The 123,667-nt window shown below is 41.2% G+C and overlaps 1 protein-coding gene, 3 non-coding genes and 1 pseudogene across 6 annotated transcripts; 3 read left to right on the top strand and 2 right to left on the bottom strand.

Moving 5' to 3' along the window:
* Positions 1-2,386: 2,386 nt before the first annotated feature.
* On the top strand, positions 2,387-110,853 carry GATAD2B (GATA zinc finger domain containing 2B). 3 transcript variants are annotated; one of them, XM_075562409.1, is made up of 12 exons: positions 2,387-2,561; positions 68,347-68,464; positions 91,347-91,682; positions 96,726-96,855; positions 97,873-98,004; positions 98,326-98,457; positions 99,129-99,299; positions 99,787-100,102; positions 103,396-103,598; positions 104,598-104,708; positions 104,858-104,975; positions 105,780-110,853. In XM_075562409.1, the coding sequence occupies exons 3-12, from the start codon at positions 91,348-91,350 to the stop codon at positions 105,911-105,913; spliced, it is 1,782 nt and encodes a 593-aa protein (XP_075418524.1). In that variant the 5' UTR covers positions 2,387-2,561; positions 68,347-68,464; position 91,347; the 3' UTR covers positions 105,914-110,853. The 3 variants fall into 3 exon arrangements, with proteins under 3 accessions (XP_075418524.1, XP_075418533.1, XP_075418542.1); XM_075562418.1 differs by lacking the exon at positions 68,347-68,464; XM_075562427.1 differs by lacking the exons at positions 2,387-2,561; positions 68,347-68,464 and adding an exon at positions 3,493-3,513 and having other exon boundaries at positions 99,790-100,102.
* On the bottom strand, positions 15,976-16,079 carry LOC142438267 (U6 spliceosomal RNA). The gene has a single exon (XR_012782679.1). It is a non-coding gene; the product is annotated as a U6 spliceosomal RNA (small nuclear RNA).
* On the bottom strand, positions 23,531-23,657 carry LOC142437905 (small nucleolar RNA SNORA77). The gene has a single exon (XR_012782407.1). It is a non-coding gene; the product is annotated as a small nucleolar RNA SNORA77 (small nucleolar RNA).
* On the top strand, positions 68,694-68,799 carry LOC142438176 (U6 spliceosomal RNA). Its single transcript, XR_012782604.1, has one exon. It is a non-coding gene; the product is annotated as a U6 spliceosomal RNA (small nuclear RNA).
* On the top strand, positions 70,499-71,689 carry LOC142437090 (RNA-binding motif protein, X chromosome-like; annotated as a pseudogene).
* Positions 110,854-123,667: the final 12,814 nt, after the last annotated feature.

Genomic DNA, 123,667 nt, shown 5'->3' with positions numbered 1-123,667 from the left:
ATGAACGATAGCTTCACAAAGAATACCATGTGTCTAAGGCAAAGGCCACCCTCACAATATTGGTCTCACTGTATTCCTTTGAGCTAAATTATAACACCACATTTTTTTTATTTATTTATTTTGAAAGAGGCATTTGCTCAGGCCTCATTGCTGTTGTCCTCAGCTGGTAGCATTCACTACCATGCTTCTTAACCTTCTAGCAACCTTCTAAGTTAACCTTCTTAACCTTTCAGGCCACAGAGAACTCATGAAGGGCAAAATAGTAGGTCTGGGGAAGAGGAACCAGTCCTTCATGAAGGCAACATTTTTGCCTCACTCACTTGGGAAAGTACCTCATAGATTCCACGGCTGAAAGGAGTCAGTGGAAATATAAAAATAGAAGGTAAATCATGTTCATTACAGAACAAGACTGCTACGATAGATAAAATACCAACATAAGCTAGGCTTGGAGCTAAAAGGATGAAATTGTTTGAGAAGTGAAGAAAATTCTCTTAATAGTTAATCCTTACACTACCAAGTACTTAGTGCATAATTGCACTGCCCTAAGCATTTTCGATGTATTCTTATAATCTTCACATTCACCCTATGACTTCAAACTGAAAAACAAAACTCATTGCCATCAGATCTTTTCCAACGCATAGTGACCCCATGGGAATTCTGAAACTGTAACTGTTTGCAGTGTAGAAAGCCACATCTTTTTCCCACAGGGCGGCTGATGGTTTCAAACTGCCCACCTTGTGGTTATCAGGCCAAAGTATAACTCACTACCAGGGAGCGAGGCATTATTCCATCTTCCTGAAGAACAGAGAGAAGAGATTGAGTATTTACTTTGCTCCCAAATCACACAACTGGTAAGAGATAGAACCAGTATTAAAACCCAGGCCCTCTGGCCCCAGAGACCTCGGATTATTTTTATTTTTTATAAAAAAATCTCAACACTATTCATGAATGGAAAGAGAAGATTTTTACCCATTTCAAATAAGAACTGGGGCATGTCTGCGTCCAGTTTTCCTATGCCTTTACGCCATCCATGTTCTCCCTTACAATGTCATTTCCATTGCACATGGGCTTCTAAATGATTCGAAAAACTTGTTCTAGTGCCTCTGGAACCAGTTTATTGTTGGATCCTAACAACTTGCTGGTCACTAAGCAGGTGTTTGCCTTTAGGAAGTTGCTTAGCCACTCAACAGTTTCCTGAGTTTCCTGGAAATTTCAGTTCTCTCAATGTGCTTAACTTGGAGCTGTAATTTATTTGTACCTCACGTTCCTCATCTGCAGAGTGGGGATATGAACATTTACTCCACAGCCTTAGGGATGATCAATAAAATAAGCCATGTAAACAAACTTCTTAGCACAGCGCTTAGCAGTGTCTTTCCCAGACCTTTTAGCTATTATTCATTCAACATAACACAGTTTATTCTGTGATACTTGGTTTCGACCTTAGACTAAGGTGCTCAGTAAAAATACATTGTAGTAAATTCTAGAGAAACGCTAACATTTAGGTTTGCCTATTTTGGTGAAGTGGGGAGACTAGGCACGGGAGCTGGGTCTTGGGCTGATGGGTGACTTCAGTGGCATGGAGGTGGATTCTCTCTTTGAGCCTAACCAGACCAGGAGAACCGTGAGAAGAACTGCGAGAACTCTGCACACCGTAATTCTCATTCATTTGTCAAGCTGCCTTTTTTTTCTCTCTCCCCTCCTGTGGTCGTGGTTTAGTCACCACCAGGCAGAGGTACGAAGACCAGGAAGCACAAGGCCCTATGGCAGAGAGAGAGACAGGCCACGCCCCACGGACAGCTAGGCCCAAGAGCCTAATGCTAGTTCTATCGTGAAATTCTTGGATTCGGTCGCAATGAACCACCACCCATCGCAGAACCCAATGTAGCACGCCAGTCTCCATCTTTAGAATTGGAAGAATAAGAGTGGGCTAAAGGGGAATCCCGGTTTTGGGAGAGTGGGGTACGGCGGCTGCCTGGGGACCAAAACGTCTCTAAGGTAAAGTTGCAGCCTGAAGCGATTTTTTGACCCCCGACACTTAATGGACTGCCGAAGACCCGGATGTGTCTGGGACTGGCCGAGGTACCCATTAACGCGCCCCCGCTAGACCATCCCCCTCCTCCGTTTAGGATTGGGTGTTTAGTACGCCAATCATCACTTCTTCCACCACTCTCTCTCTAAGGGTGGGGTGCAGTTTCGGTATCCCGTCTTTCATTGGTACGGCTGAGCAGAAGAGGGCGGGTTGGCCGGCTTAGGCCGTCCAATGGGCGTCGTGGCGTGTGGTGAAGGCGGAGCCGAGGCGCTTGGCAGCTGCCCAATCAGCGTCCTTGTTTGTGTGGTGCCGCCGCCGCCGGTGCAGCCGCCGCCACCGCCGCTGCCCCCGTCTGTACCGCAGTGTCTGCTCCGCCCGCCCGCCCCGGTCCGGCCCGCCCCCCTCCCCCACCCCTGCCCCCGGTCTAGTCAGCGGGGTCCGGAGCCCACTGTGCCGTCGCCTCTTCCTTTTTCGACGCCTCCGCCGCCGCCTAAAGAGGCGAGCTAGCCGGGAGTTACACCGCCACCGCCAGGTGAGGAGCTTTGGCCTAGGCCAGCCTGGCCGCCCGCCCGCCCGGGGGCGGTGAGGAGTGAGGAAGGGAAAGAGGCTGGGAGGAGGCGGCGGTGGCAGGGGTGGGGGAAGGGAAAGGTGGAGGGGCGGGGGGAGGGGAAGCGCCCGCGAGCCGACGCCCGCCCGCCCGCCCGCGCGCCCCCGCCTTGCGTCCCCCTCCCCCACCTCGGCACCGCGCGCCCCCGCCTCGCGCTCCCCCTTCACCTCATCCCCTCCCCCTCCGCGCGCGCGCCCCGGTCTTTCACTTCGGCCTCGCGCGCCCCTAGCTCGTGTCCCTTCCTCGCTTCTCTCCTACTCTTTCTCCCCTCCCTCGTTCCCGGTTCCCCTTGCCATCCCCGCGTTCACTCACCGCTTCATGCCCGCCATGCTCCCCTCCTTCCTCTTCAGCGCGCAGTCCCCCCCCCCTTTTTTTAACTCTCCCCCGTCTGTGGTGCCCTCGGGGTGCGGGGGCCGCTCCCTTCTCGCAGTCTCCTGTTTGCTGGCGAATGGGACGCACGGGGGAACCATTTCTTCAGCGGGAAAGCAGCCCGGGATAACTAGCTGGCCTTCGGGAACGGGATCCGGGGCGCAGAACCTTCCCCCTTTATTTCGTCGGCCTCGGTCCCCTCGCCGGCCTGGAGGGGAACGGGATTGTTGCGGGCCCGGGTGGGCACTCCTCCGCCTCGCGTCTCCGCCTGCGGCGACACCCGTGGCCGGCTCCCAGTGTAGAGCCCGAGGGGCGATGGAGCTGGAACTTGGCCTGCCCTAACCGGGCCGGCACTTGGAGTACTTTCTGCTTCCCTGCCCTCGCGGACCCTAAGCAGCTAGAGGGCTAGCTGCCCGCCGGTGGGAGGCAGCTTTCCCCAGTCAAAGGCTCGGGCAGCGGGCGAGGGCGAGGGCGCTTCCTCGCGTCAACTTCCCTACAAACACAGCATGTGAGTTCCTGGAGCTGCCACGGTGGTGGCCCCGGAGGCCGGGGTGGTCCGTGGACGCCGACGAGCGATCAGCCTTTTTCCTCTGCTGTCATCTAGACAACCGGCTTCCTCATTTTGAGGGCGATGGGATGTGGAGAGCTTTTGTGTGCGTGTGAGAAAGGTGGGGGGCTCCTCCTCAGCTGTCGGCTTGGAGGAGAGCAAGAGCGGTGCTTCCCGAGAGGTTTGGACTTGCCGCCGCTGGAGTAACAGTAGCTTTAACAGATGTGGGTTGGAGACGAGCTGAGGCTTTTGTGCGTCTTTGTGTCTTTTTTTTTTAATTATTTTTTTAAGTGGACAGTGTCTGCTTTTGCTGAGTGGGAAGTAATTTCTCCCACCTCCGTTCTTCAGTCCTCTAGTAGACTCCTCTCCCAGTGCAGAGGCCTTGTTTTCTGGTTGGCGGCTTGGTGGTTGTTTGTTGAAGATTAATCTGTCCGGGAGTTCAGAGTTAACTTTATTGCCCGTTCTTTGATGTATTGCGCTAAACGCCTCCTCGAAGGCGGATAACCACTTAGATTCCTCTGTTGGCTGTGGCAGCAGTCTTGATAAGCTACTGTCCTAGGATAGCGCATTTTCCCCCGTACCTGGTTGGGAAGGTTACATCTGGAGGTGCTGAAAATGGACTGGATGGTGATGCTATGGAGGGGCTCAGTCTGTTTGGACAGTCCTCACCTGTTGGAAAGGCTGGTGCATTTGTTGCCTTTTTTGGTGAGCCGTCAATTCTTGATTGTTTGGGGATAGACTTTATAGAGGGTAGTTTTTAATTTAAGAGTTTTCAAGTTTAGGAGATGTTACACGGATAGTGAGAATACTGAAGTGGTAGAGGTGTGTTCAGATTTTAGAGGACTGTGGTTTTTAAATACAGTTGCATCATGGTAAAGAATGAGGTAGGCAAGTATTAATTAAGGGAAATCAGAAGGCTGACTTGTAGGGTGAGTGACTTAGTTTGAGACCAGGTGAAACTTCGAAGACTTCTGTCCCGCGTATGTATGCTTATTTAAGAACACTTCCCAACTTGGGGTGATTTGACAAGACAAGCATCCATTTTCACAACACCTTGGTTTGTGTGTCCTCTGTGTGGTGTTTGTTAACTTCCTGTTTAGAGGCGGTCTGCATAGGGGCTGCATTAAGATGCTGTCTAAGAACAATACGTTTTAGCCAGTTTTCCTGATCAGCCCTTGAAGTTTAAACTGGCAGTAATTCCTAACTGCTGTGTATAGCATAGGGCTACAGGGCAGAGAGGAGCAAGGTGTGAATTTGCTCAGACTATACAGTTGTTTTGGGGTTTTTTGTTTTTTTTGAGACTATACAGTATTAAACTACATTCAGAAACCCCATTCCTCCTCCCTCCCCATCCTTGTGAATGTGCCCTCCCTCAATTTTTTTGGCCAGCAGAAAGACTGGCCTGGATCTGGGAAGACCTCCAGGTTTGTTGGGTTAGAGAAACACAGGGGGTACATGTGTCAACACATGCTAATTACATGCTGGGTTCTCTCTGAAGCAGCTTAGCTTTAATAGAGATTCTTCTATGATGTATATAAGTCAGAGGGTCCTCTAGTTTCAATTTACTGCTTCTTACCCCACCCACTTAGCTGGTGGTGCATGTGTAGGGGAACATCAGCTGTGCTGTCCTGGTTTCTAGACTGGCATATTCTATGTTAGCTAACTCAGCTTAGAAAAAAGGCTCATGTTCCTTGGCTCATTGAGAAAATCCAAACCAGCTTTGGTTGATTAAAACTCCTGCTAGAGAAATCGTAAGATTTGAGCCCTAAGTGGGACCAAGGGATTTTTTTTTTTTTTTGCAGTACTTAAATCGCTGTGTTATTACAGACCAAAGGACAATAGCCAGACATTTTCTGAGGCATTTTGGAGGGAATGAGGGTTAAAAAAAGACACACCTAGATTGGCTTCAGAAATTTATCCTTTGCTTAAAGCTGTCCACCCCTGGCTAGGGAAAAATCCAACGTAGCAGACAATGCTGCATGAAATTGCAGTTCTCCGGTGTCCTAAAAATGTGGAAAAGATAGAGAAGGAAATCTAGTTTCTGTTAAAATAACTGGCTTTGTGTGGGGAGGTGAGTGGAGGGGAGTAGCCGCCTCTGTTAGCTGTGTTCATTTTATCCTGTTATCACTGTGAAGCTTTTCCTGTAGGTATTGGTTGAGGATTTTGGTGACAGGAAAGTTCCTAAAGAGTAAGTCTTCCTGTGTCCCATCTTTTACCCTCTCCCTTGTGGATATATAAAATAGTCGTACGTAGTTTTGAGTTCATCTATGGGAGAATAATAAGCCCAGAGTCATTTAGTGTTTAACCTATTTGAAGTACTTCTTAGATTGTGATATGGTAATTTTGGGTGTTACCCTCTTAAAATTTAAACCTTTGCTTTACATTGCCTTGAACTGGCAAGGATTTATCAAGTTTGTGTTAAGAGATCTTAATGAGTCAACAGCCACTGGGTGGTGGTGGTGGTTTTGAATTGTATTAGAAGCAGTAGATGAATGAGAACACATTTTGTTATTTTTTGAAACATGAAATCAAATCTTAGACCTCAAAGAGTCATTCATAGTAACTAGAAAAAAGGCAAAGCATCTTTGACAACATGTGAACTAAATGTTACTAAATGGAAAACTACTAAGGAATGTGACAATGTAGCCTTATTTCTGTGTCATTCTCATTGCTTTTCACACTAGGCTAGTATCCATTTAAAAAGTAATTTAGGATTCTGTTTTTTGAATCTGAAAGCCATCAAAGAGTTTGCCTTATTCAGTGCAGTGCAGGGAGTAGAATCTGTAATTTCTTAAATTACAAATTGGAATGTTAGTGAGATATAGATTGAACATCAGAATTATTAAATTGGCATTATGGTTCAAAATGATAATTATAGGGCTATAGAAGTTATATGTTATAAACTTAGTTTAGAGTATTTGTATTTAGACAACTTGGAGGGAAGCAGGTAGGCTAATAAAAGGAAGGCTGGAGCAGTGGAACACAGGCCTGGAGAGCCCTGGAGCAAATCCAAATCCTAACTTTTCTCTTTAGTTAGCTGTATGACTTGAGTGAAGGGTCCTAAATATTTTCAATTCTCATTTCTTTCATCCTTGGTTTTGCTCCTCTATCCCAGTATCTAGCTCTTCCTATGAACACATCAATCACATTTTATCTTAGGACCTTTACATTAGTTATTCTTTTATGGGCAAATACCATATGTACTCGTGTATAAGCCAAGATTTTCAGCACATTTTTAATGCAGTTTTTGTGGTAAAATTAGGGGCCAAGAAAAAAAAATAGGGACCTCGGCTGATATTCGGGCCGGCTTATACTCGAGTGTATACGGTAGCTGCCTTTGAGTAGAATCTGATTTGTTGGTCCTATATAGGTTTCAGAGTGTAAATCCTCATGGAGACATATCGCCTCATCTTGCTCTCATGGATCTACTAATAGGAACCACTGACCTGTGGCTAGCAGCCCACCTGCTTACCCAACTCTGCCAATAGGGCTCCCACAGTCTCTAATACAAACTGCTTATTCCTTCACCTTCCTTAAATCTGCTTAAATAAAGAGGTCTCATCCTAATCCTATTTAAAATTTCACTCCTTCCCATTGCTCCTAATCCTCCCTCCCTGCTGTTTTATTTTCAAAAGGGCTTACAACTTTCTAACATACTTGTCTTTGTGTGCTTATAATTCCTTCTAATGATTTATCTATAAGGGCATGGAGTTTTTTTGTGGCTGTTTTGTACAGTTTCTTGTACAGTGTACATGTTAGCAGTATTTGTTGATCAAATGGGAAAATAACTGCTTTTTCCAAATTTGTCTAAACAAAGTATAACATGATAATAGTAAAACATATTGTCTAGTTGATTCAGACTTATAGCGGCCCCATATATTACAGAGTAGAACTATTCCATAGTGTTTTCTTGGATATAATCTTAATAGAAGCAGATAATAGGATCCAACTGTCACTGAGTCAATTCTGACTCACAGTGACGCTATAGGGCACGGTTCCACTGCCCCTGTGGGCTTCTAAAAGTAATTTTTTACAGGCATAGGAAGCTTCATCTTTCTCCTGTAGGGTGGCTGGTGGTTAGAAACGGCTAACTCTGTGGTTAGCAGTTCAACTCATAACCCACTATGCCACCCGGGCTACTGAGAAAGCTGACAGTATTATGTAAAACAATGATGATAAAATGATAGTTTTCCTACTGAAATGATACTAGTACTTGATAATTGAGCAGCCATTTACATGTTTATTAACATATGTTATCACATCTTTGGTACACTCCAGACCCTTGCTTCCAGTTGTCTGTTATGAAGTATAAATTAGATATATTTGCCTCTATCTCATACCTCAAACTGAGCATTTATAACATCTTTCAGTATTTGCTCTTTTTGTGACACTCACTATTCATTGAGTCACCTAAGCTAGAAATGTGTGCTTGCCAGATTCACCTTCCTTACCCATTTTCTAAATATTTCTGAATCTATGCCTTCTGCCCTCCACTGCCAGTCTAATTCAAGCCCACAGTGCTACTTGTTTGGAATGTTGCATTGACAGTGTTTTGCCCACTTTTAAACTATATCATACTGTCTTCAAAATGGTTTAAAAGAAATCAATATTCTGTTTCCTTTCCCAAAATTATTCAATTATTTTTCATCATTAAAAGGTAAAATTGAACTTTATACAGTACTTAAGGCCTTTTATGATCTTGGCGCTTGCTTTCTTACTCTCTTACTAGTTTATGTGTCAGCATATAGAGTTCTTCAAATTTCCGTGTCAGCTTCTAAACCTCACTTCAAATGTTTCTTCTTTTGGGAAACCTTTTGTGACTTTAATCCACAAAAAGACTACATACACCTTCTTTGATCTTAATATATAATATTGCTCGTCTTTCCCTATTAGTCTGTAAACATCCCTAAAAATACCATGTCTTTGTACCATGTTATCCAGTGTCTTTAACATGGTGTTTACCATCCAAAAGCTGTTTAAAATTGACTAAAAGAATAATCCCTTAAAGAAAAAAAAAAGTGTTCAGAACGTGTTGCAAAAATTTTAAAGATAACCCTTCTGATATGTTCTGGGTCCAGAAGAGCAGGTTTAAACCCTGGTTCTGCCATTTATCATCTGTGTGACTTGGTTAAGTCACCGGAAGTCTTGAGCCTTAGTTTTCTCATTTTAGAAATGAGGCTCCATAGCTGGTTATCTATTTCACTAGGTTTCTGTGTGAATCAAATGAGATTATTCATGTAAAGGTGCTTTATCAACTGTAATACAAACCAGAGTTGTTAATTACATGTAGACACATGCTGAGCTTTTATTTATTTTAAGCCACTTGTTGACTTTTTGGTACTCGGTGCAATGGGGCTCTTTATCATTGAAGCTGTAAATAGTATTCTGTAAGACAAGTTGTGGATATATCCACGTTTAGAAGTAAGTGTAGATTTAAAGGTTTCCCTCATGTTCTAGTGGGTGAGAAGGTGCAAAGCTCTGGGAAGAAGTTACACTTCTCAAGAATCTTCAGTTTTAAATTCTTTAATTTTTTTTCAAATTTAAAAGACTAAGCATATGTTTTTGCAAGTCTAAAATGTAGGGAGAATTTGTAAAAACGTAAATGTAAATTCATTGAGCACTTAATGAAGGGCTTTGCACAGTTTTAGTTTTTTTTTTTTTCACAGTTTTAGTTTTTACAAAAATTCCTTGAGGAACATTTTGTGTCTTATTTTACTGATAAGAAAATGGATTCCCAGAGAAGTTCGCGTTTTGTTGAAATCTCACCGATTTTTAAAAAATCAGTGAATCTGAATTACTTGCATATCTACTTCACTCCAAAAGCTGTGATCCTGACAATTTTACCAGCATTTTGCTTAAGGTTTTGTGTTGCTTTTTAAAAATAATTTCCTTCAATAGTAATTAATACGCCTTGGGAGAAAAAGTTATGTGGTCTGATCAGTAAGGTTTTGAAAAGTTCTGGGTTAAGTTAAAGCAAATTTCTTTTGCAGTATGACTTTCCAGAGCTCTGGATATCTAAATGTACATTGTACGAAAAACCCATAATTTTTTTTCAAAGCTATGTATTAAATTTTTTTTTACAAAACAACCTTATCACCTTCAAAGTACTCTCCATTACAGTTAATACATTTGTCAAATCTGATTCCATTCTTGTAAACAATTTTCAAACTCATCTGTTTGAATGGTTGACAGCACCTCCCTTGTTTTTTCCATCACCTCTTCTCCGTTGTCAAATTGCTATCCTTTCATGTTGTCCCTCTTCATTCACAGAAACAAATTGCACGGATCGAGGTCAGGTGAGTAAGGTGAGAGCCATGCTGTTTTTTTGCCAAAAAACTGGGGCTTCGTGAACAGGTGCATTGTGGCAAAACTAGCCCCCCTGCCTGCCACAAATCAGGCTGTTTTTTGTCACTTATTGTTACACAGTCTTTTCAAAACTTGTAAATTGAAAGCTTGATTAACAGTCTGACCTGGTGGAATGAATTCCAAATGCACTCGAATCAACAATTTCATCTGTTTGCGAAGTTGATGGACTCCAGAGTGAGTTTTGTCATCAGTTAACATTTCACTTTTTCTGAAAGGAGAAAACCACTTGTACCCTTGAGTTTTTCCCATAGTGCTCTCCTTGTAGGCTGTGTTCAACATCGCAGCAGTTTCTTGGCATTTTTCCAAAGCAAGAAACACAATTTCACAGCTGCATGCTGTTGTCTTAAATCAGCCATCACCAAAAACGAGCTTCCAGCAAAACTGCTTTAAAAAAAAAATTCACTGTGATCAGAGAGAACCTTCCCAGGTGATGCCACTGAGTGCACTAACTCACAGTGAGTTGCTAGATGCTTGCCTAGCAAGAAAAATGTGTACGATGAAAATTCCACCCAGTAGTTTTTTTCTGTGTGTGTGTGTTTGAGGGGGGCGGGGGGGGATTTAGAGACTAGGTAAAGGTTGAAGCAGACCATCTCAGAATTATTTGACAATGAAAGAGCATTTTAAGGACTTTGCGCTCTCAGTAATGCTTTCAGAATGCTGCATTTGACTCTTCTAATTTTTTTTTTACTCATTTTATTGGGGGCATCCATCCATCCATTGTATGTCAAGCACATTTGTACATTTGTTGCCCTCATAAACATTTGCTTTCTACTTGAGCCCTTGGTATCAGCTCCTCATTTTTTCCCCTTCCTCCCTGCTCCCTTCTCCCTCATGTACCCTTGATAATTTATAAATTATTATTTTGTCATATCTTACACTGTCTTGTATCTCCCTTTACCCACTTCCCTGTTGTCTATCCCCCAGAGAGGAGGTTATATGTAGATCCTTGTAATCGGTTCCCCCTTTCTGTCCCACCTTCCCTCCACCCTTCCGGTATCACCACTTTCACCACTGGTCCTGAAGGGATCATCTGTCCTGGATTCCCTCTGTTTCCATTTCCTATCTACCAGTGTACACCTGGTCTAGTCAGATTTGTAGGATAGAATTGGGATCATGATAGTGGGAGGTGGGGGGAAGGAAGCATTTAAGAACTAGAGGAAAGTTGTATATTTCATCGTTGCTACATTGTACCCTGACTGGCTTGTCTCCTCCAGGCAACCTTTCAGTAAGGGAATGTCCAGTTGCCTACAGATGGGTCTTGGGTCCCCAGTCTGCACTCCCAGGCTCTTCTACTTTCCTGCACATTGTTTATGGGTTGAATTTTTAAATGCCACTCTGAGGGGCTGTGCTTTTGTGTGCTGGTTTCCAGAAAACATTTAGTGGCTAGGCGAGATATTTGGTCTTAAAAACCAGTTGATAATAGGGGCTGCCATTTTCCTCCCTTTGAATCTTCTAAGGCAAATGGCACTGCTAAATTGGCTTGCCTGCCCTTCACCTCCATTGAGTTCCCAGGAGGATATCAGTAACTGAGCTGTTGTCCCACCTTCTTTCATTTAACATGCTAGAAGCAGGTGAGTAAGGTTTCAGTTTTGTAAGTGAGCCAGGAGCAAAAAAACTTAAAAGAAAACTTTGAAGTCCACCACTCTTTATCTCTGAAGTGTACAGACTGACTGCAGGGTAGAAGGGAGGAGTGTACATAGACTTTTAAAGTCCTTTAAAAGACTTGACATTAAAACAAAGCTTAGACATTTGTCCTAAAAACGATTTTCCCAACAGGATGACACTTGGGGTAGGGAGAGTGAGGGGCAGTTTACAAATCACACTTAACATTTGTATGTGTTATCAAAGAATTTGAACCAGTTGGTTCAAATGTGTTGCTACTTTATGGACAGGATGGCTAGAAATGGTGTTTAATCTTGTTCCACCTGCAAGTCCTTTTTGCAACAAGAGCAAGTGCTGCCAGAAGCACCTCATATTCACTGTAAGTTGGATTTTGAATTAATTTCTGGTCATTGCACATTTAGAAACCTTTTATTGTTGTCACATTTTTTTATGCGGCCCCATATGGGATCCTGACCCACAGTTTATGATGCTTTACTTTAGGCTAGAAGATCCTTGAGATGTTGAGCCAGTAGGTTCTGAGGGAGTTTGATGTGAATGACAATGACACACTTTCCATGTACTTGAATGTGGTTTATAGTGTCGTTAAATTAATATATGAGCACAATTCTAATACCATTTTTCTCATAATTCGAGTAGTGAAAATGCTCAATTCTTCAGTTAAAGTGGATTGAAGCGTCTCCTTTTTTTTGAGTATTTAGAGTTTAGATATTTTCTTCTAGATAAATGGACACTAAAATATGGATCTCTGTTTTACTAAGGTCCAACCCTAAACTTTCATTAGCATGTGTAGCTCTTTCTCTTCTGCTTGGAGAGCTATTCCCCAGTTGAATTCTGTATTGAAAACTTCCAAGGAATGCTTTCATTGAAAACTTCACCAGCTGTGCTTTGCAGTGGACAGGAACATCTTATAATTAGCAAATGCATCTTTGAGAAACCTTGAGGACTCGGAACTATGGCCTAAACATTGGTATAACATTTTCTTTAAGATCTGTTAAATATGAACTATTTTGATTGTTGCACAACTTTCTGCTGTCAGGACCTTACATACAAAATCAGGGATGTCACTGAAGTGTATAAACAAGGCTAGAAGCTAGGCAGTCTTTAATTTTGAAATTCTCCTAGCTGGTTTACAGGAGGGAGTAAATAATAGTATGACAAAATTGTACTTTTAAAAAAATTCAGTGTGTGTGATTTTTGTGCTACTTTCTGGATTGAGTTTGGTTGAAGTTGCCAAGGACTAGATAAAGGTATTTTTATGGTGCAGGGAAATATTAGAGGTAGTGAGGTTTTTTCAGTTTTTTTCCCTCTCTCTGAATTAACTCAAGCCTTTGAAGTTGCAGAATTAATTTCCATGTTACCAGGGGTGCTTAGCACATAATCCATGAGCTACTGAAAGTGAGCCACCTTACTTTTTTTTCTTTCTGATTTTTCTGAAAAGCTTTGGACTTTTCTTACTTAATTTCTTTGTGCCTGGCAGATAGTAACTATAAACTCTGTAAACATTAGTCATTTAAAAAAAGATAATGATAAACATCATTTCTAATTTAGACATATATTTATTCTGTATTATCTTAAATCAAATTTGTAGTTGATTTTACTAGAAAAAGCACTAGCAAACAACTACAATTCTTTAAGAATAAGTTCCATTCTGCTTCCTCTGGTACTGGCTTATGGGTTGTTGACCAGGCTGCTGCTGAGCTGTTAAACACAATGGTTTATCTCTTTCAGTCTGTTTTTAATTTTATTGATTTCTGCTCATTAACATTGCTTTTCTTCTGCATGCTTTGGGTTTAGTTTTTTCTTTTTTAAATTTCTTAAGATGAAAGCCTGTGTTACTGATTTGAGAACATGTTTCCTAATATAGGTATTTAATCCTATACAATTGCCTCCATAGCTTTGATGAACAAATACCGAGATGTATGAGGTTGCTTCAGAAAGTTCATGGAAAGTGGAATTAAAAGATAAGTAATTTTCCCATGAACTTTTAGAAGTCCCTTATATATTCATTTAATTAAATTTAAAATAGTTTCTAATTTTTCTCAAGATTTTGACTCCTAGGTTGTCTCTGAAGTGTGCAGTTCAAATTTCAAGTAATGAGAGATTTTCTAAAACATTTTGATAGTAATTGTACCTTAAATTCAGTACCTTAAATTCACTATTACCAATGAATATACTTTTAATGATTACATTTCTAAATTTGTTAGGGTATGTTTTATGAGTCAACATTTAGTGTATGTTGGTGATTATTCCTTATTTAACTTGAGAAATAACATATTTTGCTATTTATGAAATGTTTTTTTAAATATGAATTAACTCAAGTTGGTTAATAATATAGCTCAGGATTTTTATGCCCTCACTAATTTTCTTTATAATTAGTCTATTAATTATTGCCAAAGATATATATAGTTTCCAAGTAAAATTGGGGATACATCTCTCATTCTATCAGGTTTTTCATGCTTCATGTATTTTATTTATTTAATGTTTTTTGTTGAGACTGTACATAGCAAAAACCAATTCAAGTTGCCACATGTACAGTTCAGTTTTGTTGATTATATTCTTTTAAGTGTGCAAACAGTCTCCTTTTTTGAGATGTTTCTTTCCCATTAAGCTCACTGCCCCTTAAAGTTTCTATCTAATCTTTCAGGTTGCTGTCAGTTGGGTCCCTCTGATCCCACATAAAGGCAATACTGTTTAATTGATTCTGACTCATAGTGACCCACCTGGGAGGAGAGTAGCACTACCTCACAGCGTTTCCAAGGTTGTGATCTTTATGGAAGCAGACTGCCACATCTTTCCTGCAAATCACCTAGTAGGTTCAAACCTCTGGTCTTTAGGTTGGCAGTGCGCTTAACCATTGTGTCTACCAGGACTCCTTTGATCTTAAGAAAAAAGTTCATAGAGAAACAATTAAAAGGTAAATTTTTTTCCCAGTGAACTTTTTAAAGACGCCATATAGAATAGATCATGAGTCCAAGTTATTCTTTTATTATTATTATTATTATTAAAACATTCTTTAAGTTAGTTGGTTTTCAGAAGACTTCAGGCTATATTTTTGTTTAAAGGGCAGTAGTTTCAAGGAATTCATCTAGCCTCTATGACTCCATAAAGTCTGTATTCGTTGGGAATTTGAAGTTTTCTTCTGTATTTCTTCCCCTCTTGATTGGATTCTTTTATGGAATATTTGATCAAAACATTCAATAATGATAGCTAGGCACCATCCACTTCTGGTCTTATGGTGAAGGAGTCAATGTTTATGGAGGCAATTAGCCACATATTCCATTTTCTCTTCTCCTGACTCTCCTCCTTCTGGTTGTTCCAAGCAATAGAGACAAGTTGTATCTTGGATGACTGCTTGCAAGCATGTAAGACCCAGGCACCCCCATATAGCTTAAAAAAAAAAGTTGTTGAGCAAATACACAGCGTAACTTGATCTAATTCAACATTTCTACTTGTAGAATTCTAGTTAAATTATTACATTCTTTAAGTTGTGCACCCATTCTTAACTTTATTTTCTGCCTTTTTTCTCCACTAACATGAACTCACTCCCCCAGCCCCCCAAGTTTCCTATGTAAACTTTTGAGTTGCTTTTGTCAGTTTGATTCATATAGATGGTTAATATAGTGCTCAAAACCTTTTTATTAAGTAAGCTAAACTATTGTTTGGGTTTAAGAAGATGCTAGCGGATGTTTTTGTTTTAAATTTCAAAGTTTCTCAGGGCACTAGTTTCAGAGGTTCATTCAGCTTCCGTGATTCCAGAAAGTCTACATTCCATGAGAATTAAAAATTTCCCACCACATGTCCTCCATTTGATTAGGATTTCTCTCTAGAATCTTTGACCAAAATATTCAATAATAGTAGCTGAGCACCATTCACGTCTTACGGGCTCATGGCAAAAAAGAGGCAGTTCATAGGGTTATTAATTAGCCATACATTCTGTTTCTTACTCCTCTTCCTGACACTTTCATTTTTTTGGTCCATGTGACTAGAGAACAGTTGTACCTTGGATAGCTGCTTGCAAGTGTTTAAGACCCCAAGCACTACATAGCAAACTAGAGCTAGAACAGTGCTGTAAAGAGTATTAGGCCATTAACAGGAATGTCCCTTTAAACCATGACCCTAAACCTCCTCAAAACAAAAACAACCCCCCCAAATCCCTTGAAGTTTTTAGTTGTACATAAATAGCCTTAGCAGCTACTTTTCTCTTTTGCTGCTGCTGCTTTCAATGTGTATGTGTGTATTTAGGAGATAGAGAACATTTTTAATACTAAATTTTGATCTTGAAGCTTGATTGTTCTGAGGAACACATTCCTCATGAATGTTACTGTTAATTTTATAGACCTGTTGTTTGGTTGAACTATAATCTCTGGTGTTCCATCAATCTGTAACTAGACCAATAGCCCTCCTCTCTCCCTATCTACATTTATTTATATAGTTTAAAATATGGAACACTTAATGAATTTGCACATCATTCTAGCACAGGGGCCTTGCTAATCTCTATGTTGTTCTAATTTTAGTGTTTGTGTTGATAAAGTGAGCACATGCTTTAAACATTTTTTTCCCTCTATTTTTCTCTCACTCTGTCCAGGACTTTATTTGTGAACCTGATCAGAGTGGTCAGTTGTGATAGATGGATATCATCTAATTCTTTTGGTCTCAGGTTTGTGATGACTGTGGTTCATATGTCCTTTAGTCCATTAGTTCTTTGTACTAATTGTCCTTTTGTCTTTGATTTTCACTTATTACTGCTTTGCATGGAGAGAGACCAATAGTTACCTTTTAGATGGCCACTTGAAAGTTTTTGAACTAGTTACTGCTCACCAAAGTAGGATGGTAGAACATTGTCTTTGTAGACTGTATTATGCCAGTTGATCTAGATAGACTCTTAAGACTTTGCTCCTGTGACCCCAAGCCCAGTGACTCAGTCCCTGAAGGTGTTTGGTTATGGTCAAGAAGTTTTCATACCTTTGCCCCCCCCCCCCGTGTGTTTTACTATAAACATGGTTATTTTGTTTGAGCATGTACAAATATTTTTTGCAAAAATTAAAATAGCCACTTCCAAACCTATGTGCTTGTGGATATACTCCTATATGCCATTCTTATATCTGTTAACCTTGAAGTCTACCTATGTCTCTATTCAAAGTTTGTTATTACTGTTATGCAGGATTATGTATAATACTATTTAGCATTGTTGCCTTTTATTTTTATGTACCTCCTAGTGTCTGCCTTGGTCATATTGTGCTGAACTTCATTGTTTTAAATGTGGTTAAAAAAATTAAAGGTAACACAAAAGTTTTTCACCAATGTTTCAATCTGATTAGTTTTAAACTACCATCACTGTTACTAGTTTTCATAATTTTTCAGTTTCTTTATACATATTTTATATAAGCAAATATGTATGCGCTCTAATTTGTCTTTTTATGCAATAGGTTGCATAATTTTCCATATCCTACTTTTTATTCAATTAACAATATATCTTGTTTGTTCGTTTTTTCCCCAAATCTCTTGAGAGAATCTACTCATTCTTTAAATGAAAAATTTCAGGCGGAAACCTCTTAATTAATTATTTGGAATTCTCTTTATTGGTTATGGTAACTGCCCTACCATGTAAATTGACCGTACTCTTCCTACTGTCTGCACCTTTTGCTCTTTAATTATTGTAATTGCTATTGTTTTCCTTTTAAGCTAGTATTGAGCAAACACTATGTACTACCAGTTTAAGTTAAGAATGCTGATTGCTTTTTTTTTCATATATTCTGTTTTGTAATTTTTTGTTTTGTTTTTTAATTTTAATTGTAGCCCTAAATATCATAGTATGTCAGAAAATCTGAGGCTCCAGTGAGTGATACGGACTAATTTCCACACTTTTTCTCTGTTTTTCTCTGCCCTAGACCAGTTTTTCTCTGCCCTAGACCAGTGTAATCTAGGAAAATAGCTGTTACTCACTGTGATTAAGAAAAAACCTTGGATCCTTTGTTTCCTGCCTGTAGAATTCTGTTTGTTTTGGTAACCACTTAAACTCATTGGTTATAGGGAACTAAAAAGACCCATCAGCTCAAAGAATATTTACCCGCCTCCTTTTTTTCCAAGAATCTTTATCATATCCTTTTTATGTCAAAGACATATACATAGATTTTTATAGCATATATAAAAAGATAAGTAACAGCAGCTACAGTCCTGAAGATGTAGCTCAGTGAAGGAATAAAGACATGTATTACATAACTATAATGTAAGATGCAATGTTTATGAGCTGAGTAACAGGAATATTCAAAACACCTCAAGTAGGTACTGTAGAAGAACCTTGGTACTGTAGTGGTTGTGTGTTGGACTGCTAACTGCAAGGTTAGCAGTTCAAAACCACTAGCTGTTCTGAGGGAGGAGGAAGGGGCTTTCTATTCCTGTAAACGGTTACATCTCAGAAACTTATTGGGGAAGTTCTACCTTGACTTTAATTGCTGTGAGTCAGTGAGAAGTATAAAGTATGAAAAGTGAGAACTGTGCCTTTATTCAACATTTTTGCAACGTGGATCTAAGTATGAGACTAGTTTACCAAATGAAAAATTATAGTAAAATCTCTCTTCATCCCATCTATTTGCACTTATCCCAACTTCTGTTGCCTTATTTGTGATTACTACGTTTTCTGTGTGTCAAACCCTGTTGTATACAGTTTACATTACTTATCTAATTCTAACAATACTCTAGAATCCAGGGGTCCTCAAACTTTTTAAGCAGGGGACCAGTTCACTATCCCTCAGACTGGCGTTGGAGGGCCAGACTATAAAAAACTGTGAATAAATTCTTATGCACACTGCACATATTTTGAAGTAAAAAAACAACAACAAGCAAACGGGGCAAACACACCCAGTGGGTTGGATAAATGTCCTCAGCGGGCTGCATGTGGCTCATAGGCCGTAGTTTGAGGACCCCTGCTCTAGAGGTAGATGCTTTCATTCCCCACTTTACAAATTGGAAGGTATGAGAAACAATGCAGAGAGCTAAGTCATTTGCTGCTAAGGTCACTCATTTAGTAAATTTCAGATCTAGGGTACACAATCAGGAAGGCTGACTCGACCTCAGGCTCATTAATTGTGCAGTACATGCCCCTTGTGTGTATGTGTGTAGATATATATGTAAACATATAATATATGGGTGCCATTGTGTTAATGACTGTATTAGCATGTATATACTGTAATTTTCTTAATATCCTCTTAGAATACCAGTGTTCCAGTGAAACAACCTATAAACATTGTCATACATTTTTAGTGCGTATAGGTAGGAAAAACACCTATAAGTGTCATTACTGGGCCAAAGGCATATACGTTTAAAAAATGTTTTTTCTAACATTAAAAAAACATTTTATTGTAGGCTTGTACAACTCTTATGATTCATAAATACATATATTGTGTCCAGCACATTTGGATATTTGTTGCCATCATCATTTTTAAAACATTTTTTTCCTACTTGAGTCTGAATTGAACTCCCATTAGACAGAAAGAAAGTAGAGAGTCAAACATTGTTACATCAACAGGGCCTTGTTACTGAGCAGTTAAAGTGGATGAGACCAAATTTCTTTTAAGGCTTAGGTTTCCTTTTTGATTACTTTCCCTCCTCTAATGAGTTAAATTTGTTTCATTCCTTATCTTATTCCTCTTTTTAAAATGTGAACGTGATTATTTTATTCAATTAGTTTTAGACCTTACTGGTAGACCTCCACCTAACTAGAGTAGGGTTATTGTCTTCAGGATACCAGTCACCATCACTCCCTCCAAGAAATAAGCAAAACGAACATAAACATATATACCGTATATCCTCGACTATAAGCCGACCCGAGTATAAGCCGAGGTACCTAATTACCTGGGAAACCAGAAAACTGATTTACTCGAGTATAAGCCTAGGGTGGGAAATGCAGAAGCTATTGGTGAGTTTCAATAATCAAAACACATGAAAATAAAATTACTAAAAATTGAGACATCAGTGGGGTAATGTATTTAAATATTTATTTTAAATAAAAATATAAATAAAAGGACAAGTCATTTAACATTAGTAAACCAGCACAGTAAGTGGAAAATAGGTTCAACAAAAACAATAAGGTATCAACAATGATACCTTAAGAGTACTATTCCCTGAGCTCAATCAGCAACCAAGCTAAAATGTAGAGTTAAAATCCTTCAAAACTGGATTCCTCATCATCATCCGTATCCCAGTGCAGAGCTTCAGCTGGTGTGAGGTCATCATAGACGCTGTCCTCACTGAGATTGCCGTCCTCACCATCACTGCTGTCATTTTCATACAAAGCGCAGTCTTCACTGCCATCCGTAGCATTACCAATACTACATTTCTGGAAGGCACGTCGCACCATGTCTTCTGGAATGTCTTCCCATGCATCTGGAACCCACTTTGCTATTAACTCTATGTCAGGTTTCATGAAATTTCCTCCTTTTGTTAGTTGGGCTTAACCAGATGACGACATCCATTCATGCCACATCCTTCCCACATGGTCTTTAAAAGGCTTATTCAAAGATGTCATAGGGCGCTCGGGCTGTTGCGGGGGGGGGGGGGGGGGGGCGGAAGGGGGAGACCCAGTGAGACGTTATACCTTGCTGAGTACCACTGACCCGTGTATAAGCTGAACCCCAGTTTTTCAGCACATTTTTTTTTTTGCTGGAAAACTGCTTTTACACAAGTATATACGGTAGGTTCTTCGTTTCATCCCATTCTCTGAGCCAACAGCTAGGAGTAAAATGAGAAATATTAAGGAGTGACAGGGAATTTTACTAATTTAAGGGTGTGAGCTGGCTTCCTAGTTACTGTTTTTGAGATTAAAAGTGTATGAGGAAGATTTTATTTATTTGTTGCTATTGGTGGTGATATCTGTCTGTGTTGATTCCTGTTCAAAAACACTGCCAAGATTGTCTTTTTGGACCTGTTAATATTTAGTGAGATTTTTTTGTTGGTAAGTTTTAGATTATTACAAGTATTTCCTTTCTGCACTTGATCTTAGCCAAAAGGCGGAGAAGCAATGGTCCTTTCTGTAATTGATAAAGTAATTTAGATCCAGTGCTGGTCTGTATCTTCCTTATTGCTTGACACTGGTTTTGAAAGTGATAAAAAGAAACAGAACTAATGACCTTGTATCATACAAGCTAGCTAGAATAAAGGTAGCGGGAAGTGGGCTTTACTTTAAAAGCCTTGAAAGCTTAAGGATTCTGATATTTGGTAAAAATACAATTAAAAAAGATAAGATTCTCATATTTGGGATGAAATGTATGTCAGGAATTTTCTTTAAACAAAAAGTACCTTTAAACTTTATTGAAAGGGAAAGAATTTAGTATGTTCAATTTAAATTAATGGTTCCTTAATTTTTAGGGTAAAATTAGGACAAGTGCTACTCTTGAGATTTACTTTGGCATAGAGATGTGGAATCAATAAAGTAAAATGCTTAGTAGCCTTCAGAATAAACTACATGAAGAAATAATTAATTTATTCACTGTTGTAGTGATTATATCTACAGTCGTGCTGCCCATATAATGTGAATGATTTGTTGAATGCATAGGAAATAGAAAATAAATTGTGTATTCATATTTGGCATTCTGTATATTATTAGTTCCATGTACCAACATGGATAAATATCAAGCTGTAATGTTAAAGAAAAAAGTGTGAATATATATGATATAATTCTGTAAAACCTTAAAAGTTTGCAAAACATTTTAATAGGCATAAAGTTACGCATACAGTGGTGCTTCAAAAAGTTTATAAAAAATTGCAGTCTGAATTTCACATTTCCATGAAATTTTTATAGTATCCTGTAAAAATTAAAAGTATTTTGAAAATATGCAGTCTAAAGTGACTGTTTAAACCTTTGAATTGTATGAAATGTGAATTATTTGTCAATAAAATAAAAATATATGTGTGTAAAATCATTTTATTGGGGGCTAGTATAACTCTTATCACAATCCGTAACTCCATCCATTGTGTCAAGCACAAAAAATATTCTTATTGTGCAAAAAATTTCATGGCAGTAGAATGGTTATCTTTGAGGAAAAAGGAGTAGGATTGGGAAAATTATGCAAAAGGTTTCAGTTTTATTTATGATGTTCTTTCTTAAGCTAGTTAGTAATAAGTAAATGAGTATTGGCTATATTATTCTCTATGATTTTGTAAATTTGAAGTGTTTTGTAAAAATCAATGAATATAGATCCAGGATCTTTTTTTTTTTAAATCATTTTATTTGGGAGTTCTACTTTAAAAAAAAGTGTATAATGGCTAAAAAATCAAGAATATTTTGTGACATGCACTTAAAATTTTATTCATAATTAAAGTTTTATTATTGCACTTATATATGTTTATGTACTGTCTATGGTGACTCTTACAAGCTATGGTCTTATAATTGCAATAGAGACGTTAAGGCCTACAAAGCATAAAATATTCACTATCTTGCTCTTTCCGCAGAATTAGTAGTCACAACAGAGACTGTCAGGCCTGCAAAGTCTAAAATACTTACTTGTTGGCCCTTTATATAAAAGCTTGCCCAGTCTCTGATGTGTAGAAGAATTCTGATTCTAAATTAATGGTGGTATAACTGGGCGAGTGAACAATTATTTGGTGAACATTTATATTAAGAGATAGCTATCCCCAGATTGTGGTTTACGGTTTAAGGTAAAAGTTTACACAACAATTATATTTTTATTGAACAATTTCTATGAAAATTATTTAGTGATAGTGGTTACATTTTTACAATACGTTGTACTTCCCATTTATTCTGTTCTGGTTGTATCTTTTGCAGTACTCTAGTTTCCCTGCCTTTCTCATATATTTCTCATATATTTTGCCCAGATTGTGTGTTTTCGAAAGGACTTTTAGATCAAGGGAAAACCAGCCATATACTTTTCACAGAAGTTTCAAAGTGGTTGCCCAGTAGGAGTTGCATCTTGTTGAGTAAGTCTGAATTTGATGCATGATTGAGATAGGCATTTTCGTAGCTTATTGTTATTAACAAATTCTAAGCTTGCTAGCAGCAGTTTAAAATAGCAATGTCATTAAGTTGATTCTGACTCATGATGGATGACCTTATAGGACAGAATAGACCTGCCCCCTAGGGAGGGTTTGAACCATGTCCTGTTGGTTAGTGCCTACATGGCTTCAACCACTGTACTGTGAAGGCACTTTAGCTATAGTTGAGTGCAGTGCAGTATTTGAATATGTAAACATTATCACTCAAGTAAGGGTATCTTCAACAAGCCTCCTTTTCTTTAAAATTTTTTTTACTTATTTTTTTAAACATTCTTTTTAATGTTAAGATATATTAAACTTGGGTGCAGTTTTTTGGACTTGACCTAGATAGTAGGTGGTGGTGATTTGAATTCATTACAGGCAGTCTTTAGGCTGTGAGTGAGAGAAATTCTTAAGTGTGCCCTAAATTAAACCTGTAGGTAAGTTGAAACTGGTGCATTGAGTTCTTATGTAGTACCGTAGCCTGCCTTAATAGAAGATTTGTTTTACCTTTTTTTTTAATGCAAGAAGATTTTAAAGCTTCATGTGCAACAAGTGAAGGAAATTATGATCAACTTATTAGGATTAGGGGTTGGTTATGCCTTTCAAAGTTAAGAAAGATTAACACAGCATTAAAGGGCTAGTAAAATTTGTCCTTGACTTTGATGTTTGCAACCAGTTCAGACCAACATGGTATCATTTTTATTTTTAGAAAAATGTTAATTAGTAATCAGTAGCCATTTCCCTGAGAAGCACTCATCTTTCCATTGTACTCTACTGGTAATCTGAGATACTTAGAAGTAGCAAAAGTCAGGTAATTCTACTTGAGTTAATTGTTTTTTTTGTTATACACCCTCTCAGATTGCATAAAATCATCCTCATCATGCTAGTAGAATTGGAAAAGATAAAATCAGATTATTCAAGTGCTCTCTTTATCTTTTCTTCCTTATGAAATGTTTTAAAAGTTTTCAAAGCTATAGTCATAAAATTTTTTTTTTTTTCTTCACATGTCCCCGGGGAGCTGTAGCGCCTCAGATAGGCCAAGACACTCACAGCAAGCCGGGAGGTTTCTCTGGCAGACAGAAAAAGCACCTGGCTGAGGTTGGCAGCCGGGTGCAGAGTGTGTCTGCAGTAGTCATAAAATTTTTTAATCAAATCAAAATGAATTTCTTTTTAAACCCTTCCAAAAGAGATCTTAATAAAATTCTTTTGGATTTAAAAGCAATGAACGTAAAATGTCAAATCTGAAGACCTTTTTCCCCCCAAAGAAATTATGGATATGCAAATTGAGTATTAGCATTATATCTTGTAAACTCATGCAAGTAATATTTCAGTAAATATTGGGAATTGCTTCCCTTGGATCTGAAAATTTTCCTATATACGCTTAAAAGTCTAAAAGCCATTCTGTTTCTATAGTCCTTCCTACTTAACTTTTTGTTTCAGATTATCCTCACACACTGCCCTACTTTTGGAGTGGAGAATCCACTTCTTGTTTGGTGTTTTTGCTTAGTGTTAGCAATGTTTTTTTCTCTAAATTTTATTAATTTTTAAAATTGTATTTATTTTGTTGAATATATAAAGCAAAACATTCACAATTCAGTAGTTTCTACATCTACAATTTACTAATATTGATTGCATTCTTTGAGTTAAACAATTGCTCTCACTCTACTTTTCTGAATAGTTCTCTCATTAACAAACTACCCCTAAGGTTCTGATCCAAGAATTGTCAGTTTCTTCCATTATCTTTAGATAATGCTCACTTTCTTTTCCCACTAGTTAAGCTAAACTATTCAGTTTTAAGATTGTTTTGAGTGAAATTTTTGGGTTAAGGCTTAAAGATAATTTCAGGACTGTATTTTCAGGAGTTCATATACCATCCATGGACTCTATAGACTATGAGGATTTGAAATTTGGTTCTGCGCTTTCCCGCTTTTGATCAGTCTTTCATCCAAACGTTTAGTAGTGGTAGCCAGGCACCATCCAATTCTGGTCTCATGGCAAAGGAGATAGCAACACATTCCCTAGCTTCCTATCCTTGACTACTCCTTGTTGTGCCAAGTGACTAGACTTACTGTGTTTTGGATTCACCTTTGCTAGCTTTTAAGACCAGCGGCTGTGCAGTGGGTAGGAGGAAAAACAGAAGACCTAAACATTAGGCCATATTATTACCATAAACATATTACTGTGATCCTAACCTCCAAACCAAGGAACCATTAGGTATTTGGTTTTTTACATAAGCAGCCTCAGCAGTTACTTTTTAAAATCATGGTAAATAAATCTACACAACTTTTAGGTGTTCAGCTTTTTATAGGTAGATCTTATTAGGAACTGATATCTTTTTCATACCTGATCTCATGTACTTCTTTACTATTTAGAGATTTCCTTGGTGGTGCCAGCAGTGAAAGAGCCTTTCTTATTTCCAAAGTCAAGATCTTAAGACCTCTCTGAGTAATACGCTTGCCCCATCTGATTTGCCAAGCTTAGGAAATACTTAGGTAAAAGGTATGGGTAACTGGAGCTAGGATAAAAGATAGGACCTGAAAAGAAAGATAGGACTACCAAGTATCTTAAATTCAAAGGTAAGTCATTACCTTGTCAAGAAACCTTTAGAGACATATCTCCCTTGATTGTTTAACTCTCTTTGGTTTGATTTCTTGCAGCAATAAGAAAAACACCTTTACTGCTTATCAGTGTTTGTTTTTTCTTTTCTACCATTTGCTTGGTTTTTTTCCCTCCTCCCCATACCATTTGATTGTTGTGAGAAAGAAGAGGCTGACTTTTTACTCTCTAGAGCAGCTCTACTCTGTCCTATAGGGTCCCTATGATTTGGAGTCAATTTAGTGATAGTTTGGTTTTGATTTTTGTTATCACACAAAAGAAAACCTTAAAAGATGACTACCAAAACTTTACCTGCACGAAGAAGCCATTTAAGGTATTTTTTCCCCACCCACCAAACCAATAAGCAGTTGTAGTTGACTTGGTTGGCAGAGTAAAACTGTAGTCTGAAGGATTTTCAAGGCTATCAGTGCTTGGAAGCAGATTGCTAGGTCTTTTGAGGGCCCCTGGGTAGATTGAAACTGCCAGCATCACACAGGGATTCTTCCCATCAACCATCTAGCCCTTAGCCATGACCACCCCCATCACTAATAGTCTCAACCCTGTAGTTGTTTTCAGTGGCAGGGTTGAGACTCCTAGTGATGCCAGCCACAAAATTATTTGAGAACAAAATCAAGTTGATACTGTTTACTTTTAGTACTGTGGTTCTCAACTAGGAGGGTTTTGCACCCCAGAGGACATTTTTACAATATATAGAGATGTTTGCTATTGAAAATGAAAATGCTTGTGCTGCAGGCATCTAATGAGTAGAGGCCTGGTGTGCCACTAAGCATCTTACAGTGTACAGGAGAATGCCCCACAAAAAGGAGTTATCCGGCCCCAAATTGTGTAGGAACCCTGGTGGCGTAGTGGTTGCAAGTTGGGCTGATAACCACAAGGTTAGCAGTTTGAAACCACCAGCTACTCTGCAGGAGAAAGATGAGGCTTCCAACTCTCAAAGATTTATAGTCCCAATAAACCTACAAGGGCATCCTATCCTGTTTTGTAGGTCACTGTGAGTTAGAATTGACTCATGGCAGTGAGGTGGGTTTTTTTTTTGGGAAGGGTGTTGTTTTTTTTAAAAATTGTAATAGTACTGTGGTTGAAAAGTCAAGTGGTATTTTCAAATTGTTGAAAATCCATTTTGGTTTTGAAACTTTTATGGAAAACAATCAAAAATATTTCTGTGGGGCAGTTTTCCTTTGTATAGGGTTTCTGTGAGTCCTGATGAACTCAACAGCACATTACAACAATAATTGAACGAAACTCTACAGATAGCTTTCCCCCTCATTAAGGATATGCTATTCCCCCCCCCCCCAAAAAAAAAAAACAACCCTGGAAAACTTGGTAAGTTGTTGAAGGAAAAAAATTGATGGCCTGCTATGTAAATCCCCCCTCTCTCCTCCTTGTAGTATATTATCTTTCCCTGCACCTAAGTTTATCCCTGTCTCATCATCTAATTACTTTCCCTTCTACTTAGGTAATCATTTTGATAGGAAAATATTTTCTTGATTTTGAAATAAAAATAAAAAGAACAATGGTCTTATATAGTATTTACCCTTTTGCATTTGAATTACTTCACTCAGCATAATGTTCTTCAAGTCCATCTTTGTCATGAGATATTTCCGTTTCCTCATTACTTTTTAGCAATATGTAGTATTCCATTGTGTGTGTGCCTGCACAGCTTATTTATCCATTCCACTAATGAGCATTTAGTTTCCATCTTGCTATTGTGAATAATGCTTTAATGAACATGTGTGTGCATATATCTGTGCTATGCTTAAAGGTAATTTCTTAAGGTGAATACTTGTTAGCTGCCATGTAGTCAATCCTGAATAATGGTGACCCCATACACATAGGAACAAAATGCTTACTGATCCTGCATTATTCCCATGATCAGTTATGAATGAGACCATTTTGATACATAGGGTTTTCATTGGCTAAATTTCATAAGTGTATCATGTAGTCTTTTTTGCTAGCCTGTCTTAATGTAGAAGCAATATTTAAAGCAGTTGAGTGTTATAGCAATGTACAGGTGTCTACTAAAAATTTGATAAAATGTGTACATAAGCAAATGTGGTGAAGAAAGCGGATGGTGCCCAGCTATCAAAAGGTAAAGCATCTGGGGTTTTAAAGGCTTGAAGGTAAACAAGTGGCCATCTAACTCAGAAACAAAGCCTAGATAGGAGGACACCGGCCTGTTTGATCATGAGGTGTCAAAGGGATGAGGTATCAGGCATCATCAGAACAAAAAATCATATTATTGTGAATGAAGGGGAGTGTGGAGTGGAGACCCAAAGCCCACCTGTAGGCAATTGGACATCCCCTTATGAAGGGTGACGGAGGAGACGAGTCAGTCAGGGTGCAGTATAGTTCATAAATGCTTCCTCCCCCACCACTATCATGATCCCAATTCTACCTTCCAAATCTGGCTAGACCAGAGGATGTACACTGGTACAGATAGGAACTGGAAGTACAGGGAATCCAGAGCAGATGATCCCTTCAAGACCAGTGGTGAGAGTGGTGATGCCCAGAGGGTGGAGGAAGGGTGGGAACCGATTACAAGGATCTACATATAACTTCCTCCCTGGGGGACGGATGACAGAAAATTGGGTGAAGGGAGACATCGGACAGTGTAAGATATGACAAAATAATAATTTACAAATTATCAAGGGTTCATGAGGGAGTGGGGAGGAAGGGGTAAAATGAGGAACTGATGCCAGGGGCTTAAATGGAGAGCAAATGTTTTGAGAATGATGAGAGCAATGAATGTACAAATGTGCTTTACACAATTGATGTATGTATGCATTGTGATAAGAGTTGTATGTGCCCCTAATAAAATGATTTTTTAAAAACTTGATGCAAGTGTCCATTTATATCCACTGGATACATTGACTCAAATTCTAATATGAGTCTATTTTCATTAGTCTTTAAGATAATAAAAAAGCTTAGCTATTGTTAAGCTGTTGATAGAGATTACCGTTAAAACAGTTGTTGTGGAGCTGACTCCAACTCATGTTGTCCCACATGTATGTCAGAGTAGAATTGTGCTACATAGAATTTTTCGTAGCCAATGTTTTTGCAAGTAGATCACCAAGCCTGCCTTTGAAGTCCCTCTGGGAGGACTTGGATATCCAACCTTTTGGTCATTTACATCACCCAGGCTCTCCCCACTGATAATCTTTTAGTTGCAATTGAGTGCTTTGTGCAGAGTTTTCAAAGTTGTGACCTTTCAGAAGCAGATTGTCAGGCAGTTCTTCCAAGGTGCCTCTGGGTAGGCTTGAATTGCTCACTTTTGGCTAATAGTTGAGTAGTTAATTGTTGTTGTTATTGTTGCTAGATGCCTTCAAGCCAGCTCTGACTCATAGTGACCTTCTGTACAACAGAATGAAACACTCCCGCACCCTGTGCCATCATCACAATTGCTGCTGTGTTGGAGCCTGTTGTTGGAGCCATCATGTCAGTCCATCTTGTTCAGAGTCTTTTTCACTGCCTTTCTCCTTTTCCAGGAACTGTCTCTTCTGATAATATGTCCACATTATGTCAGGTGATGTCTTGCCATCCTGAGCGCTCAACTGTTAATTTTCTGGTAAATCATGGTAATCAGTTTAAAAGTATTGCTACAAAATCAGAAACCTCTACTAAAAATGTCAAAACATGAAGCTATTGTTTCTTGATGGGTCCTTTGGTTAGATTTCTCAGGTGGGAAATACCTCGGTTCTTGGATTCTCACAAAAATGAATTTATGCTCAAGCCTGGTTTGTGATCCAATTGAGTTTTTATAAACGACGGAAGAAGTTTCAGGTTTTGTGAACACAGGCAACTTCCTGGTACTGCACAACCACACATGGTAGCCTGAGGCCAGAGAGACCAGGCATGGCGAGCAGTCACAGGACAGGAGCCTAAGGGCAAAGAAGAGCAGTGGACTCTGCAGGTCAAGGTATTTGAGGCCTCTGGCTAGGAGGCATGGTTGAAGGTATTGGTTGACCCCATTGGTTGAATTAAGACCACCTGGGCCTAGTTTGGGCTGCCCCGTTAGTCTTTATGGCTGGCTAAGGGCTCCCCTGATTCTCTTCCAACTTCCTGTACGGGGCCTTCAGGTATGTGAAGGGATAAAACCCCTTTGTAGTCCCTGTTCTGTACCCTATCACTTCATCTAGGTCTATACACATTTGAAACTCTTTCCTGAAGAAGTCTGTGATCTTTGATTACACCTTGTCAGCATAGTAGTTTTGGCACCCTTGAGAAATTAAAATTATATTCCTTTTCAATATTCTTGAGTTTCAAAAGAGTTTCGAAACGGCCGGTTTCTCAGGGCTGTATGGTTGGTAGGTTAAGGTTTCCCAACAAAATTCTCATAGGAAAATATGTTCTACCTTTGAAGAATGAACAGCTACATTGTCATTGATGAAAAGAAATTCATTGGCACAGTTTCCCTGACTTTTTCCTCTTAAAATTTCTTTATAAGTTCCTGTGATTGTTTTTTGTCCTTGAGAAAATCTATCAAAAAGGCATCTTTGGAATACCAATAGATAGTTGCCATAACCTTCTGAGCTTAATTCTCTTACTTGAGTTAAAACCCACTATTTTCATTGGACTCCCCACCCCCACCCCCTCTGAAGGCACCCTAGTGGGAGTAAGACCAAGTATGTTATTGACAGAATTTGTCTGCAGCCATTTAGCAACAGCAGAGGCACACTTTATTATTTTTTTAAAAGTAAATCATTTTATTGGGAGCTCTTAACAGCTCTTACAACAATGGATTCATCAATTTTATCAAGCACAATTGTACATAAGTTGCCATCAAGCAGAGTCATGATTTGAACACTTTTTGCTTGGAGTAAACCTGTGTATACATGAACTGGAACCTTTAATAGCAATACTTTTTGTCTTCAATTTACCCTTTTGTTTTTATTTATTTACAGTTTTATTGGCACATAATCCACATATACAGCTCATGCGTTCAATCGTTACTCCAGTCATTTTTAGAACTTTTATTTTTCACTGTTAAATTGCTTTTAAAATGAGTTATCACCATCAGTTGTAATGTTCTCTCCCCACTCCTATATACTTTGTTTGCTTCCCCAACCTCCTTCCCTCCCTGTCTCTTACTTTACCTCCCCTACAAACCCTTTCATCAATTATTCTCTATGGATCTATGGATCTATTCTTTGTGTTTCACAAACTGGAGAACTCAACAGAAACAAACAATAGGAAACAAAGTGGTAAGGATAAAATAATGCAAAGATAAAAATAAAAGTAATGTGTAAGAAAGTAGACACTAACTTCAGTATTTAAAATGCCAAGGAAGAGCTAGACCAGAGGATGTACACTGGTACAGATAAGAACTGGAAACAGGGAATCCAGGACAGATAAACTCCTTAAGGACCAATAATGAGAGTAGTGATACCAGGAGGGTCAGAGGAAGGTGGTGGGGTAGAAAGGAGAAACCGATCACAAGGATCTACATATAACCCCCTCCCTAGGGGACGGACAACAGAAAAGGGGGGGAAGGGAGATGTTGGACAGTGTAAGACATGACAAAATAATTTATAAATTATCAAGGGTTCATGAGGGAGGGGGGAGAATGAGCTGCTACCAAAGGCTCAAGTAGAAAAAATGTTTTGAGAATGATGATGGCAACAAATGTACAATGTGCTTGACACAATGTGTGTATGTATGGATTGTGATAAGAGTTGTACGAGCCCCAAATAAAATTAATTAAAGTAAAATAAAAGGTCAAGGAAGAAATTTTTATCATGAACAAGCAGGAAGGTCTTGTATCTAGAACAATTTCAGGTTGGGTCAAGAGAATCCTTATGTTAGAGACTACCTTCTCTCTAGTATAACAAATCATAACAATGATCAGAATTTTGATACATTTTTGTCCCTGAATTTTAAAAAAGTGAAATTTTCTTCCTGTAGACTTCATGTGTTAATGTTGTTTGTGTGTGTGTGTTAATTAATGTTGATAAGCAAATTTCAGATAATAGACTGCCAAAAGCTTCCTCTAAGTGAAGTCCAGGGTAGGCAGATTTTCCTCCTTGGACTGTGTTTATAATTTCCAGAACATTTGACTCATTCTTTTATGAGTATGTTCTTCCCTCATTTCAGTTAGGAAGATTCCTCACAAGTCTGTTAGATATAAAATATGTATCTAACCTGGTACTTTTTTGGATGCTAGGTTCTTATCATATTACTGGACAGAAGTGATTTATGACTGTTACTCACTGTGATATTTTATTCATCAATTCTGATTTTTAGCTTCTTGACTATAAGTTGATTATTTATGAAACAGCCTATCCTTGTATGGTCTTGATATATATATATATATATATATATATATATATAGTTCTAGGTGAGTGATGCTGTTTTGACCCTTTAAAACTCCTGTAACTTAATCAGTATATTTATTATTTTATAACTTAGATATCTACTCTTTAAATTTTAAAATATCTTAACTTTATGGTGTTCTATATACTGTAATAGTCTTATCTATTTTTGTAATGCTTTTACTGGTGCTTTATGCCCCCCTGGGTACTGTGTCCATTCATGTCATTGCCATTGTGCACATGTCTTTAAGTAATGATGTTAGGCTCAGCCATTATTTTTGCTTTTTATTTGATTTTTGGAAGTTTAATCTAGACTCATAGTACAGAAGTCATGAGGGAGAAGTATTTACAGTGAAAAGGACATTCTCTTCTTTGGAGGAAGAACTGGTAACAGTTTCCTGGCATCCTTTTACATATAGTCTCACATACACATCTCACTAGACAATATAGAGTAATGAACCTTCAGGTACCCATCAAAAAGTTTCAGAAAAACTTTGAGCATTTTGCCATTCTCTACAGTTAATTTTAATGTTGACAATATAAAGAACCTTTTGAAAATGTAGGTTTTAATAACAATATTTTAAATTTGCAATCACACATTGCATTTTTCTCTTTTCAGATCTTTTAGACTGGTCTCATTGGTGTACTATAAGCTGGTTGTTGTCCTAAAATTCTGGTAACTGGATGCCTCATGAATCTATCAACTTTGTCACAGAAATTTGGGTAAAGGGCATTCTAAGCAGTAATGAACTAGGACAGACTGATTTCTACATTTTGGATCATCAATAGAAAATTGGATCTGGCTTTAGCATAGTTGTTGAGCGTAAGGATTCAGTTTGCTAATTACTGAAGTGAAAGAGATGAAAAAGTTTATGAAAGTTATTGGCTGTATCTGTGACAACTTACTTTGTTATTTTACACTTTTTTTTCTCCCTCCTGGTTGAAACTTTAATCTTTTAAAACATGCATGTGGAGGGCAGTGGTATATATTTTTTAATACATTGTTTATGACTTGGGTGGTAAAGATAGGAGCCCCTTTCACAACAGAAGTGAAAGATGAGAAGCATAATGTAGAGCCAAATTCCTGAGACTGTAAGTGAAGCTACTAGTAGACTGTGAGTTTCACCCTTGGGAAGTTAGAAAGATTCTTAGGTTCTTAGGAAAAAGCCAAGTCAAGTTATTTCTAACCCAGATGATTAGAAAATCAGCAAAATAAATTCGTATGACTACCAAAACACTTGACTTTGCTCAATTTTCTCAATAGTAGTTGTTGTTAAGTGTTACCCATTCATTGTCTGAGTTGAATTTGTATTTCAGATAAAAAAGTCAGATTTGTACTTTAGAATCTTGGTATCCCTACAGAGGTACATGGAAAATAAAAGTAGGATGAAAATTATCAGCCAAAGAGGAGAATTAATAAATACTGTGCTTGCAGACCGAGTCACTGAGAATGAGTAGTATCAGTAATGTGTTGCTGCTGCAGAAAGAGGTTATGGATCCCAGTAAAGTTGCTTTGATTTTGAAAGAGAGGAGTTATCATTTTGTGGGTGTTTAAAGAATTAATTCAATGTTCCAGATGACTTTTCATATTTCTGTTTTCTAGGATTAGGCAATGGAATTCCCCTGTGTCCTTAGGAATAATAATAGAAGTTAAACACACTCAGGTTCTTGATGGTTTTTGATCATTGTAAATCTGGAAATGGTGTGTTACCAACGGACTCATGTTTTTTGGGAAAACAAACTACTTTCATGGAAAAGACTGGTCTACAAATGTCTTGTGTCACTTGAGAGATGAAATAGTTAATTTACTTTATTTCTGTGGAGCCCTGGTAACCTAGTGGCTTAGAAGTTGGGCTGTTGTTACCCACACAGGTAGCAGTTTGAAATTACCAGTTGTTCCAAGAGAGTAAGTCAAAACTTTCTACTCCCATAAAGATTTAACAGTTTCAGAAACCCACAGGAACAGTTCTAATCTGTTCTACAGGGTCACTGTGCATTGATTTGGCTTGATGGCAGTGCAGTTGAGCTTTCTAACTTTTACTTCTATATGGAGTCCCTCACTGGTGGAAACAGTTAATATGCTCCACTGGAAGTTCTACCCAGAGGTGCCTTAGTAGGAATGCTTGGTGATCTACTTCTGAAAATAATAGATTACTGAAAACCTTATGGAGTACATTTCTGACTCATGGGGTCACATGAGCTGGAAATGACTAAATGACAACTGGTTTATGTTTCTATGTTTATTTTTCTATGGTGATTAAGTTACTGTGGATAGGATATAATGGTGATTTAAAAATTTTTATGTACAATATTCATAGAGATGTTTATAAACAATAGAGATGCTTATAATCATGGGGGGGCACTAGAGTAACCTAGGGGAGGCTGCAAAATCAGATTACCTACACTAACTATATCCTGGATTATGGCCTATAATATACAATTTTTTAAATCATTATTTTTAAAAATAATTTTATTGGGGTCTCATAAAACTTATCACAATCCATACATCCGTCCATTGTATGTCAAGCACATTTGTACATTAATCCTCTCATCAGTCTGAAAACATTTGCTTTTTACTTAAGCCCTTGGTATCAGCTCCTTATTTTTTTTACCCTCTCTCCTCGCTCCCTCATGAACCCTTGATACTTTATAAATGATTATTATTTTGTCGTGTTTTACACTCCGAAGTCTCCCTCCCTTCAACCAGTTTTCTGTTGTCCCTCCTCCAGGGGAAGAGGTCATATGTAGATAGATCTTTGTAATTAGTTCTCCCTTTCTAACCCCCTTTCCCTCCACCCTCCAGTATTGCCACTCTCACTACTGGTCCTGAAGGGATCATCTGTCCCAGATTCCCTGTGTTTACTGTTCCTATCTGTACCAGTGTACATCCTCTGGTCTAGCCAGATTTGTAAGGTAGAATTGGGATCATGATAGTGGGGGGGAGGAAGCATTTTTAAGAATTAGAGGAAAGTTATATGTTTCATAGTTGCTACATCACACCCTGACTGGCTGTCTCCTCCCCATGACCCTTCTGTAAGGGGATGTCCCGTTACCTACAGACGGATTTTGGGTTCCCAATCTGCACTCCCTCTCATTTACAATGATATGATTTTTTTTCTTTGATGCCTTATACTTGATCCCTTTGACACCTTGTGGTCACAAAAGCTGGTGTGCTTCTTCAATGTTGGCTTTGTTGCTTCTGAGCTAGATGGCCGCTTGTTTACCTTCAAGCCTTTTAAGACCCCAGATGATATATATATATATATGTAAATTTTTCCAGATGCTGTATCTTTTGAGAGCTGGGCACCATCACCTTTCTTCACCACATTTTCTTGTACACACATTTGTTTAAAGCGATTGTGTGGGGAAGGTGTCCATCATGGAATGCCAATTTAGTAGAACAAAGTGTTCTTGCATTGAGGAAGTACTTGAGTGGAGGCCCAATGTCCATCTGCTGCCTTAATATTAAACTTATATATGCACACAGATTCTATTTCCCCATCATGTATAAATATATTTACATATGTACATGCCTTTATTTAGACCTTTATAAATGCCCTTTGCCTCCTAGTTCTTTTCTCTATTTCATTTTACTTTCCTCTTGTCCCACTATCTGCTCAGCCTTCATTTGGGTTTCAGTAATTTCTCTCTGTTACATTGCTCTTGATCATTCCCTACCAGGCCTCTTACACCCTGCTCGCCATTGATTTTTGGATCACTTGTTCCCTTGTCCCTGGGTTTATTAACACCTACTTCTCCCCCTCCCCACCTTCTGCTCCCATGTCTTCTCTCCTGCCCCCACCAACCATCAGTCTGTTGTTTTCTCCTTCAGTTTGTTTATTCTGCCTATCTTATCTAGTAGACTTGCAGAGAGCAAAACAAAGCAACAAAAGAAAATAAAACAACAAAAAACCAATGACAGAAAAAAGGAAAAAAAACCTGTAAATAGTTGAAAGTCTGTTTGTTGACCTTTAGGAGTGTTTTCTGGTCTAGTCTGATAGAGTGGCAAGCCCTAGCCCCTAAGTTTTATTTTTTTGTATTCCCTGGGGAAACATTGGGATTATTTTCTTTTTAAATTTATTTTTATTTTATTTTATTAATTTTTTGGGATTATTTTCTAAGAATACAAATTGAGTAAGTTTAGTGAAAGGATATAACACGAACACACACTTTTCCTGATTTTAAACCATGCAGTCTCCTTGTTCTATTAGAATGACTGCTTCTTAAGGTTCCTTAATATGAGAGGTTCCATATGAGTACAATAAAGTGCCCTTTCTTAGCAATAGTATCCATGATTTGTTATGATCAACCCATCTGAATGTCTTTGCACAATCAATGAAGCATAGGTGAAAATCTTTCCAGTAGTTGGTGCATTCACCTAAGATTCATCTGATGTTAACAGTGATATATGCCTCTTTCCATGTCCTCTTATGAATCTGGTTTGAATTGCTGATAGTTCCCTGTTGATGTGCTTCTGCAATCCTTTTTTAATTACTTTGAACAATATTTTGCTTATGTGTGATATTATTCAGTCATGTATGTACTTTTGTATCATCATTCTTGGGATGGGCACAAATATGGATCTCTTATAATATATTGACCAGGTAAGTAGCTGCCTTGCAGAATTCTTGCATAGATGACTGTGTTTTCAGTGCTTCATCAGTTTATTGAAACTTTCCAGTTGGTATTTCATCAATTCTTGGATCTTTGCTTTTTTTGCCAACGTCTTCAGTGCAGCTTGGACTTCTTTTATCATCAGTTCTTGATCATATGCTGAAGTGGTTGAATAGTGACCCTCCAGCTTTTGATGTTTGCTGCATGGCTCAGTATCTTTGACTATAGGATCCCTCAATATTGCCATTCATTCTTCTTTCACTTTGAAATGATGTGTTCTCATTTTCTTATCTTTTTAAAAAATAATTTTATTGGGGCCTCATACAACTCTTATTACAATCCATACATCCATCCATTGTGTCGAGCACTTTGTACATTTGTTGCCATCATCATTCTCAAAACATTTTCTTGCTACTTGAGCCTTTGGTATCAGCTCTTCATTTTTCGTTTTGTTTTCTAACTCCAGATCTTTGCTTGTACTTTTCATTATAATACTTTTGTCTTCTTGAACCACCTTTTAAAATCTTTAGTTCAGCTTCCCTCCCCCCACTGCACCCCCCCCTTTCACTTTATTCTCTGCTCAAATCAAGTGAATCTATTTTTGAGATTGTCTCCAATTCAGATAGAATTACTCGAGACCATATTTTGGTGCTTGTGAACTTATGTTTTAATTGTTTACAGTTTCATCATGAATTTGTATGTGAGTAGTTGACTGTCTCTTCTTGGCCCCAGACCTTGTTCTTAGTGATAATATTAAATGTCTTTTTACAGATGTAGCTTGATTTGATTCTTCTGTATTTCATCTAGCAAGGTTCACACTTATCACCATTTGTGTTTTTATGTATTTACATTGGTCTTGCAAATTCTATCATGCAATTCCTGACCATTTCTATCACAAGGCCATATTTTCCAACTGCTGGCACATCTTTTGTGTTTGTCTTTCAAATTTCAATTACTAGTAGTTGTTAATGCATCTTGATTTTGTGTTTGATCAATTTTGACAGCAGAAGTTGGTAAAAATCTTCCCTTAACTTTTATATTAGTGCTTGTTGTATATATAGATTTGAATAGTTGTATTAATTGGTCGTCTTTGTAGGCGTGTGCACATTCTATCACTGACAGTGTTGTGCTTTGAGTAGATCTTGAAATGTTCTTTCTAATAATAAATGCAATACTGTTATGCTTCAATTTATCATTCTTGGCTTAGTAATCATATGATTGTCTAATTCAGAATGGCCAATACCATTTCAGCTCACTAATACTTAGGATATTGATCTTTGACTACTATTTTCCTAGAGTCATACTTCATAATAACGCATTATAATTATGGTCATGTCATGTGATTTTTATTGGAACTTTGCAGCTTATTGCTTCTCAATTTGAGTTGTACCACATCTGCAGATGAAGATCCCAAAAGCTTTGTCCCATTAACACGAACTCTGAGGCAGCAGCTCTTGCCCAATGCTATTTTGAGTGCCTTTAAACCTGAGGGAGAACCTGTTTGAGTAGTGGTTACTTGTTGGGCTGCGATCTGCATGGTGGGCAGTTTGAAACCACCAGCAGCTTTATGGGAGAGAACAGAACTTAATACTTCTCTTAACAGTTACAATCTTGGAAACCCTGCAGGGGGTTTCTGTGAGTCAGTATTGATTCCATGACAATGAATGAGTGAGTTTAACCTGAGAGGCTCATCTTTTGGCACTGTATCAGACAATGCTCCACTGGGTTCATAAGATTTTCATTGGCTAATTTTTCAGAAATGGACAGTTTCTCCCTTCTTTTTAGATTGACTTAGTATGGAAGCTCTGCTGAGACCTACCCCACCCCCACCCCCCAGTGACCTTGTTAATACTTAAAATACTGCTGGCATAGTTTCCAGCATCATAGCAAGCAAGCCATCACAGTGTGACAAATTGACAGTGGTGGCCAATTAAAAACAGACAAGGCCACAGAGAACAAGTAAGGAATAATAGCTAGATTAGCTTGAATATTGTTTTTTGTGTGCTAGTGAATAGCATGTAAATTCTATTTAAATTCATCTAACGATACTTTTCAAATTTAGCTTTGTTTCTGTGTAAAGTTAACTTTTTAAAAATTAGGCTTTATTTTTTAGCCTTATCAATGATTCTGATTTCATTCCACTTGGTCTTTGAGGTCAAGGATTCTACAGGCTCATTGCTATCAAGCTGATTCGCTATAGGACAAAGTAGAACTGCCCCAGATAGGGTTTCTAAGGATGTAACTCTTATGTGAAAATATTAACACATTTTCCTGCAGAGCAGTTGGTGGGTTTGAACTGCCAACTCTTTGGTTTGCAGTTTAGGGCTTTATTCATTGTACTACCACTGCTCCTTTGAAGTCAAGGATACATGTTAAAATTGAATATAATCAATGTCACTACATTGTACATGTAGAAATTGTTATATTGATTAATATTTTGGTGAGTATATTTTCCTTTTCCAGTCATTTATTGGGAGCTCTTACAGATATAACAATCCATAATTCATTTAGGTCAAGCATAATTGTACACTGGCTGCCACCATTAGCCTCAAAATTATTTTCTTTCTTTAACTCTTAGATATCACCTCCCCTTTATCCCTCCCTCTCCCAGGAACCCTTGTTATTATATATTATTCTATTTTTTTGCTGTATTTTACACCATCCAATGTATCTATTCACCTACACTTCTGTTATTTGTTCCCCTCCAGTGGGGTTATAGTCACTGTTATCGGTTCCCCTGCTCCTTTACAGTACCTCAGGGAATCATTACTTCATGTTACTATTTTTAAATCATTTTATTAGGGGCTCATACAACTCTTATCCCATTCCATACATACATCAATTGTGTAAAGCACATTTGTATATTCATTGCCCTCATCATTCGCAAAACATTTGCTCTCCACCTAAGTCCCTGACATCCACTCCTCATTTTTTCCCTTCCCCACTCCCCTCTCCCTCATTAACCCTTGACAATTTATAAATTATTATTTTGTTATGTCTTACACTATCGACGTCTCTCCTATCACCCACTTTTCTGTTGTCCATCCCCCAGGGAGGAGGTTATATGTAGATCTTTGTAATTGGTTCCCCCTTTCCAACCCACCCTCCCAGTATCACCGCTCACCACTGGTCCTAAAGGGATCATCTTCCCTGGATTCCCTCTTCCAGTTCCTATCTGTACCAGTGTACATCCTCTGGTCTAGCCAGATTTGTAAGGTAGAATTGGTATCATGATAGGGAGGGTGGGATAAGAAGCATTTAGGAAATAGAGGAAAGTTTTATGTATCATCGTTGCTACATCGCACCCTGACTGGCTCGTCTTCTCCCTGAGACCCTTCTGCAAGGGATGTCCAATTGCCTACAGATGGGCTTTGGGTCTCCACTCCTCACTCCCCTCCTCATTCACTATGGTAAGATTTTTTGTTCTGATGATGCCTGATACCTGATCCCTTCAACAACTCGTGATTGCACAGGCTGGTGGTGTGCTTCTTCCATGTGGGCTTTGTTGCTTCTGAGCTATATGACTGCTTGTCTACCTTCAAGCCTTTAACACCCCAGATGCTCTATCTTTTGATAGCTGGTCACCATCAGCTTTCTGCACCATTTGTTTAAAGCGATCATGTTGGGAAGGTGAGCATCTTAGAATGTCATTTTAATAGAACAAAGTATTCTTGCATTGAGGGAACCATGTCTACCTTAATACTAAACCTATGCCCATAGATCTATTTCCCCATCCTCATATATAAATATATTTACATATGTACATGCCTTTATCTAGACCTCTATATATGCCCTTTGCCTCCTAGCTCGATCCTCTATTTCCTTTGACTTTCCTTTTGTCCCACTATCATGCTCAGTCTTCATTTAGGTTTCAGTAATTTCTCTTGGTTACATTACCCTTGATCACGCCCTACCAGGCCTGCTACACCCTCCTCACCACCGATTTGGATCACTTGTTGTTCCCTTGTCCCTCGGTTTCACATTACTATTTCTGCAGGGTTTATCTATCTTGGATTTCATATATTGAACTATTTTAATTATACAAATGAACATACGCAGGCTTACAAGATTAATGAGGTAAAACTAAGGCCATAATAGTAAGGGAGGGAATATTAAAGAACTAGCGGATAGTTATGTGCTTCATCAGTTCTATGCTGCACTCTGGATATATCATCCCTTCCATGTGGCCCTTCTGTGAGGGACTGGCCAATTTTACAGGTGGGTTTTGGGTCTACACTCCTTCATGTTAATTTGATTGCTTGTTTTTGAATTTCTGATACCTATTCTCATTGGCACCTCATGATCACACAGTCTGGTGTGCTGCTTCCCTTCTAGCGGAACCCCTATTTAACCTCAAGCCTTTAAGACCCCAGATTCTGTATCTTTTAATAGCTGGCACCATCAGCTTTCTTCACCATATTTGCTTATGCACCCTATTTTGCCTTCAGCGATTGTGTTGGGAAGGTGAGTATTGCACATCTCCAAATTATTAGAACAAACCATTCTTGTAGTGAGGTAAGATTTAAGTAGAGACCAAAAGTCCATCTGCTGCTTTATTGTGTGTGTGTGTGTGTGTATGTGTGTGTATGCATGCAAATACATTGATGTGTACATTTTCAACAACATTTGTAAAAAATTGGCACCAAGAAATTAGTGGGTTATGTATAAAATTATGAAGTAAAATTGGGCAACCATGGGTGACTACATGGATTTTGTTTTCTAATTTTGAGTTAGTTTTTTCCCCTCTTCATAATTATTTTTTAAGAATACCTTCGAGATTTTAATTGAATTATTTTGAACTGTTTTCCAAACACAGATAAATACTGTATGAATACACTCTTTTATACAGTGTTTAATCTTTGTGGTTTGACCCTTTCAGACATCTTATTCCTCTATTAGATCTGTTTTGTAGATAACTAGCAGATTGTATATAGTGAGCCTTTCAAAAAAAGTGCTGGATGAAGTCTTATGAGTAGGAGTCATACATAGCTACCAGAGTGTATAATTTGAAGTTCACTTGTATTTGGTCAATGTTTTCTTGAATCTAGGATTTAGAGTGAAAGCATGGCAAGGCAAAGAGTTTATCCTAGTGAATTAGTGAGTATTAGTGAAGAAATGCTCAAGGATTCGTAGTGTGCAGAATATCGGCTTTGGAACCACTCTGTGCTATTGTTAACTGAATGAATTAAAATGTTTTGATTTCATGAAGTTAATTTCCATATCTATAAAAATGGGGATAAGACTCATATGTGTTAACTGCATTAAATGCTCAGTAAATATTTGGTATTTTCTTTAATGACTAAAAATGTATTTTTCAGAGTATTGCATTTTGGATACTATTTACCAAGCTATATATTTCCATATAGAGCTCTCAGCTCACACACTTATGTACCTTTTTATTTTTTTCCTGTTGCGCTAAGTACCTTTATTTTGTGATGATTATGATAACTAAGGCGCCCCTGTGGTACTTTGGGTTGGCATTGGGCTGCTAACCTCAGTGTTCGTGGTTCAACCCACCAGCTATTCTGTGGGAGAAAGATTGAAGCTTTTGGCTCTTGTAATTATTAACAATCTCAAACCCTATATAGCAGCTCTTCTCAACCTGGGGGTTACAACACCTTTGGGGGTTGAATGACTCTTTCACAGGGATCACCCGATTCATAACAGTGGCAAAATTATAGTTATGAAGTAGCAACGAAAATAATTTTGTGGTTGGGGGTCACCACAACATGAGGAACTGTACTAAAGGGTCGCAGCATTAGGAAAGTGGAGAACCACTGCTATGTAGGGTCATTATGATGAGTTAGAAGCAAATCAGCAGCAGTGGGTTTTTTCTTTTATTGTAAATTTTTGATGACTTATTTAGTAGTAAAGTGTAGCAGTATAATTTGTTAGCCTTAAAGGTACTGAGGAAGAATATCTGTTAGTATCAGAGCATTTCTTGTACCCTTGGATTACCTGTGATCTAACTGCTCAGGTGTGTAATCATTCCATTCAGTAGGCAAAGTTAGATACTGTACTAATCATAGCAAGAGTCATGAAGATGCCACAAAACTAGACAGCAATTTCATTCTATACAAATGTCACCATGAGTTGGAGATCACTCTATAGCAATTAACGATAGTGGTTTAAGAACTTGTGATGTTGTAGTACTTGAAAAATTAACTCATACAGGAGTTCCTAGGTGGTGTAAATAACCTCTAACCAGTAGATTGGCAATTCAAGTCCACTCAGAGTCATCTCAGAAGAAAAACTTGGCAAACTGCTGAAAAAAGTACCTATTGAAACCACAGTTCTACTTTGACACACGTGTGGTGCTACAAGTTGGAACCAACTCCATCACAACCAGTATAATGGTAATTGCAGAAGACAACTTGATATCTAAGCCTCTTGTGTTACCTTAAAGTTGAGTGAAATTTGACCCGTGTTTACATTCAGTTAAATGTGGTCAACTCAACTCAATTTACTATGTCTAAGTTGGTTCCAACTCACAGCACCCCTGTAGGACAGAGTAGACCTGCCCCTGTGAGTTTTCCAAGACTAAAGTTACAGGAGTAAAAATCCTCATCTTTATCCTTTGGAGTGGCAGGTGGTTTTGAACTGCTGACTTTGTGGTTAGCAAATAGTGCTGTTAGCAACTACTTGAAGCTTAGTGAAGATGTAGAACTTCCCTTTATAGTTTGTAAATTGTTGAGTACTTTATGACTGACTAGTCTAACCTATTTCAGATCATCTGAAAATTGAAGTTAATATTAAATTGCCTAGGAAAATTTGCAAATTAGTATCTTTGGGTCGAGTATAGATTGTTTTTCTACACTTTACATTCTGTAAATTTGATTATTGTGAAAACAAGGGATTTGCGTGTGATTCTGATTGAAGTAGTGCTTTTAACCGGTAACTAAGATTTATTTGCATTTTAGAGGTCCATTTTAGAGGTTATTGTTGGGTGCCATTGAGTTGATTCTGACTCTTAGCAACCCCCATGTGACAGAATTGTAATTTTTCTCTAGAGGAATTTGGAGATATCATGGCAATGTAAGGACCATCACTGTTGTTGTACTGTTAATGTTTATACAGAGAGAGCAAAGGTCCCCCAGCCAATAAATCGCTCTCCAAAACGTTTTTTGGGCACTACATTAAGAGTGGTTGCTAGAAAGAGATTCATAGGTATCAGCAAAAAATGAGAAATAGATTAATAAAATAACTACAACAGTGCCACACTCAGAATACAGCAGCAGCCATGGAGATGATATATAACCAGGCAATATTTTCTTCTAGTCTATGTGAGGCCAACATGATTTGGAAAGAACTCAATAGCAACTGAAATAACCACCATGCTTTTGGTTTATTTACATTTTCTTCTCATCACTTTCTTTTGTTGTTGTGTTTAAACTTTATTTTAAACAAGGTTGAAGGAAGTTTACAGAACAGATGATCAGTTTTGCATTCAATAATTCATAACTCATTTTGTTTCAATTTATGCATTGCAACCACTACAAGGTGCTGTCATTTATCCTTCTGCCTCATGTTTTCCTGTTTTTATTCTTCCTTATGTCCTAACCCTTGAACTTTTTTCCTTGAGTAAGTGTTGTCCTTTTGATCTTAAGCAGTTGATTATTCTAACCCATGAGTGAGTTCCAGACCTGAAGGATGACTAAGTACCATAGTTTTGGTCAGGGATCCTTAGACTCTGGCCTGTGGGCCGCATGCGGCCCACTGAGGACATTTATCTGGCCCGCCGGGTGTTTTTACCCCGTTTTTAAAACTTCAAAATAAGATATATGCAGCGTGCATAGGAATTTGTTCATAGTTTTTTTTTTTTAACTAGTCTGGCAGTGAACTGGCCCCCTGTTTAAAATGTTTGAGGACCCCTGGTTTGGGGGATGGGGTCAGGGTTGGGAGCCCAATTTCCCTTATCTGATCAGCAAACTTGTCTTTTTAATCAAAAGTCTTTTTTTATGACTTTTCCTACACAAACTATCCAGGACTATCCACTGTGTTCGTATTAGGAGATTGATGCCCTCTAGTTCTTAGACACAGAGTTAATAGAGACTGATGTTTGCTCCTTACTGTTTTCTGACACCATTAGTATTTTAGAGAATGAAAACTTATAAGCTAATTGGCGAGAGTTGCCCTAAAACTGAAAAAGAAAAGCTAATCAGAAGACAGGGCTTAAATAGGGTGAGTCTGGATTTGTCTTTAGAATGACAAAGGACATGTGTGGTAAAGGGCATCCTAGTGGACAGGAAAGGATTGGTGTGCAGAGATCAGAGAGCTATAGCTCCAGAGAAGTAGTAGAATATTGCAGGAATTCTGTGACTGGGCCAGAGCCATTTGTAGAGTGTGTTTATAGAGTATACATCGGCATAACTACTTTGTTGCTAAACCTTGCGATATAATTTGTATTAGGTGTGAATTCACCTGCCGTGAGTTGTGTGAATTGTTAGGGCTAAATTGAATGTCTACCTTTGGGACAGCTTTAGAAAAAAAATCTGGAATGATCACTCTACTGTCTTATCAGTGCCTGCTCCCTAGCACTCGCAGTAATGGATAAAGACGAGCTTGTCTGCCATATGACTTTAGGTTTTTGTATTTTAATATAATTTCGAGTGAGAGTTGGTATTGAGATTTCCTCTTTTGGGGTATTGGCTTTGGGAACTAAACAGTTAAAGCATCATGATTTGAGAGGAAACCAGCTTTCATGAATGAAGGCAAAGTTTGGCACTAAGCCAGAATAATGGGGGGATAGTTAGGTAGGGAGAGTAACTGACTTTTGTACCACAAATGACTTTTTAAAATTAAGACATAATTCTATGTCCTGAGGTTATAAACCGGCTACAACTGGTTTTTCTCCCCCTTTCTCCCCCACCTCGCTAAGCATCACGGGTAAAAGTAAGCATCCCCCTGTTTCTTTTGTTTTCTATAACAGTATGCCATGTGATTGGCAAGACAGTGCCCGCTTGGAGACCGGGTTTGTGCAGGTCTCTCAAGGGGGTTGGCACACATGGGGCCGTCCCTGTGCTACAAAAAAGGTTTTTCTTACAATAGAAAGGGGTAAAAGAACGCTTCCCCATTTCCTCCCCCCCAAAATCAAAGCCAAAACTAAATCTATTCTCACTCCCCTCCTCCTCCTTTTCTGTTTCCCCCCTTTCTTGTCTCCAATTTTCCTGGCAGCTAGAGGAGGGAGCAGAAAAGGTATACCTGTAAGTACTTTCAACCATCTTGCTTTTTTCCTTTATTGAAATTTTTTTTTAAAGCTTGAGCAGAGCAATTTTTCTCAAAACTGGTGCAGAGTTCTTCAGACCCTTTTCCTGACTCTCTAAAAGATGATAAGCTGAGGTTTCTGATGGGATTCAAGAATTAAACACTGTTGCCTTAAAAAAATCATGTTGCGGGAATGATGATTTCTCTTACAAAGCTCCTTTCGGTTTGGATCATCTTCCTCTCTGCTTCATCCATTTGCTGTAGTGGTGAGGTTCTCTCGCTTCTTGTCTTTTTTTTTTTTAGCTATAAGAGGTATGTTACACTGAGGATTTTTCTTTTAAAATTTTTTTCTTTTGTCTGTAGCAGTGATGATTCTAGCTCCCCGCTCCCCCTTACCCTCACTCCCCCTTCCTTTTTCCATGTCAGCTCCAACCCTTCTCTGTGAATGGAGGCAACCAGCTGACTGAGTGCTGGCATCATGCCAGGGACTGCAAAGCAAGGAGAATGCGCGCGCTCGTGTGTGTAAGTGTATACAGAACACAAAGGGAAAGGCCTGCAGTCTAGGAAATCACTGGTTATTATATAAGGAAGTCTTCGTCATTTCTCCTGCTTGGACTTCGGGACAAGGAAGGAGGGGGAAGTTTTAAGCAAGAGAAACATCCTTTTGAAGCCCCCACCCCACCCTCTATTTCTTTCCCTGCCATCTTAAAATTAAAATCAGGTGTTGTAGCAAAATGAAAGATAAGTTCTCTGTCCAAGTGGCAGTGCTCCTGCTCCTAGGGGAAGAAGTAATAACTCTTTTGAGAGAATGAAGCTGTATTCTGAGCCTTTTCTTCTTACCCCCATTCAGAGTTTTGTGAGCTTAAAGAAGCTATGATTAGAGAAATGCCTCGAGTTTAACAGCTGAGATTTGTTAGAAATCAGCCCCCATCCCTTTCTCTCTTAAGGGGCAAACTGTTTCTAAATATTTCAGAATTGCCACAGTCACAGAGGGGTGGACTGGTGAAGGAATGCTCTTAAGGAGAATCAGAAAGCCAGATAATGGAGCAAATAATATCTGTAGCTATTCTTGCCCCTTTTCTTTATGGCTTTTTGTTCTTTGTATGATATTATAAAAATGAATATTCTCCCCTGCCATCTGCTGCTGCAGAGTTGAAATTGTGAAAAAGGAAAAGCAACCAACACATGCAAGAGTGTGTATGTGAGGGACAGCTAGGCCAGGCAGGATTAGAGATTATTATAAATTTTTTAAAAATAAGATTTTAAACATTGCAAGTGTTGGCAGTTTGGGGGGTTCAGTTACAATGATTGTATCTTTAATTGGTTATAAGGAGCTCAGTGTTCATTTAGAAATTATGATTTTGCCATTTTATCCCAATGCACGTGGGCCTTCCACACACACCCCCCCCCCACCCCTATTGTATCTTTTTGGAGTGGGAAGGAAACTGTCTAGCTGGCTTTCCTATAACAAGGGTTTGTCAGGTTGCATTCTAGAGGAACTCGCCTTTATTCTGTTGGGAGCTTTGATTTTTTTGTTTGATAAAACATGTAACACCGTCACATGTGTCCTATTGTCAGGATGCATATGAGGTAGTATTTCAAGGATTGCACGATGGGTTTGAACCACCAACCTCTCCAGCCTCTCAGTAGTTCAACATGTAACCTGCTGCACCACCCGGGCTCTAGTCTCTGTCAAATAGTAGGAGCTCAGTGTTAGCAGCTGTTCTGAATATTTCTGTCTCTTGGGTTTAATGTTTCAATGTAAGTTCCTTTGATTTGGAATAAATATGGCCAGAATACTCCTTCAGGGCCAGGATGGCAAGACTTTGTCTTACATACTTTGGCCATGTCAGGAAACCCCAGTCCCTGGAGAAGGTCATCATGTTGGTTAAAGTAGAGGGGCAGCGTAAAAGAGAAAGGCCCTCAAGGAAATTGATTGATACCATGATTACAACAATGGGCTCAAGCATTAAACAATTGTGAGGATGGAGGAGAGGGCAGTGTTTCGTTCTGTTGTGCAGAAGGTCTTTGTGTGTCAGAACTGGCACCTAACAACAACAAGGCAACCTTTATTTTTTATTTATCTTTTTAGTTAGACCATGTTGATTGACTCCTATATAGGAAGAGTCTATCTAGATTAGGGTCAGCAAACTACAGCCACTGCCTGTTTTTGTAAGTAAAGTGGGGTTTTTTTTTGGTTAATAAAGTTATATTGGAGTGTAATCACATCTGTTGCTTACAAAGACAGAGTTGAATAATTAGCCAATAAAGCCTAAAATACTTATCTACTGTTTGACTCTTTATAGGAAAAGTTTGCAGACTCTTGGACTAGATCAGAGGTGTCAAACTGGCAGCCCACGGGCCACATGCGGCCCTCAAGGTAATTTTTTGTGGCCCATGATGATCTGAAATAAAATATAGCAAGGGAATTCTGTGTACTGTATTGCCTCGATCTCCTCTAAGCGCTATTTTTTTCATAACAGTTTTTTCTGTTTTCATTTTATTTCAGAGCATCGCAGGCCACAAAAAAATTAATCTTGGGAGCCAGATGCGTCCCGCGGCTGCCAGTTTGACACCCTTGGTCTAGATCAAGAATCCCTTCCAAGAAGTAAATTCTATAAATTAAAACAAAAATAATTAATATATATAAAATTTAAATGGACCAAAAGAAATTATTCATGTAACATAGTACTTAAAAGTTTATAGATAGGTTTTCAGATTCCACATTTCAACTAACCTTTAAATAGAAAAATGTCTGTAGGTTGGTGTCTGCCTACTCACAGTTTTCAGCCAGGGAATGTTGCACATAACTTTTCCTTTGTTCTGTTGGGAAGAATTTACCTGCTTGCAAGGAGGAGTCTTAATGGTGCTATGGGTTAAGCATTGACTGCTATGATCTTGAGGTCGGCAGTTCAAACCCACTAGCCACTGCTTGGGAGAAAGATGAGACTGTCTGCTTGGGTAAGGATTTCTGGTCTTGGAACCCCTAAGAGCATTCTACTTTATCCTACATGGTCCCTATGAGTTGGAATCATATATAAATAATATATGAGTTGGAATATATATAAAGGGAAAGAGGGAGCACTGGTGACAAGTGCTGAAGAGCTCAGCTATAATCCAGAAGCTTGCTGATTAGAACCTACTAGCTACTTTAGGAGAAAAAGATGTGATAGTCTGTTTCCTTAAAGATTATAGCCCTGGAAACCATATAGGACAGTTCTAATTGTTCTAAAATGTCAGTTTGATTCATAATTGGACTTGATGGTAATTGATTTATTAGAAATAGGCAATTGGGGAGGCTGGGCAATAGACCATAGTCATGTGACCCGTACGTCCATTACTATGGAGGAGGAAAAGAATTACTTTGAGCAGGTAGTAGTCTTCAGACTGTAGCCGAATAGTAGTTACCTTCAAGAAATTGAAATAAACAGAAAAGTAGGACTGATTAGCTAGGGAATGTTTTTTTTAAATCAAAATTTTTGGTGAAAATATACCAAAACAACACATACTTAACAATTTTTTTTTAAACATTTTATTACGGACTCATACAACTCTTATCACAATCCATACATAAACATACATCAATTGTATAAAGCACATCTGTACATTCTTTGTCCTAATCATTTTCTTTTTTTTTGTTTTTGTTTTTTTAGGTTGTAACTCTTTTTTTTTTTTTTCCTTCTTTTACATTTTATTAGGGACTCATACAACTCTTACCACAATCCATACATATACATACATCAATTGTGTAAAGCACATCCATACATTCCCTGCCCCAATCATTCTCAAGGCATTTGCTCTCCACTTAAGCCCCTTGCATCAGGTCCTCTTTTTTTTTTCCCCCTCCCTCCCCTTTCCCCACTCCCTCATGTGCCCTTGGTAATTTATACATCGTTATTTTGTCATATCTTGCCCTATCCGGAGTCTCCCTTACCCCCTTCTCTGTTGTCCCTCTCCCAGGGAAGAGGTCACATGTGGATCCTTGTAATCAGTTCCCCCTTTCCAACCCACTCACCCTCCACTCTCCCAGTATCGCCCCTCACACCCTTGGTCCTGAAGGTATCATCCACCCTGGATTCCCTGTACCTCCAACCCTCATATGCACCAGTGTACAGCCTCTGTCCTATCCAGCCCTGCAAGGTAGAATTTGGATCATGGTAGTTGGGGGGAGGAAGCATCCAGGATCTGGGGGAAAACTGTGTTCTTCATCGGTACTACCTCACACCCTAATTAACCCATCTCCTCGCCTAAACCCCTCTATGAGGGGATCTCCATTGGCCGACACTTGGGCCTTGGGTCTCCACTCTGCACTTCCCCCTTCATTTAATATGGTATATATATACATATATACATATACACATATATATACATACATACACACACTTATATCTTTTTTTTTGCATGATGCCTTATACCTGGTCCCTTGGCACCTTGTGATCGCACTGGCCGGTATGCTTCTTCCATGTGGGCTTTTTTGCTTCTGAGCTAGATGGCCGACTTAACAATTTCTTAGTGTACAAATTAGTTATGTCTGTTAGAGTCTTCAAATAGTATAGCCATTCATCCATATTCTTCCAAACATAATTTTCTGCTCCGTAAGCTTCTCATCTAACCTTTCATTTTGCTGTTGTCAATTTGATGTTACCTAGATAGTTCTTTTAATGAGCACAATGCTTTAGGTGAACATTTGCAAAATTAAGCCAAGCTGGATTTGGTTTAAAGATAACTTTAGAGAATAAATTCATTGTAAAGATAAATATTTGTTGTTGAGCAAAACATAATAGCAATTCAACAGTTTCTACATGTACAGTTGAGTGACTGAGGTTACATTCTTTTGAGTTTTCCAACTAGTCTCGTCCTCTTTTTCTAAGTTGTTTGTTCATCTTTAACTCATTGCCCCTTAATGTTCCTATTAAATCTTTCAAGTTACTGTCATTAATTTGATCCCATACTGATAGTTCTTAAAAGGAGGGTATACTGCTCAAACATTCAAAGCAGAGGTTTTTTTTGTTTTTAATGAAGCTAAACTATTGTTTGATTTTTATAAATATTTTGAAGCGTATTTTTAGTTTAAGTTTTGAAGATTATTTCATAGCAATTGTCTCAGGATCTCATCAACCTTCGATGGCTCCCAAAAATATGTAAACCTAAGCCTAAACCCACTGCCTTCAAGTCATTTTTGGTTCATAGAGACCTTTTATTGGGTTTCCAAGGCTTTAAATAAATCTTTATGGAAGGTAACGTAATCTTTCTCCCATGGAGCAACTGGTGGGTTGGAACCACCAACCTTGTGGCTAACAGTCAAATGTTTACCCAACACCACCGTCAGGATTGCAAAAGGTTTGTGTTGCTGCTGCTGCTGCTGCTAGGTAACAAAAGGTTGGTCCTGATTCATAGTAAAACAGAGTGAAACAGCCCTGTGCCATCGTTACAGTCATTATGTTTGAGCCCATTGTTGTAGCCACTGTGTCCATCTATCTCCTGATGGTCTTCCTCTGTTTCGCTGCCCCTCTTACTTTACCAAGCATGATGTCCTTTTCCAGAGACTGGTCTTTTTATCTTTCGGATAAAAAGTCCAAAGTGCGTGGAATGAAGTCTCAGCATCCTCCTTCTAAGGAACAGTCCATACTTGGTTCTGTTTCTTCCAAGACAGATTTGTCTTTTTCTTCTGGCAGTCCATAGTATTTTCAAAATTCTTTGCCACACCATAATTCAATGCATTCTTTCGTTTTGGTCCTATTGTCCAATTTTCACATACATGTGAGGCAATTGAAAATAGCATGATATTTTAAATAACAAAAATGTATTTGCCTGTGATAATAGTGATATTGTTGAATAATTTCTGCATTCTCTGGGTCTCTTCCAGTCAGTTGTCTTCCAAATGCAAATTTTTTTGCATAGGTGAGTACTTACAGTGCTTCATCTACTTGTTGAAACATTTCAATTGCTATTCCAACGTGTTTTTCACTAATGCCTTCAGTGCAGCTCATTTGTATTTCCTCCATGTAATTGGTTCTTGATCATATGCTGCTACTTGAAATGTTTGAATGTTGGCTAGCTCTTTTTGGTTCAGTGACTATGTAGTAACGCTATCATCATTTGATTATCCTCATCATCCAGTACTTTGCCTAGAGAATCTTTCAATATTGCAACTCAGGCCTTGAGTTTTCTCTTCAGTTCTTTCAGCTTGATATATGTGCTAAGTGTGTTCTTTTTGATTTTCTAATTCTATTTCACTATAATACTTTGTCTTCTCTAGCCGTCCTTTGAAAATATCTATTCAGGTCTTTTATTGCATTGTTTCTTCCATTTCCCTTAGCTGTTCTCTACATTCAAGAGCAAGTTTCAGATCTCTTCTGACCTTCACATTGATCTTCTCTTATATTTTTAATTAAGGCCATTTGCTTTCTTCATGTATGATGCTTTTGATGTCATCCTATACGTTTTTTTTTTCTTCAGGTGTTGTGTTCAGTGATGAAAGCAAGGTTGTGTTTGGCTCTCATTGTCTTTTCATTTTCTTCAACCTCATCCTGAATGTACCTATAAGCAGTTGTTGGTCTATTTCCCAGTGAGACCCTGGGCTAATTTTGGTGACTGATACTGAACTTTTCCATTTTCTCTTTTCACAGACGTAGTTAATTTGGTTTCTGTGTATTCCATCTGTTGAGCTCCATGTGTGTAATTAATGTTGTTGAAAGAGGTATTTTCAATAGAGAATTCATTGGTTTTGTAAAATTCATGTGATCTCCAGCTTACTTTGTCATTAAGACCATTTCAAACTACTGTCCCTTTCCTTTTGTTTCCAACTTTTGAATTTCAATCGCCAGTAATTATCAGTGCATCTTGATTACATATTTGATCAAATTCAGATGGAAGAAGTTGGTAGAATTAATTTTTTTTCCATCACTAGCTTTAGTAATTGGTTTGTAAGTTTTTATTAAGTGATAGATGGCTTTTTATTTTATTTTTTACAATCATTTTATTGGGGGTTCATACAACTCTTACCATAATCCATCCATCCATTGTGTCAAGCACATTTGTACATTTGTTGCCATCAGCATTCTCAAAACATTTGCTTTCTACTGGAGCCATTGGTACCAGCTCCTCATTTCCCCCCCTTCCTCCCCAATACCCCTCCCTCATGAATCCTTGATAATTTATAAATTATTATTATTTTGTCATATCTTACACTGTCCAACATCTCCCTTCACCCATTTTTCTGTTGTCCGTCCTCCAGGGAGGAGGTTATATGTAGATTCTTGTAATTGGTGCCCCCCTTTCCACAACACTCTACTTCCACCCTCCAGTATCGCCCCTCTCACCACTGGTCCTGAAGGGATCATCTGCCCTGGATTCCCTGTGTTTCCAGTTCCTATCTGTACCAGTGTACATCCTCTGTTCTAGCCAGATTTGTAAGGTAGAATTGGGATCATGATAGTGGGGTGGGGAGTGGAAGCATTTAGGAACTAGAGGAAAGCTATATGTTTCATCGTTGCTACACTGCACCCTGACTGGCTCGTCTCCTCCCTGCGACCCTTCTGTAAGGGGATGTCCAGTTGCCTTCAGATGGGTCTAGGGTCTCCAATCTGTACTCCACCTCATTCACAATGATTTTATTATTTTTTTGTTATTTGATGCTTGATACCTGATCCCTTCAACACCCCATGATCACACAGGCGGTGTGCTTCATTCATGTCGACTTTGTTGCTTCTGAGCTAGATGGCCGCTTGTTTGCTTTTAAGACCCCAGATGCTATATCTTTTGATAGCTGGGCACCATCAGCTTTCTTCACCACTTTTGCTTTGCACCCATTTGTCTTCAGCGATCCTAACGGGAAGGTGAACACACAATGATAGGTTTTTTTTGTTCTTTAACACCCTTTTTTCAAATGAGCATTTTGAAACCCCATCATGTATGTTTAAAGTCTTTTAGGAAAGTGAAGTGAAGAAATTATATTCCTGGGAAGTGCAGAGTTAATTGCTGGGAATGATTAGTATCAGGGAGTAGAAAGTATTAGATAGCTTGGAATCAGCTCAGAATCTGTTTTGCATTAGATAGGTTGGAAATGTGCAAAACAGGACTATTGTCTGTGATCTTTGCCAGGACCTGGAAGTATAAACTCTAGAGGGAAAATGGTCTTTCCTCTTGCAAGTAGAGGGCATAGACCCATTAATATCCAAAACACAATTGAGAAAAGTTATTTAGCGCATATGGTTGCCCCCCCTTTAAGGTACATGAATTGTCCTTCGACATACCTCATTAAACCTACTCATTTTGGAATAAATACCTAATTATACTGCCATTGAATTGGCTGTAATACCCTCTCTTCTTTATTAAGACTAATTTTGTAGACAGAACTATAAATTATTTCAGGTATAGTCTGAAGGAACTTTTACAGTGCTTAGGCAACTGCAGTGCTTAGATCACTGCTGATTTTCTGTTTCGATCATCTCTCAGCTCTCATTTCTCCAAAGTACACAATGGGATTGCCCCCGTGTGTTTCTCAATCCAAAAGCCCTCTAACATTATTAGTCTTATTATGAGAAGGTATTTGGATATGGTAAATACTTGACATATACCAGTAAGCTTTAGAAAGTCTGTAAAAATGGAATTAAAAGATCATGAAAAGCCTTCTCATATATGTACTGTTGTTTTCATATTGTAACTATGCCAGACATTATTGACAAAAACAATTATTTTGCTGAGAATGGTAGCTGTTGCAGGCTTTTTATTTCACTGCCATCAAGTCGATACTGATGTACTGACCATGAGTTGGGCTGCTAACCTCAAGGTTTCAAAGTTTGAAACCTCCAGCAGCTCACTCTGCTGGAGAAAAACAGGACTTCCTACTCCTGTGAAGAGTTGCAGTCAAGGAAACTCACAGACACAGTTCTACCCTGCTCTATAGGGTCTCTATGAAATGTTGCAGGCAGACACCATTAATAAAGTTGGAGTAAGAGTTGAAACTCCTTGCTTTGGTGCGTGGAGTATGTCCTCCTTGGCTTTGGATTTAAGTCTAAGTTTAGCCATGGCTCTCCTGTTTGTTTTCTGATCCATGATTAGGTTTATTCATTCATTCTGAGAATAAGATACTTTTAATCTACAGTACTTGTGTTTAAGTTACTCAAATGTTAATTACCACTATTTTTTTCTCTAGTTCCTCCTTGCAGGTAGACACCTTTCACTTTTCTTATTGGAATTCACTTTTCCCTAACTATTCTCAAATCTATATGATGAATATATCATCTCAAAATGATTTACCTGAGAAAGGGACCCTTGAGTATGTATATGTGAAATAAATCTGGAAGTCATGTTTTCCAGAGAAGTGTGAAGTATCTCAATTCTTCAAACTATTTTCTTCCTGGTACCCATGTTTGCTAGTGCTTTGACATAAAGTATGCAAAATAATTTTTAAATTTTAAAACATTAAGGAAAGGCTGCATTTGTTGTCCTTTGCCCCAAGAAAAGATGCTTATTTTTAAAATAAGTGATGGCGAGATTAGAAGAATGTAGCTAAATCATCCTGTTCCTTAACTGTTCAGTTCATGTTCAATGGCTTGTTCATTTTCTGAAGTTAGAGCCATCATTCTTAACCGTAGAGTGCCTAAAAGTGTGGTGAAAGTCAGATTACAAGGCTCTAATTTAAGATACTCCAATTATGACTTTGAAAACGGCCTGGGGGTTGAATTGCATTATAAAAGAAACAAGTGATGTGATCTATATCCATATGTATTCATATGTATATTTTTCACAAACTCTTCACCATGAAATCAATTCTGATTCATGGTGGCCATGTAGACTGAGGAAAACTGCCTTTCTAGCTTTCTGAGGTTGTAAATGTTTATGGGAACAGAAAGCCTTATTTTTCTCCCTGAGAGTCACTGGTGGATTTGAATTACTGACCTTGTGGTTAGCAGCTCACATAAAATTTTTCTGTGATAAATAAAATGATTTTTAAAAGAATTTTTTCTGTGCATCCTCTCTAATTGGCCATATTTCTCTGATTGGAAACATCTTAGAGAGGGAGTCACTATTTTGAGTTGAAAGTTCTGGTTCTGTTTGTATAAATGAAAAACTCAAGCCTACTTCTGTCAAGTTTGTTCTTACTCATAGTGAGTGACCCTGTGTAGGGTTTCTGAGTCTGGACATCTCTTTGGCAGCAGATAAACACCCATCTTTAGATTTGAAGTGCCAACCTTGTGGTTGGTTAGCAATCTAATGCACGCCCAACAACACAACAGGGCTCAGGCTCCTTGTATAATCCTGCTAAATCTCAGCAGATTGCTCCCTTCCCCAACTGGCTCCCAGCCTCAGCCTTACTGCCCAAATCTATACCCTTTCTCCTCTCTGCTAGATCCACTTCTCAGGATATGTTTGCAGACAACATAGAGATCCTTGAAGGCAAGAGTTCATTCAACAACAAATTTTGAGTGCCTGTTATATACAGGTTAGATATCTAACAAGAGATAAGAAAACGTATAGTGATACAGTTCCTAACATTTTAAGAGAAATGGACAAGTGATTTAGTGATGAGCTAGGTACTGTCAATGCTACCAACTTGATGCTGAGTCATAGTGACTTCACTGTAGGACAATGTAGAACTATCCCTGTGAACTTCTAAGACTGTACCTCCTTACAGGAGTAGAAACCTCATCTTTCTCTTTCAGAATGGCTGGTGGTTTGAAACAGCTGACCTTGCACTTAGCAGCCCAATGCATAACCACTGAGATCCCATCAAAGAAAGGAAAAATTGCTTGGGAAGCGAGGATGATTTCAAAGATGATAGGTGATCCTGGCATTTACTCTCCAAACTGGCATACTATTAATAGGAACACTTCATAATCAAGGGAAGACAACAGAATAAACTATTTGTAAAATAAATTTATTTTTATAGTCCTAAAGTAAGAATTGCATATTAGGTAAAGAAAATAACAAGTACAGAAACTTAGAAGGGAGCTGATATTGGGCTTAAGTGGGAAGAAAAATGCTTTCAAAATGATGATGGTGCCCAGTCACTGAGCTGCCGCCGAGGACTCAGCAGCCTCCCCCTTGAGCCCCCTCGCTTCCCGACACTCCGTCCGCCCTGCCCGCCTTCTCCAGCCGCCGCCTTCCGCAGGCCGTTTCCACGGAGGAAAAGGAATCGTATCGTATGTCCGCTATCCAGAACCTCCACTCTTTCGGCCCCTTTGCTGATGCAAGTAAGGGTGATGACCTGCTGCCTGTGGGGACCGAGTATTATATCCATATAAGAATTAAACAGCACAACGGCAGGAAGACCCTGACCACTGTCCAAGGGAATCGCTGATGACTACAACAAAAAGAAGCTAGTGAAGGCCTTTAAGAAGAAATTTGCCTGCAATGGTACTGTGATTGAGCATCCAGAATATGGAGAAGTGATTCAGCTCCAGGGGGACCAGCGCAAGAACATATGCCAGTTCCTTGTAGAGATTGGACTGGCTAAGGACGACCAGCTGAAAGTTCATGGGTTTTAAGTGCTTGTGACTCACGGAAGCTTAAGTGAGGATTTCCTTTCAATGAGTAGAAAAATTCCCTCTGTCCCTTGTCACAAGTTTAAAACCTCACAGCTTGTATGATGTAACCATTTTGGGTCCACTTTTAACTTGGACTAGTGTAAGTCCTTCATGCAATAAACTGAAAAGAGCCATGAAAAAAAAAAGAAAGAAAATGATGATGGTGGCTTATGTGCAAATGTGCTTGACACACTGGATGAAAAGTACAGCTATGATAAAAGATGTAAAGGCCCCCAATAAAAGTACTTAAAAAAAGAAACTTAGAAGTATGAAATAATATAGTGGGTTGCATATTAATAGAGAAATTAGTACAGCTAGCCTTTTAAATACTTAGGGGCAGGCATGGTGGAAGATAGGATTTCAAAGGTAAATTAAAACCAGTTCATGAGTATACCTTTCTGCTGCTGTTATGGGTAATGGAAAGTCTTTGATATCAAAGATGGGATAATAATAAAAATAGGGTTGTTTTTAAATTCACAGTCCTGGTCATATGGAAGAATGGAGGGTAGGTAGACATTAGATACTGAGATCATGTATTTGATCATTTAAAAATAGTTGCTATAAGCTAGGAAATATAATATTCTGAGTATAGGAATGGTAAGAAAGTTCCAAAGAAATGAAAAGACTCCGGAGATACTTTCGAGTTTCATGATTTCTAAATTTTGGAGCCGTCCAAAGTCCCGTTCTTAGACCTCTTACTAATTACACTCACTTCTGAATGAACTGTGCCCCAACCCATTACTTTAAATTCTACCTTTGACTACTGAATTTGTGCTTGTGTTAGTCTGGGTTGACTAGAGAAATTCAGAGACACTCATGTGTATAAGAAAGAGTTTTGGGGGGAGGGAGGGGGAGGGAAAAAAGGGAAATAAGCTGATTCCAGGAACCCAAGCGGAAGACGAATTTTGAGAATGGGGAGGGCATAGAATATCTAAAGGTGCTTTACTCAATTGATGTAAATAAGTCCGATATTAGCCCATATGCCTGATATTAATCTATAAATTCTTCTTCAGACTCATACATGCAGTGACATTAAATGCAGGAAGGTCACAGGCCAGTGGGTGGAAAGTCTTATGGATCCAGTGGCAGTGGAAACATCTCATTGTTGGCAGGGGTCTCGACATGGCTCCTTCAGCACCAGGGCTGTAGTGTAGCTCCATGTGTCTTGTCAGCAGGAATGTCTCGCAGGAAGTGAGTGTGTATGCCGCCTCCTTGGAGCCTCTAAACGAGGTCATTAAGCTGTGACCTGATTGACAGGCTAAACTCCACCCCTTCAGTCTTTAAAGTTTCAAACTGACAACAGATTATGTAACTACCACAGTACCTTTAGCCCAAACCTCTTTCTTAAACTACAAACTTGTATCTCATTTTAGGTAGCTCAAACTGATAAGTGAAAAATCAGTTATTTAAAATTTCATTCCAAACATGTCATTATCCTCCATTTTAGTAAAGCACATCACTCAGTTGTAGAGGCAGAAACCCTGAACTTTTCCTTGGCATTTTCTCTTAACTAATACATCCAATACATTATTGTTTTCTACTACCATTCCTTTTGTGGTGTTGTTAGGCGCCTTGAGTCCATTCCAACTCATAGTGATCCTGTGTATTCTTCACAGTTACTATGTTTGTTGCAGCTATTGAGTCAATCCATCTCACTGAGGGTCTTCCTCTTCTTCGCTGATCATCTACCAAATATGATGCCCCTCTTCAGGGTCTTGTCTCTCCTAGTAACATGTACAAAATATGTAAAACAGAGTCTGACCATCCTTGTTTCTAAGAAGCATTATGACTTCTTTCAAAACAGATATATTTGTTGACTGAGGTAGAAAGAAGGGTGTTTTGCATGACTATCAGGTCTTATAATGCGAATTTGAGTAAAGGAATAATGTCCTCTTAAGTATGGGATACAAGAAGAGGACTAAGAAAAGAAGGAATGATGGTACCATTTCACAACCCTACAACCCTTTAGGCAGAAACAAAAAAAACCTTGTAGGAAGGAGGAAGAAGTAAGATCTAATCTAATTTCAGCGAGAAGCTGATTCTTGTGAAGTGGAGGACAGATAGAACTTTACATCAGCCTTTTCACCAATGTGACAACAGCCACCTCTCCCATGGTGCCCTCTGCTTCTCTATTGGGTTCAGTAACTCATTGCAGTGGCTGCACAGAACTCAGAGACCATACTCACAGCTGTGGGGCTTATAAGGGGACGAAGTGGCAGACACAATTCAGGGTTGGGTCAACTTGGAAGTTATAGGAACAATACAGGAAATATGACACAGTTCACCAATACCGACAGCAGTAGCCTCTTGGCTCCTCTTCTTCTGTGCTTGCAGGCATAATGAGCTTGCTCTTGGCCTTTATTCTGTCTGTCGCAGCTCTGTTGACAAGTGTTTCCATTTCACTAGGAAGCTTCCTAACCCAGAAATGCTTAGCTCTCTCACTCAGGGAGTTAGGGAACGCACTGTAACTGCCTGCCAGTCACAGTTCACTGATTGCTGCAGTATTGAAGCTGTTTCCAGAGTCGAAGTTTATTAGCACAGGGAGTGTGGGTCCAAAAGATACACACTATTTCTGGCTCTTCATGATTGCTCTTTTTTGTGCATAATAGGATGGCTAAACTGACCAATCCCTTTGGTGGGCCACAAATACCTTATTTGCATGTTTCACCTTATTCTGGTAAGCCTTATATGTATATTTGCATCGTTCCACCATGTCATTTTGTGAGAGTTACAAGACCATGGCTTGAAAGGTCATATAAAAGTGATCATGGCAGCACAGACCTAGAGTATATTTTTTAAGTCATCTACATTTTAATGTTCTTTTTACTAAGTTTTCTGTTACAGGGCATATGTACCTTCATATTTCCCCACATTACTGTTAACATAGTAGATGCATATGAATGATTTCAGCAGAGCCTTCACTGAGAGTTATTCATTTCTTCCAACCTCCTTTCTGTGTTGTATTGAATTTAACAAGTTTAAACTTCTGGTTGATGATATCTCCCGGTAGCAGAAAGCAAACTAGAACGTGCCACTTCTTCAAATAGAATGGTTCGTGGTTTCATTACTACTTGTTTATAAATATAAGGACATACTTACATGCCAGCATCTTTATATTCTCAATCTCATAGGCTTCTATAGTCTAATAACTTCTTTATTTCTCGTCATTTTCACCACTCTTGCTTTCTGACTTGTCTAGATGAATAATTTATTTTAAGCTTCAACACAAAGCTGGTTCCTGTGCAGCAAAGGTTAAAGATGTCCCAAGCGTCCAACTTTTCCATACTGCTATATACCTTCATTTATAATATCAACTATTATTCCCCTCTGGTTTTTTGTTCTTTTATTTTTTCTGTCTTTGGGCTTCACAATTTACTAGATCATCTCACAGAACTATGAAGGAAATAGCTCGTGTAATTGTGGAGGTTGGCAAGCCTTAAAATTGGTGGCCCTGGTGTCAGAGGTTTCCTCGGACTCACACAATTCCAGGGGCTGATGAACCCAAATTAGCATTCCCATGGCTATAAGTTATATCCACCTTTCTAGCCGTCCTCTCCTTTCTCAAATGCACACCACACACTATAACTGACATCTCCATGTGGACAACTTTAACAGGGATGTTATAAACTTACCGTGTCTAACATTGCTGAGCACTCCAAGTAAAAACTTTTTCTTTATCTACTGTTTCTCAGTGAATAAAAATGATGCTTTCTACTTTTATAAAGAGTCACAGTCTCAATGCTGGGTGGAGCTTGATCAAGAGCAGTGTATCCAAGAGGAAATACAGAGAATGGAATGGAGGGGGTGAGCGTGATAGTGGGATAGGAGGAAAGTTAAAGGAAATAGAGGAAAGAAATAGGAGGCAAAAGCTATTTATAGAGGTATAGCTATAGGCACGTATATGTGTAACTATTATTAATTTATAATAAAAGGGATAGAGGCCAATGTATATATATTTATGTGATAGGTATTAAATAGCAGGCAGACTTTGGGCCTCTACGGAATAACCTGGCACTCTTTGATACTAACCTTCCTGACAAGATCGCCGAAGATAAAACGGGTGCATAAACAAATGTAAAGAGAGCGGATGGTGCCCGGCTATCAAAAGATACAGCGTCTGGGTTTTAAAGGTTTGAAGTCAAACAAGCAGCCGTCCAGAAGGGAAGCAAATAAGCCCACGTGGAAGAAGCACACCAGCCTGTGTGATCATGAGGTGCAACAGGTATCAAAAGATCCAAAACATACAACTATATCAATGCAAAAGGAGGGGGCGTTGGAGTGGAGACCCAAATCCATGTGTAGATAATTCGATACAGAAGTGGTATGAGGAAGGGATGATTAACATAAGGTGTAGTGTAGCATTGACGTATTACACATCATTCCTCTAGTTCCTGAATACTTCCTCCTCCCCACTACCATGACCCAGTTCTACCTTACAAATCTGACTAGACCAGAGAATACACATTGATACCGATAACAGCTTTTGACACAGGGAATTCAGGAAAGATAAACCCCTCAGGAACAGTAATGGAAATAGCAATATCCTGAGGGTAGGGGGCTGGACAGGGAGGGGGAAGGGTGAGAAAAGGGAAAAGAGAAATCCATCACAATATTAGATATATAGCCCCCCTCCTCCTGTGAAGGGGATGAATAATGGAAATGTGGGTGAAGGGAGACAAAGGACAGTAAGATACAAAATAACAATAACTATATAATTGTTCAAGGATACTGGAGGGAAGGGAAAAAAGAGGAGCTTATATCAAGGATTCAAGCAGAAAATGTCTTGGAAATGATGGCAATATGTATACATATGCTTGATACAGTTGATATATGGAATGTTGTAAGAGCCCCCAATAAAATGATGGAGAAAAAAAGGGTTAGAATGGCTGTACATATTTAAGAGTGTAATTAATTTATCTGAATTATACATGTAGTTACTTGAATGGTGTATGTTTCTTCTGTGCATATTAAGTCACAGTCTCACAAACCCTATTGGGGCAGTTCTACCTTGTCTTATTGCTGTAGTTCTCAACCTGTGGGTTGTGACCCCTTTGGGGGTCGAATGGCCCTTTCACTGGGGTCTCCTGATTTATAACAGTAGCAAAATTACAGTTATGAGGTAGCAACGAGAATAATTTTATGTTTAGGGGTCACCACAACATGGGGAACTGCGGCATTAGGAAGGTTGAGAACCACTTCCTTTAGGTTTGCTGTGAGTTGAAATCAACTCAATGGCAGTTAGTTGTGAAATTAATGTATACCATCTCAGTAAACACCACTGTTCAGCCAGTAGAGTGTTCTTACTTTTAGAAAAGCAAATTTAGTATCCTGGCTGGTATAACTTATTACCATGTAAACCTTAATGTATTTTGTAAACCTTAAATAATATAAATTTATTATCTTAACAACTTGAGGAATCTGAAATGGGCTTCATTGAGATAAAGTAAGCCTCTTCTTGGGGCTGCCTGCTTATTTGGCTCCTCCTCTTATCTTCAGGCCAAATTTTTATGCTGTCATCTATCAGATTTTCTTCTGTTAACCTCTAGTCCTTCTAAGGACCCTTGTGATTACATTGGGTCCATCAGGGTAATCTTTATATCTTAAAGTTAGCTGTTTAGCCATCTTAATTTCCTTTGCTACTTTAATTCCCCTTTGCTATGAAACTAAACATATTCACAGGTTCTAGGGATTAAGAAGGGGGCATTCTACTGCCAACCACAATATTAAGTATTTAACAATAAAATCTAAAACTTACGGTGAAATTATTTAGAAAAAATATGTATATGTAACGAAAGATTGATGGTTTGAATCCTCCCAGTAATTTCCATGGGAGACTTGCTGAACTGCCCCCATGAAGATTATAGCTTAAGTTACTCCGTCACATGAAGTCTCTGTGAGTTAAACTCAATGACAGCCAACAACAGCACTTACCAGTCTAGGTGCCAAACCAAACCAAACTCAATCCCTTTGAGTTGATTTCTACCTAACCCTATAGGAAAGGGTAGAACTGCCCCTTTGGGTTTCTGAGAATGCAAACCTTTATGGGAATAGAAAGCTTCCTTTTTCTTCTAAGCAGCAGCTGGTGGTATCGAATAACAGAAAAGATCTTGCAGTTAGCAGCCCAGTGCATACCTACTATGCCACCGGGGCTCCTAGCGGGGAGGCATTAGTAGTTTAATAGTAGAGTTTTTACCATTTATGCATGAGACATATGTTCAGTTCCCACTAGTGTATCACAAACAGAGCCACTGCTTGTCTGTGTGTTGAAACTTGTCTGCTGCTATAATGCTGAAAATATGTCAGCATTTTAGAAGAGGGATGGGAACATTTCATCTGCCAAGGGCCATTTGAATTTTTATAACATCATTTTGGAACTCTAAAAATTATCAGTTTAAAAATTAGTTTATTTTGTCAAACATTTCATTGACTCACCCCTAATGTGATGTGATGTCTGCAACTTCTTCTCTTTGGGAAGATGTGTGATGTTAACTGGCATTGATATTGTTGAAGCCCTTATGTGGTTGGAGGGCCAGATGTTCCTTACCATCGATCTAGAGTCTAGTTCAAGAAAGGCCTTGTAACCTACTTCTGAAAAATCTGCCAATGAAAAGTTCAGCATCACAGTGGTCTGATCTAGTGATGCATGAGATTGCTAACAGTAACATTTATTTCTAAAACACATATAGTAAATTTTTTTTCACATATAGTAAATTTTAATTGTTGACGGAAGATGGTGTTTGCATAATAACTCTTCATGGTATCATTTTATATTTCTCTATATTATGTATCTTCACGATAAGTTTATATTTTTAAAAAAATGGAACCTGGATAAGATAGGCTGGATGAACAGTCTGGAGGAGAAAATGGGACCAAATGGTTCTGAGGGACATGGGAGAGGAGGGAGGCGGGGGTAAGGAGGTGGTAGCAACAAGTGATCCAAAATTAGTGGCAAGGAAGGTATGAGAGGCCTGGTAGGGATTCAGCAAGGGTAATATAACTGAGAGAAATGACTGAAACCCAAATGAAAGCTGAGCGTGACAGTAGGACAAGAAGAAAGTAAAAGGAAATAGAGGAAAGAACTAGGAGACAAAGGGTATTTATAGAGGTCTAAATACAGTTATGTACATATGTAAATATATTTATATATGATGATGGGGAAATAGATCTATGTGCATATATTTATAGGTTATTAATGAAGAGCTAATATCAAGGGCTTAAGTAGAAAGCAAATGTTTTGAGAATGATGATGGCTACAAATGTGCTTGACACGATGGATGTATGGATTGTGATAAGAATTGTACAAGCCCCCAATAAAATGATTTTTAAAATGTAACCTGTTTTACTGACATTTAATTCAGGTATCATATATCAGTGTTTTAAATGTATTTTAAAGAATTTTGCAATTATCACTATAATCAATTTAAGATAATTTTCATTATTAGGGATGGATTGTGTTCTATTGTGTGTATGTACCATAATTTATCCATTACTGCTACTGTTGGGCATTTGAGCTGCTTCCAGTTTCTTGCTATTGTGAACTGTGCTACTGTGTATTTTCTTCATTCTTGTATCCATTATTAGCACTCATTTCCCATTAAATTCCCTTGCCATAACCCTAAGGAGCTATTAATCTAGTTACTGTATCTATAGACGATACCTATCCTAGAATTCATATAAAGAAAATCTTATTTTAAAGCTAATAAAATAAAACAGAAAAACCTTAATTCAAAAGAAAGAAAATAATAAAAACTAGAACAAAGTTATAAATGTATCAAAATGGAAAAGTGTAAGATGTTCAATTTTAACCTAACTATATCTATGGTAATCTACTTAAACAGTGCACTCAGTGTAAGAACAAGACTGTGGTCTATGGTCCCCAGGCAGTTCATTCAAGGGGGATTCTGCAAATGAATGTCAAGCTTTCACTGTCATCCATAGCCTTCAGCAAACCAGCTGAGTGCTCAGAATTTAAGCATTAATACAATTTCCTCCTCTGGTTTTGGAGTATATTATTTACAATTTTTTGGATCACATGTTCTCTTTTCATATGGACTTAACTGACATCTCACTTGGAAGGCTGCTTGTTTTAAGATAAACTTTTTTAAGATACCAGATGCTGTATTTTCAGCTAGCTGGGCAACTGATTTTTTAAATTTTATTGGTATATGCATACACATCTCGTTTATTTTAATCTTTCATTCATAATAAGATTTGTACAATCAGCACCCCAATTAATTTCAGAACACTTTCTTTTCTTGCTCATAGTTAGATCCCCCATTTCCCCATCCTCCCTACAATGTCCCTAGGCAATTTTCAATCCAGTCACTGTCCATAAATCTACTTATTCTAGGTTTCATATACAGAAAAATCATACAAAATACAAACAAGAGGCAAACTGACAACAAGGACTAGACAAAACAGAAAAACCTCAATAAAAAAGATAGCAGGAAATAGTAAAAAGTGAAACTTAAAAATTGTCAAGCAGGAGATCAAATGATAAGGAATTATATTTTAACCTAATCAACTTTATATGCGGGAACACCCACCCAAAAGAGATTTTTTCCCCCCAAAAGCTATGTATTAAAAATTTTTTTTTAACAAAACATTATCACCTTCAAAGTACTCTCTATTACACTTAATACATTTATCAAATCTGGAATTCAGTTCTTGGAAACATTTTTCAAATTCACCTCTTTGGATGGCTGATTTCAATGCCCTCGTTTTTTTTCTTCACCTTTTCTGTCTTCAAATCATTGTCCTTTCATGTCCCTCATCTTTTGCGGTAACAAAAACATGCCGCAAGGAGGGAGGCCAGGTGAGTAAATTGCAAGTGGGGGGGTGGGGAGAGGCATGCTGTTTTTTTGGACAAAATCTGGTGCACTGAGATGGTTGCATGAGCAGGTACATTGTTGTGGTGGCATAACCAGTCCCCCGCCACAAATCAAGCCTTTTTTTTGTACTCACTTATGCAATCTTTTCAGAAACTCTAAATAGAAAGCTTGATGACCTCGGGAACAAATTCCATATGCACTAGGAGTCAACATTTTCGTCCATTCAGGAAGTTGACAGGTGTCCAGGATGAGTTTTGTCATCAATAGAAATGTCACTGTTTTTGGAAACTGGAAACCACTTACACACTTGAGTTTTTCCTATAACACAGTCCTTGCAAGTTGTATCCAATATCACAATAGTTTCTGCTGCATTCCGCACCCCCCCCCAAGCAGGAAACAAAATTTCACAGCCTCATGCTGTTCTATTAAATCTGCCATCACAAAAAACAAGGTTCAAGTGAAACTGATTTTACAAAAGAAATTCACTGCGACCAGAGAGAACCTTTCCAGGCAATGCCACTGAGGGCACTAACCCAGAGTGAGTTGCTTGATGCTCATCTATTTGGGGCAAAAATGTGTACTGCGAAAGCTCCTAGCATAGCTTTTTCTAGTTTTATTTTGAGTGTCTATGGGGTGGGGAGGCTCTTAATGCTATCTTTTGTCTGATAGAAAAACAGACATAGTCACATACTTGGACTATGGTCTGAGGAGATTCAGCTGAGGTTTAATTCATGAGGCCAAGCAAATGGTTTTGGGGCTTCCTCTGTTATTCATAGACTTCTGCAGACCTCAGGTATTCACAATTTAAACTTTGATATCATTCTCTACTTTGGATTTCGGTTTGATTATTTACAATCCTTGAATTACACAGGTTAGTGTGAATCTTCCATGTGCACTTAGTTGATGCCTCACTTAGGTGGTTGCTTGGTTGTGTTTTTTTTTGACCGGGGGGTGGGGGGAGGAGATGCTTGTTTAAATACAAGCCTTTGAGACCCGTCACTATTCTGTGAACTAGGCACCCTCTGATTGGTTTACCACACTTTGCTGTAGCATGGTTGGGAGTTTTAAACGACCTGTTTAATTTTTTTTTTAATTTCTACTGTTTTAGTTTGTGATAATTTGGGTGTAGGTAGTATTTCTTCCAATGTGTCTATTTTAGGTTTCATATTTTATTGGCATATAGTTCTTCATGATATTCTTAGATCTTTTTGTTTCAGTAGGTTCTGTTACAACATATCTACTTCATTTTTTTCCGCTCATATTATTTGCACTTTTGCTTCTATAACCTTTGTTAAATTTACCAGTTCTGTCCACTTTATTAATTCTTTCATGGAGTAGTTTTTAAGTAGAATTTTACTTAGTTTCCATGCATTTGCTTTTTCCTCTCTTGATCTTGTTGTTGGTTTCAATTTTATAGCATTGTGATCTGAGATGATACTTTGTAGTATCTCCATTAAAATAAAGTTAGTGACCTTTGCTTGTAGCCTAATATATGGTTTCTTTTGGAGAGAGCACTAGAAAAGGATATATACTGTGCTGTTTGTTGCGTGTTGTGTATACACTTGTATAGTTCCTTGGTTACGTTGTTTAAATCTTTGTACCTTTGTTGAGTTACTATTCTAGTTGCTCAGGTCTATTGTGGAATTTCTCTTTTGGAATCTGTTAAAGTTTGATGTGTGTTTGGGGGCTTTTTCATTGGGCACATGGGTACTTATCATGGTTATGTCCACTTGTCTGACCTTATAATTATTATATAATGTCCTTTGTCTCTTTTACTAATTTTTGCATTCATGTTTTTTTGGTTTTGCTTTAAGACTTTCTTACTAATTGGGTAAAGATTTACAGAGCACTTAATCAGTTTAACATTCAAGAGTTCATACACATTTTGTTTCATCTCATTCAGTGCAATTTTCTTTCTACTTAAGCCTTTGGTATCAGCTCATCATTTTTCCCCCTCGCTCCCCCCGCCCCCCCGCAGAACCCTTGATAATTTATAAATTATCATTATTTTGTTCTCCTTGAGTTTTCTGTCCTTTTAAACCCTTTGGCTCTCCCCCTCCCCATGCTGTTTCTTCAATTTTGATCACAGGTAAATTATAAATGTAATGGTGTCTTACATACTTCTTAGGCTTTCTTCATTTTTTTTCTTTTCTGATTGTTCCTCAAATTAATATTATGAGGTTGTCTTTAATCTCACTAATTCTGTCTTCTAGTGACTGAGTTGTACTTGTCCTTCTAGGGCATTACCTATTTCTAAAGTTTTACTTTTAATCTTTTGGATTTCTATGTACTTTTTTTGTGTGGTTTCAAAATTTTGTCAGTTGTATGTTTTCTTCTTAATTCAAGTTTTGTCTTGTGTTTTTCTTGAACTTTCTGTCAATAAAGTATAATTATTTTGAATTTCTTAAAAAAATTTTTTGTTGAATTTCTTATCAGGAAGTTTCATAGAATTTGTTCCTGCATAAGGTTTTCTGGCCCTGTATTTTGGCTATTTAAGATAACCTGTTCTGACTTTTATGGTGTGATTTGAAGTTAACTGTTGTTTCTAAGGCATTGTAGTGTTGTATTAATTTGTTTATTGTATATTACTTTGCTTCACCTTGATTTTTTAAAATTTTACTTTAATATATCCATGCAGCAGGATGGTATGTTTTACTCTGTTCAGTAATTTGACAGCACTGTACCACTCACTACCTGTCTACCTGTCTCCAGGTGGATTTGGTTGCGGCCAGTAGTGTGAATCTGAGTCTGAGTGCTGATCATGCAGAGCATCTGAGGGCAGGCTGGGTGTTGCCTGTTTTCTGTTGTCCATCCAGTGGTGCTGCAGCAGGTAGGTGATTACTAAAGGGCAAGCCGGGGGTCGGGGGTCTGGGATGGGGGGGCAACAGACAGATGTGGGTAGGATTGCTGTCTCCCAACTACTGGGCAAAGAGAAAAATATGGGATTGGAGGGGTTCAGAAAATGGGAATTTATACTGGCCAACACAGAGGGGCAGGGCCAGATACCACTGACAGAGGTGGTGAGGTGTGGTCTACCCACGCAACTGGATTAAAAATGGGTGCTCACTTCGGCAGCACATATACTAAAATTGGAATGATACAGAGAAGATTAGCATGTCCCTGCGCAAGGATGACATGCAAATTCGTGAAGTGTTCCATATTTTTTTTTTAATGGGACAAAGTGGAAGAAAAACAGGAGTTTAGCTAAGAGTTAAGAAGAAAGTTGGATGGGGGAGTCTTTTCAGAAAAATGGACCTATAAATGTTAATTGTGAAACAACTGCAACAGGAATGTGGCGCTTATTTGGGTGGGGGAGAAACACACTGTTCTCTGTGATCTGCAGGATCACAGGATTGCAGAAAAAGGCAAGAGGAACAAAGCAAGGGTGGAGAGAGAAGGAAGAATTAAAAAATAAAGACTATACAGCACAGCACTGGTGAAAGTGAATGCAACACTTCCTCCAAGGGAGTCTGTACTGCACGTCAAAGTAGGAAGGGGTGGGGCAGCAGGCATGACCTACCATGAAGTGGTGCTGTTGGGGAATACCTGTTGTGCAGAATCGAAAAAGAGCAAGAGGAAGGGTGGGGGGGGGGGGAACCAGGAAAAGAAAATGGAGTGCAAAAGAGGGGAGAACTAAGGAAAAAAAATTCAAAGAAGTAAGGTTAGAGCTGGTGGTGGGCCAGAGAGTGGGGGTTATGCCTCTGGTCCCTGGAAGATTGTGCTAGGCAAGGAGAAAGGTCATAATTCACTGGTCACGGATCACCAGTGTTAGGCTTAATACTGTCCTGGTCAGCTTACTGGTTCCTACTCTGATGGAACATTACTTGTAATAATTCAAAATGTCTGTATTGGGTTAATTGGCTGTTTTCACCTCCTTGTTCACCTTTTTTGTTCAGTATCTTGGTCTCCTATGTATTCTCCAGTCTTACCTTTGAATCTCTGAGTTCGAGGATTGTCATCTGTATTTGTTTCATTTGGTTTCCCAAGTCTTTGTTCTAGAGAGTTTGGATAGTATATTTTCCTAACCAACTATCTTGGATCCATAATTACATTTTATGAAATAAATGTTCAGAATCAACAAATCCATAAAGTGACAAAGTAGTTGTAGTTGCCAGGTACTAGAAAAAGGAGTTAATGGGACATGGCTATTAATATTATTTCTTTTTTTCTTTTGCACAATTTATGATATTTATTTATAGAATGATGAACATGTTCTAAAATTAGATAGTGGTGATAATTAATTGCACAGCTTTTAATGTTCTAAAGACCACTGACTTGTACACTTAACACATTAATTTTTTCTAAAGTCAGAAATTTTACATATTTTTTTATTCTTGAATTGTATTCCCATTCGACTTTCCCACAGAATATTTTCCTTATATGATGTATTTTTGTTCTGAAAGTCTTAATTCTTTCCGTTTTCTATAACGGAAGTAATGTATCGTAATTGAAGTCGAAATAGTTTTTTTTTTCTTTATTTAATTTCATGGAACTTATGTTGAATTTTTTCTTTTGGATCAGCTTATTAAAATTATCATTACACAGTTAATTAAGACTCATACACTGAGACAAATGATTATTGATTAAAATTGTATTAGCAATACAATTATTATTGAGATGAGTAGGCTCATCACCCACTCCACCGCACCCCCACTTAGTTCATAGCTATATAGAGCAAGAAATAGAGTAAGGAGTACTAACAGCAAGATAAAACAAAGAGCTTGATGCGCAGTAGTGCTAGCTGCTTCTCTCTCCTTCTCCCACACCGGGAGCCGATCCTCGTGCGGAGTCGCCACGAAGCACTGGTTGGCAGGCTCACAGGGTCTTGGAGCGGCCATCACGTCACTACATTGATTTAGCTGTTTGATTAAAAACAGCCGAAGGAGATTAAGGGCAATGGCAAAACAAATTCATCGTTGGGGGAAAATGGTTGAAGCAGATCGGCCTGGGAAGCTCTTCATTGGCAGGCTTAATACCAGAAACAAATGAGAAGGCCCTGGAAGCAGTGTTTGGCAAATATGGACGAATTGTAGAAGTACTACTGATGAAAGACCAGGAAACAAACATCCAGAGGATTTGCTTTTGTTACCTTTGAAAGTCTAGCGGATGCTAAAGATGCAGCCCGAGATATGAAGGGAAAAGTCTTAGGATGGAAAAGCAATTAAAGTTGAACAAGCAATTAAACCAACATTTGAAAGTGGCAGACATGGACCACCACCACCTCCAAGAAGCAGAGGCCCCCTGAGAGGTCTTTGAGGTGGAAGAGGAGGCAGTGGAGGAACCAGGGGACCCCCTTCACGTGGGGGCATATGGAAGATGGTGGTTATTCCATGAATTTCAACATGAGTTCTTCCAGTGAAAAGAGGACCTCTACCACGAAGTGGAGGGCCACCTCCTTAGAGGTCAGCTCCTTCAGGACTGGTGCCCAGCAGCAGTGGAATGGGAGTAAGAGCACCTGTGTCCCGTGGAAGAATTAGTTATGGAGGTCCACCACGAAGAGAACCCCTGCCCTCCCATAGAGATGTTTATCTGTCCCCAAGAGATGATGGATGTTGTACTAAAGACAGTTATCCTAGCAGATATTACCCCAGTTCTTGTGATATAAGAGATTACACCTGTCGTGATTATGGTCATTCCAGTTCATGTGCTGAGTATCCCTCCAGAGGCTGTAGTGATAGCGATGGCTATGGTCGTGATCGTGACTATTCAGACCATCCAAGTGGAGGTTCCTACAGAGAGTCCTATGAGAGCTGCGGTAACTCACGTCATGCTCCACCTACACGAGGGCCCCGCCATCTTATGGTGGAAGCAGTCACTATGATGATTACAGCAGCTCACGGGACGGATATGGTGGAAGTCGAGACAGTTACTCAAGCAGCCGAAGTGATCTCTACTCAAGTAGTTGTGGTCGGATTGACAGACAAGAAAGAGGGCTTCCCCCTTCCATGGAGAGGGGGTATCCTCCTCCACGTGATTCCTACAACAGCAGTTCAAGCCGTGGAGCACCAAGAGGTGGTGGCCGTGGAGGAAGCAGATACTAAAACCAAACAAAACTTTGGACCAAAATACCTGTTCAAAGAAACAAAAACAAAAAAGGAAACTATTCTGTCATAACTACCCAAGGACTATTAAGGAAAAATTGTGTTACTTTAAAAACCTGTCTTAAGTTCTCCCATAATTTTTATGTTCTTGTGAGGAAAAAGTAAAACCTGTTTAATTTTGATTTTTATGACATTGCTTTCAACAAGCAAATGTTAAATGTGTAAGACTTGACTTGTGTAGTAGTGTTTGTGATTCTCTTTAAAGTTTTCCTGAAGGCCACTTCCTGTTTGATTCTTCCCAGTAAGTGAGGCAAGCAATACTTCCACAAACATCTAGCCATCTAAAATGGAGAGATGACTCATTCTACTTAGAGAAACGAGCTAGATTTTAGAAGGGTTGTTTGGTTTTTCTGCTGCTCTTTAAGATTTCAGATTGTCTTCAAACTGATATCCCCAAAATGTTCTCAGGATGAAGAACCTGCGATCAGATGCATACTTAGGAAAGTGCTGTTCACTCAGTAAACCCAAAACAGGATAATGCTGGCCAATATGTTGCCTTTCTGACATTTCCTTGAGAATCTGCAAGAGCCTCCCCTTTTCCCCTCCCCCGTTAAGACCATTTAAAGTTTTTATTAAACAACTACAGAATACTAAATAAAAAAGTTTGACCAAAACCAAAAAGAGATAAAATACAGATTGTTGTACCCTAATAAGTACAGGGTTCAGAGGTTAGAATGATTGCTGAAATGTGCATTGTTTATAGTTTAATCTGTAATACATCCCATTAAGTTTATCTAAATATAGTAAATTGTTGAAAGAGTGGTGAAACAAGCATAGAGGTGTTTGATTAATAGTATGTAAGAAATTTGCATGCCCAGACCAAAAAATAAATGAGTGGGAATTCGTAGTAGCTAGTCAAATTTTTAATAAGAGAAATTCTTTGTATAAGTCTAAGCTGTGAATGATCTAAAGATAGGAAACATTAGTAGCCTTTTCCTTAAAGACATAGCATTGAATTTTTGCAGGTAAATGTAAAATGTTTTTATCTCCTCTTCATTGAAGTCATACAAAACATGTGTTTGAGACCCAGAGACATCTGTGAGCCAATAGAGCTGTTTCTCATTGCTGAGAATGCTGAAAAATGTAGCGTGTGCGTGCTTCCTCGCACGTTGGTATTTCCAGGTGTCCAAACTTTACAAATCGTTTATACTTCTCATTTTCTTCTCTTACGTAACTTTTCTCCAAGGCATTTAAAATGGTGTCTTTTATTTATTGCTTGCATCACTACTAAAACATTGGCTTCTGAAAAACTGAGCTTTATTTACTACTATGTCCTTGGATATAAAACAGTGCTTACGTGTAGTAGCATCTTGATACTTTTTTAATTAATAAATTATTTGAGTTAATACCATGAGTTTGTCACTTGTCTAAACTAATGTTTCATTGCCGTCACTATTTCTTACCAAGGCTTGCTTTGCTTGCTGGGCAGGACTCTCAGAAGTAATATATTGGCTTTTTAAAGTAATGTATTCTTTAATAAGAATAAGGGATTTGCATGTGGACTTTGTGAGGATGGAGGGGAATTACTCTACCTACCACAGTCAAGTATTTTAATTTTTACCATTGTGAAAAACTTGTGGCTCCTGCTTTGCATTTCGTAATGATGTTGAGTATCTTTTAATGTTCTGATTTGCCACCCATGTATCTTCAATGAAGTGTCTAGAACTAGCATACCCGTTTTTTCCACATCATCATATATAAATATGTTTACATATGTACATACCTGTATTTAGACCTTTATATATGCCTTTTGCCTCCTGCTTCTTTACTCTTATTTCCTTTTACTTTCCTCTTGTTCTACTATCATGCTCAGCCTTCATTTGGATTTCAATAATTTTTCTCAGTTACATTGCCCTTGATCAATCCCTACCAGGCCTCTCTACACCCTCCTTGCCACTAATTTTGGATCACTTGTTGTTCCCTTGTCCCTGGGTTTGTTAACACGACTTCCTTTCCCCCATCTCCCCCTCTCCCATGTTTCCCTGGAGCGGTCAGTCCGATGTTTTCTCCTCCAGATTGTTTATCCAGCCTACCTTATCTAGATAGACCTGCAGAGAAAATAATATACATGAAAAACAAGACAGCAAAAGAACAACAAAAAGCCAATGACAAAAAACAGAAAAGCCTGTAAACAGTTCAAGGTCTGTTTCTTGACCTTTTGGAGTGTTTTCCAGTAGAGTTTGATGGAGTGTTGTGTCCTGGTCCCAAAGTCTGTTTTTGGTACTCCCTTGTGACTTTCTTGCTTTGTTCCCCTTGTTGTTCTGTTGCAATCACTTAAGTGTTTTGCTTGGTGTGATGGGGTCAGATCAGGCGCAATTCCTACACTGTCTCCAGTGTTGTCCCCTGTAGGTCTATGGGTCAGTGAGGGACGTAGTATCTCATAGTGGGGCCGACCCTATGGTCCTCTCTGTGCGTTGACTATGAGCAGTAATATTGTCCTCAAGGCTTGGTGGGCCAGGATGTGCTCCATTCTCTCTTCCCCTTCATTTGCTCCTGTGTGCTCTGATCCAATGTGTCCCTCTCCCTGAGCTATAGCTTCAGTGCTGTCCTGTAAATTCTTTAGAAGGTAAGGGCCACTGTCCACGTAGTTGGGATTGGGTCTGGCCCCTCACAGTGTCTCATTTTTCCCCCTCCCTCCCCAACCCTCCTTCCCTCCCTCATGAACCCATAATAGTTTATTTTTTTCATGTCTTACACTGACCAATGTCTCCCTTCACTCACTTTTCTGTTGTCCATCCTCCTTGGGGAGAGAGTTATTGGTAGATCATTGTGATCTGTTCCCCCTTTCACTCCCCATCTTCCCCTTGTTATGGTATATCACAACTCTCAATATTGGTCCTGAGGGGTTTATCTGTCCTTTATTCCCTGTTTTTCTAGCTCTTATCTGTACCTGTATACATGCTCTGGTTTAGCCAGATTTGTAAGGTAGAATTGGGGTCATGATGTGCGGTGGGGATGGGGAAGCACTAACAAACTAGAGGAAAGTTGTATGTTTCGTTGGTCCTATACTACACTCTGACTGGCTCGGCTCCTCCCCGTGACCCTTCTGTAAGGGGATGTCCAATTGCCAACAGATGAGCTTTGAGTCTCTTCTCCCTCTCATTCTAAACTTTGTTTTTTCGGTGGTTTTGCATATCCTAGAGTTGTTTTGTTTTCATTTCCATATGAATTTTAGAATCAGCTTGTTGTTATCATTATTTATTATTTTAAGGGCCTGCTGAGATTCTTTTTTTTTTTTATTTTAACAATTTATTGGGGCTCATACAATTCTTTTCACAGTTCATACATATACATACATCTATTGTATAAAGCGCATCTGTACAGTCTTTGCCCTAATCATTTTTTTCTCTTTTCTTCTTTTACATTTTATTAGGGACTCATACAACTCTTATCACCATCCATACATATACATACATCAATTGTATAAAGCACATCCATACATTCCCTGCCCCAATCATTCTCAAGGCATTTGCTCTCCACTTAAGCCCCTTGCATCAGGTCCTCTTTTTTTTCCCCCCCATCCCTCCCCACTCCCCTCTCCCTCATATGCCCTTGGTAATTTATACATCGTTATTTTGTCATATCTTGCCCTATCCGGAGTCTCCCTTACCCCCTTCTCTGCTGTCCCTCTCCCAAGGAAGAGGTCACATGTGGATCCTTGTAATCAGTTCCCCCTTTCCAACCCACTCACCCTCCACTCTCCCAGCATCGTCCCTCACACCCTTGGTCCTGAAGGTATCATCCACCCTGGATTCCCTGTACCTCCAACCCTCATATGTACCAGTGTAAAGCCTCTGTCCTATCCAGCCCTGCAAGGTAGAATTTGGATCATGGTAGTTGGGGGGAGGAAGCATCCAGGATCTGGGGGAAAGCTGTGTTCTTCATCGATACTACCTCACACCCTAATTAACCCATCTCCTCTCCTAAATCCCTCTATGAGGGGATCTCCATTGGCCAACACTTGGGCCTTGGGTCTCCACTCTGCACTTCCCCCTTCATTTAATATGATATATATACACATATATACACATACATATACATATATATACACATACATACACACACTTATATCTTCTTTTTTTGCATGATGCCTTATACCTGGTCCCTTGGCACCTCGTGATCGCACTGGCCGGTGTGCTTCTTCCATGTGGGCTTATTTGCTTCTGAGCTAGATGGCCGCTTGTTCACCTTCAAGCCTTTAAGACCCCAGATGCTATCTCTTTTGATAGCCGGGCACCATCATCTTTCTTCACCACATTTGCTTATGCACCCATTTGTCTTCAGCGATCCTATCATGGAGGTGTGCAGTGAATGATATGATTTTTTGTTCTTTGATGCCTGGTAACTGATCCCTTTGGGACCACTCGATCACACAGGCTGGTGTGTTCTTCCATGTGGACTTTGTTGCTTCTGAGCTAGATGGCCGCTTGTTTATCTTCAAGCCTTTAAGACCCCAGTCACTATCTCTTTTGATAGCCGGGCACCATCAGCTTTCTTCACCACATTTACTTGTTCACCCACTTTGACTCCAGCCGTTGTGTCGGGAGAGTGAGCATCATAGAATTCCAATTTAATAAAAGAAGGTATTCATGCATTGAGGGAGTGTTTGAGTAGAGGGCCTGCTGAGATTCTTATTAAGATTATTTTGTCTTTATAGATCAATTTGGGAAGAATTGAAATCTTTATAATATTGAGTCTTCTGGTCCATGAACAAGTTCTCTATGTTTAGATTTTCATTAATTTCTCTAAGCACTGTTTTATATTGTAGCTTTTATTATACAGATCTTTCACATTTTTGTTAAATATTTTACATTTTAATGTTAAAGTTTGCATTTGGAATTTTAAATTTCCAATAATGTCTTGCTCTTATGTAGAAATACATTTGATGTTTTTGTCTTTGGGGGTGTTGCATCTTATAATCTTGATAGAACTCACTCATTGTGGTGTTTGGGGAGAGATTCCCATAGATTTTCTACAAAAAATTATTTTGTCTCAAATACAGACTATTACTGTTCTTTTCTTTCTAATAGGAACATCTCTTTCTTGTCTGATAACACTAAGAACTTCCAGTACAATGTAGATTACAAATGGTGAAAATTAATATCCCTTTCTTGTTTCTGATCTTGGGGATTAAACATTCAGACCATGTTAGTTTTAGATTTTTTTTGTAGGTGCCCCTTTCCAGGCTGAGGGAGTTCTCTTTTGTACTTACTGAGAGTTTTTATTAAGAATGTATGTTATTGTCAAATGCTTTTTCTTTGTGGAGATGATGGTAGGATTTTTCTTTTTTAGTTTATATGCATGCTTGGGATAAGTCCCACTTAGCCATGACGTATTATCCTTTTGCTCTATTGTTAGAGAGAATTTGCTAGCAGTTTTAAGAATTTTTGCAGGTGTGTTCATGAGGACTGTTGCCTGTAGTTTCCTTTTTGTACAGCATCATATAACATCTTAGTCTGGTTTTATTATCAGGCATTGATACTATTTTGTACTTTTATAGAATGAGCTAATTTGTATAGAATTGATCTTAATTTTTTCTTAAATGTTTGGGGAAAATTCTGGGCCTGTGAGAATATTTATAAATGAGCCTTGGTAATTTGTGTCATTCATCCCAAGAATGTGTCTTTTCGTTTCAGTTGAGTTTGATCACATAAAGTTCACAATTATCCTTTTTAATATTTACAGAATTTCTGATGTGTCAATTCTTATTATTCCTACCTAATTATGGCAGTGTGCCAATGCGCCCCCCCCTTCATCAAGTAGTTAGATCGATCAGTTTTATTTTCCTATAGACCAGCTTCTGATTTTACTGATTTTTCTATTTTCTGTTAAGTGCGACTTTGACCTATATTATTCCCTTTCTTTTGCTTACATTAGATTAAATTCTTTTTCTTTTCTAATATGACAGGCATTTAATATCCTACGTCCTCCCTCTTATTACTGCTTTAGCAGCATCTCACAAATTCTGATACATGATCAGTTTCATTTACATTCTGTTCAAAATAGTTTCCAATTTATTTTTTAATCCATTGATTTTTAGGGTTGTGTTAGTTAATCCCCAAATATTTGGGACCCTTTTTCAAATATTCCTGGACTTTGGACTCTGATAATTTTGAATTTAGTGGGGGAAAAAATTATGACCTAAAATATAAATTTTAGTAAATAATTTTCCTGTACTAAAGAATAGACATACTCCTGTTCACATTTTCTGTTTGGTGGCTTGGGTAGTGATTGAGTCTACTACATCATTGTCAAATTTCTGCTTCCTTGTTCTATCAGTTATTTAGAGTGTGGTATTGAAATCTTCAACTCTAATAATGGTGAATGTCTCTTTGAAGTTCTTTTAGGTTTTGCTTTATGTACTTTGAGGCGCTCCTTAAGTGCGTAAACTTGTTATGTACTCATGATGAATTGACCTTGATGTCTATTATTGTGAGATAACTTTTAATACCAATAAAAGGCTTATGGGATGCATCATTTCTATTTCCTCAATAAAAACTCTAGAAACCATTTACATTTTCCTCATACTATTTATACTGATTTTTATCCATTTAACAAGACAAATATGCAAGGTGTGGTATCCAAAACAAATTGGAATTGTGCTGGGCAGAACACAGCTTTCATAGTAGATGAGCATCCAGCAACTCGCTCTGAATTAGTGCACCCGGTGGCATCTCCTGGGAAGGTTCTCTCTGTCACAGTGAATTTTTTTGTGGAAGCAGTTTTGCTCAGACCTTGTTTTTTGTGATGTCCAATTTAAGAGTACAGCATGCAACTGTGAAATTTTGTTTGCTGCTTGGGAAAAACACAGCAGAAACTTTTGATGTTGAACACAGCTTACATGGACAGAGCTACGGGAAAAACTCAAGTTCAAGTATACGAGTGTTTTTCTTGTTTCAAAAAAGGTGAAATGTTAATTGATGACAAACCTCATTCTAGACTACGTCAACATCCCAAATGGATGAAAATGTGTATTTGGAGTTCATTCCACCAGGTCAGACTGTTAATTAAGCTTTCTATTTAGAGGTTTTGAAAAGATTGCATTACAGTGTGAGACAAAAAAGACCCGATTTGGGATCAAACAAGGGACTGGTTATGCCACCACTACAATGTACCTGCTCACGCAACCAGTTTTTGTTAAAAAAAAAAAAAAAAATGTCTCTTGTCCCATGTACCTTTCTCACCTGGCTTCCCTCTGTGTGACTTCTTTTTTTTTAACAATTTATTGGGGCTCATACAATTCTTATCACAGTTCATACATATACATACATCAATTGTATAAAGCACATCTGTACAGTCTTTGCCCTAATCATTTTTTCTCCTCTTTTCTTTTTTTACATTTTATTAGGGACTCATACAACTCTTATCACCATCCATACATATACATACATCAATTGTATAAAGCACATCCATACATTCCCTGCCCCAATCATTCTCAAGGCATTTGCTCTCCACTTAAGCCCCTTGCATCAGGTCCTCTTTTTTTTTTCCCCCTCCCTCCCCTTTCCCCACTCCCTCATGTGCCCTTGGTAATTTATACCTCGTTATTTTGTCATATCTTGCCCTATCCGGAGTCTCCCTTCCCCCCTTCTCTGTTGTCCCTCTCCCAGGGAAGAGGTCACATGTGGATCCTTGTAATCAGTTCCCCCTTTCCACCCCACTCACCCTCCACTCTCCTAGCATCGTCCCTCACACCCTTGGTCCTGAAGGTATCATCCCCCCTGGATTCCCTGTACCTCCAGCCCTCATATGTACCAGTGTACAGCCTCTGTCCTGTCCAGCCCTGCAAGGTAGAATTTGGATCATGGTAGTTGGGGGGAGGAAGCATCCAGGATCTGGGGGAAAGCTGTGTTCTTCATCGGTACTACCTCGCACCCTAATTAACCCATCTCCTCTCCTAAACACCTCTATGAGGGGATCTCCATTGGCTGACACTTGGGCCTTGGGTCTCCACTCTGCACTTCCCCTTTCATTTAATATGGTATATATATACATATACACACATATACACATACATACACACACTTATATCTTTTTTTTTTTTTTGCATGATGCCTTATACCTGGTCCCTTGGCACCTCGTGATCGCACTGTCCGGTGCGCTTCTTCCATGTGGGCTTTTTTGCTTCTGAGCTAGATGGCCGCTTGTTCACCTTGTGACTTCTTTTTGTTTCTATAATTTGATGATAGAAGAGTGTATTGGACAGGGTTCTCTAGAGAGACAAACCATATTGCTAGTAATTATATATAAATATATTTATAAAGATAGATATATAATTCAAGAAATAAACCATTAAATAATATACAGATAGATAATACAAGAAATTAACAGTTAAATTATAAAGCAGTGAGACACTAGCAGTCCTTCAAGTTTTGAGAGCTGCCAGTTGCCAGTCCTCTTTTGTAGAGAGAGCTGGGCTATATATATACCCAGGCAGCAAACAGCAAGGCAGGTCCCAAACTCATCAACTCTCAGTCCCCAGCTCCAGAGATGAACATTCCAATCATGTGGGCTTAAAGGGACCTCAACTTACAGCGACACAGTCCACAGGCTAGGCTCATGTCAGCCTTCAAATCCTTATTTTAGTTATATCATGTCCATTTTCTGTAGAATGAACTTCCTTGAGGACAATGGCCTAGTCTTTTTTCACCTTATTTCTTCACTCCTAGTCTTGAACTTGGCAAATGCTACACTGCCATGGAGTCAATTTCTATTGAGATTGTGAATCTTTTATGGGGGCAGACAGCGTCATCAGCTTCCCAAGGAGTGGCTGATGGGTTTGAACTGCTGTCTTTGTAGTTAACAATTGGTTACTTAATCTTCAGTTCCACCAGGGTTTCTTGAATTTGCTGTATCATTAATGCAAGGGGGCTTGAAAATTTTGAAGAAAAATTCTATTACCAAAAAGAAAAAAAAAATTCTATTACCGTTTCATTACATATTTCCACAAACTCCTTGGGGGTGGATAGAAAGCAAATTAATAAGTGTACAACACTGCTTAAGATTGTCTAGCTCTGCATAGAAAGGCATACTGTGTAGTAGATTTATGCACCATCTAAAAGCTCTGTAGTCTTGACCTACTTGATCTGACAGATTTCCCATCTGTAAAATATGGATAATACTTATAGTCAATAAGTGTGTTGAGGAAGTTTAAGAAGAAATAAATAATAATATTGAGAAGTATGCCTTACTTTTAGGAGGTACCCAAGAAATGGTAGCTCCTACTACTAGTAGTCCAAAAGAAACAAATAGAGTTGGTTGTAATAAAACAAACATACATTTATTTTACATAATTATACTTTTTGGAAGAATGTGCAGCAGTTTGGTTCTTATTTTTTTACAGCTTTATTGGTGTATATCATAAAGTATACAAAACAGTAATTGTTAGTAAATTTCTAAAGTTGTGCAACTATCACTAGAATCCAGTTTTCAGACATTTCCATCGTACTTGTAGATATTTGTAATTGTTCCCTGGATTTTGAAGCAGGCATGGCTATGGATGAATTCCATACTTAATCTGTCCTGAGCAGATAATCAGAGAGAGTGGGTGATAAGAACTCAGTTATTAGCAACCTGCGATATGCAGATTATACAACACAGCCTCACCTGCTGAAAGTGAGGAGGACTTGAAATACTTGCTGAAGATCAAGGCTATCAGCCTTCAGTATGGATTACAACTCAACGTAAACAAAACCAAAATCTTCGCAACTATAAACCAACTGGGTAAAATCATGATAATTGAAGAAAAGATTGAGATTGCCCAGCATTTTATCTTGTTTGGATCCACAGTCGATACTCATGAACACAATAGTCAAATAGATCAAGAGATGCTTTGCATTGAGTAAATCTGCTGCACAAGACCTCTTTAAAGTGAAGAAAAACAAGGTTGTTATTTTGAGGACAAAGGTGCACCTGACCCAAGCCATGATATTTTCAATTGCTTCATATACATGTGAAAGTAAGACATTGAATAAGGAAGATCAAAGAAAAATTGATTGGTTGAAATTATGGTATTGGTGAAAAATATTGAAAGCACCATGGACTTGGAAAAGAAAGAACAAACATATCTGCCCTGGAAGAAGTACAGCCAGACAGCCCCTTAGAAGCAAGAATGTGAGAATTCATGTCACATACTTTGGACATGTTTTCAGTAGAAACTAGTCCTTGAAGGCAGGACATCGTGCTTGATAGAGAGCTGCAGCAAATAGGAAGCTCCTCGGTCCTGGCAAGGGATTGACACATTTGTTGCAAGAACACGGGCTCAACCGTAAAAATAATTGTGAAGATAATGCAGGGCCTGGTGGCATTTTGTTCTGTTGTACATAGATTCTAGGAGTCGGAACTGACTTATTGGCACTTAACAACAATAACTGTGAGCACATACAGTTTGGGTTTATAGATTGGTAATTCCAGGAGTGGGTGGGCAAGGACAAAATGGGAAAGGGTAATCAGGTCATTTAATGGGAAAGATTACTTATCCCAGACATTCAGATATGTTGGTTTTGGACTTATCCCAACCCTACGTGTTAGTTTTTGTGCTAAATGGCATGTGAGCAAGCAAAGAGGCAGTGGCATATCTGATCCTGCTGCCTTCCCTTTTGGTCTGAGGGAGAGGTCAGACTTGGCTCCATCCTCCATTTTTCTCTACCCTTTTCTGCCACCAACCGTTCCGCAGCACTTTTCTGCATGTTCCATAATTTGTTGCAATGGCCACTCAGAACTTACAGACAAAACTCAGAGTTAAGGAGTTTTATTAGGGAAATTAACAAGCAGTTGAGCTCAGCTAGTAAAGAATGTTTGCCCTGAAGATTGTGCTGTTTTAATATCTGTGTGAGATCAACTTGGCAATAGCAGCTCAAAAGATAGGAAAATTTTAAGACACAGTGTGTTTATGTTGTTAGAAAAGCAACAGAAAAGGAGGGGGTTGCCAAGCTTGAAGAATGTAATCAGTGTTACTGAATCATAAATGTAGGAATCATTATTGATGTATGTTCTGTGTATATTCATTGCCACAATTTATTGTTTTAAAAGACTATGGAGAAATCAGAGCCCTCATCCATTGCTGGTGTGAGTGTAAATATTGGTGCAGCCACTTTTTCTAAGTTAAACTAGTTACTATAAAACCCAGTAGTTCCACTCCTGGATTCATAACCAAGAAAATTAAAGGCAGACTTCCGCACAAAAATATATTACCTGATAAAACAAAAAACAGACCACCTCCATTCAGTAGAGTCTATAGCAACCCTCTATAGGGTTTCTTTGCAGTAAATCTTTATGGGAGCAGATAGCCTCATCTTTTTCTTTTGAAATTGTTGGAGGTTTTGAACCCAACCTTGAGGTTAGCAGTCCAACACTACCCCCATGATGCATACTAAAATATAGATGAATCCTTAAAACATGCTAAGTGAAAGAAGGTAGCCACAAAAGCCCATATAATTAGTGGTTCCATTTTACAGGAAAAGTTTAAAATAAGACAATTTGCCTAGGACTGTGGATGTGAAAGAGATTAAATCCTTTTAAAGTTTTTAAAAGGTAAGAGATGACCACTGGATACAGGTTTGGAGACAGAGGTAATGAAAATGGTTGTACAACACTGTGAATGTCCTAAAACCATCAGATTCACTTTAAATGGGTAAATTTTCTGTAAAAATAATTTATATCTGTAAAACTGTTAAAAGAAAAAAAATACTGAGGAGTAAAGTGTGGTGGTGTAAAGGAGCCCTGGTGCTGTAGTGGATTATTAATTGGGCTACTAAACACAGGGTCAACAGTTCAAAACTACCAGCGGTTTCCTGGTAGCTTTCTTCTCCCTTTAGAGATTTACAGCCTCAGAACCCCAAAGGGACAGTTCTACTCTGTGCCATGTTAGAGTAGTTACTAGTCAAAATGGACTCAGTGGCAATGAGTTCGAGTTTTCTATTTGAAGATGGTATGCCTGACATAAGCCATGACATTTTCAGTAGTTTCATAAGCATAAATAAGTTGGACAGTGATTAAGATCAAATAATTTATTGATACATTGGAATTTTGATGTCAGCAAAGAATCATTGAATGTACCATGGACTGCCAGAAGAATGAAGTCTGTCTTGCAGGAACTATCGCCAGAATGATTCTTAGAAGTGAAGATGACAAGACTTCATCATATGTACTTTGAACATATTATCAGGAGAGACCAGTGTCTGCAAAGTGACAATCTTGCTTGGAGTAGAAGGCCAATAATAAAAAAAAGAGGAAGACCCTCCTTGAGATGGATTGACACAGTGACTGCAACAATACACTCAAACACAGGACCAGACAGTGTTTTGTTGTGTTACACATGAGATTATTATGAGTTAGAGTGGACTCTGTAGCACCTAGTAGCAGCAACAACTGCATCAACAAAGCTATTATTCAGACAGGATTTAAGAAGAAGGAAAAACCGGTCTGTCTAAATAAGAAAGGCTGGAGGAGAAAACAATGGGACCAACGGTTCTGGGGGGACATGAGAGACTGGGAGGTGCGGGGAAAGGAAGTGGTGTTAACAAACCCAGGGACAAGGGAACAAGTGATCCAAATCGGTGGTGAGGAGGGTGTAGGAGGCCTGGTAGGATGTGATCAAGGGTAATGTAGCCAAGAGGAATTACTGAAAACCAAATGAAGGCTGAGAACGATAGTGGGACAATAGGAAAGTAAAAGGAAATAGAGGAAAGAGCTAGGAGGCAAAAGGAATTTATAGAGGTCGAAATACAGGTAAGTACATATGTAAATATATTTTTATATGATGTGGAAATAGATATATGTGCATATATTTATAGGTATAGTATTAAGGTAGCAGATGGACATTGGGCCTCCACTCAAGTACTCCTTTAATGCAAGAATACTTTGTTCTGTTAAACTGGCATTCCATGATGCTCACATTGTCGACACTATTGCTGAAGACAAAGTGGGTGCATAAACAAATGTGAAGAAAACTGATGGTGCCCGGCTATCAAAAGATAAGCATCGGGGAGGGGGAAGACAAAACTATAAAAAGATACAGCATCTGGGGTCTTAAGAAGGCTTGAAGGTAAACATGGGGCCATCTAGCTCTGAAGCAACAAAGCCCACGTGAAAGAAGCACACCAGTCTTTGTGATCACGAGGTGTCAAAGGGATCAGGTACCAGACATCAAAGAACAAAAAAATCAAATCATTGTGAATCAGGGAGAATGCAGATTGGGGACCCAAGACCCATCTGTAGGCAACTGAACATCCCTTTCTTTACAGAAGGGTTGCGGGGAGGAGATGAGCCAGTTCGGGTGCAGTGTAGCATGCCAGTCAGGGTGCAATGAAACATACAACTTTCTTCTAGTTCCTAAATGCTTCTCCCCTGACTTCCTCACCCCCATCATTATCCCAATTCTCCCTTACAAATCTGGCTAGACCAGAGGATGTACACTGGTAGAGATTGGGACTGGAACCATAGGGAATCCAGGACAGATGATCCCTTCAGGACCAGTGCTGAGAGTGGCAATCCTGGGAATGTGGGGTGGAAAGGGGGGAACCGATTAGAAGGATCTACATATGACCTCCTCTCTGGGGGATGAACAACAGAAAAATGGGTGAAGGGAGTGGGTAAAATGACAAAATAATTTTTAAATTAACAAGGGTTCATGAGGGAGAGGGCAGCAGGGACGGAGGGGAGGAAATGAACTGATACTAAGGGCTCAATTAGAAGGCAAATGTTTTGAGAGAGATAATGGCAACAAATGTACAAATGTGCTTGACACAATGGATGTATGTTTGGATTGTGATGAGTTGTGTGAGCCCCCAATAAAATGATTTTTAAAAAAGTAAAGAAGCCTCACCCAGAATTTCAATGATATAGCATCTGACTTTTCTCAAGCTTCCAAGGGCTATTTCCTTTTATTGGAAATTTATTATACCCAGAAAACACTCAAAGAAGCCCTTATTTTACTCTACATTCCAGGAAGGAAGGTTATCTGTAGTATATACATAGTTTTCTGGATAAAAGCATTAATTAGTATATGTAGCCACCTTTTTAAATGTTAGGTATGAAGTCATAGTCTTAGGATGTGGCAATTGAATTGTGTTGAGGACCTTCTAAGTACCCAAATTTTCTTTTTATTACAAATTTTATAAATGAAATTGAGAGTTGGAGAGGTTAAGTAAATTATTAAATATTTGACCTGTAAGAATAAGTAGCTATTTAAGCATGTTTCTCTAATTCATGCACCTTTTTCCCAAGCATCATATTGTTTCTCACTAGGACAACAACTCTGGATTTGAAAGTATTAAGAGAAATTCTGCATTTTAATTTTTTCAGTGTAAAAAAAAGTGAAGAAAAGATGATGACTAACTTGTCTTTAATATTTTGCTACATGAGTAGAGAAAATAACTGCTTTTAATAAGCTAAACATTAAGAAAACCAATGTCTACAGATGTTGAGCCTGTGTCTTTACAGAATTGTAGACAAATAACACATGTCCCTCTTATTCTTCCTATATCTAGGCAATGGAGGCTTTTTGTTAAATGCCCTTTGTCTAGTTTATATTTCTTAGATTTCTCCATCCGTAGATGGATTAGTTCTCTCCCCTCCTTACACACAAATAGCATGGCAGAGTAAATAATGTACATACACTTGTGCAGAAAGAATCCAGTAGTTTTAAGTCCTGGTACAAAGCACACCCACACATATATTACACATCTCATGACATTTTCAGAAGTGAATTTGACCTACTTTGCGTACATTCAGTGGTCCAAAATTGCAACTTTTATCATATTTATATAATGAAGATATAAGCCACGGTCAAGAAATCATGGTGAGAATTTGGTAGTATCCTGGTAATTGAAAAATAAACAGTTGAAATTATGCACTTGTTTGTATTAATTTGAAAATTATTTCTCTGTTGCATTAGATTCATCGATCAGAACCTTGAACCTATTGAAACCTGTCCAGAAATTGTACACTCTCAATTGAAAGTGTAAACAAAATTAAGCCTTTACTAGCATGAATGACATCAAATAGCTGTCAGAAGAATCTTGATTCAACCAGCATTGACATAATTATCAGTCATCTCCCAACTCTGACTTTTAAATGGAAGAGTAAAAGAAGCAAAACCAATACATGATTGCTCTTGGCTTAAGAGTTGAATGCAAAAACCTTATCAGATTATTTTAAATAAAACTATTAAGCTAAGTTAGGTCTGCTTGTTTCATAACCTTATTGTGTCTTATTGCCAATATCTTTGATCAGTGATCATGATGAGCATATAAAAAGACCCTCTAAACTTCATATTTGAGTTTTGCCATCTTTTGACTAACCCAGTTATCACATTATATCATGAGCATTTTTAAGTTTATAAATCTAAATCTTTGTACCCTATAGGATCATGTCAGGAATTAAACACAAGTCTTACACTGCCAGAGTCAAACTGAAAGTCATTTCAAGGACAGAAGAAATGAGCAGTAGAACAACACTGAGAGAGTTTAATGTTGGAGAGTTGTCCATTGATGAATGGAGCAGAAAGAGGAACTTGAAACAATTTATTTTTGAAAACCTGCTTGTCTTGGTCTCAGCATGAATTGGCCTCACTTGGAGAGCAACTTTAGAGAGATTATTTCTTGAACAAAATCAAGCTGTGTCTCTGCTCACAATTCAGATCAAAATGGAATTTCTGGTAAATGCAAGTTGAATCCCAGGTTTCTTAGGGGATGGGATGGGGCTCTTCCTGGGTCTCTAAATTCATGAAAAGAAGGCCTTTCCTTGCGAAGGAAAACCACTTAGGCCAGCAACTTGCAGATGAACAATAAACTTCCACAAATTCATCTGCAAAGAAATCTCTGGAGTCATTGTCTCTACAGTGCACATGATTACTAGGGACAAGACTATGGCGGCTTCAGGAATGAAAACTAGCCATGACAGTCCCTGGACTTGAAAGGACTTGCTTCACCATATAGTTCTTGGTTGCACTGAGAATTAAAGCTAATTGTAATGGCAGTGGGCATGGGGTTCTGGTGATGTTAAAGAGAGCTGATATGTGTCATGATAAACTGCCCACCAGTGTAGCTGTTTGTTTTCATTGTAATAAGGGATGAATGACTTACGATAGTGTGACTAAAGAAATGTTAAAGGACTAAGCATATAGGGTTTCTGCATAACTGGTGGCTTCACCTGTAAACTGCATCTGTTAGATATAGCAGTCAACCAATCACTGACGTTTTACATGAGTAAAGAGTAGAATGAATGGATGAAATCTAGCATTCATTAGTTCATGTCAGAACAACAAAGTAGGCAATGTTAACAGAAATCTATTAATGGTTTCTGCTTGTGGGAGAAGTAACAAATCATACATGTTGGCTTTGAAAGTGGAATTGTGTGTCAACAAATATTAGTGACAAAGATGAAGACACTTAATGATAATCAGTTCAGAAGACACGAGCATCTGCTGGCAGCAGGGAATCCAGGGTGATGATACCTTCAGGACCAAGAGTGTGAGGGACGATGCTGGGAGAGTGGAGGGTGAGTGGGTTGGAAAGGGGGAACTGATTACAAGGATCCACATGTGACCTCTTCCCTGGGAGAGGGACTCCGGATAGGGCAAGATATGACAAAATAACGAGGTATAAATTACCAAGGGCACATGAGGGAGGGGGGAAAAGAGGGAGGGGAAAAAAAAGAGGATCTGATGCAAGGGACTTAAGTGGAGAGCAAATGCCTTGAGAATGATTGGGGCAGGGAATGTATGGATGTGCTTTATACAATTGATGTATGTATATGTATGGATGGTGATAAGAGTTGTATGAGTCCCTAATAAAATGTAAAAAAAGAAAAGAGAAAAAAATGATTGGGGCAAAGACTGTACAGATGTGCTTTATACAATTGATGTATGTATATGTATGAACTGTGATAAGAATTGTGTGAGCCCCTAATAAATTGTTAAAATTAAAAAAAAATCATTTTACTGGGGGCTCGTACAATTTGCATCACCATACATACATCATTTGTGTAAAGTACATTTACACATTGGTTGCCTTCAACATTCTCAAAACATTTGCTCTTCACTTCAGCCCTTGGCATCAGCTCCTCATCTTTCCCCCTCCCTCCATGCTCCCCCCACCTCATGAACCCTTAATAATTTATAAATTATTATTTTGTCATATCTTACACTGTCCGACGTCTCCCTTCACCTACTTTTCTGCTGTCTATTCCCCAGGGAGGAGTTTATATGTAGATCCTTATAATCGATCCCCCTTTCCACCCTCCCCCTCCCCCCCTGGTATTACCACACTCATCACTGGTCTTGAAGGGGTCATCTGTTCTGGATTCCCTGTGTTTCCAGTTCCTGTCTGTACCAGTGTACATCCTCTGGTCTAGCCAGATTTGTAAGGTAGAATTGGGATCATGATAGCATTTAGGAACTAGAGGAAAGCCGTAAGTTTCATTGTTGCTATACTCCACCTCATCCACAATGATTTGATTTTTAGATCTTTGATGCCTGTTACCTCATCCTTTCGACACCTTGTGATCACAGGCTGGTGTGCTTCTTCCATGTGTGCTTTGTTGCTTCTGAGCTAGATGACTGCTTGTTTACCTTCAAGCCTTTAAGACCTCAGATGCTGTGTCTTTTGCTAGCTGGGCACCATCAGTTTTCTTTACCACATTTGCTTATGAACCCATTTGTCTTCATTGATAGTGTTGGGAAGGTGAGCATCATGGAATGCTAGAGTAATAGAACAAAGTATTCTTGCATTGAGGGAGTAATTGAGTGGAGACCCAAAGTCTATCTGGCAGCAGAATATTTTAATGATTGTGATGAGAGATGGGACTCGTATTCTCGGAATCGTGATAATAGTAATAAATTAACAATAGTGTAAGATGAAAAAATTTCTTCTGGTGGCTTGTTGATTTCAAAGGCTTTTATTTATTTTTATTTTTTTAGTATTCAATTAGTCCAGTGGACTAGTGGGTCACACAAAGGAAGTACCCGTCTCCACCACCCTGAAGTCAAAAGAACTAGATGGTGTCTTACCTACCCATCATGCAGAGGACCACATTAGACGGTTTTGGATAGGATGGGAGGAAAATGTGAACAGAACTCAGATGCATTAAAGAGGCCATGCGTACTAGTTGGATTTAAATTGGTGGGACTTCCCAATGTTACAGCCCTTAGTCACTCTTTGGGTCTGGAACTGAACTACTATCTCCCTCACTCATTTACAAGTTAGAATCCCCAGCCATTTAACATTTAAAAACAAAAACATCATTTGCCTAAAGACAAAGATTATAGAGTAGAATGGAAACAAGGCGTGAGATGGCAGTGTATTTTAGTTTGGGTTTGTGTAGGGAGGGGGGGGTGGGGCTGGCAGAACCTGTGGCACTCAGTCTGCCTGCTCTCCTGTGGAATGAGTGGTCAGACAAGTGAGAGGAGGTGGAGCTCCTGCTCACTGACTGTTCCCAATATCCTGCCTCCCCTCATTTTATGCTGTAAGCCATAGGTAACGTAAAGAAGGTAGAGTAATGGGGTAGTGAGTAACCATTTTGTTACACCTTTTAACAAGATTCCAGACATAATGAAACAGTATACTAAAAATAAATGAAGTGGGCTAAGCAATGGCACATCGAATAGAATGGATTGCACTGGATAAGTTGAAACAAAACGTGTGAATTACTGAATGCAAAAATGATGATCTGCCCTGTAAACCTTCATCTAAATCATAAGTTTTTACAAAATAAAATTTTAAAGTTGTTTCCACTTAAGATTTATGGAAGTAATAAAATTTAAACATTTTTCTTGTAATTCTAGCACTAAAATTTCTTATGAATTTCTAGCTCTTTCTGTATTCATACTTTCATTTCAACAAAGTCTTCCGTTTCCATCAAGAGCTCATTCTGTTCGCCATTGGTTGCACTTTGGAAAATACCTACCTTAAATAACATTTCCGTAAGATCAGGTTTATCCCAGTAACATTAAGTTTGTTTAGCAGGGGAAAAAAATCGAAGGCAGCTACAGTTAAATCATGGTTGGCATTTCATGCTTACTAAAGTAACATGGGGGTAAGAAGTTTCTCCCCACCCCGAAAAAAATACATTTATATAGAAGGAATGTCGTTGCATAAGGATAAGTTTAGGTGATCCTGATGCATTTTCCACAAGTCTTTCCCAGAAAAGGATTTTGTTTCAAAATTAAACTAGGAGTATGTGACTTTACACATATACTGTATAGCATATATACTCGTGTATAAGCTGAGTTTTTCAGCACATTTTATGCAGTTTTTGTGGTAAAATTAGGTGCCTCAGCTGATACTCTGGTCGGCTTATACTCGAGTATATATGGTATGTCTTTTTAGGAGGTATAGGCATATAAAAGTCCATTAAAATTAATGTAATTTTTATTTACAATTTTTTTATGTGGGGAGGGCTCAAAGTATCTGAAGTTTATTCTCATTACTAAAGTTGAGTAGAGATCTAACTCAATACAGACTGTTCTTGGAAGGTATAGGGCAGAGGGTTATGCCAATTACTTTGAATTTCTCTGTGCACATTTATCTGTGATTCTTTATTCAAATAGTCTCTTCATATGAACTACTTAAGGGATTTTATTCTGATCACACTGCATCTTTCTTTCCATAGGATGGATAGAATGGCAGAAGATGCGCTTCGCCTGAATTTGTTGAAGCGGAGCTTGGACCCGGCAGATGAGCGAGATGATGTCCTAGCAAAGAGGCTCAAAATGGAAGGGCATGAGGCCATGGAACGTCTGAAGATGTTGGCACTGCTTAAAAGAAAAGATTTGGCAAACCTTGAGGTTTCACATGAGTTAGCTACCAAACAGGATGGGAGTGGAGTCAAGAGCTATGAAGAGAAACTCAATGGGAATCTCAGGCCTCATGGAGACAACAGGACTACTGGAAGGCCAGGCAAAGAAAACATCAATGATGAGCCTGTGGACATGAGTGCTAGACGAAGGTATGACTCAGTTCAGATGCCTCCTGGGATAGGATCTTCTCATAAAGTGTCTGAAATTGGAATGGATTCTAATGAGAGAAGAATGTTCTCTAGCCTAAGTATAGCTTCTTTAAAGAAGTCATGTTAATCTGCCTTGACCATGACTTCTCATTTCCAAATGAAACTAAAGATAAGCTGTTGCCATCAAATCCATGCAGGCAGTATAGGACAGAGTAGTAGATACTTCAAAAACTTGCCCTAGTATACAGAGAATCTTATGGTGTTGATTTCTGGAGAAGGGCATCCAGAGCTGTGGTGGCACAATGACTAAGCATTGGGTTGCTAGCTCAGGTTATTGGATTCTTAGGATAGATATGGCAGTCTACCTTCATAATAGTTTATGGCCTTGGAAACCCTGTTCTGTCCTGTTAAGTTACTGTGAGTTGGCATCAGTCTGACAGCAGTGCAGTTGTTTTCAATGTAGAGATCTGCTAGCCCAAGTAGAAGTAAGTTAACATACACCTTCATTCTCATCTTATAGGATCCCTGCATGGTCAGCAGCTTGAAACCACCACCAGCTCTTCGGGAGAAAGACTTGGCTTTCTACTCCCGTAAACAGTAACTGTCTAGAAATCCACAGGGGGCGGTGAGGGGGGGTTGCTGTGAGTCAGCACTGACTTGATGGCAGTGAGTGAGTCACGCTCATCTTATGGCCATCTTAAAAAAACAAAAACTATTAGCAGTTGTTTCTAATTCCTAGCAACTGTTGCATAGGGCTTCCAAGGCTATAATCTTTATGGAAGCAGATTGCTATTTTTTTCTCCTGATAGGGCTGAGCTGTAGACCTTTGGGTTAGCAGTTATCCGCTGTTACCACCAGGGCTCTGTATGGCCAGTTTTGGAGGGAAAAAGCTCTTTCAGATCATTCTAGTAGGATCTGTTTATTAAAGCATCTCAAGTTTTATTGCCTCCAAAAACATGGGGCCTGGTTCTTGTGTCAGTAAGGGAATGATGTTTGTTTGTAATGTAAGTGTGTACATTCTTGCTACTTCAGTGCCACAAACCACCATACTTACATGCTTACACATACTTGAAGGCTTCTCTCCCCCATCCCCCCCTTCTCCCTCATTCACACTACACACACACAGTACAAGCACACATTCTCACAGGTCTTTTCTTACAGTGTCTGTCAAGGTCAGGTACCTAAGAATATGGAAAACACATTAAGGATAAAGATAGCCTGGATCAGACTGAGAGCAGAGCCTACAATGATAGTGAATCACAAGATAGATAACCCTAATTTTTTTTTTTAATTTTAACAATTTATTGGGGCTCATACAATTCTTTTCACAGTTCATATATATACATACATCAATTGTATAAAGCACATCTGTACAGTCTTTGCCCTAATCATTTTTTTCTCTTTTCTTCTTTTACATTTTATTAGGGACTCATACAACTCTTACCACAATCCATACATATACATACATCAATTGTATAAAGCACATCCATACATTCCCTGCCCCAATCATTCTCAAGGCATTTGCTCTCCACTTAAGCCCCTTGCATCAGGTCCTCTTTTTTTTCCCCTCCTCCCGATAGATAACCCTAATTTTAAGACCATTCAGCTTATTCAGGCCTCAGACAGTTGGTAGATATGTGAGTTACTTTACAGTGCTTGATTTAGCCCTCCAACTGAGAACTTGCTGGTTTTGTCGTAGGATTGAACCAACATAGAGCATTTTGAGAGGTTGGACAGATGAAAAAGGAGAGAGAAGTACTTATAACCTTGCATGTATTTCTTTACCTTTTGCTGTTTATTTACTAGGCCTGTCCCAGCACTCTTGGGTTTTTTTTTTAACCACTTAGTGAAACAACAATATTCTTGGTTACTAACATTAAAATCCCTTCAGACAAATTTCCTAATAGTTGTGGAAGAGAAGAATGACCCTTAGCAACTGTTGGTAGTATTAGTACTATATCCTACAGGTGGACTCATCCCTGAGCATTTGGAAGAAATGGAAGTGGGTAAATGAGATCATAACCCACCCAATTGCCCTGTAAGCACCTTTACCTTTCTTGAGCAAGTAACTGATTCTATTTGATTGGGTGGGTGGGGGCCAAGGCGGGGGGCGAGAATGAGCATGTTGGATAGATTCCTCACATCCCAGATTAGAACTCTAAATAATAGTTTCTCATAAATACATTAATACACACGTTGGTAAGATCTCATTAATGCCATTGGAACTGTCCAGTATCTCAAATACATTATGTGTCATACTGCCCTGAAAACAACCATTGCATGTAATTCTATTTTTGGAAGGATGAACTTTTGGGACATAATCCTTTGGACACTAGGGACTATTTTTTAACACTCTCCAGGAAAAGCTGCTTGATGAAAACCATGTAACACCCTTCTCTACTTGAAAAAATAGCCCCTGTTGCCCCCTTTTGCTCTTTATCTTCCCTCTCATTACCAGATACAACTTTAGCCCCATGCTCTGTTTTATAAGCCTGAATAAGATTGATAGCTTGCTCAGCTAAAAGAACCATGGTTTCGTAGCTGTTAGCAAAAGGAGGAGCAAATTTGAAAGCAGAAAGGAAGAGGGTTTCTTGGCAGTGATAGCCTTACCACAGTTGCCTAAAATGACCCCTGCCCCCAGTCATTTGGACAAATTATAATATCTCTGAAATAAGGTGTGTATAAACCAATATTGCTAATATTTGGAATATTAGAAAGATGTCAGTTATCTCTTATCAGTTACTATTGACATATGGATTAACTTTATAGCTTCTAGGAATCTAAGTCACAAGTAGTGTCAATGGAGAGTTAGGCTTTTACTCGTCTTCCTAGACTAGGTAGTATTTCATACTGAAGGATCCCAAATATTGTAAAACCCTATGAGCACTGGAACATAGGTAATGTGGAAGTCTGTCAAGAGAAGGAAAACAAAGTATTTTCCACTAAATGGTGATTAAAAAGTCTTGCCTGCACCCATACTTTCAGGACTCAGAAAATAAGGCAGCTCTGTCCAGTCTCAGCTCTCTTTGGTATCACTGTTGTTGTTTGGAAACAATAATTTCTTTCTAGAAATTTTAACAAATGAGTCCAGTAGAAACCCATCACAAGTTTTGTTTTGTTTTTCTCCAGGTACTAGACTTTGCCTTACCTGTTGCTATCTAATGCGAATCAGCTTATATGCAGGAATATAATTATATCTAGGGTTATTCTCAGATAACACTCCATGACAAATGCCACTCAATTTAAAACTCTCTATCCAGAAATATCTCTGCCTGTTTTCAGTGTTGTGGAATTCCTAAGCAGGAAGTACCATATATACTCGAGTATAAGCCCAAGGTACCTAATTATTACCTGGGAAACCAGAAAAACTGATTGACTTGAGTATAAATCTAGGGTGGGAAATGCAGGATGTGAATTAACACAGAGACCAGAGGGGAGAGACGGAGCGCAGCCACAGACACATCCTTACCAGTTCAGCTGCTGGCGTCAGTGAATCACTATGAGTGCTTCTGTGAATTGGAGCCGTCCATGTTTTTTGTGGTGAAAACTTGGCTTATACACAAGTATAAACAGTAGTACTTCTTTTTGAACAACAAAGCAATTCTTACTCTTAGAAATAATCTTCGGTGATGTATGTATCTAGTTAGGACAAGAATAAAAGCAACTTCTGACGAGGGAAGTACACATGTTGGGGAAGCAAGTAGAGAAGGGGAAGTCGTCCAGAACTCACAGTGGTCTTAGGAATAGAAGAATATGAAAGTGATTTTTAAAATTTTTTTAAGGATTAATAAAGTAAATCACAAAAATAATACTCCATACATTTTATTTAGGTGTGACATTACCCCAATAATTTGAGGTTAGGAAACAAAAGGCTGCTTTCTCATCATACCATCTCCCTATTCTCTGATCAGTTTGATAGATTTTTAGTAACTTAGTTTTCCCCTCTTGAGAAATTGAAAGCCTATTGCAACCATCGGGGGAGGTGGAGGGACATGTTCAGAGGACATTTATGTCTCAGCAATACTTGAGACAGACCTTGAGAACTGATAACCTTTCAGGCTTTAAGTCTCTAAGTGTTTTAAATACATATTTAAGTAGGCCTAAGAACACTTTGCCCTAGACCTATATGTTTCTCTAACTCCACAGAAGATCCTAGGGAAAATAGACTCTAGAAAGATATTTTCAAGTTGAAAAATTAGATATGGGCATCTGTGTTACGCTTTTAGAGATAACCCCAAAAAGAGCAAAAGAAGTGTTACCTGATAGTATTGGGAGTAGGGCACCCTCCTTTGGGAGAATCCATGTCCTCTGCCCTCATACGTGGGCAGTTTGTTCGTCACGATGCAGTAGGACCCTGGCAGTTAAGTGAGAGTTCCATGCCTTTAGTTGTAGCGCTTCAGTCCTTTTCCTGAAGGCTGTAGACTCTTCTTGGCACTGCCCATTTTCTCAAGCCACTGACAGTGAGTTCCTTCCTTTGCCTTAACTCCTGACAGGATAGACGATCATTGGAGTTGTCCCAGAACCTCCTCAGAGAGCCAGGTCCATATTACTGTAGGTATAATATGCTTCCTTTTCAACACTTTATTGTTAGTACCTGGAATGTACAGCTCGACTCTCTTACCTTTGCTCTTCTGCTTCCTGTAGAACTGACCATTTCTTTTCTTGAGCCTTCATTTAACAGCAGCTTAATGGAGAGTGGAATATAGGGGGAAATAAAAAAACATGGTCAATTCTGATTAAAGTCTGATCAGGATGATTATTCTCTAAATCCTGTTTGTAGAGTCAGTCGGTGCCTCTGTGTCTTTGGCCCCTGTTCTCAGTACTGTGTTTAGATGGCAGAAGTTAGAACTCTTGGGATTTTGCCATCACTCAGATTTTGGTGTCTTTATCCTAGGATTTGAGCACCTCTTCCTTCACTGGGCAAATCAGGGAAGACCTGAGTTCTCTTGGATTTCTTTGTTCATTGTAGAAAACACTTCTTATTTTCTGTTAGTTCTCACTGTTGGAAATGCTTAAGTTTTTCTTTTTTGTGTGTATGTCTAGTGAGCCAGACCGAGGAAGGCTAACTCCCTCCCCAGACATCATTGTTTTGTCTGACAATGAGGCTTCCAGTCCCCGTTCCAGCTCCCGAATGGAGGAAAGACTTAAAGCAGCCAACCTAGAGATGTTTAAGGTAAAAACAAATATACTTTTTATTTCCCATGCGCCTCCTAAAAGAGCCCCAGTTTTATTTTTTGACTATTTACATTTTGGATCTAAATGACGACTCATTGATGAAAATCTTTATAGTCATTCTCAGCTTAAGCTGCCCTGGTGGTGTAGTGGGCTATGTGTTGGGCTATTAACCATAGGTATGAGCAGTTTCACTCTAGGGGGGAAAGATGAGGCTTCCTGCTTCGATAAAGACTTAAAATCTCAGAAACTGAAAGAGGCAGTCTGCTGTGTCTTAAAAGTGTTGCAGTGAGTCGGGGTGTATTCAGTGGCTATACATTTTTGTTTTGGACAGGAACCCTGGTGGTATTGTGGGTTAAGCATTGGACTGCTAGCTGCAAGGTTGATGTTTTAAACCCACCAGCTGCCATGCAGGAAAAAGGTGGCTGTTCCTATAAATGTTTTTAGTCTCAAAACCTAAGAAGTGGTTCTCTACCCTCTAGGGCCACTCTGCGTCAAAGTCAACTCGATGACAGTTGTTTTTCTCCTTTTGTGCTTTTTTTTTTAAATAACAAAATGCAGATCGTTTTTAAAAAGCATATTCAATGTAATATTGTTGGAAAACTATTATTCAAGTCATATGAAGTAGACTCTTGGCTGGCTAGATCCCTTCTATACTTTATTCTGGATCTCAGAATGTGAGGGGAGCCCTAAATTTATATGTATGTGTGAAGGAAACAGGGTTGTTGGAGATTTTAGAAACATTATTTTTAAGCAAGCAACAATATTTCCCTTTTGGTAATTCTTCCAACTCAATAGCAATCTGGTCAGTTACTTTATGTTAGGGCCCTCCGCTCGTACTATAAACATTTCAGTCCTACCAGGAACTGTACCAGATCCCAGAGATATAAAGATAACAGTTCCATGAGCACTCTGTTTCTTGAAAAGAAGATGAGAGTTTTAGACAGCAAAAGTAAAGGTCATCTTTTAGCAAGGGGTTTTTAGTGCCTGCAGCCATGTGACAATGTGTGTTTCCCAGGGGAAAGGCATTGAAGAACGGCAGCAGCTCATCAAGCAGCTGAGGGATGAACTACGATTGGAAGAAGCCCGACTGGTGCTGCTAAAGAAACTGAGGCAGAGTCAGCTACAGAAGGAGAATATGGTCCAGAAGGTAATGTGCCTTAGGAATCGGGGACCAAGAAAAGAGAAAACTATATTGAGTGGTCCACCATTATATATGAGAAACAAAAAAAGAGCGGGCTACCCCAGGTAGGTTCAGCTGGGTGGTGGGTGGTTCATTCTTCTCTTCTTTGGATTTTATTTTCTAGAAGTACGGAAGTTTTAATCAAGGAAACTTTGATTCCATTTTTTCTTCTTTTTCCTTCTGGTTCCTCCCTATTCTCAATCTATTTCAAGTTTTACCATCAAAGACCTATAAAAATCTAGAAGCATATACACCTTTTCCAGTGTCACTTTCTCTTCCCTCTTCTAGACTCCAGTTGTACAGAATGCAGCATCTATTGTTCAGCCATCTCCTGCCCATGTGGGACAGCAGGGCCTATCTAAGCTTCCTTCCCGGCCCGGGGCCCAAGGGGTTGAACCTCAGAATTTGAGAACATTACAGGTATGTGACCCATAATGAGAGAGCCAGAATCAGTATTCCCTGTCCATCCTATCTCTGTGTCAGGACTTTAGTAAAGATTATCCAAGAACTGAGCCATCGTAGAGGCAGTAATACTACACATAGGACTTGTATTAGTCTGTGATTACAAGATGCATAATCATTTTTCCATTATAGTTTTTCTTCTTTGGAAAAATGTTTCACCTTTTCCACTTGGCTGTTTTTCATATGGTTACATAATTAATATCAGAGCAGCTAGAGACTTCCTAGCCAATAATAAGGAGCGCTGGTGTCACAGTGGTTTTTTGGGGGTTTTTTGTCACAGTGTTTTTAACCTGTTTGGCTAGTAACTAAAAGGTTGGCAGTTTGAGCCTACCAGCAACTTCCCAGAAGAAAGATAAGGCAATTCGCTTCCATAAAGATTTATAGTTTGGAAACACTCACTGTAGGATAGTTCTACTCTGTTCTATAGAGGTCACTAAGCATCAGAATCAATTCTATAACAATGGGTTTGAGTAATTAATCAAAGTTTCCTTGGTAGACTTGCCCCTAGATCCTTAGACAAATGTACCATGTCTAACTATACTTACAGGCTACTGAGTTATTAATAGTGTATCTTCAGCATTTTGTCGTGTATTACACTGTCTGTGACATGTTCTTTATCCTCCCTTCAGGGTCACAGTGTTATTCGTTCCGCGACCAACACCACCCTTCCACATATGTTGATGTCTCAACGTGTTATTGCACCAAATCCAGCTCAGCTTCAGGGTCAGCGGGGTCCACCTAAACCTGGCCTTGTACGCACCACGACACCCAACATGAATCCTGCCATCAATTACCAACCAGTAAGAGGGTGCCCTGATGTGGTAATAGAGACGGCTTTTATTTGACTTCGCTATTGAAAAGGGCCATATGTTTTAAGTTTGGGGCATAGAGAAACTGTAGGACGAGGGCAATTTGGATGGAGTGTCGATTGGGAACAATCCCCAAAGTAGAAGCTCTGAGGAATTATATGAAAATAGTGGTAGGGAAGAGAGATCATACATCAGAGCCATCAGTTAAAATCTGCTCAGACAGAGATGGAGGTATCTAGCGGATAGATAAGGATGGATAACATAAAGAAACCTCCCTAAACTTTCCCTCAGAGCAGTTTTAACTCGCAGCCATCATCGGTTTTTCCCATGTGTCGGAGTTCCTTTTTAGTGAATAAATTGGGAACCTGATTCCCCCGCCCCTGAGTTTTTGGGAAATGTATTAATCCAGAGTAGGATCAGAATATGTTGGCAACCAAGAAAGCAAGAACTGTCGCTGAACCCCATTCTCTTATTTCAGCAGTCAAGCTCGTCTGTTCCTTGTCAGCGAACAACATCCTCTGCCATCTATATGAACCTTGCCTCCCATATCCAGCCAGGGACTGTGAACAGAGTGTCCTCACCACTTCCTAGCCCCAGCGCCATGACTGATGCTGCCAACTCACAGGCTGCAGCCAAACTGGCTCTTCGCAAACAGCTGGAAAAGACACTCCTTGAGATCCCACCCCCTAAACCTCCTGCTCCCTTGCTCCACTTCCTGCCTAGCGCAGCCAATAGCGAGTTTATCTACATGGTAGGCTTGGAAGAAGTTGTACAGAGTGTCATTGACAGCCAAGGTGAGCCAATTTCTTCAACTCAAGTTTCTCTAACCAAGGAAGAGGTCACTGTGTTAGTCTGGGTACTTTACAGAAACAAATCTACAGAAACTCATGTGTAAGAGAGGGTTTTATATAAAGGTGAAGTGCACATCAAGAAAACATCTCCACCCAGTGCTGCCCAAGCCCACAAGTCCAACATTAATCCATATGTCCAACACCAGTCCACAAAGTCCTCCTTCATCTCACAAAACATACACTATGACGTCGACTGCAGGTGAAAAGTCAAATCAGTGAACGTGTAAGCATCTCAGCGCTGGCAGGGGTCTTAACACGGGTACTCCAGCACCCAGGGCTGCATCGGGGTAGGTCCATATGGCTTCTCCTTGGGGATGTCTTGCAGGAAGTGAGCCTTGCCAGCTGAAACAGGGAACTGGCTAAGGCAGCTACACCCTGATCACAAAGCAAGAGACCCAAGAACTCAAAAGGCAAGGCTCACGGAGCCATTTAGTCTTCTGCCCTTCAATTAACCCCACATGTGTTTATCAGCCAGGTTGGCACAATAAAATAACTACCTCAGTTACCATGCCTGACTGGCATTGGGGGGGCTTGGGGGGAGTGGGGTGTGTGTGTGTGTGTGTGTTCGTTTTAAACTGTTCATAACTATTGTCAAACCAGCTCCAATCCCTTACTTAAAAGGTTGGTTGGGAGCAGCATAACAAAAGCTTTGGGTGTTTCTGTATATTGAGTTTAATGCTTTTGTGCATTTTTTATATTTGTGCATTTTTTGCAACATTTTCTTTTAAATGGTGCATAGCATGACAGGTTCGTGCATTGATGAAAAGTCTAATCTTTTTAATGTTTTGTGGTACTGTCCTGCTTTATACAGACCATTATTGTCCTTTGAATGCCTATTGGTGAGAAAATAGATAATACTCACTGATGTAGATAGCTAAGTATAATGGGAAATAACCAAATAAAAGTTGTTAACCAGACTATACTGAGCCAGAGCATAGTCTAGACTGGTAATGTTTATTTAAGCCTGAATTTACAACCAGCTGGACTTTTAGGAGCACCTGACGTTAAAGGAAAATGCATGCCTAGAAGGCTCAATAATACCTGTAAACAGATTATAAAGTGAATAAAAGTTATGTGCATGAGAAGGCTTTAAAAAGCTCATGGGGAAAAATGGCAAATAATATATTTTCTTCTTTTTTTTAAATCATTTCATTGGGGGCTCGTACAACTCTTATCACAATCCATATATCCATTCCATTGTGTCAAGCACATTTGTACATTTGTTGCCCTCATCTTTTTCAAAACATTTGCTTTCTTTCTGCTTGAGCCCTTGGTATCAGCTCCTCATTTTTTCCCTCCCTCCCTCTCTCACCCTCCCTCAGGAGCCCTTGATAATTCATAAATTATTATTATTAGTAGTAGTATATTTTAATTTCTTATTCCAACATAGAAACTCCCTCTGGTTCAAGACATGATTCCAGCCACGTTAGTTCAACCATAAAGAACTGAAGGGCTTAGAAATTTAACCATGTCATTGTAATTTTTCCTACATTATTCACTGAAGGGAAATGGGATCCCTTTAAAGTTTTTTTGTTTGTTTGTTTAAAGTTAGGAAACACAAAAGTCAGAAGGAGCCAGTCAGAAGTATAAGGTGGATGGATGCCTAATGATTTTCCATCGAAACTGGGAAAAGACTGCCCTTGTTTGATGAGATGAATGAGCAGCAGGAGCGTTGTTGTAGGGCAGCGGTTCTCAACCTTCCTAATGCCACGAACCCTTTCTCATACAGGTCCTCATGTGGTGGCCCCCAACCATAACATTATTTTCATTACTACTTCAGAACTATAATTTTGCTACTGTTATGAATCAGGCGACCCTGTGAAAGGAGTCATGACCAACAGGTTGAGAACCACTGTTGTAGTGGAAGAGGGCTCTCTAGGAAGCTTTCTCTGTGTGTTTCTGCTAAAGTTTTGATAAGTTTTCTCAAAACACTCTCAGTAAGCAGGTGTTATCATTCTTTGGCCCTCTAGAAAGTCGAGCAAAGGGTCTTAAGAATCAAAAGAACTGTTGTCAATGACGTTTTGCTAGACTGGGGCCACTTCCACCTCCTGAGAGCCATTGCTTTGATTGTGTTTTGTCTTCAGGATGGTACTGGTAAAGCCATGTTCATTTCCTGGTAACAATTCCTTGAAATGTTTCGGGATCTTGATCCCACTTATTTAAAACTTATGTGGACACAATAATTTTAGTACTCATCAAGCAGAAAGTATGCTCAAATTTCAGTTAGAATGATATAAACTGATCCAGTTGGTGTGTGTGTAAGGTTGGCTGTTGTTGCTACTGATAACCATTGGGTCTCCCAAATTGATTTGCTGCTTCAGACTTCAACATCGTTTCATTGCTTCTTAAAATGAGTCATCCAAATGGGGTGCTGAAATCAGGGGCTCAAGTGGGAAGAGAATGCTTTGAAAATGATGATGGCGGCATATGTGCAAATGTGCTTGACACACTGCATGAATGTATGGATTGTGATAGATTTAAAGAGCCCCCAATAAAAGTATTTTTTAAATGAGTTATCCATTTGTAAACTTCTGATTTCTTTGGGGTTGCCCCAAGAAGCTTTATTTATTTTACCATTTTCTCACCCAATCTTCACCATTAAATTTAATGTTCTTCAATTTTAGCGGGATTCATGTTGTTCTGATAAAGGTTCTTTTAAAAACTGATGTCGTCTTTTTAGGGCCTCCCAACTAGAGCCTTTTCAGACAAGTTAGTACAAGTTATATGGGTTTATTTTGGAGCAAAAAAAAAAAGGTAATCTATTGCCTAGTTTTAAAAAATACACATTTTCCATGAACATTTTGAAGACTCCTTACATAATAGGGACATGAAAGTAAGGGTCAAATGAGATATGTAGGTGCTTAAAAGCAATAAAAAAAAACTTGAGTTAGGTGGAGTTTTTTGAGTCTGAGTCGACACAGCGTTTTCTTGCTGTGATAAGGTATGGAATCAGAAGTCTGGAAGCCTCTGAGTTGAGCTGTTCTCTGGACTTAGTGTCATCCCCTGTTACAAATGATGAAAACAATGTGAATTTCCAAACATGGTAGTATCACAAACAAGTGAAATAAAAATATTTTAAAGTTAAGAACAACCACAAAAATAATTTTATAGACTACTATTTTTATAGTCTCTGTTTTTAATGTAGCAAAAGTCCTGATGAAAGATCCATCTGCTGAAGAAAACGGGAGATAGAGAACAATTGTGAAACCACTGATGATTTTTTTGTTGACATCTAGGCAAAGGCTGTGCCTCCCTGCTGCGTGTCGAGCCCTTTATATGTGCCCAGTGCCGCACAGATTTCACCCCCCACTGGAAGCAAGAGAAGAATGGTAAGATTCTGTGTGAGCAGTGTATGACCTCCAATCAGAAAAAGGCTCTAAAGGCTGAACACACCAACCGGCTGAAAAATGCTTTTGTTAAAGCACTACAGCAGGAACAGGTAAGAACTCTGACTTCTATTTGCTGAGGGTTTCTACAGGGCAGTTTCTTGTAGTTTAGATGTGTTCTCCCCATAAGCTTTTGGACATGCAGACCTGGTTTCCCTTGCTATCTCTCCATATCATTCTCTTTCCCATTTCCACCCAACTGATTATTTCTGAACTAGTAAGGACATAGATAGTGGGAACCCTAGTCCGAGTAGTGAGCTAAACAGAAAGATGAGACTGTGGCTGGCTTCAAAGATTTACAGCCGGGGAAACTCAAAGAAACTGTTCTCTGCCCTGTAGGTTTTTCTGTTAGTCAAAATTGAATTAATGGTAGTCAGTTTTGGTTAAGGAGATTGTAACATGTAATAGATGGAGTTGGAGGGAGGGACAAAAATCATGTAACTCTTAGCTTTCTCCATAGCACCAATGAATAACACATATTCTTGATTTTGTTTTTGCCTCAAACAAATGAATTTTAGTGGAATGAATTTAGACTTATATTGTAAATCTCTTGGGGTGAAGTAATTTTCTGCAGTTCCTGATCGATTATAGAGTGGGCCAAAGAAGCATAGTGGTGATAGAGTATATGAACATCTCCCACAGTATTTCTAGAATGAGAAGGATAAATGAACTGGGAAGCTCAAATATTTGACCTCTATCCCATTTATTTTCCATGCCCTGCCTCTCACGCCCTTTGAGTAGCACCATGGACTTTCTAGAAAATGGGCAGCAGTCAGAACCAGAGTAACTCATCATTAATGAATACATCATATTATTTCTAACTCCCAGATCTTTCCAGCCAACTTCTAAAGCCAGCTTCCCCGCTGAGGGGAGTTCTTTAAGCATTGAAGCAAGTTGGCTTCTTGTACCTGGAGATCTACACACACACACCCATACACACACATGCATCTTTTTACCTTTTCCCTGTTCCTCCAATCAGCTGACAACATTAGAGATCAGACCTTTAGGAAATTAGGTGCTGCCTGCCCAAGTTGACCCGATGTCTCCCACAGGAAATTGAACAGCGATTACAGCAGCAGGCAGCCCTCTCTCCCACTACAGCTCCAGCTGTGTCCAGTGTCAGTAAACAAGAGACTATCATGAGACATCATACACTTCGGCAGGTGAGGAACTTTCTCCCTGACCTGATTTCTCTCAGGGGTTTGTAAATCAATTCTCTTAGCCTGTCCTTACTTCTACAGGGAATCATACAATCCTTCTGCCTGACTTCTCACCTTCTCACCTTCCATCCACTGTCTCCTCTTCATTACAGGCTCCACAGCCCCAGAGCAGCCTCCAGCGTGGCATACCCACATCTGCCCGCTCCATGCTTTCCAACTTTGCACAGGCACCCCAGCTGTCTGTACCAGGTGGCCTCCTTGGTATGCCAGGTAAGAAAGGTTGATGTGTTTTTCTCAGGACTCTACTGTTGAAACATAGTGTTGGCAGTCCTTTTAGGTGATCTTTGCTTTGTGCTTACTTTTAAATACATGTCTCCACACATATTATTCAGCAAATATTTGTTAAATTCTTACTACTTAACCAGGCACAGTGCTAGGTACTAGGATTTGGGTGGTGAAAGTGGCACATCTCTTGCCATTATAAATTTAAAGACGAATGTGTCTTCTGTGAGAGTGTAATTATTGATCTTTTAGTCAGCATCTATCCTGTTTAAATAGATCCAGGATGCTTCTCCAGAGTTAAAAAAAAAAACCCCAATCAGTGCCATAGAGTTGATTACTACTCAGTGATTCTGTAAGTTAGATCACTGCCTTTGTGAATTCCCTAGACTATAAATCTCCCAGGAGTAGAAAGCCTCATCTTTTCCCATGGAATGGCTGGTGCTTTTGAACTGCTGACCTAACGTTTAACCACTATGCTACCAGTGCTGTGCCGTCAGTAGCCCCAACAATTCCTTCTTTTTGTCTTATTTTTCTCTTGCTGCTGCTTTGCCTGGCATTAGGCTCATGTCCGTTATTTTTAGTAGAAATTACATTTCCATAAAAAAGGAATTAACATTTCAGGACAATCTCTTTATCTAAAGGTTGGGAGCCAGAGGGGAAATTTCTGCTGGAATAAAGTTCCTCAAGTCTGGACAAGCACAAGCAGCTTCTAACGTTCCCCCTGACTGTAGCCCAGGGTAGTGCCATTTGCTCTTTTAACACCTGCCTTCCACTTTTGTCTCCTGGGTCTAGGTGTCAACATTGCATACTTGAACACTGGCATCGGAGGACACAAAGCCCCCAGTTTGGCAGACCGACAGCGGGAGTACCTTTTAGACATGATCCCTCCCCGGTCTATATCGCAATCCATCAGTGGACAGAAATAACGCCTGTCCATTTGTCCCGCTCCAACCTTGAATCTTTGACCCTTTTCCTCCTAATGCCCCTAACTTCCGTCGCATGCAGTGCCTGTACTGGTGCCTACCATACACGGAAAACAAAACAGAAAAACAGAAGACAAAAAATAGAAATCAACAAGAAAACATGCGTGCCCTGCCCCGCACCTCCCCTTTATTTCATACTGCTGCGATCTGTTCTTCTGCCACTCTTTGTCTTCTCTCCTCGGTTTTCTATAACCCTGAGGTGGCTCGTCACCTCTGATAGAGGTCAGAGAGAGGTCCTGGGGAGAATCTATACCCTCTGACGTGTGTTTCTAAAGCTTGTTTTTATGCTATAATTATCATTTTTAATGATGTGTGTCCTCCCTTTGTTCAGTGAATGGTTAAACCTTTTTTTTCCCCCAAGTGTTTCTTTTAAATACCAATGACATTCAGTTAAATGATAGGAGTATTGCAGTAAGGGTTCCCAACTGCCAAATAGGACATGTCTGAGACTATTTGAGGCAAAACTTTTAATGCACTTAACCCAGGGTGAGGGGAAGCTGGTGGCATCAAATGAGAAGGAACAGCATCCCAGCTGTGGGTGTTCTGGCCTGGAGATTCTCAAGCCTGTGTTAGCATTGAAGCCAGGCCCTTAACCATAGAAAGAGGGGGAAGAGCCTGGAGGACAGAGCTTTATAACCCAGCCACCCTGGAACTCACCAGGGAGCAGAGGGTGGGATGTGATGGCAGAATTTTGAACCAGAGAAGACTGAGAACAGGTTCTGGCTTTGATGTTTGGGGGGAAATAAGATTTGTCTGCTAACCCCAAGTCTATTCCAAGCCAACTAGCCCAAATCCATTTCATCTTTCTTTCTTTGTAAAAATCCCTCCCATTACTCTTGTAACTCCTAGTCTGTCCCCTCTAATCACAGCCCCTTCTGTATAAAAGACTGGCTATAGCCATATACCCCCAGGCAATTTGCTGGGTAGCCTAGAAGTTGCAATGGACATTGAAAACTACAAAAGAGGGAAAGCCGACCTGGAAGAAAGGAGGAAGAGACTGTTTCTCTCCTAGCTGTGGGTTCTCACACTTTCCTGTCCCCTACTCTGAGGGAGTGAGGCCACCTCCGAGGGGAGCCCTGCTTTTACTCTGCTTCAACTAAGTGCAAAACCAACTGCTCAAAGCCAAACAGCACATATCAAAACCAATTTTAGGCCTCTGCTATAAAAGTAGTTTGGGGTTTGTGTTTTTCCCAAAATTCCATTAATTTTTTTCCCCTTAAATGCTACTAATGTAGAGAATGAATTGTGCAATGTTGCTGTCCTGGGGATTAGGGAGATTAGCATCCCATTTGCCCCCATTGGGGGTGGGGGTGGGGTGGGAGGCCATTTGTGAGGTGAGGGAAGGCCCTGCAGGTGAGGATTTTGGCTCTCTACTGTAGTAGTGCGCCTCCCCAGCTGGAAAAGCTGCCGAGTGTGCTGAGGGGACGCCCTTAGCGCAGAGGTGAAAGGAGGACTTTAATATTTTGCCCTTGAAAGCCACCTGGGGAAGTTCCTCCGCTTTTATTTTTTAAAGTTAAATAATTCTTTTAAAGTAAGGCACTTTTAAAATTAACACACACAAGCTGCACATCTTTTTCCTTAAAGCTTGGAGGTGGAGTGGGAGAAGGAACTGGAATCAAGCTTAGTTCCCCCTTCCTCACTGCCCCCCACTGGCCTCTACTCCCAACACCCCAGTACCGCTGTGGGTGATAATACAGGCCCTACGGGCCTTCCTGGCTTTTTTCCTTCCCTTCCCCAAATTCATTGAGCACTTAATAAAGGAGCCAGAGGTGCAGCCTGTGTCTGGGCTCCCCCCAGTGGTGAACTGATCTGGAAGCTAGGCACTAGTAACAGGTAGTGATGGGGTCGTTTTCGAGTATTTTTCTGGGGAATGTGGTACCCCTGACTATAAGTGGTGGGGGGAGGGGGGTAATGGAACTGGGTCTGGGATTATTTTAAAATTATATATATATATATAAAGATATATTCTTAAATCTTTTCCCCCTGTGCTTTGAAAGCACTGGATGAATTGATTAATTGTTTTGGTTTTGCTTTTCTCTCTTCCACAAAATTGGAAGCTAATTTTTTTTAATGTTTTCCCTACAAGTCATCTTGCCTTGTGGCATGTCTGTCTAGCCTCCCCTGCACCTCCCTCTCATAATGAAGTGCCATTTCTGTTACACCCCTCCTTACCCCCAGCTCAGAGGTGCTCAGAGGTATGAGGTGCCCAAGTTTGTGTCAGTTGAGATTAAAAGTAAGGAACAGAGAATGTGCAATACCGTCTGGCTGGGGCTCTCCCTGCCTAAGCTGAGTCCCTTCCCTGGAAGCCAGGCCACGTTTGAATGGGGTTTGGAAGTAAGCTGTCCAGATGAGCGTGATGGGGAAGGAGACCTGCTGAGGTGCTGAGGGAAGAGAGTGGAGATTTCCTCCCTTTATCCCCTCAGGGTCAATTCCATAGAAGCTGCTGACTGACTAGTAGAGCTCCAGGACCTTTTGCTCAGTTGCTGAGGTTTGATTCCCACCCCACCCCCCTCGCCCCATGCATACCTTGCCTAGGGTTTGTGATGGGGCTGAGGGAGGGCTCCCTAATCATGGTCAAGTATTAGCCTTCCACCTCCTCCCTCCCCTCATTCCTCTGTCTTCCACATTTCTCTCTCTCTTCATCACTGATTGCCTTGTGTCCCTGACAGTCTGTTTTTACTGTCCATCACCTGGCCTTGGGACTTGTAGACACTAAGACTCATGCTTGAGGGATAGGAGGAAAGGCCCTCTGTTCCCAGAGGCATCTTTACCCCGAACTCTGAAGCTCAGGGTATTAAGATGAGGATCCCACCAATTCTTTCCGGCCTCTTCCATCGCTACAGATGACACCAAAAGCAGTGGTTTGGGGTAGTGTTTCCTCCCTAGAGGCCTGAAGTAGGTGGGTTCATTGGCAGATTTGGGTGAAGCTGGGGGACAGAGGCCCTTATTTTTCATTTCATTTTGTCGTTTGACCACAGCATTCAGACCCCTCCATCCCTGGAATAAGTATTTTTCTCCACACTTTTGGATGTATGTATGGTAGAGTTTGGGGGGTTTTGGTTTTTGTTTTGTTAACGACACAGAGATAAATGTTTTCCTGCTTTGGTTACCTTTCCTTTTCCCCTTTAAAAGGAATTAGCTATAGAACTGCTTTGTAAAGATGCTTCTTGATATTTTTACTTTTGTTCCTTCACCCCCACCACTACCCTTTCTCCCCACTCCCTCCAGAAGGCATAAATAACCCTTCTCTCTACCCTACCCCATTCCTCCCCTGCCCTTCCAACAAGACCTTCATTAGCTTATGATATTTGCTGCCGAGATGTTATAACAAGGACTCATTCATGTATATAAGCTATTTCTTGATCCATTTAAAAGGAATTGTACATTGTGTAGAAAAAAAAAACCTGAAAAAGAGAGAAAAAAAAAAGCCCTAGCCATGGATATTGTGAAACTGTGTTATGTCATTTTGTAATGTGCCCGTTTGTGTATGATCCGTGCAAAAGGGTTTCTGGGGAAGGGGGTGGGGGTAGGGAGGCAGGGCTGTGGAGGGTGGGTAGGGGAGTGGGCTGGTCCCAGCACACTTGAGACTGGCAGCAGCTCCAACCCTACCCCTCCTTAGAGATGCCACCTCCCCCACCACCCACCCCTAATTTGTGCCTTGCCTCCCCACCCTGGAGTCCTCCTCCGGGTCACCAGCACTGCCTTGGCAGAGCCCACTCCCTACCCTGACCTGCCCACCCTCCCTACCCCCCAGCATTAGGGTGATCCTGTGGGGAAGTGCTGGGGGTTGGGAGGTAGCCAAGGAATGGGGCAGTTCCTGGGGGCATCAAAACCAAGTATTATGAATTGTAATTGTATTTGCACTGTTCTTTTTTTTTCCTCCCTCTGATTGCATCAGCATATATACAATATACCTATATAACAAAATTCAGTGTCAACTTTCTTATGCAAGGGATTTCCCCCACTCACCCCCCCTCCAAAAAAATGTGATGGGGCTTGTGAGGGTGGATGTCAGGGGATGTTGGAACAGATTTTAATAAGTCATACTTATTAAGGAGGTCTCACCTTGTGAGGCCTGTGCATCTGCGTAGCTTCAGACTGCGTGCGTGGTGGTAAGCAGGGCTACTGGGAAAGCTAGGGCTCTGGGTCCAGGACTGGGCACCATATACAAATGAAAAGGGGAGTAGTGACACAGTCTGCAGATCCCCAACTTACTTAAAAACTTGGGTGACCTTTGGCAAAGTGATTTTTAGGTCTTCTTCCCTACCCATGAATTAAGAGGAGTTTCAATATGGCCACCAGATTCCAAATTCTGTTTCCTTTGCCTAGTAAAAGAAACTTGAGGGAAGTGCTGGGCCAAAAACCCAGGGAGGAAACCACAGTGACTTGTGTTGAGAGATTGTGTGTGTGATGATGCCCTTAGAGAACTGCCACCCTTTACCCTCATCTCTGGGTTTGAGAAAGCAGCAGGGGGATGTCTTGGGACATCATAGACTAGTGATATATTTGCTTCCAGTGGATAAGGAGCTAGTCCCCAAGTCCCATCTCACAAAGACCCACAGAGCCCGTACATGTGTTTGACCAATGCCTGCCCCGAGTTGGTGGTCTACTGGCAACTTTTTGTGGGCTGCAGGGTGCAGAACTCCCCCCATCTTCTTGGCAAGGAAATGAGAGCTCAGATAGAGTGTACCACCTGTCTCCTCCCTCTTATTTGAACTCCCTGTAGGCAGCTGCTCCCCGGTCTGTCCCATTCCCCATAGCCAGAGCCAAGTACTCCCACTGCCTTGGGTTCTTGGCAGGTAAGCCTAGAAGAGGATAAGGGTGATGGGGGTGGGGTCCTTGTGAAGGTGGAAAGACAGGTTGTCAGGGGTGTTGGGGAGCAGGGAGGTGAGACAGCCTTCCCTGAATGGGGTGGGCGGGAGGGGAACAAGACCCTTTTGCACAACTCTTTTAAGTTTCCTTCCTTTTTTTTTTTTTAAACACATTCTAATTTTCTGCATTGTGTTTGGGAAATTAAATGAAAAAAACTAAGACCAATAGAAACTGGTTTTCAAAAAGGCAAATACACTCCCATCTGTTTCAGATGCTGCTGAGCACTTCAGCAGTGACAGATTCAAATAATAAGCTAATTTTTGGAGAAAGGATTAAAAGAAAAAAACTTTGTAATATTTATCACTTGCAAGCTATGTTTAATAAAGAAAGGAATGGTTTCTAAACTTTCCTGTGATGTGCTTTAGTGGGGGTGGAGGTGGGTTGGGGGTGGCAATCGGCTGGGAGAATTTTTTGAGTAAGGGGGAGATGAGCTATGGCTATAGAGCCCCTGAGGCCCAGCCATGGGGGCCTGGTTTGAACCCTTTTCTCAGAGGGCATGAGTCCTTACATCTTTTTCGTACTTTTGTTCCATGAGACCTCTAGATGCAGCCAGTGTTTTGGAAGCCACCAACCCTTGATGACAAGCTCTTGGGAAGGGAGCGTCCTGTAAACCAGAAGGATGGGTCTCCTGTGCTAGGGTGCGGTGCCCTGGAACAGTCCTTGGCTTGTCCCAGCACACTGCTTTTGTAACGGAGTCTCTTGTGACACATCAGGCATGGGCGCATGTTGGCCTTTCTTAGACGGCAGTGTCAAGTTGCTCAGCAGTCGGCGTGATAATCTCCAGAAAGACCCAGAGCTACTCTGCTCCCCCATTTGATCACCTGCTCTCCCAAGCATTAACCAGCTGCCAGGTATTTTTCCATTTGGGTTTTTGTTTTCCACAAAGCACTTAGACGAGGCCCACCCAGAGGACAGGACAGGTGCCGTTTCTTTAAGGACTAACGCTGGGGGCTTTCTGTAGTCCCTGCCACATTTCAGCTAAGGCTGCTGCTGTCCCGTGCAGAGGGTCTCTGGGAGGGCAGGCCTAGCCTTGCTGGGGTCTTGTCGGTACTAGCCTTACTATACAGGAGCAGAGGAGGGGTGTTGGGGTCCCCTCAGCGCTGAGTTCTCCTTTGCCAAGACTATCCCCACTTTGGCACAGTTCAGGTAGCCCTGAAAGGAGAGGCTGCCAGGACTTTGACTCGAGAGTATTAGAATTGGACAGGAGGGACTCTAGAACCCCTAGTGCCACCAGCTGACAGGGGAGGTAGTAAAGAGGTGGGCATAGATTGGGGAGGGGAGGCAATCCACAGCCTCTGCTCATTCTATAAGGAATTTGAGGGCACCTAGAGTCCTAACTCAAGCTAACAATCTGCTATCAAAAATGAAAAACAAGACAGGTGCACCCTGAAGTGGGACAGTGTTTTGGATCTGGAAAGGAGTAGTAGGTGGGTATTTGGTTGTTCAGAGCAGCTCACCTGAGCTCAGATGTCTGGAACTCTTACAGGATCGGGGCAAGGGGAGTAAGAAAGGCGGCCCAGGTGTGTGCCCATACCACTTGACCATAAGCCAGGTGTGGTACCTGACTGGGCTTCTTGTGACACGGGCCATGGCAGAACCCCTTGCCCTGCCTCCCTGCTTTGGTGGGCGTCCCTTAAAAGCTATCATCTTGGGGTCAGTTCATATTTGGATCAAGGAGGTGGGATAATGGGTAAGGCAGGCAGGAGCAACTAGTTTGGGGGTAGCTCCCAGCTGACCTTCATTTCATTTGAGATTATTTGGTATATTGGGGGGAGGGTACATTTCTCCCATTTGTTGGGGAGATGGGGATTTGTACAGAGAAATCTCACCATCTATCCCCCTATAGCCAGGCCTGCCCCTCCCCAGAGAGAGGCTAAGAGACCTTTGGTTCTTCCCTGACTCCTAGGTGACAGGGATAGGTGAGATAGATTCTTTGGTGAATCCTGACTTAGTGTCATCTGGGACGGGACCAACTTGGGGGTTCCTAAGCTAAGGGCTGCTGTTCCATGGTCACCTGGGGACAAGATGGTCAGGCACAGGCCCACAGCCCAAAGCCCTCCCAGTGTATCTCCCTCTCCTGAATACCTCTCACCTGGGTGATGAGTTCCGTCTTCTGCCTTGGCTTGCCCCCACTTGGATCCTGGCTTTGAGGACCCCCACCTGTTCACGGCAGTCTGAGGCAATGCCCAGCATTGCTGGGACCCTTGTCTGCAGACAGGGCTGACACATAACAAGGATCAGCCCCATGACTTGTCTGTGGCTCCCTTGGCTCAGCCTCTGCTAGCTGCTCAGCCTGGTCACCCAGCCCCTGCCTCTGCTGCCTCCTCTTCTCTCCGTATGTAACCCGCCAGGCATCCTCCAACCCACAACAGTACATGTATCTGAAGAGAACTGCCTTCCCCTCTAGCTTTGCCTCCTGGCTTGTAAAACCGGAGGGTGGACAGGACTTAGTGGTGGATTCGAGTGCCCTCCTGCTCTCCAGCCCTGGGCCACACTGGTACGTACTGTGTCCCTGTCAGTTGGCAGTAGGGCCCAGCCTGTCCCTTACCTCTGTCTCTGGCCCAGAAAGAAGCAGAAGAGGCAAACAAGGGCAGCCAGGCCCATGTGGATGCCCACTGCAACCCCAGGCAACAGGCTGCCCGTGTCCTGGCTGCAAGAGCACCCACCCTTGGACTTTGTGGGCACATTGCCACCCATCAGGCAACCAGGGTTGTGGCAAAGCCCAGCCCCTCCTGCAAGGACCCCACTTACCAGGAGTGGCTTGGGGCACATCCCACAGAGAGACAGCTGGCCACAGAGAGAGAGCTGGTGCTGCTGTCCCATCCCTGTGACCATTGAACACCTGGAGCTTGATCTCATACAAGGCGGCCGGCTCTGCGGACAGCAGGGGAGCAAGAAGCAAACAGGTGGGACCATCAGGGCCTGGGGTCAGCGTACTCCTGGAAGGGGTTCCTGGGCCGGAGGGGGTGCACTGGAAGGTTTGGGGCCTCACCTAGGTCTGTGTAAAGGAAGGAGCTGACACTGCTGACCAAGAGCAGAGGTCCCTCAAAGTGGGAGTTGGTTGGCGGCCCCTGTCTCCCTGTGCCAGGAGCTGGGACAGAGAAAAGCTATCACCGCTGCCCAGGGTAGAGGCATGGATGGGGGCCGAGACCTAGTTGGCCTCCTCTGCAGAGTATGCCTGCAAGTGGATAGAGTAGGCCATGGCCAGCACCAGTTTGGAAAAGACATGCTCAAAGGTGCCTTTGCTCACAGCCTCCTGGAACTCCTGGTCTGCTGGCTCTGGGGAGCAGGGTGGCTTGCCATCGCCATTGTCAGTAACTCCCCCACCCCCAAAGCAACCAAGGCCCTCCTGGTGCCTAGCTGGGCAGAAGAGCAGGCAGCCACACCCCACACTAAGCAGAGGCCCATTCTCAACACCCCACCCACCTCCCACAGACAGGAGGTGCAGCACATAGCTGATGTCCCCGAGGGAGGTGGCTCAGAGGCAGAGAGCCGTGGCCTGCAGGCCCTCAGGGCAGGCTGAGGGGCCAGCTCTGGGGCGATTCTCCCCCACCACCCCCCCATCACAGCCAGGCCCGGCGCTGCTCTCCAGCACACACCTTGCTGCTCTCCAGCACACACTGATAGATTGCCTGGCCGTCGGCCGAGAGCAAGGTCAGCATCAGTGTGCTGAAGAAAGGCAAGCGGGGCTGCAAAGGCCCCTTCCCCTAGGAACCACCGGAGAAGGCTGGCAAGAGACCACAGCGTAGGGACCACCCTGCCCTGGGAGGCTGGCCAGCACTGCCTCCTGTGGGTGGGGGCTGGTGTGTGAGTGGCGGTTCTGGGTGGAAAGTGTCCTGGACTGCTGAGGGCTGAGTGCCTTGAGTGGAGGGGGGGCGGCGACATAGATACCTGTTGTTGGGCGTCAGCTGAACTTTACACACCCCCCACCCCACCCCCCAGGGACTTAGCACCTTCCCGTTCTTCAGCCAGACTAGACACGGCTCAGGGACACCCTGGGCCACACAGGTGAAGATGGCACTGCTGCCTGGAGGCTTGGACTGGGTCTGTGGCCACTGGACAAACTCGGGAGGGGCTGGGGGACAATGGTGGGGTACAAGGCCCCTTTGAGAACGGGCTTCTGCCGCTGTGCTCCCTGACCAGGTTCGGGCTAGCAGGTGGGGCATCCCAGAGGTCCCGCTGTCTCAATGGATGCAGTAGTTTCATGCTTGCACTACCAGGAGGACATGAAAGTGGACTTCACAACAAGGGAGAGAGCCCCCGCGCTCTCCCTGGGGCCACCTCCCCGGCCCGGGCTCACCCTGCACTGGCAGGACACCCTGCGCAGTGCGCCACATAGGGGTGCTGGGCCGGTCGGCGGCGCGGACATAGATGCCAGAGTGCTGGACCGACACGTCGGAGATCATGAGGTCCCCCACTGGGTGGGGGTGGTGCCGGAGCGAGGGCGCAGGCTTGCGCACGGGCGGGGGAGGGGGTGGCTGGTGGCGAGCGACAACGCACTCCAACACTGGGTCTGATGCACCCTGAGGGTCAGGTTCTGAGGCCCCCCATAGGATCTCGAGCTCCTGCAGCAGTCGCGGGGGCCCACTGGCGGTGGAAGCAGGCAGGAAAAGATGGCTCAGAAAGTTGGACAGCCGCACTCTGTGGGCACACACGTCCATCCCGGCACCCCCATGGCACCCACCACGTAGCCTCTGAACCGCACTGGGCAACTACCAGTTCATCGCGGTTTACTGATACAGGGATCCGCCCAAGGTCCCATGGCGGCGGGCAGGTGGGTTTCAGGGGAGAGCGATGTATGAGCTCCAGGTGGGCTCACTCCACCCCCTGGAAGCAGACCGAACAAGGGTGGGTCCTGGAGCAGGTGCAGCAGACCCAGTGAGCTCCCAACTGTTTGCGAGGATATAGACTGGCTCGTAAAGACTGCGTCTTCATTTTACACTTTTCCCTGCCACCGCCACTTTGCCGTGCAAGAAACACCCTCACTGCCATGGGGCGTATCCTGACATCTGTGGGCATGGGCGCTGAGGGCTGTCAGGCATTAGTCCCACAGGTGGAGTGTTGGGAGCACCGCCACCGGAAAAAACCCCTGCAGTCAAGAAGATTCCAACTCCAAACGACCCTACAGAACAGGGGTGAGCTGCCCCTGTGCGTTTGTAAGATGGTAAACCTTTACCGGAGGAGAGAGCCCCATCTTCTGCTGAGCAGCTGGTTTCAAACTGCTGTTCTTGCCATTAACAACCCAATCCGTAGTAACTACTCTGCCACCAGGCCTCCTCCCAGAGGGAAAGCAGACCCTTATCCATAAGCCCCCCTTTCCCCTGCCCCCATTATCCAAGGTGGGTGGTTCAGACCCATGGCCATCTGCTCCCTTAAATACTTCCATTCTCAGAAACCCTCTGAGTCAGGACTGACTGCGTGATGGGATTGTGGCGTCTTGTGTGCCTTTATCTTATCACCCTGTTTTTGGCTTTGTGTCCTGTACTCTGTGAGATTCTGTAATGTATCTTTAATGCTTTGTACATACGAGGAAATATCCAAATGTATTTTGTTTCTCCACATGTCTTCTTCCTCAACTCTTCTGACAATGGTGTTTCCATCTTCCCGGAAGGCGCCTGGGCCCTTGGATTCCCCACACAGCCATTGTGAAAGCCTCAAAAGACTCCAATCATGTTCCTTTCAAATTCTCTTAATGTTGTTTGGGGAACAAAGCCAAGTCTGAGGGGCAAGATCAGGGTTATCGGGAGAGTGCATTAGGAATTCTCAACGAAATTCTCCTGGGCAACCCTTGTTACCCTCAAAAATCAAGCAAGGGCATTGTGATAGAAAAAAATACTAGTGTGGCTTTCTTAGCCTTTCCCCCCGTTTTCCTTCCTAATAAACCCCTGTGATTGTCTTGTGTCCTGAAAAAAAACCTATCACAATTACCCCTTTAGAATAAACTTTGAAAAAGCAACCACTATCATCTTCTGCACTGACACCTCTGCCTTGAACTTCACTGGTCCAGCAGACCCCCCAGAAGCCACCGTTCCTATCGCACCGCCCTCTCTGGTTCGTACAAGTGAGCCTAGGATTCATCCATGTCTATCATTTGTACTATGAACTCTCTTCATTGGCTTCAATCTTTTGCTGAGGGAAAGCTAGGTAGTCTTTGCCCAACATTTTTTAAAGTACATATACTTTTTTTTAGGCCCTCTAATGAGACAAAGATAAGTGTATGCCTGAGAGAATGTACCCACAGCCATGCACTGACCCCGTGACATGTTTAAGCACATTCTTCTTGGAGAGACCAGTGTACCGTCAACTGGAACTCTAATGGCAATACTTGTTGACATGCGTGTGTGTGTGATTTAAAGAAAATTACATTGTGGTTTCGGTGAACATTTACACAGCAAACTGAGTTCCCACTTAACACTTTGCTTGCATGGGTCAGAATCAGCTCCCTAGCAGTGTCCACATTGCTCAGTGCCCTTGGCTACATTTTTCACAGCATGTCCACAGTCTCATTAGATCTACTCTGGCTCAACCCGTCTTTCTTAGATGACTTTCATGAAGAGAGCAGAGAAAATGCTCTCAAGTGAAAGTTACTTAAGGTCTGTTTAAACTCTTACACTTTTGTTGTTACCTGCATAGCCAGAAGCTCATCCCGTCTGTTCACACAGGCACAGCCTCCAGCCATGGAGGGCTCACTGTGGGCCAGGGCACGCCTCGGGGGTCTCTGGCACGCTGCAGCACAGACCATGGGGGCTATTTCTGCCTGGTCACGTGTGTTTGCACCCCCTCAAAGTTGGCTCACCAGAAAACCAAGGATCTGAGAGGCTCAGTAACTTGCTCAAGGTCATATAGATTAGCATACTGGGGACTCAAACTGCGATCTTGGTAGCCTCCCTCTCCCCCCACAAAGTCCAGGGAATCCTGTCTTTAGAGTCTGCCCAGGATATGTGCCCAGCTGAGTGCTTTTAGAGCAAAAGTTTCCTAGGCGCCTGCGGAAGAGACTCAAGTTCCCATATCCGCCCTCCTCTGCCTATTTCCGGATAGAGGAACCGTGGCCCGCCCTTAGAGAGTTCGCATCCCTGAGGCCCCCATCTTTTGCCCCAGTTAGTGAGTGGGTTGGAACGGGAAGGAGGAGGGTGGGAATCCCAGCACGGGAATCCCAGCCCAGCGTCCCGCGGCTTGCAGGGAGGTGCCCCATCTCTCTTTTTTCCCCCCATCTCATTTACTTCGAGTTTCTAAGTCAGTTCCAGGTTACAGACCCAAGAGCTCACCTCCCACTTTACTTTCCCAATGGAAAAGGTCTCTCCACCTATATCTAGAGAGAGAGTCTGGGAATTTGGAGTCCGAGCTCTTTGGAGAGTCTACGCTGTCCATCGTTGACCTGCTTGTTGATGCCCTGCAGCCCCCTAGTGGAGGATGCAGTCATGGAGGCCTCTCGCAGGAACCTGTGGCACCACCTCCCCTTCAGATGTCAGATGCGGGGTGGGGGGGGGTGGTCTGAGACTACTGCGGCTCCCCACTTTGGACATGACACGCTTAGTCAAGTCGGTCTGTATTTGAGGGTCATCTTGGGTTTTCCAAAGCTATTGCCATCCTCACCCACAGGAGAAATCACCCAAGTGCACACACACGTCCTTGTGCACACGCCCCCCCACACACACACACACCATTGCAGCTAGGCTGACTGAGCCCCGCATCTAACCCACCACGGGCTCCCTCAGCCCTCGGATCACGTCGGCGCTCCGCAGCCTCATGGGCCTTGCCTGCCTCTCCAGCATTAGCCCTTCGCTGGCGTGACTTTCTGGCCACAGAGTGGTTCCGGGTCCTTTGAATCCCCAGGGCCGACTGTCTGCGACTCATCCTCTGCCCTGGCGCGCACCGTGGCCCCAGTCTGCAAGGTCCCCTCTCCCGCTCCCGGACCTGGGCCCCGCCTTCTCTCCTCACCGCTCAACACCCACGGCCTGCTCCTGGAAGCCAGGGCCACCCCCAGTCCCAACACTCCCCGCCGCTGGGCTGTCCCCAAGCTCCGCGAAGCGAAGCGGGCCAGACCGTCAGTCCGGGCAGTGTCCCGGCTGCCGCCGCCGGGGGCGCTACGGAGCCACAGCCCCCGGGCCGCGCGCCCCGACGGTGCCGGGTGCTGGCGACATCGCGTGCCACGCAGCGTTTAGTGCCCACGTCAGCCTGGCTCATATCAGTGATGTGGAGGATGTCACCAGGGAGCAGGGTGACCCTGAGGGGGCAAAAGTCAGGGGTCTGGTTACAGACCCCAAGCCGGTCGCCCCCTCAGTGTCGCAGCCGGTGCTCACCCGTGGTCTGTGGTGCTCCCAGGAAAGGAAGGGCTCTGGCACACCGGGATCAGGCACTGGAAGCGGGCCACCCCAGCGCGCCCCACCTCCACTGACCTGGTGCTAGGGAAAGCGGACAGGCCTGCGGGCCAGGGGGCGGCGGAAGCGAGTGAGCACCACCGAACAGCCTGGGCTGGGCCCCTGCAGCCCACCCCAGCCTCACCCCTGCAGCCCCGTCTAGACTCACCCCCTGCAGCCCACCCCAGCCTCACCCCTGCAGCCCTGTCTAGACTCACCCCCTGCAGCCCACCCCAACCTCACCTCTGCAGCCCACCCCAGCCTCACCCCTGCAGCCCTGTCTAGACTCACCCCCTGCAGCCCACCCCAACCTCACCTCTGCAGCCCACCCCAACCTCACCCCTGCAGCCCACCCCAGCCTCACCCCTGCAGCCCTGTCTAGACTCACCCCCTGCAGCCCACCCCAGCCTCACCCCCTGCAGCCCACCCCAGCCTCACCCCTGCAGCCCCGTCTAGACTCACCCCCTGCAGCCCACCCCAGCCTCACCCCTGCAGTGGAGTCCGTGGTTACAAGTTGGGCCGCCAACAGCAAAGTGCCCTCCCCTCCAAAAAAACATCAAACCCACTGCCATCCAGTCAACACAGACTCCTAGCGATCACCTGTGCGTTTGTGAGGTTGTAACTTTACGGGAGTAGAAAGCCCAGTCTTTCGCTCAAGGAGCGCCAGGTGGGTTCAAACGTAATCACTGCACCACCAGGGGGCCTTTGCAGGATAAGGTCTCCCTAATGTCTCATAGAACACTAAGGTCACCTGTTCGAAACTACCAGCCGCTCTGCGGGAGGAACCAAAACAAGCGGGTGGGGGAAAGATTTCTATTCCCATAAAGTCACAGGGATAGCCAGGGTCGCTATGCATCAGAATCGACTTGATAGCAGTGAATGTGGTTTTTCTGAGGTTGGTATCTTACAGGGGTGTTCGGCTAAAGACAAATACAACAATGTATGTACATATAAAATAATCCATATACCTATTTTCCCCTTCTGGTTTTAAAGAGATTGAAGCGAGTTTGTGTGTGTGTGGCTTTGGGTCACATAGACTGCCAAGTGGGCAAGTCGGCCCTGCCAGGCCCACCCTGGACCACGGTACCCCACGGTGCCCTCTCATCCCCCCACCCACTCCCCAGCCACTCATTCGCCAGCTGCACCTGGCCCGCTGACTGACCAGGCGCCCGAACCGGTTCTGGGCCACGCAGTGGTACTGATGCATGCGGCGCAGCAAGATGCAGGGAGCCATCCCGGATCAGGGTGGCCCCACTGTCGTTGGCCAGGGCCAGCCCCTCGCGTTGCCAGGAAATGGAGACTGGCGGCTCCCCCTCCACTTGGCAGCCCAGCACTAGCGGTGCTCCGCAGGGCCACCATGTCCCGCGGCTCCTGCACGAAGGCCAGCCCGGAGCCCCCGCGGCGCAGCCTGTACGGACAGCCAAGAGCGTGGTGACCTCCCACAGGCCGCCTCGGCCCACCATCTCCCCGCCGACGCTGACCCCTGCCCGTGGGCGAGGGCTGAGGACTTCACTTTGGGGCCTTGGAAAAGCAGGGAAGCGCAGGGCAGGGGAGGGGAAGGGCTCCTCCGCAGTCAGTCAGGAGCGGCCATGATTGATGACCTCTTTCAGCCAGGCCCTGGCAACGGGGAGGGGACGGGGCAGGCACAATGGTGAGGTCAGGGGCATTGTGCTCCCCCGGTGACAATGGGGACATGCCCTCCCTCTCCCGCAGCCCGATCTGTGCTAGGGTCAGCTTCCCAGGACTCTGGGCGCCCCCTCCCCTCCCAGGCCCTGAAGCAGGGAGGGGAGTAGCAGGCTTACACAGACCACAGACACAGGAGTACAGTCCCACACTTACAGCTCAGCAACACCCCCTCCCCCCCTACACACACACCGCATCTTCCGGACCGAGGTAGAGGCACGGACCCAGGTCACACACGGATGCCCTTCAGACTTAAAGTCACACAGCACCACCACCACCACCACGCAGGCAGTGGGCACATGGGTGTCAGCCCAGAAACACAGGGCCCAGCAGCAGCCCACTTGCTTAAGCCAGCCACCAATGCAGGGCTGCGGGCCCCCTGGGGACATCTGAGCGGAAGCCTCTTGCTCCTAACTCTCTAGAGCCCTCTAAGTGCCCAGCCCCTTTGGAAACTCAGCCCCTGAGTCCCTCCCTCCCTCCGTACACCCCTCCCTCCTGCTCCCCCAGGCTGCTCACCCTCCTCTGCTCTCAGACCTGACTCCCCACATCTACCCCACATCTGGTCTGTCCTCTGCCCTTCCACCCACTCTGCCCTCAGCCCTCTCACTTCACCTCCCCCCATTCTCCTTCAGCGCTCGCCCTGTGCCTCTGCCTAGAGCCCTGCTGGCCCAGCCTGGCCGGCCTCTGCCTCAGCCTCCCTGCCCGACCCCTTACCCCAGTCCTGGAGCAGCAGCACCAGCAGCAGCCCCAAGCCCATGGCCCTGCCAGGCCCTGCCCCTCTGTCGCAGGCTCCCTCCCAAGCAGCCTCAGTCTTTCGCTTTCAGCTAGGATGGCCCGGGCCCTGGGCATTCCCTGCCCAAACTCAGGGGCACAGTGTGGAGGTTCTGGCCTTTCTCTGGGGAGTCCAAGATCTGGGGGTGGGCTGAGTCTGAGGTCTGGGCTGGTGGCTGCTGCCTTCCCTCTGTCCTCTGGGAGCTGGTCTCTTTCTGCTGTCAGCTCCAGAGCCCCCTCCTACCCAAGCCCCACAGTCCCCTCCCCCCAGGGCCAAGACTCAGATAGGGAGACAATTGGGGTGGGGGAAGGGGAGGTGGCAAGGGCCAATGAGAGCAGGGCAAAGTTAGGGGGTCAGTCCCGCCCCTTTCCCAGCCTCTGGAATCCTCTCCCAGCCTGTCAGACTCACCCCTTACTTACTCTCAAACTTTGGACAAATGAGAGTGAAGGGCTAGGGGTCGTTAGGGCATCTGCTCCTTCGAGACAGGTCCTGGGAATCCAGTGCTGAGTCAAGATTTGAGGGTCCTGGGGAGGGGCCGAAGAGCTGCACCTCCTAGTCCAGTGGCTGTCCCAGGTGCTGAGCCAGCCCTCCTGGGAGCTCACCCCATTTTGGTTGGGTCATGGCCCTGCCACCCCTCACCATTCAGTGTCACTTTCCAAATCTGCTCTCGCTATTCTTATTGGGACAATGGATTGGGGCTTTCAGGGGCTGGGAGGTGGCCAGCCAACGGGAGGTGGAGGTCTTCCCAGGCCCAGCCTCCACCCCTCCAATCCCCCCACCCCATTTCCAGAAGAAGAAAGAGCCCTCCCAATCTCCCCCACCCCCATCCCCCCAGGCTGACCACTGGAAACTAGCAGAGAGAGGGGCTGACTTTGAGACTCTGTGTGCAGGACCCCTCTCCTAAACTCCAGCCTCTTCAAAACTTCGCTTCTGGAAAGAAGAGAGGGGTCCCTGTGTGCTGTAGTAGTGTCTGAGAGAGGGGCGAGGAGCCAGGTGGTGCTGAGGGTTAAGCCCTGGCCTGCTAACTGTTGGCAAAGGTTCTGAGACAGGTGGGACAGTGGGTTTTGGTAAAGATGGCAGCTTTGGAAACCCTATGGGTTGAGTTTGGTGGGTGAGAAGGGGTGTGGAGAAGACTGGGGCAGGGAGAGCAGATCTGGCAGAAATGGCCTCCCCGCTCCACTCTCCTCATCTTCCCCTTAGTCTCCTGAGTCTGGCTTTAGCTCCTCCTGAGCTGTGCTGTGCCCCCACCCCCAACTTCCACCTTCATCCCCAGACTCTGCAGCACTGACCCAGGCAGCCTGCTAGGGTCCTCTCCCCCGCGCTCTTCCACCACTGGGAACCAGGTTTTCAGAATGAGCCCAGGGTCCAGAAGGAGCTACTGCCTGTCCGGGCTCAGCCTCCTGCCTCCTGGCCCAGCAGTTCTGAGTGACCCCCCACCCCCAACCCCACCTGAGCTACCTCTGAATGGGGCTGAGGATGCCAAGTGAGAACTGCAGCCTCCCCACCTGCACCCCAGCTCCACAGTGTTGTCACTGGGCCCAGATTCCACCCCCCACCCCCAACCCCATCTCTGCTCTGCGCAGTGCAGGAGACTCGGTCCAGATCATTTCCTCCAGTCCAGGCTGCTTCCTCATCTGTAACGGCATGAGGAGGAACAGCTTCCCTGGGGGACTCCCAGAGGGTTCCCCTGGTGAAGGGTGAGGGCTGGTCACGGAGCAGGGCAAGTGGGCACCCTGGGGGGCTGGTCTGGGCTCTCTTCCCTCTCTGCTCTTCCTGTTGCTTTCACAACTGCCCACTCTCCATCACCTAGATAAGACGCCTCAACCCCCCGAATCCTTGCTCCAGCAGGACCCCCAGGAGCAGGCCTGAGTTCAAGTCCCAGCCACCGTCTTAAAGAGGAGGCTAATGTCCCAACCTCTGACACCCCCTCACCTGTGCCACGGAGTGGTGAGAACCTGACACGAATGCTGACTGCTCTTCCTCCCCTTCTTTTTATTAAAAAAAATTAAGCTT

This window comes from Tenrec ecaudatus, chromosome 1, assembly GCF_050624435.1.
Source record: "Tenrec ecaudatus isolate mTenEca1 chromosome 1, mTenEca1.hap1, whole genome shotgun sequence".
In the NCBI taxonomy this organism is placed as follows: Eukaryota; Metazoa; Chordata; class Mammalia; order Afrosoricida; family Tenrecidae; genus Tenrec; species Tenrec ecaudatus.
The sequence above is the reverse complement of the archived record's forward strand: the minus strand, read 5'-3'. Positions and strand labels throughout refer to the sequence as shown.

What these genes read in the sequence shown, in the direction of transcription:
- GATAD2B (XM_075562418.1), top strand. Translation starts at nt 91,348, where the DNA reads ATGGATAGAATGGCAGAAGATGCGCTTCGCCTGAATTTGTTGAAGCGG. An exon ending in AGAATTTGAGAACATTACAG is followed by an intron (nt 98,458 to 99,128) that starts GTATGTGACCCA and finishes TCCTCCCTTCAG; the next exon opens with GGTCACAGTGTTATTCGTTC. An exon ending in GACATCATACACTTCGGCAG is followed by an intron (nt 104,709 to 104,857) that starts GTGAGGAACTTT and finishes TCTTCATTACAG; the next exon opens with GCTCCACAGCCCCAGAGCAG.